This window comes from Bufo gargarizans, chromosome 5 (assembly GCF_014858855.1).
Source record: "Bufo gargarizans isolate SCDJY-AF-19 chromosome 5, ASM1485885v1, whole genome shotgun sequence".
Taxonomy (NCBI): Eukaryota; Metazoa; Chordata; class Amphibia; order Anura; family Bufonidae; genus Bufo; species Bufo gargarizans.
In genome coordinates, this window is record NC_058084.1 from 308,811,932 (window position 1) to 308,956,110 (window position 144,179).

The following is a 144,179-nucleotide window of genomic DNA, read 5'->3' on the forward strand; positions in this document are numbered from 1 at the left end:
CGGGACCTCTCTCCTCTGCCTGTGTGTGTGCTGGGCCTAAATATATGCCAATGGACTGTTGCAGTGGTGGCTGACGTGAAGCCTCATTCTCTGCTATGACATGCAGACTAATTCTCTGCTGACATGAAGACAGATTCTCTGTTACGGGACCTCCCTCCTCTGCCTGGGTGCTGGGCCTAAATATATGCCAATGGACTGTTGCAGTGGTGGGTGACGTGAAGCCTGATTCTCTGCTATGACATGCAGACTAATTCTCTGCTGACATGAAGACAGATTCTCTGTTACGGGACCTCTCTCCTCTGCCTGTGTGTGTGCTGGGCCTAAATATATGCCAATGGACTGTTGCAGTGGTGGCTGACGTGAAGCCTCATTCTCTGCTATGACATGCAGACTAATTCTCTGCTGACATGAAGACAGATTCTCTGTTACGGGACCTCCCTCCTCTGCCTGGGTGCTGGGCCTAAATATATGCCAATGGACTGTTGCAGTGGTGGCTGACGTGAAGCCTCATTCTCTGCTATGACATGCAGACTGATTCTCTGCTGACATGAAGCCAGATCGTCTGTTACGGGACCTCTCTGCTCTGCCTGTGTGCTAGGCCTAAATATATGCCAATGGACTGTTGCAGTGGTGGGTGACGTGAAGCCTCATTCTCTGCTATGACATTCAGACTGATTCTCTGCTGTCATGAAGCCAGATTGTCTGTTACGGGACCTCTCTGCTCTGCCTGTGTGCTAGGCCTAAATATATGCCAATGGACTGTTGCAGTGGTGGGTGACGTGAAGCCTCATTCTCTGCTATGACATGCAGACTGATTCTCTGCTGTCATGAAGCCAGATTGTCTGTTACGGGACCTCTCTGCTCTGCCTGTGTGCTAGGCCTAAATATATGCCAATGGACTGTTGCAGTGGTGGGTGACGTGAAGCCTCATTCTCTGCTATGACATGCAGACTGATTCTCTGCTGACATGAAGCCAGATTGTCTGTTACGGGACCTCTCTCCTCTGCCTGTGTGCTAGGCCTAAATATATGCCAATGGACTGTTGCAGTGGTGGCTGACGTGAAGCCTCATTCTCTGCTATGACATGCAGACTAATTCTCTGCTGACATGAAGCCAGATTGTCTGTTACGGGACCTCTCTCCTCTGCCTGGGTGCTGGGCCTAAATTTATGACAATGGACTGTTGCAGTGGTGGCTGACGTGAAGCCTGATTCTCTGCTATGACATGCAGACTGATTCTCTGCTGACATGAAGCCAGATCCTCTGTTACGGGACCTCTCTCCTCTGCCTGTGTGTGTGCTGGGCCTAAATATATGCCAATGGACTGTTGCAGTGGTGGCTGACGTGAAGCCTCATTCTCTGCTATGACATGCAGACTGATTCTCTGCTGACATGAAGCCAGATTCTCTGTTACGGGACCTCTCTCCTCTGCCTGTGTGTGTGCTGGGCCTAAATATATGCCAATGGACTGTTGCAGTGGTGGCTGACGTGAAGCCTCATTCTCTGCTATGACATGCAGACTAATTCTCTGCTGACATGAAGACAGATTCTCTGTTACGGGACCTCCCTCCTCTGCCTGGGTGCTGGGCCTAAATATATGCCAATGGACTGTTGCAGTGGTGGCTGACGTGAAGCCTCATTCTCTGCTATGACATGCAGACTAATTCTCTGCTGACATGAAGACAGATTCTCTGTTACGGGACCTCTCTCCTCTGCCTGGGTGCCGGGGCCTAAATATCTGAGAATGGACTGTTCCAGTGGTGGGTGACGGGAAGCCAGATTCTCTGCTATGGAACCTCTCTCCAATTGATTTTGGTTAATTTTTATTTATTTAATTTTTAATTTAATTCATTTCCCTATCCACATTTGTTTGCAGGGGATTTACCTACATGTTGCTGCCTTTTGCAGCCCTCTAGCTCTTTCCTGGGCTGTTTTACAGCCTTTTTAGTGCCGAAAAGTTCGGGTCCCCATTGACTTCAATGGGGTTCGGGTTCGGGTTCGGGACGAAGTTCGGATCGGGTTCGGATCCCGAACCCGAACATTTCCGGGATGTTCGGCCGAACTTCTCGAACCCGAACATCCAGGTGTTCGCTCAACTCTAGAGTGAACGTCCTTAACGGGGTTACCACTCTGATGGTCGCTAGGTTCTTTGTATCTCCCCCAAGTGTGTGGGATTTCCTTTTGCACATACTACATTTGTTATATAGGATGAACAGGTGAAGCATCCACAAAAACTGAGCACCCTAACCATAGTAACAGATACGGGTGAGCCACGATATACAGACATTATATCGCACCCCTTAATCAGTATTTAGTGGAAGAAAGTATATGGCACCTCTCAATCAGTATTTGGCGGAAACAGGTATATGGCACCCCTCAATCAGTATTTGGTGGAAAAAGGTGTATTGCACCCCTCAATCAGTATTTGGTGGTACAAGGTATATAGCAATAGCACCCCTCAATCAGTATTTAGTGGAAGAAAGTATATGGCACCTCTCAATCAGTATTTGGCGGAAACAGGTATATATCACCCCTCAATCAGTATTTGACTGAAACGGGTATATGGCACCCCTTAATCAGTATTTTGTGGAAGTAGGAGTATTGCACCACTCAACCAGTATTTGGTGGAAACAGGTATATGGCACCCCTTAATCAGAATTTTGTGGAAGCAGGTGTATCGCAGCCCTCAATCAGTATTTGGTGGAAGAAGGTATCTAGAAATAGCACCCCTCAATAAGTGTTTTGTGGAAGAAGGTATATAGCTGCCCTCAATCAGTTTTTGGCGTAAACTGGTATATAGCACCCCTCAATCAGTATTTGGCGGAAACAGGTATATAGCACCCCTCAATCAGGATTTTGTGGAAGAAGATTGTCACGGTCTGGAGTCAGGCTCGGAGGCCAGTAGCTATAGCAGCGGAGCAGATATTCACACTGGTCACCCTGGCTGATGACACGGGTTCACCTGAGGTGCGGGGTCTAAGTACTAACCGGTATTCGCCATTGCTCCTGATGGTGGAGATGGACTTTGCTGCGTGTTAGTACCAGGTCGCGGTCCTCAGGATAGCCCCAGCAGGAGGTGAGCAAGCCGAGGTCCAGTAGCAGATATAGGGAGTGCAGAATTATTAGGCAAATGAGTATTTTGACCACATCATCCTCTTTATGCATGTTGTCTTACTCCAAGCTGTATAGGCTCGAAAGCCTACTACCAATTAAGCATATTAGGTGATGTGCATCTCTGTAATGAGAAGGGGTGTGGTCTAATGACATCAACACCCTATAATGGGTCAAAAGAAGGACTTGACAGGCTCAGAAAAGTCAAAAATAGTGAGATATCTTGCAGAGGGATGCAGCACTCTTAAAATTGCAAAGCTTCTGAAGCGTGATCATCGAACAATCAAGCGTTTCATTCAAAATAGTCAACAGGGTCGCAAGAAGCGTGTGGAAAAACCAAGGCGCAAAATAACTGCCCATGAACTGAGAAAAGTCAAGCGTGCAGCTGCCAAGATGCCACTTGCCACCAGTTTGGCCATATTTCAGAGCTGCAACATCACTGGAGTGCTCAAAAGCACAAGGTGTGCAATACTCAGAGACATGGCCAAGGTAAGAAAGGCTGAAAGACGACCACCACTGAACAAGACACACAAGCTGAAACGTCAAGACTGGGCCAAGAAATATCTCAAGACAGATTTTTTTTAAGGTTTTATGGACTGATGAAATGAGAGTGAGTCTTGATGGGCCAGATGGATGGGCCCGTGGCTGGATTGGTAAAGGGCAGAGAGCTCCAGTCCGACTCAGACGCCAGCAAGGTGGAGGTGGAGTACTGGTTTGGGCTGGTATCATCAAAGATGAGCTTGTGGGGCCTTTTCGGGTTGAGGATGGAGTCAAGCTCAACTCCCAGTCCTACTGCCAGTTTCTGGAAGACACCTTCTTCAAGCAGTGGTACAGGAAGAAGTCTGCATCCTTCAAGAAAAACATGATTTTCATGCAGGACAATGCTCCATCACACGCGTCCAAGTACTCCACAGCGTGGCTGGCAAGAAAGGGTATAAAAGAAGAAAATCTAATGACATGGCCTCCTTGTTCACCTGATCTGAACCCCATTAAGAACCTGTGGTCCATCATCAAATGTGAGATTTACAAGGAGGGAAAACAGTACACCTCTCTGAACAGTGTCTGGGAGGCTGTGGTTGCTGCTGCACGCAATGTTGATGGTGAACAGATCAAAACACTGACAGAATCCATGGATGGCAGGCTTTTGAGTGTCCTTGCAAAGAAAGGTGGCTATATTGGTCACTGATTTGTTTTTGTTTTGTTTTTGAATGTCAGAAATGTATATTTGTGATTGTTGAGATGTTATATTGGTTTCACTGGTAAAAATAAATAATTGAAATGGGTATATATTTGTTTTGCACACACAGATATCCCCCTAAAATAGCTAAAACTAAAAACAAACTAAAAACTACTTCCAAAAATATTCAGCTTTGATATTAATGAGTTTTTTGGGTTCATTGAGAACATGGTTGTTGTTCAATAATAAAATTAATCCTCAAAAATACAACTTGCCTAATAATTCTGCACTCCCTGTATAGCAGACAGGGATCAAGCAGAAGCGTGGTTAAATAACAAGCCAAAGTCGGTAACAAATAGTGCAGGTTGGGATTAAGCAGGAGCGTAGTCGAGGAACAAGCCAAATGTCAGTAACGGATGGTAGCAGAGATACAGTCGGCAGCAGTATAGACAAGAGCAAGATATTGGCTGGTAAAGGCACAATAATCTGGTAACCAGGAAGTGCAGAGACATGGCTTAAATCAGGAAGTTCATGGGAGGAGCAAGGGGTTCAAGGTTCAAGGCAAACAAGATTCAAGACAAGATCATTCAAGGAATAGTCTAAGGAACTGTCCAGCACTTCAGGTGGCTCAGCAAGTAGAGGCACTGCCAGACACAGCAGAAGTCCCAGGTTCAAGTCCAGATCCTAACAAAGATATATTGCGGCCCTCAACCAGTTTTTTTGGGGGCAACAGGTATATCACACCTGTTGCAATTAGTTACCCAAATAGCGTTTGTCCCTCTATCTTGCTGCAGTATCGCAACAGAACAGCACACAACTGCTGCACAATACAAATACACTATAATATAATTTCTATGCTAGAAAGTAAATCACACCCCTCTATATCAGACCTATCGATAGCACACCTATACCAGTCCTTAAAAGAACTTTTGTGGCTCTATTGGCTAGCATTTGGTGTCCCTAACTGTCCCTGCTCCAAAATGCAGCCTCTACCTACACTGGCAAAACACATCATGTAAAATGGCTGCAAAATCGGGTTCTGTTAAAGGGTTGGGGGTGTGTCCATGTGCTGAAACGTCTCAATTGGCTGTCCTGTCCCACCTGATGGATGTGTCATGGGTCAAAGTTTGGCGCTTTGCAAAAAAATATTGCACGTGCGAATATCGCCATATGTTCGCATGTTTGGCGAATCGCGAACAAGCAAAGTTCGCCGCGAAACGACCGCCGGGCGAACCGCAAGGCCATTTCTATTGCAAATAACTCAATGGCAATTACTGTCTCAAGAGGTTGATGAAGAGGATGAGACACAGCTGTCAATCACTGAGGTAGTGGTTAGGTCAACAAGTCAGGAGGATGAGCAGAGTGAGGAAGTAGAAGAGGAGGTGGTGGACGATGAAGTCACTGACCCAACCTAAAGAAGGTGGAAAGCTGAGCGAGGACAGCAGTACAGAGGGGGAGGGATCTGCTGGAAGAGGCAGTCGGGTGGCAAAAGGGAAAAGGCGGGCCACATCGAACAGTCCTGCAACTGTTTTCCGGAGCACACCCTTGCGGAAATCTCCCTTACCAAGAAGTAGGTGTTCCGCAGTCTGGCGAATTTTAGGAAAGTGCAGACGACAAAAGAATAGTAATTTGCAACCTGTGCCATACAAAAATGAGCAGGGGTGTGAACACTGCCACCAGCATAATCCGCTATATGGCATAAAAGCACCGTAATAGGTGGACTGAACGCCTGGGTCCACAATCTGTGTCTGCGAGTCACACCACTGCCTCCTCTTCCCCTGTGTTATGTGCTGGCCAATTCCCTTTCCAAGACGCAGGCCCGGATGCCTCTCGCCCTGCACCTGAATCTTCGCAAGCACCATCAGCGACCACATCCACTTCCGTGTCCCAGAGCAGCATAAAAATGTCCTTATCCCAGGCATTTGAGCGCAAGCGCAAATACTCAGCTGGCCAGCTATGCCACTTCTAATTTTCCCAATATTGATACATGACCACATATGTAAAATGTTGGTTAGTTAATGTACTGTAGTACTATGTGCTAAATGTTTTTTGCTGATAGCAATATGTGTTTATATATTAATTTACATGTAATTTTTTTTTAAATGTGAAGAACGGAGGAAAACCTTGAGGAGGAAGCAGAAGAGGCTGCTCTGCACCAGTCAAGCGCCTGCGAGGAGGAGACTTCCTCTTCCCAACCTCCTACAGAGAGTGGTGAAGGACCCAGCACCCAAGCGGCCTCTCGTCCCGCAGCTTCGGGAGTGGATTCTCCACCCCACTTTTTCTTTACTGAGCCGCCGAAGAAGACTGATGCCTACAGCTGAAGCTATGGTAGATAGACAGGTCCTAGACTATTTGTCTAGAGCCCGGCAAGAGGACCACTTCGAGCTGTATGCCAGAAGTCTGAGGAGCGTCATTTGAGGAGCGTTCCTCCAGAACGATTGCTTAGAACGCTCTGGGAATCGTTCTGGAGGCAGAAACGCCTCCTAATGATCCCACTGAGATCTTTGTGGTCCTGGAGAATTGGCGCACCTATGGGCATATGACTGGCCCCCGGCCAATGCCAATTCCCCAGGTTTCCGACAGGCCGCCACAATACCCTCCTCCAAGGGAACATTATGGCCCACAATGGGCAACCTTACCATGGCGAGACCTCTGATGCACAGCCCAGGGACGTAGCTAGAAATTACTGGGCCCCACAGCAAATTTTTGTATGGGCCCCACCAACTTAAAGCGGTTGTCCGAGTTATTTTTTTATTCTTTCTATGTTTCTAACTAGGCAAATATAACAGCTTTCCAATTAACTCACTTTATCTCCAGTGGCTGTTTTCTCAGATTTCACTGAGGGTCACATTACCTGTGATGTCAGCTTCTCTCCCTGCTCTGATAATGTTTGTGCACAAGCCTGAGAGATCTGTACACAAGATGTCACTGTGCTGACCACGCCCCCTGCACTGCCGGCTGCTGCTTATTGCTCTCTCCCAGGATTCTTAACCCCTTCAGCTGCACAGACTCAGGGACTCAGGGTTGAAGTGTTTACCAGTGGCGTACCTACCAGGGAAGCAGGGGAAGCAGCTGCTTCGGGGCCTGGGTTGACAAGGGGCCCGGAGCAGTAGTAAACAGTCAGACTGGCCACACCCCCTCTACACTCACTTTACTGCTGCTTTAGAATGTCCTCGGAGCAGAGCAGGGAGCTAAGCCCCGCCCATCAGCACAGACCATTAATAGAGGAGCCTGGCTGCTTAATAGTGCAGCCAGGGCTCAGTACAGTGTGCTACAGGGAGATCCTGTCTCCCCTCCCTCTCCTAACTATTAGTACAGCTCAGCTTCTGCTACAGAGACTGCTCTGTAGTTGGCAGTAACAGGAGGGAGAGGGGAGACTGAATAGTGACAGGAAGTTCTGCAGAAAGAAGATGATGTGCCTGTCACTATCAGGAGCCCATACATTTCAGGCTTATCCCTGCCAACCCTAGCTGTCCTGCATCTCATGTAGCCCCCCCCCCCCAGCTGCTTTCATCTGCTGTCCTTTGCCCCCCCCCCCAGCTGCATTCATCTGTTGTCCTTTCAGAAGTCCCCCCCCAGTCCTGTCCTGTGGGCCCCCTACTTATCTGATGCCTTGCCCTCTAGGCCCCCTATCCATCTGATGCCACCACACTCCTCTGGGCGCCCATGTGCAGATTGGGGACACCAGTATGAGGCCAGAATGGGGACTGGAAGATCACAGAGCGGCGGGGAGCAGGCGAGTATGTTTTTTTCAACAACTGTACAATGCACCGCTAGTTCACATCACATTTTTGTCCCACATTTAAGGCTGGGTTCACATCACGTTTTTCCCATCCGTTTAACGTATACAAAAAAACGTATTCGGATGCCTCATACTGATGCCATGACAGCGACATCCGCTCATCATAGAGTTTCATTGTAAAAAAAAGTATCCATTTTTTTTTACCGGATTGTGCAGGATACAAGAACGTGGAGTGCTGCATTTTTGTATGGTGTACGTGATAGTCCAGTAAAAACACATGTATGTTAAAGAATCAAATGCCACTGTATGACGCCTGCCCGCCCGTTTAAAAATTTGCTGTGGGGCCCAGTCATTTCTAGCTACTCCACTGGTTAACAGGGGCTCAGACCATGGGGACAGACTACAGTCGGTGTCAGCCCTGCAGCAATACATAGAATGGGTGCCTATGCTACAGCAGGGGTCATACTGTTCTGTACATACAGTGTAGTGTGATGTCATGTTCACCTCTCCGGGTATATTACCCAGGAAAGCACAATTCTGCAAAAAGGACATGTTCTATCTTTTGGTGGAATGGAAATGGAGAATGGAACACCACAGAAGCACTGCGTAGTGCTTATGTAGTGTTCTGTGATTCCTTTTCGCACCCTTCCGCATCTCTGGATTTGTGACCCATTGAAGTGAATGGGTCTGCATCCGTGATGCGGAATGCACACAGAAGGGTGCCCATTTATTGCTGATCCGCATATGCGGTCTGCGATACGGGAATGGCTGGCCCCTTTCACACGAACAATACGGCTTGGCTCCAGATGCATTCAGGGTGCATTCAGTGAAACTCGCACCATTTTTCAAGCAAGTTCAGTTTTTTCAACGGGTGCAATGCGTTTTGATGCGTTTTTCATGCATGTGATAAAAAACTAAAAGTTTACAAACAATATCTCCTAGCAACCTGGTGGTGAGCGTGGTGACGTCACCAAAGGTACTTTTCCTGCCAGGTCCTGAAAGAAGACGAGCCGGGCTGCGCGATCAAGTGGATGAGGTGAATAATTAAATATTTTTTTTTTTTTTTAACCTCTCAAGCCACATGTTACTTAGCATTCTGTATTAAGAATGCTATTATTTTCCCTTATACCATGTTATAAGGGAAAATAATAAAGTTCGGGTCCCTATCATCTCCTAGCAACCATCCGTGAAAATCATCCGCATTCATACACATGCTCACCACATACATAGACGCACTCATACTTGTGCTCACCACATACATAGACACATTCATACACATGCTCACCACATACATAGATGCACTCATACACGCAGTCACCACATACATAGACACACTCATACACTCGGTCACCACATATATAGAAGCACTCATATGCGTGGTCACCACAGACATGGACGCACTCATACACAGTCAGCACATACATGGATTGCACTTATACATGCTGTACACTAGCTTCATGCTGGGGTGGGGCTTGATCCCATGATGCTTTGCTATTGGCTGGCAGCAAGTGTCATAGTAAGCTGCCAGCCAATAGAAAACAAAAGTGCTGTACCAGTACTGCGGATCCCAGAGTGAGAACGGCCATAGGAGGAGGAGACACGAATTGTACTCTTTCCTCCTCACTAAGCAAGGACCTTCAGTGGAGGAGCTCCAGCACTGCTGCTGTATGAAGTACCTGCTTCTGTAAAGTACAGCATAGCAGTAGATAGGGGAAGCCTATAGATCTAATACACATTCAGTACTGCCTCGGGACCCCTTCTAAGCTCTTGCCCTGAAGAAGTCGCTTCCCCTGCTTCCCTGATACCCACGCCACTGGCCCAGCCTGTCCCCTCCTCATCACAACCAGGGCCATCTCATCACTCTGGGCCCGCATCACAACCCTCCTACCGTGGCCCTCAGTTTCAGGGTCCACCATCGTAACCTGGGCATTTTTTTCAATTTATAATTTATATTTTGTGTTTATTGTCAATTGAGTTACTTTTCTGAGTTGACTACTCTGTTTAAAAATAAACAGATTTTTATTTTCATTTTTTATTGTTAGTTTTCTTTTATACAGTCCATAAGGATATTTATGGAGCACAAACACATAGAACACATTAATCATTATAAAAGTTGACTATACATTAATATAACCAAAATACAATTACTATACATATATATATATATATATATATATATATATATAATTTGTCAATCATTTACACACATAAATATTAATTTGGTTACAAACAATATAAAACAATTGAAACACTTTATATAATATATTTTTATTTAGAATACATATCTCCCCCCAAAAAAAAGTATAATGTCCATTAGGGACATGACACATGTAATGATCGCTTTTATTAATTCATAATGAGGCCAACTACTACCTTATTAATAGAGATGGCCAGTTTGCAGTGTTCTCCAGCGAACACATGCTATCTGCCATCTTAACTGACAAGTCCGGCGAGGCACAGGCAAGTTCTTACCTGTGCCTGTGTGCGAGCCGGTCTGAAAAGAAATGCGGTCTCCAGAGGTTGTTCTCGGAACTGCCTGCTCCCGGAGACCGCATTTCATTGCAGACTGGCTCGCGCACAGGCACAGGTAAGGACTGACCTGTGCCTAGCCGGACTTGTCAGTTAAGATGGCAGATCACATGTGTTCGCTGGCGAACACTGCGAACTGGCCATCACTGCTTATTAATGATGATGGTAATACATGCATACATTTAGTTATTACATTTTCACTTTATATTAATGAGGCATTAGTACATATTTCACATACCGTGTGTTAAACAATATATGTAAGCAAAATATGTAATCCAGCATTCTCAAAGTGCAGCATTTATAAGTGCATTGAAGATATTCAGGCGATACTTAGGAGGCAATCTGGAGGTGGATACAATCTAAAAAAGTAAGATTTGTTTGTTAAAAATCTTTCCCCTTTTTAAAATGGCAGACCTGGTTCTGTGCAGGAATTGTTGTGCTTTTATTTCAGGTTCAACTCTTCGGAGGTTTGGATGCTGTCTGATCTGTAGACAGCTCTCCGTAATGCAGCAGGAAATTGCATTTTTTAAATCTGAGATTTGTAAATTAACTGTTAAACTCAGGCTGGGAACATTGCAATGCCACTGCCACAGAGGCCCCCTAGAAATGGAAGATGGGTTACTGCAGGTTCTGGTAGACTTAGAGTTGTGAATAGAAGACATGTCTCACAGCCTGTGGCTCTCCATAATTCATTTTCAGCACTTTCAGAGCGCAATAGCAACATGAAGGATGGCTCAGGCACAGTGGGTGAGGAACAATTATCTCTTATGCCTAAAGTATACAAGACTGCAGTCAAAGACAAAGAGGATAAGGTGAGGACTGATAGTAAGCAGCTGTTGGTGGGCGATTCTATCATAAGAGTAAGAAGAAAAGCGGATCCAGCTCACCTGCTTTGCAAATGATCAGCAGTCGGGCTCCTCCTGTGCACGGAATATAAGGTGAGACCTTGTATGTAGCATATACCAGAAGAAAAGGAAAAATCCTGCACTTTTAATGTTGATTTCAAGCCATATCTTCTTTATTCCGGTGGATACAAATATTACAGCTGTTCACATCACATGTGGTAAAAACAAGCAGTCTTGTGTCAGTCGACGCGTTTCAAACTTAGCAGTTTTTGTAGTCATGAATTCATGAAGTCATGAATAAAAACTGCTAAGTTTGAAACGTGTCGACTGACACAAGACCGTGTGTTTTTACCGCATGTGATGTGAACGGCTGTAATATTTGTATCCACCAGAAAAAAGAAGTTGCGGCTTGAAATCAACATTGAAAGTGCTGGATTGGTATAATCTATCATAAGAGGTGTGAAGTTTGAGGAAAATGGTTTTGTGAGATGTCTCCATGGTGCTACCGCTAGCAGGGACAGACGACATATCCTTAATATTGTTAAGCAAGCAAAGCAGGAAAGGGAGGTGTATGTTATTGTCCATCTTGGGACAAATGATCTGGCTTGCAATGAGGTTTCAAATGTGAAGGAAGCTTTTCACACACTTGGTAATGATATACGGGAGGTTGCAGCGACTGTTTCATTCTCTGCAGTTTTGCCTGTGCATAACCTTCAGCATGACAGGCAGATGCGCATTAAGGATTTCAATGTATGGCTTTGTGAATGGTGTCTGAACCAAGGGTTTGGCTTTGTGTCTCATCTTAGCTCTCATTGTAATGGAAAAGAACTGTACAAGAAAGATGGTTTGCATCTTTCTCTCAAGGGAAGGAATGTCCTCAGTGAACAGTTCAAAGTATTTACTAAGGAGCATTTAAACTAGAAAAGGGGGGTAAAAGAGTGATAATTCAGCAGTCCGACTGACCCCCAGAACAATGCCAGAAGATGCCAGTAGCACATAGGTTAAGAAATGACAAGCTCAGAGTTTTGTCTACAAATGTTCGCAGTTTAGGGAATAAGATCAATGAACTTGAGTCTATAATTGCATCTGAAAATATAGATTTAGGGGCTGTTACTGAGACATTGCTTAATGGGAGTAATGACTGGGATATAACAATACCAGGGTTCTCTCTATATAGGAAAGACAGGGAAGGCAAGAAAGGGAGAGGGGTGGCCCTGCATGTGGAAGATAGCATAAAATCTAATTTAATACAAGTTAGTGAGACCAATTTAGAGTCAGTTTGGGTTACGTTGCAGCTTGATAATCATAAGGTAACTCGTGTAGGTGTGATATATGGACCACCTGGCCAAGTCAAAGAATTAGATGATCTACTAGTTGAGGAAATAGCTAAAATGACATTGAAAGGGGAAGTTATCATTATGGAAGACTTTAATCTTCCTCATGTAAACTGGAAAACCAAAATAGCTAGTTCTGCCAGGGGTACAGATATTTTAAATTCCCTACTGGGATTATCTCTACAGCAAGTAGTTGAGGAGCCAACCTGGAAGGAGATCATTTTAGATTTTGTATTCACAAATGGAAATTTGGTATCTGATATTACTGTAGGAGAAAGCTTGGGATCTAGTGATCACCAGTCAGTGTGGTTTACTATAAGTACAGTGACTGAGTCACACCATACAAAAACAAAAGTTTTAGATTTGAGAAAAACAGACTTTTCTAAAATTGGATTACAGGTATACGAGTCCCTATCAGATTGGAACAGTGGCATTATTGAAGGCAACAGATAATTGCATTAGGCTTTACAGTAAAAGCAAAAAAAACACTGTGGTACTCAGCAGAAGTGGCCAAAATTACTAAAAACAAAAAAATTGCATTTAGTAATTATAAAAAAAAACAAAAAACAATGAGGATGACAGGGAAATTTATAAGATTAGGCAGAGAGAGGCCAAGCAAGTTATAAGAGCTTCTAAAGCACAGGCAGAAGAGAAATTAGCTCAGTCAGTGAAAAAAGGTGATAAATAAATGAATACATAAATGAAAAAAAGGAAACTAAAACAAGGAGTTTCCAAATTAAAAACAAAAAGAAGGAAGGTATATGGAAGAAGATAAAGAACTAGCTGACTGCCTCAATGAATACTTCTGTTCAGTTTTTGCAACACAATTTTACAGCCCCTGCTGCATCTGCATGTATGAAATTCAAGCGTTATATACAGCTGTCATATTCTGTTAGTAAAAAAAAAAACACCCATTTTGGGCAAACAACTTAATTTTGCAGCCTTTGCTGCATATGTCATTGTGAGATACACCCTTTAGATACTGTGGTTCTATTCTGCTATTAAAAAAAACCCATTTAGTGCAAGATCCTAAATTTGAGAAATATGAGGAGAGCGTCAAATAAGGGACGTGGCCCCGGTCGTGGTGCTGCTGGTGGAGCTCCTGTTGCAGGGAGAGGATGTGGTTGATCTGTGCCAGCTACATGCACAAGTAAAACCCCTTCCTCAGGTGCGAGTAGGCGTCAGAACCTGCAGCGGTATTTGGTCGGGCCTAATGCTTCTCTACGAATGGTGAGGTCAGAACAAGTACAGGCGATAGTAGATTGGGTTGCTGAGAGTGCCTCCAATTCCTTCACATTGTCTCCCACCCAGTCTCCTGCTGAAATATCAGAGTTGGCACCTGCAGCCGATGTCAATCAGTCTTTCACCTCACCCCCTTGCAAATCAGCCAAGCAGTCTGAGCCCCAAGTCATGCAGCAGTGTCTTCTGCTTTTTTAAAGACTCTGTTAGCAGGGTTCCCAGAAGTGGAAGAGATTGAGTGCACCGATGCCCAACCACTTATGTTTTAAGATAAGTATATGGGAGGACCATCGCAGCATGTCTCGGATGATGACGGATCACAGGTGCCAACTGCTGGGGCTTTTGAAAGTGTGCAGACCGACAAGGAGGGCAGGGGTGAAGACTGGGTGGAAGATGATGTGAAGGACGATGAGGTCCTCGACCCCAGATGGAATCAAGGTCATGTGAGTGACCTGTGTAGTTCGGAGGAAGAGGTGGTGGTCGCACAGTCACCAGCACAGCAGAAGAAGGAGCATGGTTGCAAAAGCGGAGCGGCCACCCCCTAGACAGTATGCTTGCTACTGCCCACTGCAGCAAGAGACCGAGCACACCAAAGCCAGCTCCAAGGAGTTCCCTGGTTCAGCAGTTCTTCAGACAATGTGCTGATGACAAGACACGAGTGGTTTGCACGCTGTGCAATCAGAGCCTGAAGCGAGGCATAAACGTTCTCAAACTGAGCACAACCTGCATGACCAGGCATCTAAGGGCAAAGCACGAGCTGCAGTGGAGTAGACGCCTAAAAAAACAAGAAAGGTCTCTAGCTCCTCCTGCTTCCTCTTCTGCTGCAGTTGCAGCCTCTTCATCCACCTCTGGAGTGACAGTGCCCCCTGCCACCCCGCAAACAGAGGATCTGCCAGCAACACCACCATCTGGGTCACCAAGCATCTCCACAATGTCCCATGGAAGCATTCAGCTCTTCATCTTCCAAACACTGGAGCGGAAGAGAAAGTACCCCCCTACCCACACGCGATCCCTGGCCCTGAATGTCAGCATTTCAAAATTACTGGCCTTTGAAATGCTGTCATTCCATCTAGTGGAGACAGAGAGTTTTAAAAGCCTTATGGCGGTGGCTGTCCCACAGTACGTCGTGCCCAGCCGCCACTACTTTTCCAGGCGTGCTATCCCTTCCCTGCACAACCAAGTGGGCGACAAAATCAGGTGTGCACTGCGCAACGCCATTTGTGGCAAAGTGCACCTCACTACGGATACGTGGACCAGTAAGCACGGTCAGGGACGTTATATCTCCATAACAGCACACTGGGTAAATGGCGGCTGGGCCTGAGGCAGATAGCATTTTGGCGCATGTCCTTCTACCACCGAGGATTGCAGGGCGCTTCAGTTTGCTCTCTGTTGCTTCCTTCTCCTACTCCGCTTCCTCATCCTCTACGTCTCCTCATCCAGTCAGCGTAACACCTTCACCACCAACTTCAGCACAGCCAGGGGTAAACAACAGCAGGCAGTTTTAAAACGTATCTGTTTGGGGGACAAACCCCACACCGCGCAGGAGCTGTGAACGGGCCTTGAACAACAGACCGATGAGTGGTTGGTGCCAGCGAGCCTCAAGCCCGGCCTGCTGGAGTGCGATAATAGGCAAAATCTCGTAGCAGCTCTGGGACTAACCGGTTTGACGCACATCCCTTGCCTGGCGCATGTGCTGAATTTGTTGGTGCAGAGATTCCTTAAAATTTACCCCGATATGTCAGAGCTGCTGCATAAAGTGCGGGCCGTCTGTGCACACTTTCGGGATTCTCACCCTGCTGCTGCTCATATGTGACGTGCCCACAAGGTGGAACTCCACCTTGCACATGCTGGCCAGACTGTGCGAGCAGCAGCAAGCAATAGTGGAGTTTCAGCTGCAGCACGCACGGGTGAGTCGCTCTGGGGAACAGCACCACTTCATTACTAGTGTTGAGCGCGAATTTTCGAATTGAATTTTCTTTTCTCGAATATCGTAACTTAGAGATTTCGCGAATATTTAGAATATAGTTCTATATATTCGCGAAATCGAATATTCTTTTTTTTTTATTGTTATATTTTTTTCTTTCCCACTTCCCTAAAGTTGTTTTTACCTGTCCTTAGGATTCCTGGCTTCCTGGCTGCTCCAGTCAGTGCCCGTTGCCGCTTCTGCCGACTTCTGTGCTCATGGAGCGTCCCCATCACCATGGGAACGTCTCCATATACTAGAATGTACTGTCAGATTTGAGAATTACGTTGAAATCGCAATTCGATTAATTCAAGTTATAATAATCGAATTGCGATTTCAACTTAGCACTGCTGTATTCCATATTAGGCTAGAATTAACGAATATGGAATATAGCAGTACTAAGTTGAAATCGCCATGCGATTACTTCGAGTTATATTAATCGCATTGCGATTTCAACTTGATGCTGCTGCTGGGTCTCTTTAATGGAATGGGTCTAGAATTAACGAACTTAACTGATATTGAATCTAGCAGTGCTAATTTTTAATCACAACTAAACCAGGTCCAAGTTGAAATCGCAATTCGATTATTATAACTTGAATTAATCGAATTGCAATTTCAACTTAGCACTGCTATATTCCATATTAGGCTAGAATTAACGAATATGGAATATAGCACTATATGTGTATTTTACGAATATTCGTAATATTCTAAAAGACGAAGTTAGAGCAATATTACGAATATTCTAAAAGACGAAGTTAGAGCAATATTACGAATATTCTAAAAGACGAAGTTAGAGCAATATTAAGAATATTCGTAAAATACACATACAAATTTAGATAATATACTGCTATAGTAATTTTTTTAATAGTGTACATATTTTCCAAAACTCAAGTTCAGAAGAGGCAAAAAAAATTAGAGAAAAAAAAAAAGGATTATAGCACTATATTAGCTAAATTACAATCTATATGTGTATTTTACGAAATTTCGTAATATTGCTCTAACTTCGTCTTTTAGAATATTACGAATATTCTTAAAGACGAAGTTGGAGCAATATTACGAAATTTCGTAAAATACACATATTAGCCTAGCCATAGTCAATTAGTCATAGGAACGTTGCCTTATACGATCAAAAGAAAAATCGCAGTACGCGATTAATTAAAATCGCATATCATTCGCGATAAATGGAACAATTACGAATATTCGATTTCGACGAATATAACACAAATATTCAATCGAATATTCTCGAAATAACGCGAAATCGAATATGGCACCTCCCGCTCATCACTATTCATCACCAATGACTGGGCCTCCATGCAAGACCTGTGTTCCTTGTTGCTCTGTTTTAAGTGCTCCACCAACATGGCCAGTGCAGATAACACCATTCTCAGCGTTACTATCCCACTTCTATGCCTCCTTGAAAAAACGCTGCTGGCGATAATGGAAGATGATGTGGCACAGGAGGAGGAGGAGGAAGAGGGATCATTTTGTAGGGTTTCGGGCCATTCATTCACAAGTGGCTGCGAGGGTGGGTTCCTGCACCCACAAACGCCAGGTACACAATTGTCCAGCCAGGGCACAGTTCTGGAGTATGACGAGGTGAAGGATGAGGAGGAGGAACCATGTTCACAGCAGAAGGGCACCCAGACCAGCTCATGGCCATCACTGGTGCTTGGCTGGGGGGACACAGAGGACACAGACGATACACCTCCCACAGAGGACAGCTTTTCGTTCCCTCTGGGCAGCTTGGCACACATGAGCGATTACATGCTGCAGTGTCTCCGCAATGACCGCCAAGTTGCCCACATTCTAACTTGTGCTGATTACTGGGTGGCGACGCTGCTTGATTACAAGGACAACGTACTGTCCTTAATTCCCTCACTGGAGCGTGATCGTAAGATGCGCGAGTTCAAGCGCACACTGGTAGACGCGCTACTGGTGGCATTCCCACCTGACAGCGGGGGCACAGTGGAAGCACAAGGTGAAGGCAGAGGAGGAGGAAGAGGTCGCCAACGCAGCTGGGGCACCGCCAGCACCTCAGAAGTCAGGGTTAGCATGGCCGAAATGTGGAAAATCTTTGTTAGCACGCCACAACAATCAGCACCACCAGCTGATATGGAACGTCTTCGCAGGAGGCAGCATTTCAGCAACATGGTGGAGCAGTATGTGTGCACATGCCTACATGTACTGAATGATGGGTCTGCCCCCTTCAACTTCTGGGTCTCCAAATTGGGCACATGGCCTGAGCTTGCCCTTTACGCCATGGAGGTGCTGGCCTGCCCTGCAGCCAGTGTATTATCTGAACTTGTGTTTAGCACGGCAGGGGGCATTATCACAGACAAGAGCAGCCGCATGTCCACAGCCAATGTGGACAAGCTCACATTCATTAAAATGAACCAGACATGGATCCCACAGAACTTGTCCGTACCTTGTGCAAAATAGACATGTATACTGGCCTTACCCAGCCATTGTTATACTACAGCGCAATTGCTCATTGTTGTATTTTTTATATTTCCTACTCTTTTGGGGTGTACTCTAATTAAAAAATATATATAAAAATTAAAACCAAAAGCCAGTGTTGGCTACCTCGTCCTCCTCCACCGCCGCTTCCACCTACACCGCTATGTCCACTGCCTCCTCAAAATCATACTCCATATAAACCTTCACCTCATAAATCAAGTTTTTTTATTTATTTGTACGTATTTTATTTTATGTCATTTCACTAATTTGTCTGTTACATTTTTGGGTGAAATTCACCAATTTTTGGGTGTGATATGCCACTGCTATACCTAGTAGACAGGTTAAAAAAATTCACTAAATTGTCTGTTACATTTTTTTAGTGAAATTAACCAATTTTTGGCTGTGATAGACCCCTGCTCTACCTAATTGACAGCTAAATAAATTTGACTAATTTTTCTTTCACATTTTCGGATGACATTCAACAATTTTTGGCTGTGATAGACCCCTACTCTACCCAGTAGACAGGTTAATAAATTTCACTATTTTTTCTGTTACATTCTTGTGTTGACATTTTACAATTTTTGACGTGACTAAACCCCTGCTCTGCATAGGTGACAGGGACCGAAATTTTTAAAAGTAATCTGTTCCATTGGTGGGTGACATTAACCCATTTCTGGCGATTAAACACCCCTGCTCTCCATAGGCGACAGGCACTTAAATTTCTAAAATTCATCTTTAATTGGCCCTTTCCTTCGATCCTTCTGCTTTAATAATTTGTCCCACATTTCAGCTTCATCCCATTGCAGCCATTGACCTCCCTTGGATGAGGTCTCCCTTTCTCATGCTCCCTCTCTGGCGTGGAACCCTGAATCGCCTATAACCGTGATCAACATGGTCGGCTCAGAAAAGAACATCGAAAGTTGTTAGAGAAGATATCCAAATGGATGGTGGACATCACAGGCACGTGCGCTCAGGCTAACGTTTCCAAATCCAAAATTCCCCAGTGACAATCCGTACAATTTTTTATTAATTATTCCAATAACAGGGCATCTTAAGAGTCCTGTATTGCTATTTATCATCACTACCTCCCCAAGTCCAGAGTGGGTAATTCCCGAGCGCCCCCTCCTTTCCTTCGATTCTTCTGCTTTAATAACTTTTCCCATATTTCTGCTCGATCAAAATTAAATTTCATCCATTGATCTCCCTTGGATGTGGTTTCTCTTTCACACACTCTCTCTCCGGCGTAGAACCCTGATTCGCCGATAACCGTGGTCAACATGGTAGGCTCAGAAAAGAACATCGAAAGTTGATAGAGAAGTTATCCAAATGGATGGTGGACATCAATTATCAGGCAGAAGTTATCTAGAGTCAACAAAGCTGCAGCAGGGCCTCTCCTGTCTAACGTTTCCTAATCCAAAATGCCACAGTGACATTCCCTATAATTTTTAATTAATCATTCCAATAATGGGGCATCTTAAGAGTCCTGTATTGTTATTTATCGTCACTACCTCCCCGAGACGGGAGTGGGTAATTGCAGCGCGCCTGCTGCCTTCCTTGCATGTTTCCGCTTCAATAACTTGTCCCACATTTCCACCGGATCAGATTTCATCCATTGACCTCCCTTAGATGTGGTATCCCTTTCTCAGGCTCCCTGAGGCTCCTCTCTGGCCTGGAACCCTGATTCCTCGTTACCTGTGATCACCATGGTAGGCGCATAAAAGAATATCAAAAGTTGATAGAGTAGATATCCAATTGGATCGTGAATATCACTGGGACGTGTGATATGGTGGGGCAATATGTTTGCACACTCCTACACAAACTGACTGATGCTTCTGCCCCCTGCAACTTCTGGGTCTCCAAATTGGGCACATGGCCTGAGCTTGCCCTTTATGCCTTGGAGGTGCTGGCCTGCCCTGCAGCCAGTGTATTGTCTGAACGTGTGTTTAGCACGACTGGAGGGGGTTATCACAGGTTATATTTCACAATGTTTTGGGGTGTACCCTAAATTTAAAAAAATATAAATAAATTTAAAACCAAAAAGCAATGTAGGCTACCTCCTCCACCGCCACTTCCACCTACACCTGCCACATCCACCACCTCCTCAACCTCCTACTCGATATGGACCTCGTCCTCCTAGATCAAGATTATTATTTTTATGTATTTTATGTTATTTAAAAGTCATTTCCCTATCCACATTTATTTGTAGAGCACTTGCCATGCTCTTAACCACATTTTGATGCCATTACATTTTTACAGCCATTTTAGTGCTCAAAAGTTTGGGTTCCTATTGACTTCAATAGGGTTTGGGTTCAGGGTCAAGTTCGGGTCCCGAACTCGAACTTTTTTGTGAAGTTCAGCGAAACCTGTCGAACCCGAACCGAATGGAGCGTAATTCCGCGATGGACATGAACTTTACCAAGTATCTTCTCCATTCCTGAAACAACTTCTGCGTATGTTTTTCTTTTGTTTAAAAAATCATTGATCTTTCCATATAGAACAAAGCTTTTAACTGGTGGAGTATTTCTGCAATAGTGGGTAATTCCGGTTGCAGCCACCTTTGTAGTATCATTCGTTTAGTAATAATACAAAGTGAATGGAACAGCTGGGGGGGGGGGGATGTTTTCCTCTTTCCTCCTCTGCATCGTAGTGGAATAGGTACAATAAAGGGTTCAGTGTAAATCTTTGTCCCCATATCTCAAATGCCACATCACTAATAGCAGACCATAGCTGAGTACATTGTGTACAAGACTATAATCCATGGAAAAGGTCTGTATATCCCAGTCCACATTTGGGGCAGTTTGTTACGCGATCAGGCCTAAGTGGATGAGGTGGAATGTTAAAACCGTAGATCGCTTTGTGCATGATGCGTAGCTGGGTGTCTCTCCACACCTCATTAATAATAAACTTACGCACCTTCAGCCATCCTTTTATTATGCACTGAGATACATTTTCAGTGTTCAATTGTTCCTCCCACTGACTAAAGTCGCCCATTTTATTGTACCGTGAGTCTTCCTGCCTTAGACCATAATAAAGATGAGAGACTGACGTTTTCCCACCTCCAAAACCTAATAGTTTGTCTATAGTATTCTGTCCTATTTCTTTGTGTACCATAACCAAATTGGAATGTATAGCTATTTTAATTTGTGCAAACTGGATCATTTGAAATCTGGTTAAGGAGTATGTTTCTATTAATTCCTCACGGTTCAACCAACGGGGTTCTGAGGCGTGTAGTAGGTGTTTGACCAACCAGATCCCTTTATCCCTCCACTCCTTAAACAAGCTATTAGTACGGCCCGATGGAAACTCTGGGTTCCCCCATAGCAGAAGGTGCTTTGAAATCCTAAATGGTAGCCAGTACGCCCTGCGTAGTATGCGCCATGTTGCTATTGTGTCTTTAAATAGGATTGAAGACTTGATATAGGTTGGTAAATTGGGTAGCCTAGCATGTAGTAGGGCACTCAACGACCAAGGAGCGCAATATGCCCTTTCTAGTGATAGCGCCGAGTAATGACTAGTGTTATTAACCCAGTCCGCTATATGCCTAGCCATACAGGCAAGGTTATATCGCCTGACATCAGGAAAGGCAATGCCACCTAGTTCCTTGGGAGCTATTAACTTTTGTATATTAATCCTGGGGCGTTTGCCGTGCCATAAGAATCTAACAAAAGCAATAAAACGGATTTTATTAATGTCATTATGCTTTAATAGTAGGGGGATTGTCTGTAAAGGGTAGAGTAGTTTTGCCATTGACATCATTTTTAACAGGTGATTTCTGCCCATCAGTGAAAGGGGAAGGTCGTGCCACTGTTTTAATTCCCTGAGAATCTTTTCTATTAAGGGGGTAAAGTTCAACCTATATATAGATTCCATATTTCTTCCTATTTTGATACCAAGATATGTGATAAAGGTTCGGGCTATAGGTATTCCTTCTATTGCCATTATCCCGTTCCCATCAGTCCTATCATTCAGAAATAGTATTTCACTTTTGTCACTATTGACTTTCAGTCCCGAAAATGATCCGAAGCTGGATATTGTTTGAAGCACCTTAGGAAGATGTCTGGCCGGGTCTTCCATAAATAGCACTATGTCATCTGCGAATAGAGCTACCTTCATGCTACGGGAACCAATCTCTAGCCCTTTATAGAGTTCTGGGGAGTCAAGACATCTGGCCAATGGTTCGATAGCTAAATCAAATAGGAGGGGGGACAGGGGACACCCTTGCCGCGTTCCTCTTCCTAACGCAAACTCCCAGTCATAGAAACTCAGTCATAGAAATCCTGGCTGTGGGATTGGAATAAATCGCCGTCAAATAGGTACGATAGCTACCCCGAAAACCCAACACGTCTAGTATTTGGTTGAGCCACGACCAGCTTATGCTGTCGAAGGCTTTTTCGGTATCCAGTGTGACCACTGCTGGGGTTAGGCCTTTGTATCTAGGGGATTTCGCCAGCAACACTTTTCTTATATTCGTTACCGCAGATCTCCCCTTAACAAATCCCACCTGCAATGATGACACTATGGAAGGGAGAATTTCCGCCATTCTATTTGCCAGAATTTTAGAAAGTATTTTCATGTCCTGGTTGATAAGGGAGATTGGCCTATAAGATGCTGGATCTTCAGCATCTTTACCTTTTTTATAAATAAGGGATATCAACGCTGTATTCATCTTATCAGGGATACCCTGTCCCTCCAGGACAGAGGAGTATAGAGTACTTAAGGTAGGAGTTATTTGCTGATTTAGTGCTTTGTAAAAATCAGATGTATAGCCATCTGGGCCTGGAGCTTTCCCCGTGGGAACGATTTTATGGTAGCTTGTATTTCCGCCGCTGTGATTGGGGCATTTAGTACTAACAATTGATCTTCTGAAAGTGTAGGCAATGACAGCGTTTCCAAAAACTGCCGTCCCAACTCCCTATTATTTTCTTTCTCTTCATAAAACTTGGCAAAGTATTCCCCCATAACCTTGGTTATCTGTTAGGGATTGTGTATCCTAGTATTTTCGCACGTACGAATGCTGTGAATATGTGTCTTCTGTCTCCTCCCCTTCGCCAGTGACGCCAAAAGTTTGCCAGACTTATGTCCAAATTTATGTAAATCTCTATCTAGTTTAGTTTTTCTACATTGTTCTTTTTTTTCTACCCAGTCCTCAAATTCTCTCTGGGCTGTGGACCATTGCTCTTTATGTATAGAGGTTTTATCTGCTAGATAAGTACTGTATGCGTTCCTCAGTTTCTCACTAGCAGCTTGATATCGTGCTCTCGCTAACTTTTTAATGGAGGACACATAGGCTATTAGACAGCCCCGCAGGACAGCCTTCCCTGCTTCCCAAAACAGTGTAGGCGTATGCACGTGTTCCTGATTGTCCCCAAAATACTCGATCCACCAACCCTGCAACAACTGTTGAAAGTTGTCATCTGGCAGGAGAAAGCTAGGAAATCTCCAGATATAGTCCTGTCCCCTGGGGAAAAGATCTGTAAGTTCGAGTAAGAGCGGGGCGTGATCTGATATAATCAGATCGCCTATGGTAATTTTGTTCACCTTACCTAAAGTGCTCGGGGACAAGAACAGGTAATCTATCCGTGACTAGCTATCATGGACATGTGAGTAGTGTGTATACTCTCTGCCCTGCGGGTGTCGCAACCTCCAGCAGTCCTTTAAACCTGTGAATGCTGCAAAGTCCTGTAGTGTGTGCACCTGTTTTTTATTTCCGTCATTTCTCCTGTCTTCAAGGGTATGCATCACTAGATTAAAATCACCACCTACTACTATCTTATGTGGATGAGTATCTCTCGCTAATTTGCTGCTTACTTTTTCTAGAAAGCTTTTTTGATCTCGGTTAGGTGCGTATACATTATATATGCTATAATCTCCAAATGGACCAGAGATATGAGTGTGCAATAATCTGCCTTTTGAGTCTGAGTCAGTGGCATTCAGTGTATGTGGAATATGGCGTCCTATCAACGTCAGTACTCCTCCCTTCCTTCCTACTGCCGCTGATCCATAAATCGTACCCACCCAAAGCTTTTCCATTCTGGTAAAATCGTCCCCAGCAAGATGTGTTTCTTGCAGTAACGCTATATCAGCTTTCAGCCTTTTAAGTTGCCTGAGAACTTTCATACGCTTATTTGGAGACCTCAACCCCTTTACGTTCCATGAAATGACTTTCATGTAATTCCCCTACAAGTTGTGTTGTGACTTTGGTTATTCTGTATATTATAAAGGGAGAAGAGCAATGCCCATCTCCAACGGAGAGACCACCTCCCAGCAGAGCAATCCCTCCCTCGCCGCATGATCTCTTTGCACATTTCTAATTCACCTGTAACAGGTATCCCTGTAACCTGAAGAAACAACATAAACTGCAAAAATATAACAGACATAGATAGCAACAACATATATACTCTATCTGGATCACCACTCCAGTAGTATAGACCTTCCTTTTTTCTGGTATACACGGTTAACTAGTGCGCAACTTTATCTCACCGTCAGTGTAACATTCTTGTTAAAGTCCCCTTTTCTGTTTTACCGTCCATGAGAGGAGAGGTCAGTCCACCTGATGAGTGACGTGCTGTCTGGCATAGGACCGCTGTTCCTTCGGCGATCCACGGTTCGAGGATTTAGAAGAAGTTGGAATTCGACTCCAGCTGTTGTTCATGTTGGGATCCTCAGGTGTCTTTTGCCGCTGTCTTTTCACCGGATCTTCTTCGTCTTCATCTTGATTCAAGAAGTTTTCTGCTTCTTGGGGTTCAGTGAAATGGCAGAATGTGCCGTCTCCCTTATTAATTTTCAGCACTGCCGGGTACAACAATTGGAACTTGATTCCTTTTCTGTAAAGTCCTGTGCATATTGCGCTGAAAGCCCTGCGCTTTTTCGTAGTTTCTACTGAGTAATCAGCAAATAACAATGCTTTATGTCCACGGATAATCAAAGTCTCCTTTCTCACCCTGTAGGCCTTCAGAATGTCCTCCTTGTCCGAGTAATCCAAGTACTTGCAGATGACTTGGCGTGGTCTTTGTCTTTCAGACGGAGAGGAGGGTGACTCTCTTAGGGGTCCCACACGATGCGCCCTCTCTACTTTTCGCCTCCCTTGTAGGCCTAATGCTTGCGGCAGGTCCGATTCAAATAAACGACGTAGGTCTTGTGGCGGTATTGATTCCGGGATCCCTACTAGCTGTAAATTACTTCTTCTGGACCTGTTCTCAAGGTCCTCTACTTTTTCCTGTAACTTGACTACTAATTGTGCCATGTCTTTGTGCTGCCTTGCTGTCTCTGCAGCATCCTCCTCAATGCAATCCACCCGCTGTTCTAGTTCTTGAAATCTGTGGTCATGCAGTGCCACTTCCTCTTGCAGCTTATTTAATGCTGACTGTATGGTAGAGGACAGCGAGGCTATGAGGTCTGGGGCAAGCTGTTTGGCTACTTCTATCGCCAGCTGTTTTAAATCTGTGGATCCCCCTGCCCCTTCAAACATATCCACTTGGGTGCTTTCCTCACCCACCGCTTTCTGGTCTGCGTCCGGCACCGCTGGTGATGGGGTCGGTGCCATCTTGAGAAGCTCCCTGTTTGCCACGGGAGCAATGCGGCTGGGGAGAGTTGTTTTGTGCCCGCTCCGGAGCAGGTATCTCTCCATGCGCTTCGTGGAGGCTGCGATCGGCAAACTTGTGCCTCCACTGATCGGGGAAGCCGGCGGAGCGGGTCTGCTGTAACCGATGGTGAGGAGCTGCGGTTACCGCGTCCTCACATAACAGCGCCGGAACCGGAAGTCCAGTATTTATTTTTAAACACAATTACACCAAGAGTAAAGGGATTTTCCAGGAAAAAAATATCGTTCAAACAGGTCTTTTAAATATATATTTTTTTCACTGGAAAACCCTATTAATGGGAATAAAATTAAAAGTGAGCATTTTCTCTGTAGCCACTTTTAAGTGAGCCTCATATGTTTTCAGAAAAATAGGTGAGGCAAAAGATTTACATAACATAAAAATGACTCTAACAAAAATGATCAGGTTCATTGTCAATTTGCAAAATACAATCTTATGCAATAAATATGCAAAGTAGGCCTTTGGTGCCATGAGGGCATCCTTTCTCTTTTAGCACCCAAGCTCTGCTATTTTCTAAGGTCAGCTCCATGGTGGCTGCTTTGATTGACAGGACCAAGTAGAGGCAAAGCAGCGAGGGAGGGGCTGGCCACAGACAGGAATGAGTATTGGGTGCAACAAGAGCAATGATGACCCCCTTATTGTGCCAAAGGCCCAATTTGCATTGTCACGTACGCATCACTGCATGCCGTGACCATTGATGGGTCTGCCAGGGGCCATACTACCTCTAAGCACAAACTCTGCGCACACCACACTCTCAGACAGTAAACTGAGCGTAGATCACCCCAAACATGCACAGACCAAACACAAGCTGCCACCACCGACTGATGTAATCACACTTTCAGGCTATGGATTCTTTAGTGAAACAAGACAGACTTATAAAGTGAATATTTTATACACAAAAAATAGTGCAGTGCTTACAAAAAACTAATGTAAAATCAGACAAAGTAAAAATAATGTACAAAACAGTAAGAGTAAAATGAATTGGGAGAAAATACAATACAGCTTGGATGTGACTCTCACAAGGTGTTACAAATAAAATATGTCCTTGCAACAGTTTTAACCCCTTTCCAACCAGCGCCACAATAGTACGGCGCTGCGGGAAGTGACTTCTCGAGCAGCGACGTGATACTACGGCGCGCTGATTGGGCGGGTGCAAGAGCTGCGCCCGCCCGATCAGCTGCAGGGGAACAGCTGTTCCCGTTAGCCCGACTCCTGCTGTATGCGCTGTCATTGGTGAAAACCCTCACTGCTGACCGCAGAATGTGCGGGTTGTGTGAGGGAGGGAGCTCCCTTCCCCATCGGGTCCCAGCGCTGCTGTGACAGGTACCTGATGGCAGCCGGATGCCTTCCATAGGCATCTGAGCTGCCTTCTAAGTAAGCCTGTGAGATCCAGCCCCCCTGGATCTCACAGGCAGGAAGGCTCTAAGTGTTACACTACTTTCATGGTTTATTGCTCGGTCATACAACTTACCACCCAAATGAATTTTACCTACTTTTATTCTCACTGATAGAGCTTTCATTTGGTGGTATTTCATTGCTGCTGACATTTTTACTTTTTTTGTTATTAATTGAAATTGACAGAAATTTTTGCCAAAAAAATGACATTTTTCACTTTCAGTTGTAAAATTTTTCAAATAAAACTACATTTCTATATAATTTTTTCTCTAAATTTATTGTTCTACATGTCTTTGATAAAAAAAAATGCAATAAGTATATATATTGGTTTGCGCAAAAGTTATAGCGTTTACAAACTATTGTACAAAAATGTGAATTTCCGCATTTTGAAGCAGCTCTGACTTTCTGAGCACCTGTCATGTTTCCTGAGGTTCTACAATGCCCAGACAGTAGAAACACCCCACAAATGACCCCATTTCGGATAGTAGACACCCTAAGGTATTCGCTGATGGGCATAGGGAGTTCATGGAAGTTTTTATTTTTTGTCACAAGTTAGCGGAATTTTTTTTTTCTTTTTTTCTTACAAAGTCTCCTATTCCACTAACCTCTGACAAAAAATACAATTTTACATGAACTCACCATACCCCTCACGGAATACCTTTGGGTGTCTTCTTTCCAAAATGGGGTCATTTGTGGGGTATTTATACTGCCCTGGCATTTTAGGGGCCTTAAAGCGTGAGAAGAAGTCTGCAATCCAAATATGTAAAAAATGCCCTGTGAAATCGTAAAGATACTCTTTAGAATTTGGGCCCCTTTATGCAAATAGGCTGCAAAAAAGTGTCACACATGTGGTATCGCCGTACTCAGGAGAAGTAGGGCAATGTGTTTTGGGGTGTATTTTTTCATATACTCATGCTGGGTGAGAGAAATATCTCTGTAAAATGACAACTTTGTATTAAAAAAAATGGGAAAAGTTGTCTTTTACAGAGATATTTATCTCACCCAGCATGGGTATATGTAAAAATACACCCCAAAACACATTTCCCTACTTCTTCTAAGTACGGCGATACCACATGTGTGACACTTTTTTGCAGCCTAGGTGCGCAAAGGGGCCCAAATTCCTTTTAGGAGGGCATTTTTAGACATTTGGATTCCAGACTTCTTCTCAAGCTTTAGGGCCCCTAAAATGACAGAGCAGTATAAATACCCCACAAGTGACCCCATTTTGGAAAGAAGACACCCCAAGGTATTTCGTGAGGGGCATGGTGAGTTCATGTAAAATTGTATTTTTTGTCACAAGTTAGTGGAATATGAGACTTTGTAAGAAAAAAAAATATATATCATTTTCCGCTAACGTGTGCCAAAAAAAAATATATTCTAGGAACTCGCCACGCCCCTCACGGAGTACCTTGGGGTGTCTTCTTTCCAAAATGGGGTCACTTGTGGGGTATTTATACTGCCCTGGCATTTTAGGGGCCCTAAAGCGTGAGAAGAAGTCTGGAATATAAATGTCTAAAAATGTTTACGCATTTGGATTCCGTGAGGGGTATGGTGAGTTCATGTGAGATTTCATTTTTTTATCACAAGTTAGTGGAATATGAGACTTTGTAAGAAAAAAAATAATAAAAAAATCTATTTCCGCTAACTTGTGGCAAAAAATAAATAAATCTTCTATGAACTCACCATGCCCCTCAAAAGTGATCTTTATAGCGCCGTAGCGATTTTACTGCGTTTTTGCAGTGATCAGAAAAAATATATATTCTGTCACTGCGGTGGGGCGGACTGAACGCAAGTGTGCGCAAAAGATCAGGCCTGATCGGGCAAACACTGTTTTTTTTTGTAGAGCCTATAGAACATGTCCTATTCTTGTCCGCAATTGCGGACAAGAAAAGGCATTTTCTATATAGTTCTGGCAATGTGTGGATCTGCAAAATGCGGAAAGCACATTGCCGGCGTCCGTTTTTTGCAGATCCGCGGTGTCAGTGTTTTGTGGATGCGCAAAACACATACGGACGTCTGAATGGAGCCTTACAGGGGGGTGATCAATGACAGGGGGTGATCAGGGGTTAATAAGGGGTTAATAATTGACGGGGGGGGGTGTAGTGTAGTGTGGAGCTTTTTGCTACTTATTACAGAGCTGCCTGTGTCCTCTGGTGGTCGATCCAAGCAAAAGGGACAACCAGAGGACCAGGTAGCAGGTATATCAGACGCTGTTAACAAAACAGCGTTTGATATACCTTTCAAGGGTAAAAATAAAAAATCGCATCTACAGCCTGCCAGTGAATGATCACCGCTGGCAGGCTGTAGATCCACTCGTTTACCTTCCGATCCCGTGAACGCACGCTCCTGTGTGCGCGCGTTCACAGGAAATCTCGCCTCTCGCGAGATGACGTGCCGGCGCATGCAGGAGGAACAGACCGACTGCCCGCAATCCTGAGTTAGGCGGTCGGGTAGTGGTTAAGTAATACATTTTTTTTTAAATAGGGAAAAAAAAGAAACGTATACATATTATGTCCATATCGACCGGCTCTATAAAAATATCACATAATCCACCCTGTCAGGTGAATGCAGTAAAAATATAAACAAAAAAAACCTGTGTCAAAACAGCCATTTTTGGTCACCTTCCCTCACAAAAAGTGTAATTCCAAGCTATCAAAAAGGCGTATTAAGCCCAAAATTGTATCAATCAAATCCCACAAAAAATGAGATCCTACCTAAGAAAAGGGCAACACAAAAACGAGATTTCATTATGTTCAAAATGCATTTACTGTGTAAAATGATAGACATATTAGGTATCGTCACGTCTGTAACAACTATAAAAATTATCACATGAGATGCCCCCTCAGCTAAATGCTGTAAAAACATTTTTTGTTAAAAACTATGACAAAACAGCCATTTTTTGTCACCTTGCCTCACAAAACGTGTAATGCCAAGCGATCAAAATTGCCAGAAAAATAAAAAAATAGGGCAGTCAGAAATTGGTAACACAAAATTTAATTCTGTTCAGAAATGCATTTACTGTGTAAAACTTTACAAAAATAAAAATAGACGCATTAGATATTGCCGCGTCAGTAACAATCTGCTCTATAAAAATAGAGCATTACATGCCCCCTCAGGTGAATACTGTAAACAATAATTTTTTTTAAACTACGCCAAAAGAGCCCTTTATACCAAGCGATGAAAAAGTCTTATGTACCCTAAAATGGCCCCACAAAAATAAGCCCCCACATAAGACAATCACTCAAAAAATAAAAACCAATGGCGCCCATAAACCAATCCATCAAAGTCTGCACTGCAAAAGCCATATGGCGCTCCTTCTGTTCTTAATCCTGCCATGTGCCCCCACAGCAGTTTACCACCACATATGGGAGAAAATATTCAGGAGAAAATAGGTAAGAAATTTTGGGTGCTTTTTCTCCTGTTACCCTTTGTGAAAATGAAAAATTTGGGGCTAAAGCAACATTTTATTTATAGAAATGAAACTTTTCATTTTCATAGCCAAGTGTTTTCAAATTCCGTAAAATGCTTAGGGGGTCAGAGTGAGTGCTCAGTACTCTCCTTAATATATTCTTTGAAGGGTGTAGTTTTCAAAAATGGGTCACTTTTTGAGGGTTTCCACTGTAGCGGTACATCAGGGTCTCTTAAAATACAAAATGGTGCCCGAAAACCATTCTAGCAAAGTCTGCCTCCAAAATGCATGTGGCGCTCCTTTCCTTCTGACCACTGCCATGTGCACATAGAGTAGTTTACCACCACATATGGGGTATTTCTGTAAACTGCATAGTAAGGTTTAGTGTGCTGTTGACCCTTGCTGTATTGCAAGAAAAAATTGGTTAACACGAAAAATCTGCATAAAAATGAAATTTAAAAATGTCATCTCCATTTTCCTTTGATTCTTGTGGAACATCTAAAGGGTTAACAAAGTTTGTAACATCCTTTTGAATAATTTGAGGGGTGTAGTTTCTAAAGTGGGTCATTTGTGGGTGGTTTCCATTATGTAAGCCCCTCAAAATCACTTTATAACTTTATTGGTGCTTAAAAAAATGGTTTTGGAAATTTGGTTGAAAATTTGAAAAATGGCTTCTAAACTTCTAAGCCTTCTAATGTCCTTAAAAAAATAAAATGACATTTACAAAATGATGCCAACATAAAGCAGACATATGAGGAGGGATGACTGATAACCATTTTATGAAGCATTACTATCTGTCTTAAAAGTAGAGATATTCAAATTTAGAAAAAAAAAATTATAAATAAAGGAAAAATATATTGACTCAGATTTAGCACTCTTGTGAAGTACAATGTGTCAAGAGAAAACAGTATCAGAATTGCTTGGATAAGTAAAAGCGTTCCAAAGTTATTATTACATAAAGTGGCACATGTCGGATTTGAAAAAAATGGCCTGGGCAGGAAGGGGAAAACTGGCCCGGGGTAGAAAGAGTTAAAAAAAACAGGATTGGTTTCCAGTTTCCACTAGGCCTGGTCATTGACTATACAAATTCCAGTTGGAATGGAATTAACGAGGGGAGTGGAGAACATTGAATATTGAAATCTCTTTGTTAGAAACTTTTCCAATCTCCTACCAAAAATAATTCCCTTCCTAGAATTAATAGGGTATGGACAGTAAGGGGTTTAAATAGAGCACAGAGTATCAGGATCAGAACTTGTTAGGTCATGACTCAGCGCTCCATTAATCAGAAACACTAGCACATAGAAATATATCAGCTGAGCAATCAGCCCATTGCAAATCTCCTCCAGTACATGCCCGCTGTGGGGAGAAACAACATTGCATCCTGTTGCTAAGGATGCTGTCGAGTCACCAGGGGAGGGGCTTAGCAGTGTGTCTCTCCCGGCACGGCTGCACCGAAGCCAGGATTTGTGCCACTGGAGCCCAGACAGGTGAGTTTGTGGCAATGTGTCTATGCAAACAGTTGGATAGGGAGGTAGCTGGTGAGTCCCTTTAAATCCTGGCAAAGCATCAATCCATTACCATTTTTCATACAGTATTTTAAAACAAGATCTTCAGTTTGGGTTCCAAAAAGAAAGGTCTTTGAGTAACAATTTAGTTAGGGCAGATATTACACATAGAGATAAATTGTAACATTGTTTCTGTTTAGGCTGTGCTTCTCGACCTTACCCCATCTACCAGAAGGTTCTAACTCAGCTTCAAACTGTACATAAGGAGAGCAGTCAGAACCCCTAGTTGTGTTCAGAGAGAGACCAGTGCTTAGTAGGAAAGACTGCCAGATTGAATGAGTGACCAAAAGAAGATGCTGTGATGGGAATGCTGAACCACAGACCCCTATTACTTACGAGCCCAGTGACGAGGGAACCAGCGAGATGATTAAGCCTCAGACCCTGGGTCACCAACCTTTTGACCAGGTTGTCAGCAGGACAACTGAGCCACAGACCCTGAGCCACCAGCCTTTGTACAGGGAGCCAGCTTTCTGAGACAGAGAGAGAAGAGGATAGCTAGCTCAGGCCTTTCCTTAGCACAAAACCTTCTTCTGCCAGGGAGGAGACTGGAGAAGAGAGCTCAATGCCTTGTCTATATTATTTGGAGTTCCTCCAATCTATTAAACCCAGCGTCTTTCGAGCAAATTGGAACAAGCATTCATAAATTAGTTTTGTCAGATGATTTGAATGCTTCATGAGAATGAAAGATACATGATTATCAGCAGTACATTGCCCTGAGTAATCAGTGATGTGCTGCAGATAATTACTATCAGTAGACAAGATTGAGGAAGGACTGACTGCACTAGCAATCATTCCTCTCACATTTCCTTTGCATTGGCATGTGCAATAGTCCAATGCAAATGAGCACCAATGTACGTGTTTATCGTTCACTGGTGCTCATCCTACCCAAATATCGGGCTGTCTATAGGGCCCTTAGACTAAACATTCTGAAAATGCACCAGTTAGTGGATGATAAAACTAACTTATCTTTAGCTTGTCTAACTTTATAACTTTAGTAGATCATTTGTATTTGAACAATATACTGCTGCTAGGGAGTTTTGTTAAATCTGATGTAAGCAAAAGAGATTTAACAGGTAGATTTATATTTGTCCCAATCTAATGTTTCCTTAAAGATAAGTGGCTGAATGTCACTCATCTCCCACTAATACTAATTAACATGTGTTTTCAGTGGCAGATATGATGGCATTAAGCATAAATGTTGCTCCCAAAGTTAAAATCACATATTGTACCATTGCTTTGTGTTGAATTTGAATTGATAATTCCAGCTATCTGGCTTGTCTGATGTTCTTTTATGTAAAAGATAGACCTAGACAAGTGCCACACACGTGCTGTGTAAATCTGAGAACCTTAAATCACATTTATGGACCAAAATACTGGGACACCTACAGTACACATTACACCTACAGGAACTTTTATGACATCCAATTATAAATCCATAGGCATTAATATGGAGTTGGTCCCCCCTTTGGAGCTAAAACAGCTTCCACTCTTCTGAGAAAGTTTTCTGTAAGCTTTTGGAGTCTGTCTGGGATTTTTTGCCGATTCATCATGAATAAATACAGGCAACACATCACAAGCGCAACTAGAGAAGGCAAAACACTTGACCACTGTTACACTACGACTAAGAATTCGTATCACTGTCAGAAGATGTCACAACCTTTCGTCATGGTCGTGACTTCTTGTGACCGCATGCAGTTGCCTGCGGTCTAGGTGTGGTTGCCGCTGGCAACATTGGATATGTGGCAGCAGCGCTGCCTGAGCGGTGTTAGGCAGCTTGCTGCGGTAGGCATGCGGTTGCACCTGGCAACCTCTCCTTTAGGTGTGCCTTTTATTGGTGGGCACAGTGTGTTTGTTGTGTGTGGACACTGTTCCTTTTACTGGCTGTCTTCCCTTCCCTTCTGTGGTGTAGGAAGGGTTAACTCCCTTCCCAGTGTGTCTGTGAGTCACTGGGTGTGTCTGACCGGTGGGTGGGGCCACTTGGCCTATAAAGCCTCAGTTCCTGGCTTGGTTCAGTAGGTTGCTCTCAGCCATGCTGGCTGGAGCAGCCTCCTGTTTCCACCATCTACCAGTGGGGACCATCCTTCTGGTCATAAAATCTCTGTTGGGAATTTTTATGTTTCACGGTGTTATCTAGGTGTGTGTGGGGTTTTATGTTAGTGCAGCTTGTGGTCCTGGGTTCCTGTGGGATGTCTGGTGTGTGCTGTGTTCGTTGGTGTCTGAACTGCAGCACCTGCACATGGGATCCAGGGTTTGTTGTCTGTGGCAGGTGAGTGATGTGTTGGTCCCATTTGCCTGTCACTGCCATAAGTCTGTTATTGTATTTCCCCTGTGTTGCTTGGCCGTTGAGACTCCTGCTCCCCCGTGCCTAGGAGGAGCAGGTCGTCTCACTCTGTCCCCTAGTACAGGGCCGACTTGAGGGCTCGTAGGGACTTTAAGGTTCCGGCGTATGAGTCCTCCTACCACCAAGGTCGGCTCATACAGATAGGAGACAGGGTCAGCGTTAGGGACGCAATAGGAGGTGACCTGCTCCCTAACTCTGTGGTTTCCCCCATCGCCAGCCGTGACAGAAGAGCAGCTCTGGAGAACTCTGATCATGCTGTGATACAGCTCATCCATACTGTCTATCCTCGTACTGTTTTGTTTGTGTCTGTCAAGTAACTGCCAAGTCAAATTCCTTGTAAGTGCAAACTTAATTGGACAAATAAATTGATTCTGATTCTGAAGAGCATTTCTGGAGGTCCAAAAATGAAGTTGGATGCAGGGGCGTACATAGAAATCACTGTGCCCCATAGCAAGAATCTAAATTGGGCCCCCATTTCCCTTTCATAGCCACTCCCACTATCCATTCCAGGCCTCACCCTTTGTTCCATGAACTATTCTTGGGCTGCGTTTAATAATTTATGCCATCAGGGCCGGTTTGGGATTACAAAACAGCCCTGGCACACAAAAGAGGTATAATAGATGCAGTGTGTACAGATGTATAGTATATACAGCAGTGTACTGATATGTGAGGTACGAGGTATAATAGATGCAGTGTGTATAGATTTATAGCATATACAGCAGATAACTGATATGTGAGGTACGAGGCATAATATATGCACTGTGCACAGGTATATAGTATATACAGCAGTGTACTGATATGTGAGGTACGGGGTATAATATATGCAGTGTGTACAGGTATATAGTATATACAGTAGTCATATGTGAGGCACAAGGTATAATAGATGCAGTGTGTACAGATATATTGTATATAAAGCAGGTACTGACATGTGAGGTACGAGGTATAATAGATGCAGTATGTACAGGTATATAGTAAATATAGCAGTGTATTGACATGAGGTACGAGGTATAAATTACAGCTCGTACCTCACATATCAGTCCACTGCTGTATATACAATATATCTGTACACACTTCATCTATTAAAACCTGTACCTAACATACTGTATCAGTGCACTGCTGTATATGCTATATACAGTTGTGTTCAAAATTATTCAACCCCCAACGCTGTAAAGGGTTTTAGGGAATTTAGTGTACATTTGTAATTGTGTTCAGAATGAAATCTTACAAGGACTTTTTAAAGAACCAAATGCAACTAAAATGACATCAATTGTTTTTGTAATACAGTATTACATTTTTTTTTGTGTTTTCTTCATTGACACAATTATTCAACCCCTTAAAGACTACCACTCTTAAGAACAGAGGTTCATTCAAGTGTTTTCAATCAGGTATTGAAAACACCTGTGGATGTCAAGGAGCAGCAATCAAGCATAATAAGCACCAATTAGGCAGATTTAAAAGGACTGTGATACTCAGCTCCTTCTAGACATTTACTGGTGTGTTTACAAACATGGTGAAGTCAAGAGAATGGTCCAGGAAGACAAGAGAAGAGGTGATTTCTCTTCACAGGAAGGGCAATGGCTATAAGAAGATTGCAAATATGTTAAACATACCAAGAGACACCTTGGAAGCATCATTCGCATATTCAAAGCAAAGGGCACTGTTGAAACGCTACCTGGTCATGGCAGAAAGAAGATGCTGACTTTGACTGCTGTGCGCTACCTGAAGCGCAAAGTGGAGAAAAGTCCCCGTGTGACTGCTGAGGAACTGAAAAAAGATTTGTCAGATGTGGGTACTGAAGTTTCAGCTCAGACAATAAGGCACACACTGCGTAATGAAGGTCTCCATGCCAGAACTCCCAGGCGCACCCCCTTGCTGTCTCCAAAGAATAAGAAGAGTCGACTGCAGTATGCCAAAAGTCATGTGGACAAACCACAAAAGTTTTGGGATAGTGTTCTGTGGACTGATGAAACAAAATTAGAACTGTTTGGGCCCATGGATCAACGCTATGTTTGGAGGAGGAAGAACAAGGCCTATGAAGAAAAGAACACCTTGCCTAGTGTGAAGCATGGCGGGGGGTCAATCATGCTTTGGGGCTGTTTTGCTTCTACAGGTACAGGAGATATTGGATGAAAATGTGATGCAGTCCGTCACAAACCTGAGGCTTGGGAGATGTTGGACCTTTCAACAGGACAATGATCCCAAGCATACCTCCAAGTCCACTAGAGCATGGTTGCAGATTAAAGGCTGGAACATTTTGAAGTGGCCATCGCAGTCACCAGACGTAAATCCGATTGAGAACCTCTGGTGGGACTTAAAGAAAGCAGTTGCAGCGCGCAAGCCTAAGAATGTGACTAAACTGGAGGCTTTTGCCCATGAAGAGAGGGGGAAGATACCCGTAGATCGCTGCAAGAAACTTGTGTCAAACTATGCTTCACTTTTAAAAGCTGTTATAACTGGAAAAGGATGTTGTACTAAGTACCAAGATTGAATGTCACTTGGGGGTTGCATAAAACTGATAATGATGTGAGCACAGAAAATACATTTGTGGTTATTTCATTATAAATGTTATATTTGTCTGACTTACAAGTGTCTCTTTGATTTAATTGTAAACAAGATGACTGAAATTATCAAAATCAATTTCAAACTGGCCAAAACACTCAATTTCAGTGGGGGTTGAATAATTTTGAACACAACTGTATCTCTACATATTGCATCTAATACTGTGTAATATATGCAGTGTGTGTACATATATATATAAAATATATATAAATAGAGCAGTGTATTGCTGTGAGACATACAAAGTATAATACTGTAGATGCAGTGTTTACAGAAATATGTGGTCAGTTACATTATGGTCACTGTGTGTGTGAGGTACATGAGGTAGTGGTCACTGTAAATGTCTGAAGTATTATACATGAGTGAGCAATGATTAAAAATAGGGCATGGGAGTGAGGTAAATGATAAGAAGCGGAGGATCTCCTCTTACCACTCCATTCCAGTCTGTATGGATCAATGCAGAGCTCATTGTGAACTTCTAATAATTGCTGTTATGGGTTGAAGGACCTGTGATGATGTCATCACAGGTCCTGGCAGATGTACCTTTCAAACCTAGGAACTACACTATTATTGGTGCAGTTCTTTTGCTAGATCCTGCAGGACCTGTGATGTTGAAGATGATGTCATCACAGGTCCTGGCAGATGCACTGCTCTAACCTGGGAACTACACTTTACACTGTGCAGTTCCCTTACAGGACCTGTGACTGACATCATCAAAAGTCCTTTAGCTTTAGAAATATAGACAGGAGCAATTAGGTGGCGGGGGCCTCTCCTCCACTGTGGGCTTATCTTACTCATGGGCCCCATAGCAGCTATGTGGTCTGCCTATATGGTGGGTACGCCACTGGTTGGATGAGAGGGCTTGGCTCCCAACCTCCATTCCAATTCATCCCAAAGGTGTTCATTGGGGTTGAGGTCAGGGCTCTGTCCAGGCCAGTCATGTTCTTCCACACCAAAGTTGCCCAAACCATGTCTTTATGGACCTTGCTTTGTGCACTGGGGCCCATAGCATTATCTCCCTCCACCAAACTTTACAGTTGGCACAATGCAGTCAGGCATATAATGTACTCCTGGCATTTGCCACATCCAAACTTATCCATCAAACTGCCAAAAAGAGAAGCATAATTCATCACTCCACAGAATGTTTCCACAACTCCAGTCAAATAGCATTATGCTCTACAGCACTCCATCCAATGCTTGGCATTGTGCTGTGATTTAGGGCTTGCATACAGCTGCTCGGCCATGGAAACCAATGTCATGAAGCTCCAAGAACACAGATTTTGTGCTCATGTTAATGCCAAAGGAGGTTTGGAACGCTACAGTTATTGAGTCAGCAAAGAGTTGGAGTGTGCTTCCTAAATGCTTCCGCTTTTCAAGTAAACCACTCACATTTGACTAGAATATCTAGGAGGGAAGACATTTCACAAGGTGACTTGTTGCAAAGTTGGCATCCTATTAAAATATTAGGCTCAAATTCACTGATCTCTTTTGAACAATGTACTCTTTCAAAAATGTTTGTACAGGCAGACTACATGGCTACGTGCTGGATTTTATACACAAGGCATTGGGATTGGATGAAACACCTGAATTAGATTATGAAGAGGACAACATGTACCTCAATACTTCTGTCCACATAGTGTATATAATATATTACGTACTTAGATGAAGGGCAGGATATCTGGGTGGCACAACAAGATTTCATGGAGAAAGCAGACATGTCATTCCGAAAGTAACCTGACACCACACCTACACCGTAAAACAATGGATTCAACGTTTTATGTTTTCTCCACTTGATGTCTCATATGTTTCTGGTAGCAAATTATAAGATTGCACAAGCACAGTTTTGGAACATTGCCAAGGGAGTGGCAAAGTGCTTATATATGGAGGTACAGCATAGCACAGCTCAGATCAGGAACCGGTGGACATCAGAAAACAAGGTATCTAGCCTATTCTTACATTATTTTCCAAACTGTGGGGGTACATTTTATTATATAATATAATTTTGCTTTGATAACTGATGATAATAAACTAGGGATTCCCAGTGAAACAAACAATGGAGCTTAGATTCAACTCTGCTAGGAAAACAAGGTGCACAAGTCTTGCTACCAAACCAAAAAATCCAAGACATTATTTAGAATTATAACCATAGAAATGCAACTGTGTAAAGCTGAAATGTACCTAAATGCATATTAAAATAAAGATTATTATAAAAAAAAAAAAAAAGCGTGGTATCTATTATCGCTGCCATTATCAGTTCAGTGTCTCTTAAATGGGTTTTCCAGGCTCCTGATATTGATGACCTATCCACAGGATAGGTCATTAATATCCAATCAGTGAGGGTCTGACACCCCCACAGATCAGCTGTATTCTCCAGTGCTGGAACTAGCTCTTGAATGGAGCAAGAAGCACAGCTCAGGCCAAAGTGTAGTGGCCATGCTGGCTAATTGCATCTCATCTACAATTGAAGTAAATGGGCTGTAGTAACCCAAAACGACCACTACACTTTGAACAGAGCTGTGCATCCTACTCCATTGAAACTGCTTTGTTCCTACTCTGGAGGCTGCAGGGAACAGCTGATCATTGAGGTGTGGGATGTCAGACCCTTACCGATAGGTCATCGATATCAGGAACCTGGAAAACACATTTAAGGATTGCGTTTTTTTCCAATTATACAACCTTTGGAATTTCTTTCCCACTTCCCACTACATTCTATGGAATATTAAATGGTAGCATTGGAAAGTACAACTTGTCCCTCAATAGATAAGCCCTCACACAACTATGTGAATGGAAAAATATAAAAGTTATGGCTCCGGGAAAGCAGGAAGCGATAAATGGAAACGAGGAGTCAAAAAAAACCTCTGGGGTATAAAAGGTTAATCTTGGACAACCCCTTTAAGCAATTCAGATTTAAGTTGCTTTCCAATTTTCAACATACTCCAAAATAAAAAGATAATCTCCATGAAATTAGAGCTAGTTAGTAAATACAAACCTAAGGCCAGTATTTTGGTCAGTATTTGTAAGCCAATACCAACAGTGGAACGAACAAACAGAGAAAAAGTATAATGGAAAGATTTATCGGTCTTCTATGTTTCAGACCCACTCCTCATTTTAGCTTACAAAAACAGATGCAACACATTGACAAAAATATTGTGTGAAAGTGCTTTTAGGCCAAATATATATATATATATATATATATATATATACATATATATATATACACACACACACACACACACACATACATATATACACACTATATATCTTTGAGGAAGGCTCTAGCATTGAGCTGAAACGTTGCATTGCCTGTATTGGTTAATACATCCTCTTTTTTCATTTTACTTTTTGGAGTGCTGTCCATTTTTCCAGTTTTTTATACTGGGTTTGCTCATTCCCAATAGGGCCATCTCATCAAGAGAATGCCAAGAGTGTGCAAAGCAGTAATCAAAGCAAAAGGTGGCTACATTGAAGAACCTAGAATATGACATTTTTTAGTTGTTTCACACTTTTTTGTTATGTATATAATTCCACATGTGTTAATTCATAGTTTTGATGCCTTCAGTGTGAATCTACAATTTTTATAGTCATGGAAATAAAGAAAACTCTTTGAATAAGAAGGTGCGTCCAAACTTTTGGTCTGTACTGTGTATATATATATATATATATATATATATATAATATAAATTGTAGTGGTTTTGTGGTGCTACCCTGCTTTACCACAATGGCCAGATATGTATTGTTATTGGCTGTGACATTATAAATTCATATTTATGTATTGCATTAGTAAAAATTAAGTTTAACAGATTTAGAGCATTCCAATTGAATCTTCCAGCACTTTACTGCTGTGACGTCTTTTCCCTTACTTTCCAACATGCTTGTTTTCAGTTCCTTAGCTCACAAGACAGATAAGCAGGCATAAATCACACTTACAGAAAGGCAGGAGGCTCCTGTGATGTTCAGAAGCAGTATTGAAGCAGTTCTTTTATCAGGCTCAGGATCTCAGCTAGCTCTGACATACCCCCACTTCCTCTCTGTTACCAGGGTTGGTCATGACTTTTAGCTTTTTTTCAGGGGAATGCAGTCAGATTTTTTTAATGAAGCGATTTTGAAATTTGTTAGTTACACTATTCTCTATTAAATGAAATGCTGTTTTCAAATGTTCAAAATACTTCAAAATAAAGAGATAATCTCCACGTAAGTAGAGCTTCTTTAGTAAGTAATGCTCCATTTGACCAGTTCACACTGACTCATTTGATATTCTACTATACTATGTGATGGGAGTCAGCACTCCTTTTCTTTGATATGGAGCTCTATTTTCCAATTTTCCCACCTTCCTATATATACAGTATGTAGAGGTTTGGTAATATATTGTATTTTCTGCTTTATAAGATACACTTTTTTCCCCCAAAAGTGGGGGGAAGTGGCAGTCCATCTTTTCAAGTGAATGCTAGTGAGCACTTTCATGATGGAAGTGCTCACTAATATGCAGGAGGTGTGGGGAGCTGTGATTGTAGCACTGCTAGTGCTGCAAGTACTCACTGTTCTCTGGTCTTCCTCTGGGTGCCAAGGCCCACGCTGCACATGTCCTGACTGTGTACAGCATCAGGATGAAGTGTATGCATTGTACGCCGTCAAGTCACAGTACAGTGCGGGCCCCGGAGAAGACCAGGGAGCAGTGAGTGCAGGAGAGACTACTGGCTTCTCAGAGTGGCAGTGGAGAAGGAGAGGTAAGTTATTTTATTTTAACTCTGGTGCGGGTCTGATCTGAGGTCTGATATGTGGGTCTGATCAGAGGTCTAACATGGGGTCTGATATGATGTCTGATATGACAGTCTGATCTCAGGTCTGATATCGGAATCTGATCTGAAGTCTGATGAAAATTGGAGGTCACATTTGGGGGCTCTGATAAAGATTGGGGTCCATTTTGAGGTCTGATGAGGTGATGAGAATTTTTTTTTTCTTATTTTCCTGCTCTAAAATCTAGGTGTGTCTTACCAGCAGGTGCGTCTTATAAAGCAAAAATACATTATATATATTGTATATCTTCAACATGGGACTGCCATTAGGTGGAGAAGACTGAAAACATATAGAGGCATGTGTTTTTTCCACTTTTTTGTCCCAAATTCACGTCAGTAAAAAAAATCAATGCACTTGGCCCTCAAAAGCATACAGTGCAATACTATATGAACCTAAGCATTTGCCCAATGCTCATGGGTACAATGTAAACCAGGGATTTCAAACTTGCGACCCTCCAGTTGTTGCAAAACGACAACGTCCATTGTGCCCGAACAGCCTATAGCTATCAGAGCATACTTAGTAAAAGTAAATCAATATTTGTTGAATTGACCAACCTTTGCCTTCAAAACGCCACCAGGACCTCTTATTCTTCTTTGTACGAAGACAGTTCTTAATGGTATTGGCTGTATGTTTGGGGTCCTTGTCCTGCTGTAGAATACATTTTAACTAAAACTACTATTTTTGAAAGCATTTTTACTTTGGAGAATTTTTTCCACACCTATCCAAAATTTTTGCAGAGAACACTGTAGGTCATATAGTGTTTTTTTATTTGCCATTTCTTTCTATAGTGAACATACATATATGCCCACCATTTATTTTCTGAGGACAGGGACCTGGAACCCCTCACCCTCAAGACCCGATCACAGTTTCTAAGAAATAGTAACTAGAAAACGTTTTAACTAGAAGATCCTTAAAGAAATATTTCATGTGCTTTGTGCTTCCACAAGAAGATATTTTAGTGCTATTTTTAGTGTGACAATTCTTGTAAATAATATTTAAATCTTTAGTACAGGGTGGAATATGTTCTCAAAGTATTGTCATTAGAGGAGCCACCTCTAATGAAACATCTTTCAATGTTAGGTTGTTCTTCTCGTAAATCCAGGTCTATTGCGAAAGATAATATATGTATGGCCTAACCCATAAGAAAAGGCTACTTGTTGCATTTGCACCCAATATACATACCTCTCATTACTACAGTATCTCGACTAGAGATAAGTGAATCAATTCTAAACAAAGCAAATTAAACCTGAATTTTCAAAGACTTGCATTAAATCTGAATCCGAATTTATTCACACTGGCAGACATTTGCCACCAAAAAGTGAAACATTTTCAGACCATTTAAAAAAATTAAATAAATCATAAAAAAACTACAATGCAGTTTGTTCATAAAGGGCATCTGTCAGCAGATTTGTACCGATATAAATGGCTGACCGGTTACATGTGCACTTGGCAGCTGAAGGTATCTGTGTTGGTCTCATGTTCATATGTGCCCGCATTGCTGAGAAAAATGAAGTTGTAATATATGTAAATGAGCCTCTAATAGCAGTAATAACGTGATCATGCCTGGCCCTGTTAAAGTGCAGAGGGCGCAGCACTTAGAGAGAACGGACCCTCTAGGTGTAACGGCAACCCCCCTCTTGCTCCTAGAGGCTAATTTGCATATATTAAAACTGTCTCTCTCTCTCTCTGTGCAGAGGATAAAATATAGTTGACCCCAGAGGGGAGGATCCAATGGTGAGCTGCCCATAACTATTTTACCCTTTTCCAGGCTTGTTTCCCTGAAATGCAACAGTGTTTCAGAGTAGAAAATAGGTGCCTGTAACAAGAGAGCCTACTTGAATTTCATGCTTCCCATGGCAGAATTTTCTTTATTTCTGCATAAATTTTACCTAAAACAAAAAAGTCCTAAAAGTAGATAATTGATTTAAAAATATTTGACTTTGCCATTTATTTATAGAGTAAAATGATCCAATATCATATGTCTGTGAGTGACAAAAGTATGTGAACCTTTGCCTTTAGTATCTGGTGTGACTTTCCCCATTTGCAGCAATAGCTGCAAGTATACATTTCTGATTGATTAGTCCTGGGTATCAACTTGGAGGAATTTTAGAAATTTTACAATTTCCTGGTATAATTCAGAATTCATTATTTCATCAATATTGGCAGGCTATACTGGCCTAGTTGCAGCAAAAGAGGTCCAAACCGGGGTTTACAGACAGGATGAGGTATTTATGCTGCAATGCATTGTTTTCCTTTGTTTAAACATAACTTATCATTTAACCCTTTAAGTACCGGGACCATTTTTGTTTTGCATTAAAAAAAATTCCTTCCCACATTTCAAAAGCCATAACTTTTTTTATTTTATGTTCATATAGCCATGTGAGGGCTTAGTTTTTGTGGGATAAGTTGTATTTTTTAACAGCACCATTTAATTTACTATGTTTGTTATTGATGAATGGGAAAAAATTATTTGTGAGGTTAAATAAAAAATATAAAAACTCAATTCACCAAGGCTTTTGGGGTTTTGACATTAGAGTTCACTGTGCGCTCAAAATGACATGGTGTCCTTATTCTGTGTCTCAATATGAATACGGTGATGCAAAGGTTTTTTGTTTTACTACTATTTAAAAACCTTTAAATACAATATACATTTTCTTTTCATTGCCATTTTCTGACAGCCATAACTTTTTAATATTTCCATCCCCAGAGCTGTATGAAGACTTGTTTTTTGCAGAATGAACTGTAGTTTTTATTGGAAACATTTTTGTTGCATGTATGACTTTGTGATAACTTTTATTCAATTTTTTGGGGGGAAAAGGTAACAAAAAAAATTGTGAATCGTGTGGATTTTTTTTCGGTTACGGTGTTCACCGCACAGGAACTGTTAAAAAATATTTTAATAGTGCAGACATTTTCGGACACGGCCAAACTTTATGTTTATTTTTTAGTGTTATTTTATTGTTAGATGTAAAATTGGGAAAGGGGAGTGATTTAATCTTTTGCCAGCTTAGAAGGAAGCTTACCATGGCAGGCTTGGAAAGCTTCAGAAGCATCCATGCTCCCATAGTAACTGATCAGAACCCTGCAATTTCACTTTGGGTGCTCCAGTCAGAAGGCAGAGGGAGCAGAATCCCTCTGTCTAACACCACAGATGCAGCGATCGGTATTGACTTGAGATGGGGTTAAATGACGGGGTTCAGCGTGATCACTGTTCCCCGTCATTGAGGCTGGGTGCCTGCTGTATGATACTGTCAGCACCGGCCACGTATAGAACAGGCTCACCGCAGCAGTCTGCTTTATAGATTCTCTTGACCACTGTGCCATATCGGTATGTAACGGTGTTTGAAGGTGTTAAACTAAATAGTTCTATTTTGGTTTCATCCATCCACAAAACAATGTTTAAATAGCCTTATTTAGCAAGCTGCAGACCTTCTCCTCGCAATCCTGACAGGCACACCATTGTTGTTTAGTGTCTTTCTGATGGTGGACTCATGAACATTAACATTAGCTAATATGAGTGAGACCTTTAGTGGTTTAGAGGTTATCTGGGGTTCTATTCTGACCCCTGGACTATTACATGCCTTGCTCGTGACATGATCTTTGTTGATTCACCAATCCTGGGGAGGTTAAATAATAGCCTGGAATTTCTTCAATTTGTACACAATCTGTCTGAGTGTGGATTGGTGAAGTCCAAACTCTTCAATGATTTTGTAATTTTTTTCAGCCGGATGCGCATCAACAACTCTTCTTCTGTGGTCCTCAGAAATCTCTTTTGTCTGTGCCATGATACGCTTCCATAAATGTGTTGTAAAGATCAGACTTTAAAAACCTGATGTTTAAAAAACAGGTTGCACACTTATATCTGATTGTCATCCCATTGATTGAAAAAAAACTTACTCTAATTTACCTTCAAATTATCTACTAATCCTAAAGGTTCACATACTTTTGCCACTCACATACATCGACTATTTTTCTCAATAAATAAATGATCATGTCTAATATTTTTTACTCATGTGTTTGATTTGGTTCTCTTTATATACGTTTAGGACTTCATCTGTGACAATCAGATGTAGTTTTATGTAAAATGTATGCAGAAATATAAAAAATTCTGAAGGGTTCACAAACATTCATGATGCACCTATGTAGGTTTTTTAGATCCCTTATGTAATCTATACTTGGCAGATTACAAATGCTCTTTGTCTATTGTGTATACAGAAGGCTTTAACATTTTACTCTATGCTGGTGAATTAGGACATGAGCAAACATACTTTTTGCAGCATTATTGCAGGTGTAGAACTACGTGTATTGTTGTGGAGAGGAAACAGTCACTGTAATTACTGGCCTGTGGGATAAAAATAAGCCTTGCAACAGAATATTAATAGTGTATTGTTCCTATTGCATCAGTCAAGCAGGTATAAGCTGACTGGCTTTATTAAGTGCATGACAACTATATTGCTTGTTTACCATTGTAATAGAGGACAAGCTTGTGAAAAAAAATATATAGGAAATCTATCTGATCATTAATAGTAATATGTATCTATCTATGGATCTATCCTCCTACTGTAGATGGTAAGCTTTTGTTAGCAGGATCTGCACTTCTTTAGTGTGACTTATTAATTTGTTACTCTGTAATGTCTGATTTTGTTTGTACCTGTAACCCTTGATTGTAAAATGATGCCAGTGGCGTAGCGTGTGTTGCCAGCACCCGGGGCAAGCCAAGTATTGCGCCCCCTCTACCTGTGGCCACGCCCCTTTTTTTTGCGGATAATGCAGTAGATGTCACCTGCAGTCCTACGTAATTTGATGTTATTTTTGCATTCCCTTTGTTATAGTCTCAGCTATATGTTAATTTGCATTTTGTCGCCAACCAATGAAATGTTGTGTTCTGTACCCGAACGCTTCCAGTCTTTTGTCATATGTAACTTATGAAAGTCCAGCAATACAAATGCAACGCTTATACAGAGACGGGGTATCGGCGCATAAGAATATATATAGTCCAGCAGGGGTACCCTGTTCATAAATTAAATAACTAAGTTTAATAGAAGGTTTAAGAATTTACATATACACAGACACTAACAGTTCTATGCAGTTAATCCACACAAAGGCCAGAGTATGAGTGAATACCTACAGTAAAGGTACATAGAACGGGAGGCTGGGGAAGAGTATCCCTAGCACTGATTCCCTAAACTGGTCCTCTGCCCAGGGACGTCTCCTGGTGGTGGGGGCGCCCTGTCCACGTGCCTAACCTCCAGCTCCTAACTATCCCTGGTGAGGTGAATGATGGAGTGTGAGGAAATGCGTGGTAACTGAATGGAAATCTAGCACAGATAGAAGGATTAGTTACAGAGGTGTCCACTGCATACAACCCTCGTGGCGTAACCAGGAGGTACAGGGTGCACCTAGAGGATAAAAATTTACCAATAAACGCACAATTGAATATTAAATTAGGATAAATGACCTACAAGCCCCGACGCGTTTCACCCTTAACAGAGGGTTCATCAGGGGGTTGCGTATAGTAGGTATGTAGAGATCCTGGGATCCTTGCCAGTGGTTATGGCCGCCCCAGTTCAATGATACGTGCGTACATACATAGCAAGAGTAAACAATCCTTAATGACCCACCAGACCCAAACTGGTTAGACGATTGCCATACAGTGGTTTACATACGGTTTAGTGACGGCACGGTTAGTGGACTCGTCTGCCTATGTACACACTGAGGAAGCTCCTAACTGGGAGCATATGTCTGACTGGCTGAAGTGCACCACAAAGGATATAGGTGCCCAAGTTAATCACCCAGGATGCCGGGCTCACCACCCAGAAGATACATGGTGTGGTCAGTAGTGTAGAAGTTTGGGTCTGAGGTAACTTACAAGCAGATGGCCTGCAGTATACCAGACCTACCACCAGTATTATCCCTTCCTATACCACCTGCCCGCCTGGTCACCCCACACCTAACACTCAGGGAGTACTGTCACACTGACTGCGACACTGACTGTCACTCGCTGTCAGTGTCCCTCATTCAGGCTAAGATTGGAAACAGTGGGAATGGGAGACACTGCACTGCAACAGCATTACTTTCATAATGTAAGTGAATATTTTTTTTATTTGCATTTTTTTTATCTTTGTTTGGATAACCCCTTTAAACTCACAGAACTTTTACGAGCCATAATTTCAAATTTATGCTTTTTAATTGATACCAGCCTTTGAAATCCTTGTAAAATATAACACTAAATATAAATGTGGGTTAATGTATAAATATCACCATTGAAATTTTGCTCTCAATGTTGCATTGTGTCACTGTGGGAATTACCTATTAACCAGTTGCCTACCACCACATAACTTTATATGTCATGAGAGTAGGCAGTTAACTATACCCCAACATATAAAAGCAGATCGCTGTGAACTTGTTGTTATTAGACAGCTGCAGTCACAGTGAGAATCCCTAAGACCAGTGTGCCACAAAGATTCTTTTTGACGAAAAATATTTAAAGCCAGCAGGGGTCACTCTTACAACTATGCTGCTGGTGTAACTATAATGAACTATAGTGAACTATAGTGAACTATAATTCTGCTGTCTGTGACTTAACTCTTTATTTCTCTCTGTGGCAAAAAGGGGTCAATTCACTTTTTTCATAAATAGAAAGTAAAAAAAAAAGAAAATAAATTATAAAATATAAAAGTTATAGCTATAGTTGTTAGTTTTAGCTTTTCCTTTCATAATTTATTTTTAAATATAGGTATTTACTTTACCTATATTTAGTATATTGTTTTCTTTGTATGCGTAAACTATACAAACATATGCAAAAAACAAAAGCTTAAAATGTCCAAATTTCCCTAAGATAAATACCTTAGGGGGTCAACATAAAAAAAATAGTCACTTTGAAGGAGTTTCTAATGTGTTGTCACTGTACAATATCTGTTCTGTTGGTATGATACCATAGAACCAGCAATAGAAAAATGAAGTTACTCCATGTATTCTACTTCCTGTCCTGATTTTTAATTACTCTTTTTTATGTGGACTTTTAGCATAGCAAATAGCTTTGCTTGACTTTCTCATTCAGACCATTACTGCAGCCAGAGAGGGAAGGGAATAGTGGACACAATTAGAGCATCACACATTAATAAAAATAATCTTCATTTATATAGTGCAAACATATTATGCAATGATTTATAATCCAAGGAGTAATGTACAAAAAATAAAATAAAAATTCATGCATTACATAGCAACAAACAAGTCATCAATTAAAACAAGAGGAATGAGGGCCCTGCTCATGAGAGCTTATATTCTATCTACAATCTTGTTATAACCATCAGGTGAGAACCTGCTGCGCCACGTGACTAACTGCCTACGATGTCTAAGCACACCCCTCATTCTTCACATGATACCTCTGATGGTTAGGAGAGACTTTTCCAAGAGGAGTACCAGGTGCTACCTTAGAGGGAAATTGGAACACAAAGGAATCAAGACCAGAGTGCGAACCCACTGGACTGACCGCCAGGTGACACAATACACCCAGTGGATGCTAGGAGGCCAGAGGCTTATCAGACGAAAGCATAGTCAGGGTATGAAGGCAGAAGTCAAGGCAGGCGGCAGTCAGGCAAAGTCCATAAACGTAGATCAGGGTCAGGGCAGGCGGCAATCAGACAAAGTCTGTAAAACGTAATCCGAAGTCTGATACCCAGAATGACAAGAACCAAACAGAACACCTTCACCCAAACAGGAAACTGTAGAAGGAGGCGCCTTTAAATACCTCCTGCAGACCAGCTATAGGCAGGGGAAGATAGAGGACATGCGCAGACTGCCTCACAAAGGGAGGAGAGCCACGCCTGCACACACCCTAAATACACACATGGAACTCATGGCCAGAGTGCAAGCTCTTCTCAGAGCAAGGAGGGAAATGCTGGTGGCAGGAATTCAGACCACAGCTAAGAACCCCATTGCCCACGCCTGTCGGCACTGCCTGCAGCAGTAGGAAGTAGTGAAGAAGCCCTGCACCCATACCTTTGTGTGGGGACAGAATCACAGGTACGGGTAGCTGGGCTCTTCCAGGGCATCTTTATCCAGGCCTATCAGGAGAATAATTTTGTTGTCATAATTTCATCTACAATCTACTAATATACTAGCAGATAACATATTCCCATCACAGCAGCAGTAAACAATCGATTACCTATGTTATTTGTATAGGAGTTCTATCTGTGCTAACTGCTGAAGAACAAAAATGATTTACAATTTTCAGTGGTATAGTACTGCTGCAATAAAAAATAAAAAAAACAACCAAAAATTCAAAAAAAATTATCTATAAATATTGTTTCAAAAATACCCCTTCCTGACAGAACAGTTCTTTATACTTGTAACTGAAAATACTGTTGGAATATGTATATAATGACTAAGTTTAGTACCATCTGTACTTCCTCTACAGGTCTAGAAGTTGTTCAAAATGGACATATGTGCTTCAAACAACCAGTTGGCTGTTGATGTTTTAAGAGAGATTGGTGGAAGTAATGTCGGTCAAAATATTGTTTTTGCTCCTCTGAGCATAGTAACTGCACTTTCAATGGTATATCTAGGGGCTAGAGGTAACACTGCTGCACAGATGAGCAAGGTAAGTTATAAAAATGTTACTGTTACTTTGTCAAATTATATAGAAAAATATACACACCTAGGTTTTAGAGTAGAACAATAAGAAAAAAATATTTTCAATTACACCTCAGGTCAGACCAGCAGTCAGACCCCCAATGTCAATCAGACCTCAGATCATACCCCAATGCCTCAAATCAACCCCCAACCTTCAGCCACCTATCAGCCTCCATATGTCAGCCATCTATTAGCCCCATATATTCAGCCATTAGCCCCCATATATTCAGCCATCAGCCCCCATATATTCAGCCATCAGCCCCCATATATTCAGCCATCAGCCCCCATATATTCAGCCATCAGCCCCAGCACAAATAAAAAAAAAAAAAAAAGAACACTTACCTCTCCTGCTCCTGGACGCCACCGCTCCTCACCATCGCGATCCTCTTCATCCTGCTGTCGGCTGTGTATCGCGGCACACAGTGTGAGGACACACAGTGCCCTCACGCTGTGCGCAGCCCTGGACAGCCGATAGCCAGGCCGAGGACCAGGAAGCGGTGAGTACATAGTCTTCGCCGCTTCCCAGTCCTCCAGTACTAATGAAGCGCTTCCATAATGGAAATTTGGGGGGAGAAATTGTGTCTTATGGGGTGAAAAATACAGTAATCTTGGAGTTATGGAAAATAATGCACTAAACAATAGATGCAAACATAACATATGGACTAAGTCCTCACTCTAATAAAATCTGAGACTCTTAGCCAATACATTTTTATCAAAAAACATCTGCGCCCACCTACCCAGCGCCAAGGTGGTCTCAGGTCAGGCAGGTCCTACTCTATACCTACCTATGCAGTTGTGCATCTATGCTCAGGAGGGAAAACCCTGCACATATAGTGTGCTGCTCCTATTTACCTCTGTGTGCATCACTAACCCATGATAGGAGGAGCACACACCTATATGTACAACTTTAATCAAGGTTGCCTCTTAGATAGGTGGGGCAAAAGTACACATGAATGCTGCTCCCAAAATAGAAGGGCATTCACACCTGAAGGTGCCACTCCTTCAAGACAAATAAAAAAAAATCACGGAAAAAAGATACAAAAAACATCTTGCACAGTATGATAGTAAATATGCAGATGTGCATGGATGTTTTGTATAGTTTTTTCCGTGATTTTTTAAAAATGTAATCTTGGTGATAATGCTAAATTACTATATGTCCCAAGACTTCTTTAAAAGGTCTAACATTAACTTATAGGATAGCTGCCTTCTAACCAGTGTCACCAGAATCACAGTTTTCTTTTCTTTTTAAATAGCTAATTTGCATATCTTATGGAGGGAAATGTATTAAAGTTGTCCAACTTTTAAGCATATCCCATGACATGTCCTGATCATCGGTGGAACAACTTAGACACAGTTGCGATGACAGGTACACCATACAGACAAGAGTAGACTCTGGTAAAACTTCTCAATATCAGTGAAGGTCTGAATTCTGAGATCCCCATCAAACATTAATGCTTAAAAGTTTAGACTTTTTTTGTTTTGCCCCACAAAAAGTAATGGCATATCTCTAGGAGCCATCAATTCCTGATCTATAGGGTCTGACTGCTGGGACTCATAATAATCCCTATTCACTCGAATTTAGTTGTGTTGCAGGTTGGTAGAGGGCAGAGAGGGCTACTAAAATATAGTTTTTTACAGTTAGTACTGAACTGAATTGAGTCTTATAAATCTGTAGTCATTGAGTTACCTCTTACTGCAGGTAGTCCCAATGACAATATCACAGCAATCAGTTGAGGTAGTTTATTGGTGGGCCCCATAGCAGTTACATGGTTAAGCTACTTTCACACTGGCGTTTTGGCTTTCCGTTTCTGAGATCCGTTCAGCGCTCTCACAAGCGGTCCAAAACAGACCAGTTTTGCCCTAACGCATTCTGAATGGAAAAGGATCCGCTCAGAATGCATCAGTTTGCCTCTGTTCTGTCTCCATCCTGCTCTTGAGGCAGACTCCAAAACTCTGCTTGCAGCGTTTTGCTGTCCGTTTGACGAAAATTAGCCAAACGGATCCGTTCTGACACACAATGTAAGTCAATGGGGACAGATCCGTTTTCTCTGACACAATCTGGCACAATAGAAAACGGATCCGTCCTCCATTGACTTTTAATGGTGTTCAAGACTGATCCGTCTTGGCTATGTTAAAGATAATACAAACTGATCCATTCTGAACGGATGCAGACGGTTGTATTATCTGAACGGATCCGTCTGTGCAGATCCATGACGGATCCGCACCAAATGCGAGTGTGAAAGTAGCCCTACCTTTATTTTAGGTATGAAGCCTAAGCTTCCGTTCACATGCTTCGGTGAGGTGCCACTAAGACCTTCCCTCTGGAAACTGAGGTTCCACTAACTCCTTTGTTCTGAAAATTGATGATAACTTCAGTGTCAGTCAAACTAAAAAAACAACAGCAGCTCTTAGGCCTCATGCACACTACCATTTACAGCTCCTTTCAACCTGTACAAAGCCATAATACACTGACCATAGATGTTTTTCATGCTAATGGAATCCCTTCTAACCTACAAGCAATGTTTTTAGGGAAGAACATCATCATAATACAGTTCTGCACAGAGATGCCATATAGTGGCACAATGAGTGCCTACAGCTCTGCAGCATGGACCCAGTGTGCTGACACTTTTTTTTTTTTAAACAAAAAAATATATATATTTAATCACTTATAATACACCAGTGGTCCCTCAAGTTACAATATTTATTGGTCCCCAAACGACCATTGATTGTATGTTGAAACTATTGTAACTTGAGTCCATATTATAACTCTATGGAAAACTAGTAATTGGTTTAAAAGTCCCAAAATGCCATCCCAAGATAAGAGAAAATGAAGATTTAAGAAAAATAAAGCATGTCCTTACAAAAACAGTAACAGTCAGGAATGGCTTAATGTAAGCAGTATATCACTTTCTATGATGAGAACAGGAGCTTCCCCAGGGTCCTTTATAGTATACATGTACCAGAAACATAACATGGAGCTACCCTTCCCAGGTTTACATAGGGGCAGTTCACCCTGACACATGTAAAGACCACCACAGGACATGTAGTACTGCACTGTGCTGTAGAGAGGCGCTACTAGACAACCAATACAGGTGTTTTACCACAGAATTGGCCAAGTCAATTGGTTGGGGGTCTTATTATTAGGTATTGCATGTTGAGTCTAGTTGGAACTTACAATGGCCAAGGAAAGGCCATTGCATGTTGAAAATATTGTATCTTGAGGGATCACTGTATCCCATGAATTCCCTAGTTTCATTCCTAATTTACCTTTAAACATAAAGCTTAGTTGCCTGCAGCAAAGTAACTTATACAAGACAACTAGCTATGGCATTCATCCTTATACTTTAATTATTAAAACATATCAATTCCAAGCTCCTTTCCAGAGCAATTGGTATACTTTTCTTGAAGTGGCGATGCAATGTTATTTATATTAACTACCTTATTTATGTCATAGATATTTTGTAATAACAATAATAATTCAAATCAATTATGTTATCGTTTCAGGTTCTTCATTTTAGTGATGACAAAGAAGTCCATTCCAATTACAAAAATCTAATGCGTGAATTAGCAGGAAATGGAAATGATTATATAATGATGAATGTCAATAAGTTATTTGGGGGAAATACTTTTCAGTTCCATCCAGTAAGAAAGTATTTAATATTTTTTTATTAGACTTATATGCTGTCATCTAAGGCTACGTCTACACGACGACATTTGTCGCGCGACAATTTTTATAATGGCAGTCTATGGTGTCGCACTGCAACATGCTGCGACTGCGACGCAACAGTCTCAGAAAATCCATTCGAGATGGATTTTTCTGCGACTGTTGCGTCGCAGCATGTTGCATGTTGCAGTGCGACACCATAGACTGCCATTATAAAAAGTGTCGCACGACATTAGTGCACCAAATGTTGCGCTACAAATTTTGCAATGTAGTTGTGCCCTGTCACGAGACAAATGTCGTCGTGTAGACGTAGCCTTAAGGTTGTTTGAATGAATAAATGTTGCTCTACAGATGCTTTCCCACGGTCAGTGTTTTATCAGTGATTGTGAGCCAAAACCAGAAGTGGAGGCTGCACATACCGTCAGGTCCATAAATATTGGGACATCAACACAATTCTAACACAATTCTAATTTGAAATGAAACAAGATGTGTTTTAACTGCAGACTGTCATCTCTAATTTGAGGGTATTTACATCCAAAATGAGGTGAATGGTGGAGGAATTACAACAGTTTGCATATGTGCCTCCCACTTGTTAAGTGACCAAAAGTAATGGGACAATTGGCTTCTCAGCTGTTCCATGGCCAAGTGTGTGTTATTCCCTCATTATCCCAATTACAATAAGCAGATAAAAGGTCCAGAGTTCATTTCAAGTGTGCTATTTGCATTTGGAATCTGTTGCTGTCAACTCTCAATATGAGATCCAAAGAGCTGTCACTATCAGTGAAGCAAGCCATCATTAGGCTGAAAAAACAAAACAAACCCATCAGAGAGATAGCAAAAACATTAAGTGTGGCCAAAACAACTGTTTAGAACATTCTTAAAAAGAAGGATTGCACCGGTGAGCTCAGCAACACCAAAAGACCCGGAAGACCACGGAAAACAACTGTGGTGGATGACCAAAGAATTCTTTGCCTGGTGTTGAAAAGACCCTTCACAACAGTTGGTCAGATCAAGAACACTCTCCAGGAGGTAGGTGTATGTGTGTCAAAGTCAACAATCACAAGAAGACTTCACCAGAGTGAATACAGAGGGTTCACCACAAGATGTAAACCATTTGTGAGCCTCAAAAACAGAAAAGCCATATTAGAGTTTGCCAAACGACATCTAAAAAAAGCCTTCACAGTTCTGGAACAACATCATATGGACAGATGAGACCAAGATCAACTTGTACCAGAGTGATGGGAAGAGAAGAGTATGGAGAAGGAAAGGAACTGCTCATGATCCTAAGCATACCACCTCATCAGTGAAGCATGGTGGTGGTAGTGTCATGGCGTGGGCATGTATGGCTGCCAATGGAACTGGTTCTTTTGTATTTATTGACAAAGTGACTGCTGACAAAAGCAGCAGGATGAATTCTAAAGTGTTTTGTGCAATATTATCTGCTCCTATTCAGCCAAATGCTTCAGAACTCATTGGACAGCGCTTCACAGTGCAGATGGACAATGACCCAAAGCATACAGCAAAAGCAACCAAAGAGTTTAAGGGAAAGAAGTGGAATGTTATGCAATAGCCAAGTCAATCACCTGACCTGAATCCGATTGAGCATGCATTTCACTTGCTGGAGGCAAAATGTCCCAAGAACAAGCAAGAACTGAAGACAGTTGCAGTATAAGCCTGGCAGAGCATCACCAGGGATGAAACCCAGCATCTGGTGATGTATATGCGTTCCAGACTTCAGGCTGTAATTGACTGCAAAGTTTGATTAATGATTATTATTATGTCCCATTACTTTTGGCCCCTTAACAAGTGGGAGGCACATATGCAAACTGTTGTAATTCCTACACCGTTCACCTGATTTGGATGTAAATATCAAATTAACGCTGACAGTCTGCAGTTAAAGCACATCTTGTTCATTTCATTTCAAATCCATTGTGGTGGTGTATAGAGCCAAAAATGTTAGAATTGTGTCGATGTACCGTGTAAAAGCAGACTTATAGATGGATAATTACAGTAATAAGAGAAATCATAATTACAGTAATAAGAAAAATCATACCATCATAAAAAGATAATTGTACATGCTAAAACACCACAGAATCAGCTAAACTTTGCTCTGCTCATACGTGCTCTGAAAGCCTTTTATAAAGATCACTTGGGTATCTCAGCGTCAGTTTAAAGGGACACTGACAGGGCCAATAAGCATATTGAGGTATATATATGTGACTACAGGTCTTATAATGGGTATTGGAATCATATAAGTATCCCCCTGTCCACATTATACAAACAGTAAACTTTAAGTTTTATAACCTGCTCCAAGGTCTGCAATCTGCCCAAGGGGCGGCGTTTCACTTCTCTTGCACCCAGCCAGCCTCCCCAACTGCCGATTTGAAGCGCCGCCCAGCTCATGAATATTCAGTTTGCTGGGCGGCTTCTGCGGTCCCCGCTCTGAAGCGCTTCGCTTAACAGTGCCCGGCGCATGCGCCGGATCTTGTGAAGTCCGGTACAGTAAGCGCCGCCCAGCTCATCAATATTCACTTCGCTGGGCGGCGCTTACTGTCCCCGACTTCACAAGATCCGGCGCATGCGCCAGGCACTGTTAAGCGAAGCGCTTCAGAGCGGGGACCGCAGAAGCCGCCCAGCAAACTGAATATTCATGAGCTGGGCGGCGCTTCAAATCGGCAGTTGGGGAGGCTGGCTGGGCGCAAGAGAAGTGAAACGCCGCCCCTTGGGCAGATTGCAGACCTTGGAGCAGGTTATAAAACTTAAAGTTTACTGTTTGTATAATGTGGACAGGGGGGATACTTATATGATTCCAATACCCATTATAAGACCTGTAGTCACATATATATACCTCAATATGCTTATTGGCCCTGTCAGTGTCCCTTTAAAGCTGTAGGAAAACTAGTCCATGTACTAGCCATTGTGCTAGTATAAACAGACCCTTGCATAAAATTCAGGACCGGAAAATAAATTGTATGGCAATTTCTACAGTAAGGCTACAGTAGCATTCGTTTAGTAGCATTTTTCATACTATTTTTAATGCTGGGGTGAATGTTACTTTAACGTTTATAGCAAAATATTTAAAAAGTCTGCATATACAATGTTTTGTTTTCTGTTGATTTTTTTGTGTTTTATTTTTTTTTTTTATTTGTGTCATTTTTTCAAAGTCAACATTCTCAGGGTATGACTTTTTTCCTGCTAATTGACACATTTTTTACGTACGACTTTAAAACTCCAGAAAACACGTTTCTTGATAAAATACAAAAACACCACCGAAAACAGTGTACAGGCTCAAAAATGTGGATTGGATGAAGACAAAAAACACCATCGTGTACATGAGCCCTACAACACTTGAATTTCATATATAAGAAGGAGGAAGTATGTTCACACCTCCAGGATTAGGGTTGAACGATTCATGCTTCTGATCTGAAGTTGGCTTCGGTACTGAGGTACCATCCAGAACTGAAGCAGACTTCGAATCTCTATTTTAAAAGGTTTTAAAATCTGCAGATAGGAATGCCAAAGTTTTCCTACACAAAGCAAATAAATTGTAAATGCTGTAACAGAAACAGCAATACAAAGTTTTTTTTAACGGAATCGATTAGGAATCTATGATCAAAAGCTCGATTCGCTCAACCCTAGTCAGAATGTCTGCTGCAGCAGCAACCGTATTCATATAATAAATGACACCGACATTGAAGTTCTGCAATACAGTAAATTGGGCAAGTGTGAATCGGTGCCAAAAGCTTATTAACATAACTCCAATAAACACACATAAAAGTGATGTCTCATGAAGAAAATCTTTCCATATGCTGTATAGAACATGTGGATGTAATAGAAGGAGTTCTTGGGTTTGGAAACTGAAGAGAGAAACTTCTCACAAAGGGTGGCTCTCTTTAATTTGAATGGTTGGCAAGTAATAATACATACACTCAGCAGTGACCACTGCTGGAGAAATGTATGATAGGTCGTAGATAGGGATTTCAGAAACCCAAACTTGATCATACAATCCTTTTAATAAATGCCTTGTATGTAGCTCTGTACTTAAAGGTATGGTATCATCAGAAAATGACCTACCTATTGTTTAAAATCACATAGTTTTAAAGAATTTTTGATGATGTTGTTTTTAATTTTCCATGTCAATATCTATATTTAAACAAAAAACATAAAATCCTGCAGGTTTCGCACTGACCACTAAGCCTAATAATTGGAGCCACTTCTTGGTCTGTACAGATCACTTTACTGCAGTTACCTGCTTATCTGTAAACAGAGGTGATATCATTACAGGCTGGATTAGAATGACAGATAAGACTGGATCCACCATTCACAGTAGATGGTTGTCAAAGCTTATATACTCCTTCCATGTACAATAACCTCTGCTCGCGGCACAGAGCATGCCCAAAAAACTCTCCCATAGTGTCCTCTCCTGACCATTGTGTCGTAAAGCAATATTCTTAATGCTTTCTAAATGCTGTTACGAACAGCTCAGGCAAGATAACTGCCCCAATAATCATGTTCAGGTAATAGAATAAAAAAAATCTGTAATCAGAAAATAAAAGCTGATTAGTGGAAAAGGAATATGTGTTTTTAACAGACAAAACAATTATAATTTGGGGACACATTTTCTTTAAATGCATATTGAGTCTATATTAAGTCAGAAAGTTCAAATGGACGTTCAGGATATCTCATCTGCCATGTTTCTTTTATGATCAAATTCTATATAAATAAGGTACAAAGCTATTGATGATATGCATTAGTGGAGTAGATGGCTGCCTAAGACGACACTGAGAGATGAAGGTAAAAATATATGTAATTGCCTTTAATTTCCTGTGGCAGTATGGTAGGCACCAGGACACTGAAGGGAGCCCTAGTGCCTACCTACCTGCTTTCCTTTAGTGCATACGTGTAGGTGAGGCAATAAGGTTATCAGTCCAGAGGTATAGACTTTCAATGTGTAACAGGTGCCTAATGTACCTGTATAAAAGAAAGGAGTGGGATGGAGCTGGGGAGGCGGTACGTTAGTTGGAGAAATCTACTACAAGAAAAGATAGGGAGTAGTCCTCTCTGCATCGAGCGATTGCAGGAGCACTGTATGTAATATAAATAAACTGAGGATTGACTGGAAGGGGTTAATTAGGGGAATCATTTCCCATCTGACTTTTATCATGTGAAACTAAGGTTGGTAAAAAGCTTTCTGTTACATGGCAATCAAGAGAGTCTGTCCTCCTCCTAAAAGGATCCCTACACAGTTTGCACCTGCTTATTTAGAACTGCGGACTGCTGTTTGTCTGTCCATGTCCACTGTTTCATATCCACTTCACATGTTTTGTCAGACATTTGTGAATGACACGGAGAATTTGTATGATGCTCGTTTGGAAAAACTGGATTTTTTGAATAACCCGGAAGCATCAAGGAAATGCATTAATGACTGGATTACTCAGCAAACACGAGGTGCGTTTAACATTTTATTCATAACATTAAGATTATTGATGATGCATATTTATCCTTCAGTATTTAGAAACTCAAAAGTTCAAGGTTTTGTAATGTCATTGAAAATCAAAAATGCAGTCTACAAATCCATATTCTTTCAACTCTCATTTTTTCAAACCATATAGACAGGCTTCAGCGAATCAATCTTCAGGATCACAGATCGATTTGTTCAAATACTTCGATTTTAATGCTTTATCCGTACAGCATTAAAATGTATTTGCTCTGTGGAGCCAAATTTCTTCTTGCCCGAAGTCGCGCAGGACTTCAGTTGATTCTTACTGTATGCATATCTGTGTAGTGAAAAACTATTTAAAGTAGTAATCCAAACTTTGCTTTGGTACTGAGGTACTAGCCAGTACCAAAGCCTAGTTCAGATTGCCATTTTAAAATTGTTTTTTAATACGCAGATATGCATACAGTAGGAATTAACCAAAGTCTTGTACAATTTCAGGCAAAATGAACTTTGGCTCCATGTAGCCAATATATTTCAATGCTGTACGGATACAGCATTAAAATCAAAGTATTTGAATGAATCAACTTCGGATCTATGACCCCATGTTGTAGGCGAGTACACATTGACAGAAGGTAGGCCAACACAAGCCCAAAAAAGGGAGGGACAACTGAAGTCGGCCGGGGCCAGCAATACCGTAGTGCAACACAAAGTACCGCCCCAGTAGAACAAGATACCACAGCGCAGAATAAAATACTACCCAATCACCATACAGAGGATGGCGAAACTGTTTAATTCAGGAGGGCACCTGCGGCTGCTGGGCATCGACCCACGGGGACATTTCCATGTAGTGTCTAAGGCCAATCTGTCCCTGGTGTCCGGTTCATTTTTTAGAGTTGATCGGAGATGCTGAAAAGAAATGAAAGCAATTGATATGCAGTGAAAGAAGTGAAATAAATGACAATGGAAAGTAAGAAGCAGGCAAATAGAATGCGGTTTGAGACAATACTAGTTCCGCACAGATGGAACACCATCTGCCTTTTGGTGGCTGGAGCTCCACTGAATGTAGCCTAAAAGCTCCTTTACACTGGACAACAAGTGGGGCAATGATTGGGAAGGAGTGTTTCTAGGAACACTGCTTGCTGTTGACCTTAAGGCCTATTGCACACATTTATGTTCCTATTTTTGCATTCCGTATATGAAACCATTCATTTCAATTGATCCAAAAAAAATAAAAAATAAAAGGAAGGTACTCAGAATGCCTTCCGTTTCCGTCTTTCCATATTTTTGTTCAAAATTAGAACATGTCCTATTATTGTCCGCATAACGGACAAGGATAGTACTGTTCTATCAGGAGCCAGCTGTTCCGTTCTGCAAAAAACTGTAAGCACACGGACTTCATCCATATTTTTTGCGGACTGCAAAACACTGAAAAAAAAAACAAAAAAACATACGGTCATGCGCAAGAGGCCTTAGTCACACAGTCAGTGTTTGGTCAGTGATTTCCATCAGTGATTGAACAGTGATTTTGGCTATATGCACACGGCCATTGTGTGGTCTGCGGACCGCAAATCGCAGATCCGCAAAACACGGATACATATAATCAATGGATATATGAGCTGTCTATGGAGAACATGGACAACACCCACCCACCATTTACTGATGTATAAAAGAGACCTTGGGGTGAAGCCACACTATGCAGTCATTGGCCACCATGTGCAGATGATTTTACCCAGGGCAGATTTAGGGTACCATAGGCTTGAGCTGCCCCCATGTACAGCTACTGTTGACTAACAGCTATTTCTGATGTCCCATATACACAGGAAATGCTATCAATCACTGTACAGCTAAAGGCAGAACTCGCACAAGTCATAAATAGTGATCTGCTGCTTGTACCTCTTCCCGACCAGCGCCGTACTAGTATGGTGCTGGCTGGGTCTTTAAACATGGCTCTCTCTCTTGAGCAGAGCAGGTGCCATAGCCATGGGGTGCTTGCTGTTTCATACAGCAGACATACACGGCTCAAGTCCGCAACTGGCAATAATGCTGGTCTCAGACATTTAATGCTTCGGATGCCATGTTCAAACCTCACCACGGCATCTGAGCGAATGCAAACCTGGAAGCACCTCCTCTGTGTATGCTCTGGCTTTCTCCAGCAGTAATCAGAGGAGCCGGAGCTTGTGTGCAGCAGCCCCCCCATCATAGAGAATGACAGGAGGTTGCTGCATAGTATTTCCTATGGAGCCCTCGACTGTAGCAGGGCTCTATAGGAAACTAGTACATTTCTCATAGACTCCAATGCTAATGCATTGGGGTGTATGAGAATAGCAAGCTAATGATTGCTTGTTATAGTTCCCTGTAAAAAAAAAAATGTCAAAAATAAAAATAAAAATTAGAGATGAGCGAATTTCCGCTTATGAAATTCGTTCACACTTTGTTGGTAAAAGGTGAATTGATTAATGGATTCTGTCACCATGGACCATAACGCAATTCTATGACAGAATGCATAACGGAGTACCTTTAGAGGCATTCCGTTATTTATTCCATCGTAATTGAAGTCTATGGGCTGCAAAATGGATCCGTCACATTTCAGTTATGCTCCCCTGCATAATGGAAACGGGACAGATCCATTTTGAAGCCCATAGACTTCTATTATGACGGAATGAATACTCCCCTGCATAACGGAAACGGGACAGATCCATTTTGAAGCCCATAGACTTCTATTATGACGGAATGAATACTCCCCTGCATAACGGAAACGGGACGGATCTGTTTTGCAGCCCATAGACTTCTATTATGATGGAATGAATAACGGAATGCCTCTAAAGGCATTCCGTCATAGAATTGCGTTATGGTCCGTGGTAACGGAATCCATAACGCAATTCACCTTTTACCAACAAACGAAGTGTGAACGAATTTCAAAATATGAAATTCGTTCATCTATAATATTCATGTTTTTAAAAAAATATAAAAATTCAAATCACCTTCCTTTCCTCAAAATGAAAAATATAAAAAAATGCACATGATGTGTATCATCATGTGCAAAAACACCTATACTATGAAAATATTAGAATATTTTCCCCATACGGCAAACAACAAAATGGAAATGTAAAAATTGCCAATTCGCCATTTTTGGTTGCTTTATTTACCACAAATTAAATAATGAGAGAAAAGAAGAAATGAATCGCACATCCACTGCTAATGCTATGATCTCATCCCTGCAGGAGACAGCCCTGAATAGTGCATGTGTACTACCTCCATGCTACATGCTAAATGAGGCATTTGTGTACATTTTGATCAAAAGGCAATAAGCCCACTCACCACACCAAGGTTGCCTCTATGAGTGGGTCCTAACCTAAAATTGGCGCGGCGCTACACGGCGACCACCAGCGCTGTGGCGCCATCCCGGCCGGCGGCGGGACCCAGTGGCCAAACAGCACCCCTGCTGCCTGACCATGCCATACCTAGCTCTGGGCCCCACCAACCAGCCAGCCAGAAAAACAGCACAGTGGCCCCCATGCAGCACTGCACCATGTGAGCAGTTGTCAACTGCACCATGTGAGCAGTTGCCAAATCACCTGGCTAGTGGAAGGAGTGCAGATCCAGGGACAGAATTCTATGTATTAAATAATGGCAGAATGGGAGCGCTGGTGGTCTCCGTGTAGCGCCGCGCCAATTTTAGGTTAGGACCCACTCATAGAGGCAACCTTGGCGTGGTGAGTGGGCTTATTGCCTTTTGATCAAAATGTACACAAATGCCTCATTTAGCATGTAGCATGGAGGTGGTACACATGCGCTATTCAGTGCTGTCTCATGCAGGGATGAGATCATAGCATTAGCAGTGGATGTGCGATTCATTTCTTCTTTTTTATCATTATTTAATACATAGAATTCTGTCCCTGGATCTGCACTCCTTCCACTAGCCAGGTGATTTTAATTTGCCCAGTATTCTGTAGTAAGGGTTAAATTAGCCTAGCATGCTCTCAGGTGGAGTTCCTGTGAGCTTCAGAGCAGGTGAGCTTTGACAACTGCTTACATGGTGCGGTGCTGCATGGGGGCCACTGTGCTGTTTTGCTGGCTAATTGGTGGGGCCCAGAGCTAGGTATGGCATGGTCAGGCAGCAGGGGTGCCGGGATGGCGCCACAGCGCTGGTGGTCGCCGTGTAGCACCGCGCCAATTTTAGGTTAGGACCCACTCATAGAGGCAACCTTGGCATGGTGAGTGGTCTTATTGCCTTTTGATCATAATGTACACAAATGCCTCATTTAGCATGTAGCATGGAGGTTGTACACATGCGCTATTCAGTGCTGTCTCCTGCAGGAATGCAGGGATGAGATCATAGCATTAGCAGTGGATGTACGATTCATTTCTTCTTTTTTCTCATTATTTAATTCATTTACCACAAATAATTAAATTAAAAGGGATAAAAAAGTCATACACACTCCTGAATCGTATCAATGAAGTACAGATCGCCCCCGCAAAAAAATAAATGCTCACAGAGTTCCATACACATAACTATAAAAAGTTATAGGGGGTCAGAATATGGTGACAAAAAATATAAAACTATTTTTTTTCCCAAGGTTTTTTCCCCGCAAACAAAAAGCTATACGGCTATGTGAACGGAAAAATAAAAAAAATTATGGCTCTGGAAAGGCAGGAAGCGCAAAATGAAAAAAACTTCTGGGGTAGAAAGGGTTAATTCATCCACGATGTGTATATGGAGCAGTGTGATTCATTGCTATTTAGGGGGAAATCAAATCTTCTACGCATAGTATTCATATGTCTAAAACTATGATCATTACCACATCCTGAATAATTAAAGATGATACTGATGTTAATTACAGATTGGAATGCGGATGCTCATTAGATATTGGTGTCCTGACACTGTATTTGTTGGGTTTAGTGCATTGATATGGTGGTAAAACTAAGCCTAGCACATACAGTACATAAGGTACCGAAACCAAGCCCTGTACATAGATGTAGCAACAGATTAAGGTCTCATGCACAAGACCGCTGTGTGCATCCGCGGCCGTTGTTCCGTTTTCCGTTTTTTTTTCCGCGGACCCATTGACTTTCAATGGGTCAGTGGAAAAATCGAAAAATGCATTGTTTGGGATCCGCGTCCGTGATCCGTGTTTCCAGTCCGTGAAAAAAAATGACCTGTCCTATTTTTTTCACGGACTACGGTTCACGGACCTATTCAAGTCAATTGGTCAGTGAAAAATCAAGGATGCACACAAGATTGTCATCCGCGTCCGTGTCCGTTTTCTCCTATCATTTCAAAGGCAAACTTGACTTTGGTTTGACTTGGTTTTTTATTCATTTTTCATGTCCGTGGATCCTCCAAAAATCAAGGAAGACCCACGGAAGAAAAAAGGGACACGGATCACGGAACAACGGGAACAGTTTTTGCGGACCGCAAAAAAAAAACGTCCGTGTGCATGAGGCCTCAAGCTCATTGTAAATATACAGTAGCAGAAGAAAGCTAAGTGCATAACTACGGTAACTTGTCGTGTTGAGCAAATCAAAGTTAACGAAGGGGAAAAATTTGATTAGTCACAAAAGAGAATTTCCTCGCGCTTCGTGGAAGGAGCGCCCTCTGGCTCCAGCTATCACCCACAGTCTAAAAGAGGTTGCATCACTTCAGCAAACGGCATTTATCATGTAGAGAGAGTTAATACAAGCCACTTACTAATGTCTTGTGATTGTCCATATTGCTTCCTTTTCTGGCTGGATTAAATTTTCCATCATATTATACATTGCTCGTTTCCATGGTTATGACCACCCTGCAATCCAGCAGTGGTGGCTATGCTTGGACACTATAGGAAAAAGCAGCCTATGTGAGCTCACATGGTCCCAGCCACAAGAGAGGCCAGCACTTTTTCCTATGGTGTGCAAGCACGACCGCCACTGATCAAGGGTGGTCGTAATTAGGGATGAGCGAATCTACTTCGGATGAAACATCCAAAGTCGATTCGCATAAAACTTTGTTCCAATACTGTACGGAGCAGGAGCTCGGTACAGTATTAGAATGTATTGGCTCAGATAAGCCGAAGTTTTTACTTTGCGAAGTTTCACGAGACTTCGCGTAATAACTTCATAAATTAATTTTGGAACCGAACCTGTGTTCGGGAAATGTTTTTTTTTTACAGTACAAATTAATTTATTAACAGGATTTATTAGTTGTATTAGTAAAATAAATTTGCTGTTCAGCGGTGTAGTTTTATGTTCTAAAGCCTTTTGTGGAGTGTATAAGTGGCAAAAGTAAAATATATTCGCCGTTCAGCACTGCAGTTTTATGTTCTAAAGCCTTTTGGGGAGTGTAAGTGGAAAAAAGTAAGATATATATATATATATTTGCTGTTCAGCGGTGCAGTTTTATGTTCTAAAGCATTTTGTATCATGTATAAGTGGAAGAAATAAGGCCTATTTGCCGTTCAGTGGTGCAGTTACATGTTCTAAAGCCCCTTTTTTGCATGTATAAGTGGCGCAAAAAAAGTATTTGCCGTTGTGTGGTGAAGTGAGAAAATGACAGACTTTTTTGGGGTGTTTTAATTTCTTATTTATTTATTTATTTGATATAACAGTATGTCAGACAGAGAAGTGCCAGGCCCTGCACAGGGGAGTGACAGAGGCCTAAATGTTTCTGGCGCAGGTACAGGTCGCAGCAGAGTAAGGGGCCGTGGCAGCAGGAGTCGTGGCAAGAGGCCGCAGCTCCCAGTGTCATCTAGCGGTCGTGTCTTGACCAGCAACCCAGCGGTACTTCACTCCAGTCATCACATCATCCATCACATGATCTTTTACCATGGTGATGTGACATCACCACAGGTCCTGTTCCTGCACACAGCAAAGAAAAAAGACATGCGTCTATAGAGATGCCGGCTCCGCGATCAAGTGGATTAAGGAGAGTTAAATTTTTTCAAATTTTTTTTTAACCCATCCAGCGCTATTGTACTATGCATTCTGTATTCAGAATGCTATTATTTACCCTTATAACTAGGGATGAGCGAACTCGAACTGTATAGTTCGGGTTCGTACCGAATTTTGGGGTGTCCGTGACACGGACCCGAACCCGGACATTTTCGTAAAAGTCCGGGTTCGGTGTTCGTCGCTTTCTTGGCGCTTTTGTGACGCTTTCTTGGCGCTTTTTGAAAGGCTGCAAAGCAGCCAATCAACAAGCGTCATACTACTTGCCCCAAGAGGCCGTCACAGCCATGCCTACTATTGGCATGGCTGTGATTGGCCAGAGCACCATGTGACCCAGCCTCTATTTAAGCTGGAGTCACATAGCGCCGCCCGTCACTCTGCTCTGATTAGCGTAGGGAGAGGTTGCGGATGCGACAGTAGGGCGAGATTAGGCAGATTAACTCCTCCAAAGGACTTCACTTGATTAATCGATCGATCTGCAGCTGTGCATCATTGAGCTGCTGAAATTCAAATGCTCACTCACTGTTTTTAGGCTGCCCAGACCGTTTGTCAGTCACTTTTTTCTGGGGTGATCGGCGGCCATTTTGTGTCTTGTGCGGTGCTGCGACCAAGTGCATCCAAGCTGCGACCAAGTGCATTTAACCCTCAATGGTGTGGTTGTTTTTTGGCTAAAGCCTACATCAGGGTGAAGCTGTCACACCAAGTGCATTTAACCAGCAATAGTCTGTTCATTTTTTGGCCATATACTACATCAGGGGCAAGCTGCGCCTGTCACCAAGTGCATTTAACCCTCAATGGTGTGGTTGTTTTTTGGCTAAAGCCTACATCAGGGTGAAGCTGTCACACCAAGTGCATTTAACCAGCAATAGTCTGTTTATTTTTTGGCCATATACTACATCAGGGGCAAGCTGCGCCCGTCACCAAGTGCATTTAACCCTCAGTAGTGTGGTTCGTCAAGCTGTGACACCAAGTGCATTTAACCAGCAATAGTCTGTTCATTTTTTGGCCATATACTACATCAGGGGCAAGCTGCGCCCGTCACCAAGTGCATTTAACCCTCAGTAGTGTGGTTGGTCAAGCTATCACACCAAGTGCATTTAACCAGCAATAGTCTGTTCATTTTTTGGCCATATACTAAATCAGGGGCAAGCTGCGCCCGTCACCAAGTGCATTTAACCAGCAATAGTCTGTTCATTTTTTGGCCATATACTACATCAGGGGCAACCTGCGCCCGTCACCAAGTGCATTTAACCCTCAGTAGTGTGGTTGGTCAAGCTATCACACCAAGTGCATTTAACCAGCAATAGTCTGTTCATTTTTTGGCCATATACTAAATCAGGGGCAAGCTGCGCCCGTCACCAAGTGCATTTAACCAGCAATAGTCTGTTCATTTTTTGGCCATATACTACATCAGGGGCAAGCTGCGCCCGTCACCAAGTGCATTTAACCCTCAGTAGTGTGGTTGGTCAAGCTATCACACCAAGTGCATTTAACCAGCAATAGTCTGTTCATTTTTTGGCCATATACTAAATCAGGGGCAAGCTGCGCCCGTCACCAAGTGCATTTAACCAGCAATAGTCTGTTCATTTTTTGGCCATATACTACATCAGGGGCAAGCTGCGCCCGTCACCAAGTGCATTTAACCCTCAGTAGTGTGGTTCGTCAAGCTGTGACACCAAGTGCAATTAACCAGCAATAGTCTGTTCATTTTTTGGCCATATACTAAATCAGGGGCAAGCTGCGCCCGTCACCAAGTGCATTTAACCAGCAATAGTCTGTTCATTTTTTGGCCATATACTACATCAGGGGCAAGCTGCGCCCGTCACCAAGTGCATTTAACCAGCAATAGTGTGGTTATTTTTTGGCCATATCCCAGTCTAATTCTGTCACTAAATCCATACCGGTCACCCAGCGCCTAAATACTAGGCCTCAAATTTATATCCCGCTAAATCTCTCGTTACCGCTGTCCTGTTGTGGCTGGGAAAGTTATTTAGTGTCCGTCAAAGCACATTTTTTGTTCTGGGTTGAAGTACAATTCCCAATTTAGCAATTTCATAATTTAGTGGTTCCTGCTATATCAGAGCTATTTGAAATCTATCCCTAAAAGGGTATATAATATTCAAGGTGCACATAGGGTCATTCAGAATAACTTCACACACACGCTACTGTGCATTTCCAAGTCTAATTCTGTCACTAAATCCATACCGGTCACCCAGCGCCTAAATACTAGGCCTCAAATTTATATCCCGCTAAATCTCTCGTTACCGCTGTCCTGTTGTGGCTGGGAAAGTTATTTAGTGTCCGTCAAAGCACATTTTTTGTTCTGGGTTGAAATACAATTCCTAATTTAGCAATTTCATAATTTAGTGGTTTCTGCTATATCAGAGCTATTTGAAATCTATCCCTAAAAGGGTATATAATATTCAAGGTGCACATAGGGTCATTCAGAATAACTTCACACACACGCTACTGTGCATTTCCAAGTCTAATTCTGTCACTAAATCCATACCGGTCACCCAGCGCCTAAATACTAGGCCTCAAATTTATATCCCGCTAAATCTCTCGTTACCGCTGTCCTGTTGTGGCTGGGAAAGTTATTTAGTGTCCGTCAAAGCACATTTTTTGTTCTGGGTTGAAGTACAATTCCCAATTTAGCAATTTCATAATTTAGTGGTTCCTGCTATATCAGAGCTATTTGAAATCTATCCCTAAAAGGGTATATAATATTCAAGGTGCACATAGGGTCATTCAGAATAACTTCACACACACGCTACTGTGCATTTCCAAGTCTAATTCTGTCGCTAAATCCATACCGGTCACCCAGCGCCTAAATACTAGGCCTCAAATTTATATCCCGCTAAATCTCTCGTTACCGCTGTACTGTTGTGGCTGGGAAAGTTATTTAGTGTCCGTCAAAGCACATTTTTTGTTCTGGGTTGAAGTACAATTCCCAATTTAGCAATTTCATAATTTAGTGGTTCCTGCTATATCAGAGCTATTTGAAATCTATCCCTAAAAGGGTATATAATATTCAAGGTGCCCATAGGGTCATTCAGAATAACTTCACACACACGCTACTGTGCATTTCCAAGTCTAATTCTGTTAGTAAATCCATACCGGTCACCCAGCGCCTAAATACTAGGCCTCAAATTTATATCCCGCTGAATTTGAATACAATACATTGGGCCAAATAATATTTTTGTTGTTGTGGTGAACCATAACAATGAGAAAAACATCTAGTAAGGGACGCGGACGTGGACATGGTCGTGGTGGTGTTAGTGGACCCTCTGGTGCTGGGAGAGGACGTGGCCGTTCTGCCACATCCACACGTCCTAGTGTACCAACTACCTCAGGTCCCAGTAGCCGCCAGAATTTACAGCGATATATGGTGGGGCCCAATGCCGTTCTAAGGATGGTAAGGCCTGAGCAGGTACAGGCATTAGTCAATTGGGTGGCCGACAGTGGATCCAGCACGTTCACATTATCTCCCACCCAGTCTTCTGCAGAAAGCGCACAGATGGCGCCTGAAAACCAACCCCATCAGTCTGTCACATCACCCCCATGCATACCAGGGAAACTGTCTCAGCCTCAAGTTATGCAGCAGTCTCTTATGCTGTTTGAAGACTCCGCTGGCAGGGTTTCCCAAGGGCATCCACCTAGCCCTTCCCCAGCGGTGAAAGATATAGAATGCACTGACGCACAACCACTTATGTTTCCTGATGATGAGGACATGGGAATACCACCTCAGCATGTCTCTGATGATGACGAAACACAGGTGCCAACTGCTGCGTCTTTCTGCAGTGTGCAGACTGAACAGGAGGTCAGGGATCAAGACTGGGTGGAAGACGATGCAGGGGATGATGAGGTCCTAGACCCCACATGGAATGAAGGTCGTGCCACTGACTTTCACAGTTCGGAGGAAGAGGCAGTGGTGAGACCGAGCCAACAGCGTAGCAAAAGAGGGAGCAGTGGGCAAAAGCAGAACACCCGCCGCCAAGAGACTCCGCCTGCTACTGCCCGCCGCCATCTGGGACCGAGCACCCCAAAGGCAGCTTCAAGGAGTTCCCTGGCATGGCACTTCTTCAAACAATGTGCTGACGACAAGACCCGAGTGGTTTGCACGCTGTGCCATCAGAGCCTTAAGCGAGGCATTAACGTTCTGAACCTGAGCACAACCTGCATGACCAGGCACCTGCATGCAAAGCATGAACTGCAGTGGAGTAAACACCTTAAAACCAAGGAAGTCACTCAGGCTCCCCCTGCTACCTCTTCTGCTGCTGCCGCCTCGGCCTCTTCTGCTGCTGCCGCCTCGGCCTCTTCCTCCGCCTCTGGAGGAACGTTGGCACCTGCCGCCCAGCAAACAGGGGATGTACCACCAACACCACCACCACCACCTCTGTCACCAAGCGTCTCAACCATGTCACACGGCAGCGTTCAGCTCTCCATCTCACAAACATTTGAGAGAAAGCGTAAATTCCCACCTAGCCACCCTCGATCCCTGGCCCTGAATGCCAGCATTTCTAAACTACTGGCCTATGAAATACTGTCATTTAGGCTGGTGGACACAGACAGCTTCAAACAGCTCATGTCGCTTGCTGTCCCACAGTATGTTGTTCCCAGCCGCCACTACTTCTCCAAGAGAGCCGTGCCTTCCCTGCACAACCAAGTATCCGATAAAATCAAGTGTGCACTGCGCAACGCCATCTGTGGCAAGGTCCACCTAACCACAGATACGTGGACCAGTAAGCACGGCCAGGGACGCTATATCTCCCTAACTGCACACTGGGTAAATGTAGTGGCAGCTGGGCCCCAGGCGGAGAGCTGTTTGGCGCACGTCCTTCCGCCGCCAAGGATCGCAGGGCAACATTCTTTGCCTCCTGTTGCCACCTCCTCCTTCTCGGCTTCCTCCTCCTCTTCTTCCACCTGCTCATCCAGTCAGCCACACACCTTCACCACCAACTTCAGCACAGCCCGGGGTAAACGTCAGCAGGCCATTCTGAAACTCATATGTTTGGGGGACAGGCCCCACACCGCACAGGAGTTGTGGCGGGGTATTGAACAACAGACCGACGAGTGGTTGCTGCCGGTGAGCCTCAAGCCCGGCCTGGTGGTGTGTGATAATGGGCGAAATCTCGTTGCAGCTCTGGGACTAGCCAATTTGACGCACATCCCTTGCTTGGCGCATGTGCTGAATTTGGTGGTGCAGAAGTTCATTCACAACTACCCCGACATGTCAGAGCTGCTGCATAAAGTGCGGGCCGTCTGTTCGCGCTTCCGGCGTTCACATCCTGCTGCTGCTCGCCTGTCTGCGCTACAGCGTAACTTCGGCCTTCCCGCTCACCGCCTCATATGCGACGTGCCCACCAGGTGGAACTCCACCTTGCACATGCTGGACAGACTGTGCGAGCAGCAGCAGGCCATAGTGGAGTTTCAGCTGCAGCACGCACGGGTCAGTCGCACTACAGAACAGCACCACTTCACCACCAATGACTGGGCCTCCATGCGAGACCTGTGTGCCCTGTTGCGCTGTTTCGAGTACTCCACCAACATGGCCAGTGGCGATGACGCCGTTATCAGCGTTACAATACCACTTCTATGTCTCCTTGAGAAAACACTTAGGGCGATGATGGAAGAGGAGGTGGCCCAGGAGGAGGAGGAGGAGGAGGAGGAAGAGGGGTCATTTTTAGCACTTTCAGGCCAGTCTCTTCGAAGTGACTCAGAGGGAGGTTTTTGGCAACAGCAGAGGCCAGGTACAAATGTGGCCAGCCAGGGCCCACTACTGGAGGACGAGGAGGACGAGGAGGAGGTGGAGGAGGATGAGAATGAAGCATGGTCACAGCGGGGTGGCACCCAACGCAGCTCGGGTCCATCACTGGTGCGTGGCTGGGGGGAAAGGCAGGACGATGACGATACGCCTCCCACAGAGAACAGCTTGTCCTTACCCCTGGGCAGCCTGGCACACATGAGCGACTACATGCTGCAGTGCCTGCGCAACGACAGCAGAGTTGCCCACATTTTAACCTGTGCGGACTACTGGGTTGCCACCCTGCTGGATCCACGCTACAAAGACAATGTGCCCACCTTACTTCCTGCACTGGAGCGTGATAGGAAGATGCGCGAGTACAAGCGCACGTTGGTAGACGCGCTACTGAGAGCATTCCCAAATGTCACAGGGGAACAAGTGGAAGCCCAAGGCCAAGGCAGAGGAGGAGCAAGAGGTCGCCAAGGCAGCTGTGTCACGGCCAGCTCCTCTGAGGGCAGGGTTAGCATGGCAGAGATGTGGAAAACTTTTGTCAACACGCCACAGCTAACTGCACCACCACCTGATACGCAACGTGTTAGCAGGAGGCAACATTTCACTAACATGGTGGAACAGTACGTGTGCACACCCCTCCACGTACTGACTGATGGTTCGGCCCCATTCAACTTCTGGGTCTCTAAATTGTCAACGTGGCCAGAGCTAGCCTTTTATGCCTTGGAGGTGCTGGCCTGCCCGGCAGCCAGCGTTTTGTCTGAACGTGTATTCAGCACGGCAGGGGGCGTCATTACAGACAAACGCAGCCGCCTGTCTACAGCCAATGTGGACAAGCTGACGTTCATAAAAATGAACCAGGCATGGATCCCACAGGACCTGTCCGTCCCTTGTCCAGATTAGACATTAACTACCTCCCCTTAACCATATATTATTGGACTCCAGGGCACTTCCTCATTCAATCCTATTTTTATTTTCATTTTACCATTATATTGCGAGGCTACCCAAAGTTGAATGAACCTCTCCTCTGTCTGGGTGCCAGGGCCTAAATATATGCCAATGGACTGTTGCAGTGGTGGCTGACGTGAAGCCTCATTCTCTGCTATGACATGCAGACTAATTCTCTGCTGACATGAAGCCAGATTGTCTGTTACGGGACCTCTCTCCTCTGCCTGGGTGCTGGGCCTAAATTTATGAAAATGGACTGTTGCAGTGGTGGGTGACGTGAAGCCTCATTCTCTGCTATGACATGCAGACTGATTCTCTGCTGACATGAAGCCAGATTGTCTGTTACGGGACCTCTCTCCTCTGCCTGGGTGCTGGGCCTAAATATATGCCAATGGACTGTTGCAGTGGTGGCTGACGTGAAGCCTGATTCTCTGCTATGACATGCAGACTGATTCTCTGCTGACATGAAGCCAGATCCTCTGTTACGGGACCTCTCTCCTCTGCCTGGGTGCTGGGCCTAAATTTATGAAAATGGACTGTTGCAGTGGTGGGTGACGTGAAGCCTGATTCTCTGCTATGATATGAAGACTGATTCTCTGCTGACATGAAGCCAGATTCTCTGTTACGGGACCTCTCTCCTCTGCCTGGGTGCCGGGGCCTAAATATCTGAGAATGGACTGTTCCAGTGGTGGGTGACGGGAAGCCAGATTCTCTGCTATGGGACCTCTCTCCAATTGATTTTGGTTAATTTTTATTTATTTAATTTTTATTTTAATTCATTTCCCTATCCACATTTGTTTGCAGGGGATTTACCTACATGTTGCTGCCTTTTGCAGCCCTCTAGCCCTTTCCTGGGCTGTTTTACAGCCGTTTTAGTGCCGAAAAGTTCGGGTCCCCATTGACTTCAATGGGGTTCGGGTTCGGGACGAAGTTCGGATCGGGTTCGGATCCCGAACCCGAACATTTCCGGGAAGTTCGGCCGAACTTCTCGAACCCGAACATCCAGGTGTTCGCTCAACTCTACTTATAACCATGTTATAAGGGAAAATAATACAATCTACAGAACACCGATCCCAAGCCCTAACTTCTGTGAAGAAGTTCAGGTTTTGGTACCAAACATGCCGATTTTTCTCACGCAAGTGCAAAACGCATTACAATGTTTTGCACTTGCGGGGAAAAATCGTGCATGTTCCCGCAACGCACCCGCACATTTTCCCGCAATGCCCGTGTGAAAGAGGCCTAAGTGTTTAATAGAACAGGTTCTGTAGACATCTATGTGGAATAAGCTGCCGACGCTAATATTGACCTGTAAGGCCTATTCACACAACCGTATGGCTTTTTCAGTGTTTTGCGGTCCGCAAAAAATATAGATGACATCGTGTGCATTCTGTTTTTTGCGGAACAGAACATCTGGCCCCTAATAGAACAGTACTATCCTTGTCCGTTAAAAAACGGCTATATCACAATACCTTGCAGTAACATGCATAGGGAGTCTGATGTGGTAGTGCAATTATACTGTGAGTTGGTATGACATGCAGATGACAGGCGTCGCTCTTAGAATCACTGCACACTTCACTTATTTGGGCAGTTACAGGGCCAAAACTGACCAAATTACTCAAGTGTGAACTCACCCTTAGGCCTCTTGCACACAAACGTTTTGTTTTGTTTTTTCCATTTACGTTCCGTTTTTTGCTTTCCGTATACGGACCGTATACAGAAACATTCATTTCAATGGGGCCGCAAAAAAAAGGAAGTTACTCCGTATGCATTCTGTTTTACGTATTTCCGTTTTACCTTCCTTACAAGGATAGAACATGTCACTTATTTGGGCAGTCCCAGGGCCATAACTAACCAAAAAACTCAAGTATGAACTCAGCCTTACAGGTCGATGATAGCACCAAGAAGAAGCGCACTACTTTTACACCGTCATCAGCTAATTCCACATAGATGTCTACAGAACCTGTTCTGTTACACGCTTATACAAGTAGAGCCCCCCAATAGAGTCCAGCAGTAATATTGCGTTGACATCACTGATTATTTTGCCCTTCCTCTGATCCGTCAGAACAATAACCCACAAAAGTGGAGTGGATCCAAAACAGATGACATGTGAACAGAATATTTACAGGTCTTCTGCGTTTTGTACCCACTCCTGCTTTTGGCTACCAAATCACATGCCAATTCTGATGGGACCATACAGGCATTACAACTGCTACACAGACAGGATCCATTGTCCTTCTCATTTTACCTTCGTTCTGAAAGATCAGAAGAAGGGTCAAATAAATGATGATGTCAGCCAAGCCAAAAATGCTAAATAGTGGCCCAGTAATGAAGTGAGGAGGGTGGGAACAGCATGACATAGTGGTGAGGTGGAAGCAGCATGAGGAGACCACAGAGTAGCCCAAAGAGTGTGGAGGTGGCTGCAGCATCAGGAGGCCACAGAGTGGCAAGGTGACATAGTGTGGAGGTGACGGCAGCATCAGGAGGCCACAGAGCTGCAAGGTGACAGAGTGGAGGTGGGTGGCAATACCAGTACCCACTGAAGATGGTGGGTGAAAGAAGGAGCACTTGGCATCAGATGTGGGCATCAGGCGGGTGGCAGCATCAGATTAGGAGCTGAGGCAGGTAGCCAGAAGAAACCGGTCTCCTTTGTCAAAGTGTTGGTGTAACACCATGGATGATCTAGTCTGATGCATCAGGAATTGGTGGATGGAAATCCTAGCTGATCCAGGCCTTATTCATCTTGACAAAGGTCATTCTCTCCACATTTTGGGTGGACAGGCGAGTTCTCCTTGGGGTAACTATGTCCCCCGCCACACTAAACACCTTCTCTGATGCCAAACTACTGGCCGGGCAGGACAGCTTTTCCAGGGCAAATTCGGCCAGTTGCGGCTACAAATCCAGTTTGGCTGCCCAGTAGTCTAGCGAATCTTCAATGACGGCTAGCAGGGTGCACTCCAAGTATGCCACCACCTGCTGGTTCAGGTTCTGCTCCAGGTCTGGAAGCTTCTGCTGGTGAGTAGTTTCTTCACTAGGTGGGTGAAGAAAGCTGCTCATCAGAGACTCTAGTCTTAGGCTGTTGCTGATGGAGTTGGTACGGCTCCTGCCACCCCACCACTCACCAGCATCCATGACAGTGGAACATGAGCGCAAAGGGCATCCCCGGTTAGACCTGTGAGAGGATGGACGATGGTGCAGATAGGCAGCAGCCAACCGACTGCATAGGATGTGTCTATAGTACTTCAGTTTATCCTCCCTCTCAGCGGGTGTAAAAAAAAAAAAAAGCCCCCATTTTGGACCGGTAGCGAGGGTCCAACAAGGTGGAGAGACAGAAGTCATCTGGTGACTGCCAATTCGACTGTCACTACCCATGCAAGAGAGCACGCAGAGGGCCATTTGCGCAAGTGACTCAGAGGGACTCCCTGCCTCCATCTCCACTGCATACTGCCACGGGGTGACTGGGTACTCTGGCTGCTCCTGCTCCTCCTCTCCTTTCACCTGTGTAGAAAAACCACCCATTTCGCTACACATTGCTTGTGCTCCAATGTCCTCCTCCTCCAGTTGAGCCCCCACAGGAGATCTAAGCGCCACATTTACTAGCATCTGTTCCAGGACATCAAGCAGTGGAATGACGTTGTTCATCCCGTAGTCCTGGCGACTAACAAATAATGTGGCCTCCTCAAAGGGCCTGAGCAAACGGCAGGTGTTGCGCATAAACTGCCACCGGCTGACATCGAAGTTACACAGGAGTACTCCTGTCCGCTTGGATCATCAGGAAAACGTTGATGGCCTTTCTCTGTTCGTACAGTTGGTCCAACATATGGAGAGTGGAATTCCAATGGGTGGAAACGTCGCATATCAGCCTATGTTGGGGGATGCCGTTCCGCCGCTGCAGCTCAAGGAGGGTGTGCTTTGCAGTGTATGAGTTGCTGTAGTGCATACAAAGTTTCCTGGCCATTTTTAGTCTTGCAGATGGGTGGAAGTCTTCAGGAACCGCTTGACAACCAGATAAATACATGTGCCATACAGGGCACATGGCTCAGCCTTCCACAGGGCCGACATAATGTTCTTCCCTTTGTTGGTCACCATGGTTCCGATTTTGAGTTGTCGTGGAGGAAGCAAGGATTCGATTTCTTGCTTAAGGATATGGAGGAGTTCCTCCACTGCGTGACTTCCTTCGTCCAGGCAAACGAAATGCAGAACAGCGTGACACCGCCATGCCCTACACATGTGGTATGCTGGAGGGGCATTGTCCCTGAAATGGAGGCTGAGGACATGTTGGAGGATGAGGAGGCAGAGGCGGACATTGACTGTGAACCAAAGGCGTGGCAATGTGAATGCGGAAGCGGCGTAACCTGGCCAAGTTGCTGGTTTGGCTGTGCAGGAACCACATTCATCGAGTGGCCGTAAAGGACATGTACTGTCTCTGACCGTAGTTAAAGCTCCACACATCAGCGCTGCCATGCACTTTGGCAAACACCGACAGGCTCAAGGACTGGCCCACCTTCTGTTCTACATATTTGTGCAGGGCTGGTACTGCCTTTTTGGCAAAGAAATGATGGCTTGGGACTCTCCAGCTCGGCACAAGCCATAAGTTCTCTAAAAAGGTGCAGAGTCCACAACTTGGAAAGGGAGGGACTGCAGCATCAGCAACTTGGCCAGGAGCATGTTCAACTTCTGCGCCGTTGGATGAGTGCTTGCATTCTGTTGTCTCTTGGCAATCGCTTAGGTGATCGATTGCTGACAGAATGCTTCATGAGAAGTAGGAGGAGCAGGAGCATCAGGACCGGAAGATGATGGGAAGGACACACATTTCCCTTCGGCTGAGGTGGTGAAGCCTTGATTGGCTGAAACTGGATGCGTGCCAGTGGGTGATGCTGCGGCATGATAAACCACCACATTGGAGCACGGTTCTCCCAGGCCACTTTTTGGCGACGCTCCATATGTTGACGGAGGGCCATAGTGCCAACATTGACACCCTGGCCACGCTTCACCCTCTGCCCACAGATGATACATATGGCTACGTTCACCTCCTCCGGCGGCTTAAATATAAAAAACTGCCACACCACTGAGTAGTTAATTTTACCCCCAAAACTATGCACTGACTGCTGCCACAGCTGCCTCCTTGAGCTCCTGCACTGCTACTTCCCGTGCAGGTAGGCTCCCACGAAGCGGGTGGTCTACCCTGGGCGCGTTTGGCTACCGACCTCCCACTGCTGCCACTCTGCTGACTCCTGGCCACGTTAGCGACTTGCTGGCTCCTCAGCTGACGTCACGGGCAAGCTGCCACCCTCTTCTCCCGATGATGATGCAGCCCTTTCACTGATGTGCTCCTCAATCGTCTCTGGGTCAGGAGCCTGACCGCTCTCAACACCAGCTCCCACACCACTCTCCTCATCACTACCTGCCCGTCTAGAGGAGGAAGCGGCAGTTTTCTGTCATTGTATGTGAGGTGAGATGTTAAATAGCCTTTTGTTCAGGCAGGCTGCTATTGTGTCCAGGACTGGCAGAGGGTATGAGATATGTTATGCAATGTACTGCATTCCACAAGGAATGAGGTTTGTATAATATCTATGTTTAATCTGTGATGTATCAAAAGTCAGATTATGAAAAATCCCTTTCAGGCCCCTTTTACACGGGCGAGTTTTCCGCGCAGGTGCAATGCGTGAGGTGAACGCGTTGCACCCGCACTGAATCCAGACCCATTCATTTCTATGGGGCTGCGCACATGACGCATCACTTATGTGTGGTGTGAAAATCGCAGCATGCTCTATATTGTGAGTTTATCACGCAACTAAGGCCCCATAAAAGTGAATGGGGCTGCGTTAAAAGTGCGGATGCGGTGCGATTTTTTTCACGCACTGTTGCTAGGAAACGATCGCGATGGAGACCCGACCATTATTATTTTCCCTTATAACATGGTTATAAGGGAAAATATTAGCATTCTGAATACAGAATGCATAGTACAATAGCGCTGGAGGGGTTAAAAAACTAAAAAATAATTTAACTCGCCTTAATCCACTTGCTCGCGCAGCCCGGCTTCTCTTCTGTCTTCAGATCATGTGATGACCGGAGTGATGTCACCACAGGTCATTTTCCTGCACAGAGCAAAAAAGAAGACAGAAGAGATGCCGGCTGCGCGAGCAAGTGGATTAAGGTGAGTTAAATTATTATTATTATTATTTTTAACCCCTCCAGCGCTATTGTACTATGCATTCTGTATTAAGAATGCTATTATTTTCCCTTATAACCATGTTATGTCTACCCAGCACCTAACCCAAACAGAAGTTCAGGTTTGGGTACCAAACATGCCGATTTTTCTCATGTGAGTGCAAAATGCATTACAATGTTTTGCACTCGCGCGGAAAAATCATGCATTTTCTCGCAACGCACCCGCCTCTTATCCGGGCAAAAAACATGACGCACGTGTGAAAGAGGTCTTACGTTCTGTAAGGCTTATCAGGCTTTTCAACAGATAAGTGCAATGCTGGACGGCGAATATATTTTTATTTTGCCTCTAATGCACGTCAAAAAGGGATTTAGAGTATATAACTGCACAGCACAAGGGCAATTAGGCCCTAATTTTTCTCAACTTTTACACAACACAACAGGCTTTTCAACAGATAAATGCAATGCTGGAAACCAGCCCTCTCTCTGAGGTGCAACATACAACAAGGGAATATCTAGCAGACATGCTGGACTCAAGATAAACAGACCAGAACGTCACAACAATAGACATAAATACACCCCGGACAAAACCCACACCAAACACCAAAGGGTAGGATGGGAAGGAGACACTGGGAAGACCTTGATGACCACAAGGGTGGCCCTCACTGGACAGATGGTAAAGCCAGGAGCAGTGAACCACCAGCACACATCAAGCCTGGAGGAACACTGAGCTACAGGGATCCAGCAGAAGCTAAATAGCCCAAGGCGACCACACCCACACCAAGAATACACATTAACCCCAAGTTAGGCTTAGTTCACACGAACGTGTGTGATCTGTGGCCGTATTGCGGCCCGCAAATCGCGGGTCGCAATACACGGCCACAGTTCCGTGTGCATTCCGATTCACGGATGCGGACCCATTCACTTCAATGGGTCCGCAAATCCGGAATAGCGGAACGGCCGCACGGGACGGGACCCCTCGGAAGCACTACGGAGTGCTTCCGTGGGGTTACGTCCCGTACCTCCGTTCCGCAAAAAGATAGAACATGTCCTATCTTTTAGCGGAACGGGCGGATCGCGGACCCATTAAAGTGAATGGGTCCGCGATCCGATGCGGCTGACCTACGGCCGGCGATCGTGCATTGCGGCCCGCTGTTTGCGGGCCGCAGCACGAGCACGGGTCACACACGTTCGTGTGAACTCGGCCTTAACCAAACACAAGGAAGAAGGAACTGAAAAGGAATTGCACACACAAGCAAATGGCAACAGCATGCATGGCAAGAAAGTTACGGCGCACATAGCAAAACCCGTGACCCTGCCACAACATGCCAAAACAGCAACACGTTGCCACCGGCAACAGCAAGCGTGGCAACAGTGTCACGGCGTACACCATAGGCCGTGACAACGGCAAACTGGACTTTAGAGTATATCACTGCACCGCACAAAGGCAATTAGGCACAATTTTTTTTTCAACTTTTACAGAGCACAACAGGCTTTTCAACACATAAGTACCACGCTGGATGGCGAATATATTTTTATTTCGCCAATAATACATGTCAAATAGTGCTTTAGAGTAAACGACTGCACTGCTGAAAGGACCTAATTTTTTTTCTATTTTTATATTACACAAAATGCTTTTCAAAAGATAAGTGCAAGCTGGACGGCTAATATATTTTTATTTAGCCACTAATACACGGCAAACTGGGCTTTATAGTAGATCACTGCACTGCACAAGGGCAATTAGGCCCTAATGTTTTTCAACTTTTACACAACACAAAAGGCTTTTCTACAGACAAGTGCAATGCTAGACGGCGAATATATTTTTATTTAGCCACTAATCCATGGCAAACTGGGCTTTAGAGTATATCACTGCTCTGCACAAGGGCAATTAGGCCCTCATTTTTTTCAACTTTTACACAACACAACAGGTTTTTCAAAAGATAAATGCAATGCTGGACGGTGTATATAATTTTACTTCGCCACTAATACATGGCAAACTGGGCTTTAGTGTATATCACTGCACCGCTCAAGGGCAATTAGGCCCTAATGTTTTTCTATGTTTATACTGCACAAAATGCTTTTCAAAAGATAAGTGGAAGCTGGACGGGCGAATATATTTTTATTTAGCTACTAATACACGGCAAACACAGCTTTAGAGTATATCATTGCATCGCTGAACGTCAATTAGGCCCTAATTTTTTTTAAATTTTACAATACACAAAATGCTTTTCAACAGATAAATGCAATAATACACTGCAAACAGGGCTGTAAAATATCTCGCTGTACTGCTGAACTTCTCTTAGGCCCTTAATTTTTCAACTTTTACACAACACAAAAGGCTGTTCAACAGATAAGTGCAATGCTGGATGGTGAATATATTTTTATTTCGCAACTAATACACGGCAAACTGGGCTTTAGAGTAAATTACTGCATCATACAAGGGCAAAAAAGCTGATTGCAGAGGAGCTCAGCCTCAATCTCCTTGACTGCAGGGGATATGCCATTTTTTTTTAGCCCTGGGTAACTTTTAAAAATGAGTTGTTTGAAAAAAATATTCACTATAGAAATAAAATGAAGGCTTCATTATAATTTGAGCATACTCTTATTTACTAGTGTTCATGTAATAATAATAATTCACTTTTTTTCTCTTCAGGCAAAATTCAACAGTTGTTACCAGATAAATCAATTTCGGAAAGTACAGTATTAGTACTTGCAAATATCTTATATTTTGCTGCAAACTGGACAAAACCATTTAATCAAATGAAGACTTATAAGGCTCCCTTCACCAAGATGTCGGTATGTCATAATTTGCTGTGCACTTAAAAGGGTTGTCTCACCATAACAAATTATCAGTTTTTGTCATCCTTGTGCCATCCGTAATTCACGGAAGTTGCTCAGCTGAAAATTAATTTCCCAAAAATCTCCTATTAGTCTTCAGTGAAAAACAGACACAACACGGATGACATCCGTGTTGTGTCAGCTATTTTCATGGACCCATAGACTTCAATGGGCGTGATTTTTACTGGCCCACGGTGCTATGTACCCCAAAGTGGTGTCACTTTGGGGTACATAACACTTTTTTATTGCTTTTTATCTAGTTTTAGCTAGTGAATAATAAAAAAAAGCATTTTTGACATTTTTTTTTTTTTTTACGCCATTCAACGTAAGTATTAACCCCGTCCCGCAAAATCACTTACATATACATGGGGTAATGTGGTGCCTTACCGCATTCCCATGTGCATGTACGTGATGGGATCGGGCTGGTGCAGGGGTGTTTCTGTGAACTACAGAATCAGAGTAAATAAATATTGAGTTTTGTTTGGCTGTTAACCCTTGCTTTGTTAGTGGAAAAAATGGATTAAAATGGAAAATTTGCCAAAAAAGTGAAATTCTGAAACTTCATCTACATTTTCATTTAATTATTGCGAAACACCTACAGGGTTAACAAAGTTTGTAAGATCAGTTTTGAATACCTTGAGGGGTGTAGTTTCCAAAATGGGGTGATTTATGGGTGGTTTCTAATATGTAAGCCCCAGAAAGTGACTTCATAACTGAACTGGTCCTGAAAAATTAGGTTTTGGATTTTTTTATTTTTTTATTTAAGATTTGCTTCTAAACTTCTAAGCATTCTAACTTCCCCAAAAAAATAAAATAAAATATTTTGACAAAATTTTGCCACTATTACAGGGAAATGAGACCTGCACACCCGTCAATGGTGGGTGCTCATAGAGGCCAAGTGTCAGTCTAATCCAGGCATGTCCAAACTGCGGCCCTCCAGCTGTTGCAAAACTACAACTCCCAGCATGCCTGGATAGCTTACAGCTATTATGGCATGCTGGGAGTTGTAGTTTTGCAACAGCTGGAGGGCCGCAGTTTGGACATGCCTGGTCTAATCCAATGGAAAAATCTATGGCACACCAAAATCTTTTTTTAAGTGATGCTTTAATACGTAACGTGTAGATTTACATCATTTTTTCTTTACATCCATCCGGAAAATATATCAACTGGCTGAATAGTCCCTTATCAAGGGATCTAAAAAGAATATGAAACAATATCTATAGAAAATTTGGTTTACAAAATGATAATAAATGGTAATAAAGTTTCAATATAAACATATAAGATAAAAATGTGAGCTATAACCGATCATGAATAAGAGTATAGATATGTACACACACAGAGAGACAGCATATATGTTTTGATATTATTCAATTGCATGTGGTCCCAAGAGGATATAGATATTATGACTGGAGATATTATGTGCTCAGTAATCAGACATCATGAGGAAGTAAGGGGAACGGTGGTGTATTACATCTGTTAGAGGTCATACAGAGACAACATTCTATGTAATGAACGGCACTCACACAATAAAAGGGACCAGCCATGACCTCGTAGTATAAAAGAAGAAAATTGCACAAGCATAGTCATACATGATCACAAGGGAACAGTGGAGGATGATAATGTTATACTAAAGTCCAGTGGCTAGATAGTATGTGGTAGTTATACTCCTATGTTTTAATGGGCACCAGAAAACCACCATTAAATGTTGATTTGTGCTCCACTTCATAGTAATGTACTTCAGACCAATATACCCTCTAATAATTTCATCAATAATTTAGTTATTTTCCCCTTCCAATTATGTAAAAACACTCTAGGCATGTCCTCCTACACAACAGGCATCCGGATTCCATAATAGCACATCCCCTTCTAACCATACTTAGATTGCTAGGATTAGGTCCGACTTCTTGCTTTTTTCAGCCTCAGAAGAGGATATGCGCATGTGCACACCCCCAGGTCACGTGACGCCGTCCTCCCTGTGTGTCGCTTCCCGGGAGACAGTACAATCTATCACTATTAATAGGCGGCGCGCTTGCTATGGCATCCGCATCCAGAATACACCTTCCTCCACCATCAGGCCACAGGTAACATCTCCTCCCTATACTAGGAGGCTACTGCTCAATTTTCATTAAATAGAACATTGTTTTCTGGTGGCCATTAAAACGTAGTAGTATACCTATCACATAATGTCTAGCCACTGGACCTTTAGTATAACATTATCATCCTTCACTGTACCCTTGTAATCATATATGACTGTGCTTGCATAATTTTTCTTCCTTTATACTACAACGTCATGGCTGGTCGCTGGTGCCTTTTATTGTATGAGTACCGTTCATTACATAGAATGTTGTCTCTGGATGACCTCTAACAGATGCAATACACCAATACACCATGGCTCCCCTTACTTCCTCATGATGTCCGATTACTGAGCAGATACAGTTGTATTCAAAATAATAGCAGTCAGACATCACTAACCTGAAATATTTCTACATGGAAAATAATTTACTAGCAGGTGCAGTAGAGTAATATAAATCCAACAGACCCAAAAGCCATGACATGCATGCTGCTGATTCTGTGTAATTTAATCACTAATTGAAAGGGGCATGTTCAAAACAATAGCAGTGTAGAGTTCAATGAGTGAGGTCATTCATTCTTTGAAAAACAGGTGTCAATTATTTCCCTTATTTAAGGTAGGAAGACAGCAAATGTTGTACATGCTGGTTACAGTGCATTTCTCTTTGAAATTCTGAGGAAAATGGGTCATTCCAGACATTGTTCAGAAGAACAGCGTACCTTGATTAAAAAGTTGATTGCAGAGGGGAAAACATATAAAGAAGTGCAGAAAATGATAGTCTGCTCAGCTAAAATGATCGCAAATGATTTCAAATGGCAACCAAAACCTGAAAGACATGGAAGAAAGTGAAAAACTACTATTCAAATGGATAGAAAAATAGCCAAAATGGCAAGAACTCAGCCAACAATCAGCTCCAGGAAGATCAAAGAAGGTCTAAAGTTACCTGTGAGTACTGTTACGATTAGAAGACACCTATGTAAAGCCAAGCTATCTGCAAGAAGCCCCAGCAAAGTCCCGCTGTTGAAAAAAAGACATGTGCTGAAGAGGTTACAATTTGCCAAAGAGCACATTGACTGGCCTAAAGAGCCTTTTTGTGAACTGATGAAATTAAGATTGTCCTTTTTGGGTCTAGTGGCCAGAGACAGTTTGTCAGACGACCCGCAAACACTGAATTCAAGCCATAGTACACTGTGAAGATAGTGAAGCATGGTGGCGCAAGCATCATGATATGGGGATGTTTCCCATACTACGATGTTGGGCCTATTTATCGCATACCAGGGATCATGGATAAGTTTAAATACATCAGAATACTTGAAGAGTATGCTGCCTTAGGGTACTTTCACACTTGTGTTTTTCTTTTCCGGCATAGAGTTCCATCCTAGGGACTCTATACAGAAAAATAACTGATCAGGTATATCCCCATGCATTCTGAATGGAGAGTAATCAGTTCAGGATGCATCAGGATTAGTGTTGAGCGAACTTGTGTTTTAAGTTCAGCGTCTAAAGTTCGAGGTCAGTTTATCGAAGTATCCCGTTATGGATTCTAGATTCCATTATGGTCCGTGGTAGCGGAATCCATAACGGGATACTTCGATAACCCGAACTTTAGACGCCGAACTTAAAACACAAGTTCGCTCAACACTAATCAGGATGTCTTCAGTTCAGTCGTTTTGACTGATCAGGCAAAAGATAAAACCGTAGCATGCTACGGTTTTATCTCCGGGCAAAAAAACTAAAGACTTGCCTGAATGCCGGATCTGGCATTTTTACCCATAGGATTGTATTAGTGCCGGATCCGGCATTCAAAATACCGGAATGCCAGATCTGTCCTTCCAGTCTGCGCATGCGCAAACCAGTAAAAATGTGAAAAAAAAAACAAGACTGATCCATCTGTCTGCATGACAAGCGGAGAGACAGTTTCGTTCTTGCAATGCATTTGTGAGACGGATCCACATCCAGATGCGTCTCACAAATGCTTTCAGTCACATCCGACGACGGAACTGCCTGCCGGATCACACTGCCGCAAGTGTGAAAGTAAAACACACCAGTAAACGTGCAACATCTTGGTCCCAGACCAACAAGATTGACGTTATGGAGTGGCCAGCCCAATCCCTGGATCTTAGTCCCATTGAAAACTTGTGCGGTGACATCTAAAATGCAGTTTGAGGCAAAACCAAGAAATGGAGAAGAACTGTGGAATGTAGTCCAATCATCCTGGGCTGGAATACCTGTTCACAGACGCCAGAAGTTGGTTGACTCAATGCAACACAGATGTACAGCAGTTCTCAGAAACAGCGGTTATACAACTAAATATTAGTTAAGTGATTCAAAGGAAAGCAAAATCTTAGTGAATGTTTCAGTTTGTAAAGAATACAAACACTGCTATTTTTTTTTAACAGTCTTCACTTTTATTCAATTTTTTTTTAGAGGAACAACACAAATTTGATATATTTTTCTTCATGTTTGGATTTGGAATAAAATTTGTAATGTTCCCAATGCATTTGTGTGTATGGAAATAAAAGCTTTACTTCACTTTTTTAAACACACTGCTATTATTTTGAACACAACTGTAATATCTCCAGTCATAATATCTATATCCTCTCTTGGGACCACATGCAATTGTGCTTGAATAATAACAGAACATATATGCTGTCTCCCTGTGTGTGTACATATCTATACTCTTATTCATGATCGGTTATAGCTCACATTTTTTACTTATATGTTTACTTTGAATCTTTATTACCATTTATTATCATTTTGTAAGCCAAATTTTCTATAGATTTTATTTAGATCCCTTGATAAAGGTCGTCCTCCAATGGAAACTTTAGGACTATTCGGCCAGTTATATTGATATATTTTCCGGATGGATTTAAACACAAAATGATGTAAATCTACATGTTATGTATTAAAGCAGTGTTTCCCAACCAGTGTGCCTCCAGCTGTTGCAAAACTACAACTCCCAGCATGCCCGCACAGCCAAAAGCTGTCCAGGCATGCTGGGAGTTGTAGTTTTGCAACAGTTGGAGGCACGCTGGTTGGGAAACACTGTATTAAAGCATCACTTTAAAAAGATTTTGGTGTGCCATAGATTTCTCCATTAGTTTTACCACTGTCATGAAGTACAATATGTGACGAGAAAACAATCTCAGAATAGGCTGGATAAGTAAAAGCATTTTAAAGTTATTACCACATAAAGTGACACATGTCAGATTTGCTAAATTAAGCTCCTGAAGGTGAAAAATGGCTGTGTCCTGAAGGGGTTAAATTACATAATAATTTTTTAAACTCTCATCTACTTTGCAAGTAAACAAAAAAGGTTACTCCAGCGTCTAAAAAGTCCTCAATACTTTATTAATACAAAAACAGACATCGGGTGCATAGTTATAAAAAGAATATCCAAGAATCGCTTACACGTTTCGCCCAGTTGTGTGCTTACTCATAGCATAACATATATAGAACATAATGGTGATTTAAAAGATACAAAGTACCAATCAGAAACAAAACAAGAAATTAATATGAAGCCCCAGTATACTAAAAACAATATACCGAAATGCATATGGAAATATGATTAATAAAAATACATTACATCATTTCTTCAGTTCATACCCTTTGGGAATCTGGTATTTAGAGTGTGTATCTAACACCCTTCTCTCATATACAAAACTCACTGCCAGCTACAACCACTATTCGGTTTTTTAACCCCCTCAATGCCAAAATATGCAAAGTAATCCAAAGCTCGGCCATGCTGTGCTACAAAATGTCTGGAAACTCCTGAAGCCTCACTCTGATTTTATATAATGTAACCTATATGATCTGCTATGCGTCTTTTCACCTTTCTGGTGGTACATCCTGTATACAGCAGTTCACATTTCCTGCAGTATACTACATATACCACGAAGGTGCTATTGCACGGGCACCGTCCGCGTGGCCTGCGCAGACCCATTCAACTTGAATGGATCCGTGATCCGTCCACACCGCAAGAAAATAGAACAAGTTAAATTTTTTGTAGTGCGGAGACACAGAGAAACCCCACAGAAGCACTACGGAATTTTTATGTAGGGTTCGGTGCCTACGTTCGTCACCGCACCTTCCGGATTGAGGATCCATTCAAGTGAATAGGTCCACATCCGTGAAGCAGTGTACAAATGACTGGTTCCTGTATATTGCGGACCCATTGTTTGTGGGCCGCATTATGGGCACCGGCCAACAACTGTGGTGTCCATGAGCCCTTTATGTGAAATACCTTACTCAGAGAAGGGGATGTAAAATTGTACGTTTTTGTGGAAAACTTGCAGACATTGCAATGTAAACCCCATACAGGGAAAGAAATCCCCTTTTGGGATAACCATGCTCTATTAGAATATTGACCAAACTTTTACCTGTACTAGCTACACATCTTCAGCCACCTTCCAAAATAAGACATAGGGGGTCTTTTACTAATCTGAAATACATCTAAATGAGTCGTATTTCAGGTGCAGATGGCGGCACAGCGGTTCGTTGCGCTTCCATCTGCGACTATTCCCCACTCATGCTAGGTCTAAAATTGTGGAAGTGGCATGGGCAGGGAAGGGGGTGGGTGGGCAGGGCCGTCTCATTCATCATTTTCTACACCTGGTTTAGGCGTAGAAAATGGTCGAAATGTAAGACAGCTCGGAAGAGGTCTTACATTTAGAACTGGCGCTGGATGCGCCAAAGTTAAGGAGAGGACTGCGTCTCTTCATAGCTCTGGCAGATTGACCACCAGTGATGGGCCTTTATTAAGAACGGTGTGGCGAAATCAACCTCGCCACTGGGTGGTGGAGAAGCCTGGTTGCCAGCCTCTTGCCCCAGGATTATGGGCCCTCTCATCAGCTTATGCTAAACTTAAACCCATGGCGATTTGACTGTGTTTGTGGCATCTGAGTGCTGTTTGGATATATAGAGCGCTCAGATCCAAGCCATCTGGGGATATGTTAAATGTCTATGTTTACTGTAATGGTTGGGACATTGTATATTTGAGTAGTGATGTCTGTCCTATTGTCTCCACCTGTGTATTGGCGATTTCCCTTTGTCCTGCGAGATAATTGAATTACTCCTCGGTTGTCTCCAGGACAGAAGACATTGTGTATTCTCCTGCCTGTGATATTTACATCAACCCATTGTGTAAGGTAATTGTATCACAGGCAGAGTGGAGGATTTTGTGTGGGAGTGTTTTACTGTATTGTACGTGTTTATTGGTTGTTTTTACAAAACCCTGTGGGTGGTACTAATGTTATATAAGAACAATAAACACACAGCTCTGGCTGTCCACTGCTTGACCCTCAACACGGAGCCTCGTCTCGTTCTTGGGGGGATTCACGGTATGCTGTTAGAGACTGATTTCTAAGAGTGTAAGCCGCCTGGGTGCATTTTCCTATTTGTCTGCTAGCAGCTATTCGTGAGGTTCCGTTTGGGAGTTTGGAGCATTTCCTTGTATGGCATTAAAAACGGTGTCTAAGACACCGGTCTAAAAAAATGTGCCCCATAATTTTTCATCCTGATACAGTACTGGCAAATATTTGAAATAAATCTCACTAACCTCACTTCACTAACCTTATTACCATAAGCTGTAGAAAGTGTCAGTTCTTTTATTTTGGGCAGATCATTTATTCTGTATTGTTTTATTTATTCTGTATTGTGCTTATTAAAAAAATAATTCCACTTGGCTGGTACCACATTGTGGACATAGCCTAATAGGTATCAGCTAGCACTAATGGTATGGGAAAAATAATCAGGTTATTTTCTATGAATTCTTTCCAGAATGAACAAGTAATGGTAGATATGATGCATATGACAAGTTACTTCAATGTGAAATACATTACTGACCCTGGAATAAAGGTGTTGGAGCTTCCATATGGTGCATCACAAAACTTCACTATGGTCATCATTGTTCCCGATAATAATTCTGTGTTTAAACAGGTAAGTCATAGAAGAATCAAGAAAATATATCATTGTATTGATACCTAACAGAGATGTACCATTTTAGTCAACATTCTGTGTGACAATATATTTAAAGGGTTAAAAGGGTTTTCTGAGATTTTAATACTGAAGACTAGGGATAAGCGAACTTCTGTTTTCAAGTTCGGTGTACAAGGTTCGGGTTCATGTTATGTAAGAATTCTGTTATGAATTCTGCTACCATGGACCATAACTTATGGTCTGTGGTAGTAGAATCCATAATGGAATTCTTAGCTATCCCAAACCTCGTACCTCGAACTTGAAAACAGAAGTTCGCTCAACACTACTGATGACCTATCCTCTAGATGGGTTATCAGTATCTGATTGATAGGAGTCCCAGGTCCCAGAGGATACGTCATCAGTTCTAAAAATGTACTCATGAATAGTGTTGATCACGAATATTCGAATTTCGAATTTTTATCGCGAATATAGGTACTTCGAAAATTCGCGAATATTTCGAATATAGTTATATATTCGTAATTTCGAAAATTCGATATTTTTTTCCCCGATTTTTTTTTTCCGATTTTTTTTTTTTTTAATCAGTACACATGATCCCTTCCTGCTTCTAGCTTGTGGGCCAATAAGAAGGCTGCAATATACTTGACTTTAGGAGTAGTGATGAGCGGCAGGGGTCATATTCGAAAATGCACGATTTTTTTTTCTTGAAAAAATCGGCAAGGTAATGATTGTGTAATATGCGAATTTTCGTGATTCGAATTTTCGGATTCAAATTTTTATTGCGAATTTTTAAACTTAGACGAAGATTATAGCACTATATTAGCTAAATTGCTCTATATTCGTTTTTTTCGAATATTCGCTATATTGCTATATATTCTTGTTTTAGAATATTACAAATATACGAAGTTATAGCAATATAGCGAATATTCGAAAAAAAAACTAATATATAGCAATTTAGCTAATATAGTGCTCTAATCTTCTTTGTCTAATAGTTGTAATTTTTTTCTCATCTGAAGTTCAGATTGGAAAAAAATTACAACTATAAAAAAAAAGATTAAAGCACTATATTAGCTAAATTGCTCTATATTCGTTTTTTTCGAATATTCGCTATATTGCTATATATTACGAATATTCGAAAAAACTGTTATAGCAATATAGCGAATATTTTAAAAATCAAATATAGAGCAATTTAGCTAATATAGTGCTATAATCTTCTTTGTCTAATAGTTGTGTTGAAAAATTCGCAATAAAAATTCGAATCCGAAAATTCGATTACGAAAATTTGCATATTACACAATCATTACCTTGCCGATTTTTTTCAAGAAAAAAATCGCGAATTTTCGAATATTCAACGAATATTCTAAAAAATATTAGCGAAATATCACGAATTCGAATATGACCCCTGCCGCTCATCACTACTCATGAACCTGGATCTCAAAATTTCATTAACACAGAGAAAAGTAATCTTTACTGAAATGTCAAAGAAGTGTACAGGATTAGAAAAATATGCTTCTACTAATGGTCACTCACAGATGATCAAATCATTTGATGATAATATCCAGGGTAAGGCTATAGGTAGGTTCACATTCATTTTTGGGGAGGACGTTTTATGGCAGATTTTCCTGTGGGTTTTTCAGCCAAAGCCAGATGTAGATCCAGCAGGAAAGACAAGTATAAGCCCTTCCATAGTATTTTGAATCCACTCCTAGGTTTGGCTGACAAAACTGCAGGAAAATCTGCCTCATAACTTCCTCCAAAAATCTGTGTGTACCTACCCTTACATCCCAAAACTCTTCTCAATGTGCTCTCAGCATAAACATGTTTTGCATTACATCTCCAATTTGAAGTTTCCTGAGAAAGGATTGAGTCATTCATGATTTCATCACTTTTTAAATGCAGGTAGAACAAGAGATTTCACTGAAAAAGTTAAACAAATGGATGAGCAACTCAGAAATGAAGATGATGAATGTCTTGGTACATCTACCAAAGATCAAAATAGAGAAAAGCTTCTCCATGAAAAACATTCTTTCATCATTGGGAATGTTGGATGCCTTCAGTCAGACCAAGGCAAATTTCTCAGGCATGACAGAGCAGCGTGATATATTTATGTCTGAGGTTTATCATAAGACTTTTCTAGAGATTAATGAAAAAGGAACTGAGGCTGCAAGTTCTACAGCATCTGTCATGTCTGTTCGCAGCTTTCCAGGTGAAGAGGTGAAGGGAGATCGTCCCTTTTACTATTTCATAAAACACAAATCCAAATGTATAGTGCTATGTGGAATAGTGTATGAACCTTAACAAAGGAAGTATGGCCATGATGTTATCACTTGTAAAACCTGGCCAGCATACATGTAATGTATTCTGTATATAATGTATTCATATATATTTTCTACTTAATTATTGGAATAAAATACTGCCATTACATTGTATTATTCATCTCAGTTTTAATATAAAGAAGCCAAGATTTACACGTGTGCACCTGTGTGGAGCCTATTACAGCATATTAGTCAAACTCATAAGAGTACACAGTATTTTTAATGGGCCCTATTAGGCTACTTTCACACTTGCATTTGTTATTCCGGTATTGAGATCTGACAGAGGATCTCAATGCCAGTGATGAGCGGCAGGGGCAATATTCGAATTCACGATATTTCACAAATATTTGGGCGAATATTCGTCATACATTCACGAATTCGAGAATTCGTAATCTCCAGTCATTATTTTCTTGATTGAGAAAATCAGCAATCGGAAAATTCGCAATAAAATTTGCGATACGAAAATTTGCGATCAACACTACTATAGGCAACTTTCCTATTGGTTGCTAGGGATGTTGCTAAGTGACGATTTTGGCAATAAATTTGTGATAAATTCGCGATTTGATTTTTCGTGAATACGACTATATAGCACTATATTCAAAATATTTTGGGAATTTTCGAAGTGGCGATATTCACGATTAAAATTTGCAATTTGAATATTCACGCTCAACACTACTCAATACCGGAATTAAAAGGATCAGGAAGTATCAGTTTCGTTAGGATGCAGTTGTGTGAAATCAAAACATAAAAAATCGGATCCGTCACCATGAAAGTCAATGGGTGACGGATCAGTTTTTTTATTCTCCTAAAAAACAGATCAGTCACTAGAGATGGCCTTGTGGTTCACCCGGTGGTCGTTTCGCAGAGAACTTTGCTCGTTCGCGATTCGCTGAACATGCGAACATATTGCGATGTTCACATGCGCCATATTCTTTTGCATTGCGGCAAACTTTGTCAAGCTGCTGAATCTAGACCTGACCAACTGCAGCAACCCCAGATCATAGCACTGCCCCCAAAGGCTTGTACAGTAGGCACTAGGCATGATGGGTGGATCACTTCATCTGCCTCTCTTCTTACCATGATGCGCCCATCACTCTGGAACAGGGTAAATCTTGACTCATCAGACCACATGATCTTCCTCCATTGCTCCAGAGTCCAATCTTTATGCCCCCTAGCAAATTGAAGCCTTATTTTCTGGTTTGGCTCACTGATTAGTGGTTTTCTTATGGCTACACAGCTGTTCAGTCCCAATCCCTTGAGTTCCCTTCGCATTGTGCGTGTGGAAATGCTCTTACTTTCACTATTAAACATAGCCCTGAGTTCTACTGTTTTTCTTCAATTTGATTTCACCAAAAGTTTAAGTGATCGCCGATCATAATCATTCAGGATTTGTTTCCCGCCACATTTCTTCCTCGAATACGATGGGTCCCCACTATCCTGTCAGTTTTTAATAATGTGATGGACAGTTCTTAACCCAATTTTAGTTGTTTCTGCAATCTCCTTAGATGTTTTCTCTGCTTGATGCATGCCAATGATTTGACCCTTCTCAAACAGACAACATTTTTTTTCCACGACCACGAGATGTGTCTTTCGTTTGTTTAAGAAATGAGAAGCAACTTATTACACCAGTTGGGGTTAAATAACTTGTTGCCAGCTGAAAGATAATCGCCCATGCAGTAATTATCCAATAGGAGGCTCATAACTATTTGCGTAGTTAAATCCAGGTGGCAACTTTTTTTTTTTTTGGACAGGTAGTGTACCTGCTTCCACAAAATACTGATTGAGGGGTGTGATATACCTGCTTCCACCAAATATTGATTAAGAGGTTCTATATACCTGCTTCCACAAAATACAGATTGAGGGGTGTGATATACCTGCTTTTACAAAATACTGATTAAGTTTTTTTTTATATACCTGCTTCCACCAAATATTGATTAAGGGTTTTTTATATACCTGCTTCCACAAAATACTGATTAAGGGGTGCCATATAACTGTTTGCACCTTACATCGAACTTCCTCTTAGGGACATGCAGGAGGCATCCGGCTATCCGAGCTGGGGTACTGATTCTGATAAGCAAAAATAATACATCAATACCTTTCTTGAAAAAGAAGGTGCACAATTTGACCCCGCAAATATTGCTGTGAACCCCACGAAAAGACAGATCTCTAAACTTTTCTTAAATTCATTATGGGGAAAGTTTGCGCAGAGATGTAACTTACCCTGTACCAGCATTGTGAATAACCCTGATGAGCTCTTTTGCTATGTCTTTCTCCGATCCTACAAGGTTTGAGCAAAATTTTATCGATGATGAAACCGCATCGATCAATTGGAAATAAGAAAAAGGACACCACACAATCAACAAAAACACCAAAAATGTTATAGCATGTTTTACAACAGCCTACGCCAGACTAGAACTCTACTCTCTTCTGGACAGACTGCAGAAAAAAGGTGTCTTTATCACGACACGGATTCTGTCATTTTTGTTCATCGTGAAGATGACTGGCTCCCCCCTTTAGGCGATTATTTGGGTGAAATAACCAGCGATATACCAGATAACACATACATCGTAGAATTTGTATCTACGGATCCAAAATCCTACGGGTACAAACTGAATACCGGTAAGATGGTTTTAAAGGCGATCACACTAAATGTTGCTAATGCTAGGGATATTAATTTTGACAGCCTAAAGGATTTAGTTCTGGATTAAATCCTAAACCGTGATCATAAATGCCAGAAATTTGCTCTGTGGAGCAACCAGGTTTTGTTAGAAATAAGAAGTTGTGGCAGATTGAAACAAGACCATTGCACAAAACGCATAGGTGTGTATACACTTTTTCGGTTCTAATACCGTTATGACACAGTTACACCATTCTTTTTCAGCTGAATTAGTTGCTCTTTTTAATAAGCTCCTGGATCCTGTTTTTGAAAGGACGCCATCACGTGATTTTACAACAAGGTTGTTCGGATTTTAATGCCATGGACACCCGCCTACAACACCCTTTTCCATGCATTCTAGCAGGTCTGTCCAACTCTGGAATGAGTTATTTTGTAAGAAAACTGTTAGAAAATACTGACACGCAATTATCACACAAACCCGATAATATTGTTTGGTTTTATGCTTGTTGGCAAAAACTTAATGACAAACTTTCTCTATGCTTTCCACACATCAGTTTTATTGAAGGCCTGCCGCATACGTCTGTAGATGATGAGCTATTCCCACCCAACAAAGTAAATTTGACTATTGTTGATGATCCTATGGATTCCATTAGTGAAAACAGCGAGCTTGGAAAGGCTTTCACCAAGCACATGCATCATAGAAATCTAAGTATATTGTATCTGGTGCAGAACATATTTTGTCAGGGTAAAAAGAGTAGAACGATAAATTTAAACACCAAGTACATGGTTCTCTTTAATAGTCCGCATAATAAATTGCAAATTCTAACATTAGCGAGACAAATGTATCCTGGGAAAACACATTTCTTCTTGGAGGCTTTTGAGGAAACTACCCGGGAGCCTTATGGCCACCTGCTAGTAGATTTAAGGGCTACTACACCTTAGCAACTTCGTTTAAGGTCGGGGTTCTTACCACCAGCATTGCCGGCTGTGTATATTCAGAAAATAAAATTGTTTTAAGAAGTGAGATTTTGAAGGTTACGGGCATTCTAGGATGCTTACACAGCAGCGACAAGATGTCGGAGAGATTATGCCGTAATTAGACTCTCTTAAAAACGCTTGTAAAAGCGACAACCTCTGTCAGAAAATCTATTTTGTGCCATGCGAGCTTTGATTCAATAGCAGCCATAGGTGAGATCACCTTAAAAATCCTAAAAGGACGAATTCCGCTAAAGAAACATCAGAAAAAGATACTAAAGAAGTGGCGTAAAGCTATAAGGAGGCTGTGTGATAAAACTATCCCCATAAAGAAAAAGAAGCGCTTAGTGAATCAAACAGGTGGTTTCATAGGACCGAGTTTGCCTTTTAACAAATAATGGATCATGCGGAGAAAATGTACTTGATTCCAAAACATGAGCTCAAGTGAATAAGTCCGGTCTTTACACCACTGGCGGGAGTAAGGCAGAGCATGATACAACGCATGGATGATGAAATTAACAGTATTATACACAGCTCTGACTTGCCGGATGATGAGACAATTAAAAGATACCACCGATATAATGCAAAGATACTTGGTTCTTGCCAAACAGGAGACTAAAGAGCTAGCAACTTTAAATCTTGTTAACCAATCTGATCCTGGTCATCAACAACTGCCAAATACAACCGCTGATAAATATGATTCCGTCCTTGAAATTATAACACATGTCAATCCCTGTTTTAAGAAAAATTATGAACTTTTGTTAAGCAGGATGAAGCAGAACGCCAGTGTTACAACGTGGAATGATAAAGGTGCATTTTTTTTATAAGGGTGATGTTATTTCTGGTTCTAACATGATGGATTTTGTGCGCAATGCGACGCAAAGCCACAGACTGCCAAAAAACAAAAACCCACCAGGCTGGGTTGCATTTATGCATGCCATGGCGGACATAAATATGTTGTCTACTATTGTGGGTAATTCTTCTACTAGAGAGATTCTGGACAGTTTAAAAACGGACCTGAATGAGTAGTCTGTAAGTGTCGCACCTAATCGCATTCTCCTGACCAACCCCTCCACACCTACGGGTATAGGACAGGGGAGTCTGTTACCTAAAAGAAGGACATCGCCAATGTTACAATCTTCTTGGTTAAGCTTGTAAATACTGATTATGTGTGTATTATTAATGTATTGTATAATGTAACCCTGCTAAACATATTTTTGTAACATTGCCACTTTTCTGTACGTTGTTTATCTGCTCAATAAACTTTTTAAAACTGAGAGTTTTTGTTTGTGCTCAATTTTTATACTTACAATAAGGGGTTCACTGGGCGGGTCTCTAGACATGTCCAAGCACTAGTGATAAGCAAGCACGCTCGGCCCAATACCGGTTCAGCCATGTTGGCTGCTGGCATTACAGTGATTGGCTGGCCGAAATGTGTCATCGGGTGCTATATAGCACCCAATGACACATGCTCGGATCAGTCATAGTCAGGGAGAGCAGAGCGTAGGAAGGGAAAGGCAGTGTAGGGAGCGAAACTCACAGTTATTATTCTAAGAAATATATATACAATATATACAGTCCATCAATTGTAATGGTTTATTGCTGCGTGTCTCGGGCGCATTATGGGTTCAATTCACACAAAGTAAAATGCAGTATATATGTATGAGGCCGTGCGTTTTTCTTCAACACAAATTATCACAGGTATTATCACTTTCACTTTCCCACAGTGGTTAGTGGCGATAATGCTATTATCAGCATAACCATCCCACTGATGTGTCTACTCAAACGATCACTGCTCACAATTAAAGACGATGCTCTGAATGTGGCAGATGAGGAAATGGGGGAGGACATTACACAGGGTGATAGCCAGACCACCCACAGTTCATCTTCTCAGCGCGAATTGGACCATGAAGAGGAGGAGGAGGAAGAGCTGTAGACAGTTGCCTCTGCTACAGAGGATAGTACCGATGGAACTTTAATTCCATCTGTTTAGCGTGGATGGGCAAAAGAGGAGGAGGAGATGGAGAGTCATCCTGATGTCGACATCGACGTCTTGCTTGTTGGTACTCTGGCACACATGGCTGACTTCATGTTAGGCTGCCTTTCCCGAGACCCTCAAGTTATACGCATTTTAGATAGGCTGGATTACTGGGTCTTCATCCTTCTCGACCCCTGCTACAAAGAGAACTTCTCATCTCTGATTCCTGTGGTGGAGAGGACAAGTAAAATTTTGCAATACCAGAAGGTACTTGTTGAGAGCTTGCTCCAATATTTTCCATCTGACAATGCGGCCGGCAGAGTATGTACTTCCTTAGGCAACCGAGGAAGGGAGACAAGGGGAACACACAGCAGTTCCAACAAAGGCAGGGAAACCCTCTCCAAGGCATGGGACCCTTTCATGTCACCCCGCCATCATCCTGAAGCGCGGCCTAGTGGTACAAGGAGGGAAACGTTTTGAAAGATGGTGAAGGAATACATAGCACACCGTGTCAGTGTCCTAAATGATCCCTCAGTGCCTTACAACTACTGGGTGTCCAAGATGGACACGTGGCACAAACTTGCGCGCTACGCCTTGGAGGTGCTGGCCTACCCTGCCACCAGCGTTTTGTCTGAGCGTGTATTTAGTGCTGCTGGTGGCATTATAACAGATAAGCATATCCGCTTGTCCACTGGCAATGCTGACAGGTTGACTCATATATAAATAAATAAGGCCTAGATTGCCCCTGAATTCTCAACTCCACCAGAGGAGAGCTGAGCTAATGATGAACATAAAGGCAATTTTAATCTATCATTTATAATGTACTCAATCTTCGGTAGTGTATTACCATGCACCATTGCCCCCACAAAAAAAAGAGTATGTGGTTGAATCTTGTTTTCTACTCCTCCTCATGTTTTGGATGGTCAGATCAGCAAGCCCTTGCTTCAAATGTTTTTGAGGGTCACCAGCATGCCACCAATCATAATTTTTCAAGGGTGTGTATAATGCCCTCCTTTATGTGTAATAAAGGGTGTATTGGAGTAATGGTTCCTTGTAATTGTTGGCAGCCCTTTCACTTAGTGCATAGGCTTTATGAGTGTAGGAGTCCCAACACCTGAACTATTGTACCACAATGTGAATGAGGCCCTTCTTTATGTGATATACAGGCTGTTTCGGAGTGCTTCTTGCTTGTAATTTTTTGCAGCACTTGCACTTTATATACAATTGAATATACAGGAAAGAATGTTTCCTAACAATTTTTCCTGTAAAATTGATTTTTTGGGGGGTTTTGTGCGTATTTTTGTCAGTCTGTAAAAGTGGCGTACAACTCGGACAACAAGGTTCCCAGCAGCGACCTGGAAGTCCAAGATGCATCCAGACATCATCCCCATGCTGTTCCCGATCCATTTTGGTGGTGTTTCTGTCACTTTCTGACTTTTTCCAATGGACCAGGCACCCTCCCCTCTCCTCCCCTCTTCAGAGCAGGTGGTGCCTGGTTGTCTCCGATTGACTTCCATTATACTCGGGTGCTCGGCCGAGCACACGAATATATAGCAATGTGTTCGGGTCGAACATCCGAATACTTTGATGCTCGATCATCACTAATGGCCATCCTAGGGTGCCTGCCATTGAACTTCCTCCATAGCTTGAAAAGGATCTCCCTCACAATCCTCTGCTTCTCAGCCTGGACCCGGGTTCCGTCATAGCCCCACTCCAACATGCACTGCAGGATAAAGATGCAAGCATGTAATCCCATTTTTTTAACCACTTCAACCCCGCAAGCTAAAACCCCCTTAATGACCAGGCCACTTTTTACACTTCTGCACTACACTACTTTCACCGTTTATTGCTCGGTCATGCAACTTACCACCCAAATTAATTTTACCTCCTTTTCTTCTCACTAAAAAAGCTTTCATTTGGTGGTATTTCATTGCTGCTGACATTTTTACTTTTTTTTGTTATTAATCGAAATTTAAAGATTTTTTTGCAAAAAAATGACTTTTCACTTTAAGTTGTAAAGTTTTGCAAAAAAAACGACATCCATATATAAATTTTTCGCTGAATTTATTGTTCTACATGTCTTTGATAAAAAAAAATGTTTGGGTAAAAAAAAAAATGGTTTGGGTAAAAGTTATAGCGTTTACAAACTATGGTACAGAAAATGTGAATTTCCGCTTTTTGAAACAGCTCTGACTTTCTGAGCACCTGTCATGTTTCCTGAGGTTCTACAATGCCCAGACAGTAGAAAAACCCCACAAATGATCCCATTTCGGAAAGTAGACACCCTAAGGTATTCGCTGATGGGCATAGTGAGTTCATAGAACTTTTTATTTTTTGTCACAAGTTAGCGGAAAATGATGATTTATTTTTTATTTTTTTCTTACAAAGTCTCATATTCCACTAACTTGTGACAAAAAATAAAAAATTCTAGTAACTTGACATGCCCCTCACAGAATACCCTGAGGTGTCTTCTTTCCAAAATGGGGTCACTTGTGGGGTAGTTATACTACCCTGGCATTTTAGGGGCCCATATGCGTGAGAAGTAGTTTGCAATCAAAATCTGTAAAAAATGACCGGTGAAATCCGAAAGGTGCTCTTTGGAATGTGTGCCCCTTTGCCCACCTAGGCTGCAAAAAAGTGTCACACATCTGGTATCGCCGTACTCAGGAGAAGTTGGGGAATGTGTTTTGGGGTGTCATTTTACATATACCCATGCTGGGTGAGATAAATATCTTGGTCAAATGCCAACTTTGTATAAAAAAATGGGAAAAGTTGTCTTTTGCCAAGATATTTCTCTCACCCAGCATGGGTATATGTAAAATGACACCCCAAAACACATTCCCCAACTTCTCCTGAGTACGGCGATACCAGATGTGTGACACTTTTTTGCAGCCTAGGTGGGCAAAGGGGCACACATTCCAAAGAGCACCTTTAGGATTTCACCAGCCATTTTTTTTTACAGATTTTGATTTCAAACTACTTCTCACGCATATGGGCCCCTAAATTGCCAGGGCAGTATAACTACCCCACAAGTGACCCCATTTTGGAAAGAAGACACCCCAAGGTATTCCGTGAGGGGCATGGCGAGTTCCTAGAATTGTTTATTTATTGTCACAAGTTAGTGGAATATGAGACTTTGTAAGAAAAAAAAATCAAAAAAAAATCATCATTTTCCGCTAACTTGTGACAAAAAATAAAAAATTCTAGGAACTCGCCATGCCCCTCACGGAATACCTTGGGGTGTCTTCTTTCCAAAATGGGGTCACTTGTGGGGTAGTTATACTGCCCTGGCAATTTAGAGGCCCATATGCGTGAGAAGTAGTTTGAAATCAAAATCTGTAAAAAAAATGGCTGGTGAAATCCTAAAGGTGCTCTTTGGAATGTGTGCCCCTTTGCCCACCTAGGCTGCAAAAAAGTGTCACACATCTGGTATCGCCATACTCAGGAGAAGTTGGGGAATGTGTTTTGCGGTGTCATTTTACATATACCCATGCTGGGTGAGAGAAATATCTTGGCAAAAGACAACTTTTCCCATTTTTTTTATACAAAGTTGGCATTTGACCAAGATATTTATCTCACCCAGCATGGGTATATGTAAAATGACACCCCAAAACACATTCCCCAACTTCTCCTGAGTACGGCGATACCAGATGTGTGACACTTTTTGCAGCCTAGATGCGCGAAGGGACCCACATTCCTTTTAGGAGGGCATTTTTTAGACATTTGGATCCCAGACTTCTTCTCACGCTTTCGGGCCCCTAAAATGCCAGGGCAGTATAAATACACCACATGTGACTCCATTTTGGAAAGAAGACACCCCCTGTAAGGCTCCATTCAGACGTCCGTATGTGTTTTGCGGATCCGATCCATGTATCCGTGGATCCGTAAAAATCATACGGACGTCTGAATGGAGCCTTACAGGGGGGTGATCAATGACAGGGGGGTGATCAATGACAGGGGGTGATCAGGAAGTCTATATGGGTGATCACCCCCTTGTCATTGATCACCCCCCTGTAAGGCTCCATTCAGACGTCCGTATGTGTTTTGCGGATCCGATCCATGTATCCGTGGATCCGTAAAAATCATACGGACGTCTGAATGGAGCCTTACAGGGGGGTGATCAATGACAGGGGGGTGATCAATGACAGGGGGTGATCAGGAAGTCTATATGGGTGATCACCCCCTTGTCATTGATCACCCCCCTGTAAGGCTCCATTCAGACGTCCGTATGTGTTTTGCGGATCCGATCCATGTATCCGTAAAAATCATACGGACGTCTGAATGGAGCCTTACAGGGGGGTGATCAATGACAGGGGGGTGATCAATGACAGGGGGTGATCAGGAAGTCTATATGGGTGATCACCCCCTTGTCATTGATCACCCCCCTGTAAGGCTCCATTCAGACGTCCGTATGTGTTTTGCGGATCCGATCCATGTATCCATGGATCCGTAAAAATCATACGGACGTCTGAATGGAGCCTTACAGGGGGGTGATCAATGACAGGGGGGTGATCAGGGAGTCTATATGAAGTGATCAGGGGTTCATAAGGGGTTAATAAGTGACAGGGGGGTGTAGTGTAGTGTAGGTGGTGTTTGATGCTACTTTACACAGCTACCTGTGTCCTCTGGTGATCGATCCAAACAAAAGGGACCACCAGAGGACCAGGTAGCAGGTATATTAGACGCTGTTATCAAAACAGCGTCTAATATACCTGTTAGGGGTTAAAAAAAATCGCATCTCCAGCCTGCCAGCGAATGATCGCCGCTGGCAGACTGGAGATCCACTCGCTTACCTTCCGATCCTGTGAACACGCGCGCCTATGTCGCGCGTTCCCAGGAAATCTCGGCTATCGCGAGATGACGCGTATATGCGTCGTTGAGCGCACAGCTGCCGCCTCCGGACCGCAGATCTGCGTTAGGCGGTCCGGAGGCGGTTAAATACAAGTATTGAAAATATTGTCCTCAACAAAACATAAAAAAGTATTTAAGTCTTTGAAGGGGAAATTTCAGATTTAATGTTACCGTTATAAGATCGGATTGTATTGTGATTATATGTGTGTGGGGTCTGAGAAATCGGATATTGGCCAGCTGAGCAGTGATGTACCTGTCTAGTGTAGTGATGGTGCGGTATGGGGTGTAAAACTGATTTGCCTCCTCGTGGTGCACCCTAGGTAACTCTAAATGAACCAGCAAATACTGGCAGTAAGACAAAGAAAGCTTCTCCTGAGTCCTGACCAACAGGACACAAACTCTAATCTTTAGACTGTGTGTGTGTGTGTGTGTGTGGAGTATATAGTGTGCGGCAGGAAAATGGATGTGCAATATGCATGTGAGAGATATTTTTATGCTGTCCATACATACATGCTACAGACATAGTGCTGTGATGTCACAACAGTACTTAGTGCACCAATCAGTAATATCTAATTAGACCTGATAAAATGTGAAATTGTATGTATTGCGAAAAAGAATTTGCATCATAAGTGGCGATTTTAACAATCGTGAATATTTTATAACACTTATAACTTACCATATTTTTAGCTTTATAAGATGCACCTGATTATAAGACGCACCTAGGTTTTTGAGGAGGAAAATAAGAAAAAATAAATTTGAACCAAAAGGTGTTCTTTTGGTGGATTTTGAACTAATGGTCTGTGGATGACGCACTGTTATGGGGGCTCTGTGGATGACGCACTGTTATGGGGGCTCTGTGGATGACGCACTGTTATGGGGGCTCTGTGGATGACGCACTGTTATGGGGGCTCTGTGGATGACGCACTGTTATGGGGGATCTGTGGATGACGCACTGTTATGGGGGCTCTGTGGATGACGCACTGTTATGGGGGATCTGTGGATGACGCACTGTTATGGGGGATCTGTGGATGACGCACTGTTATGGGGGATCTGTGGATGACACACTGTTATGGGGGGGAAATCTGTGGATGATGCACTGTTATGGGTGGATCTATGGTTATGGTAGATGTGTGCTGTGACACATAGGGCCATGAGGGGGGCCGACATAAGATGCTATATGTGTGGATGACACACATATAGCATCTTATGCTGGTCCCCCTCATGGCCCTATGTTTCACATCATTACAGTACTTTATTCCTTGTATGTAAAGTCTTTCTTTAATCCTGAATCAATCGCTCTCCTTTTGATAAACTATCCTAATCGCCTGCATCAGTACTCACTATGAATGCAGCGTGTGGTCCGGCCGGTGTGTGACTGACATCACTCAGTCAGTCACGCTCCTCCCACTTCATTAATGAAGCAGGATGAAGTCTTTCGCCGGCAGGACCGCATGCTGCATTCATAGTGAGTACTAATGCAGGCGATTAGGCTAGTTTATCAATAGGAGAGCAATTGATTCAGGATTAAAGAAAGACTGTACATACTTTACATACAAATTACTTACAGTGATCAGGAGTTCTTCCTCACTGTCGCGAAAATTGCTGCCAACCATGTTTTCCAATCTCCTCAAACTTCGGGGAGTTTGAAATATTGGACACGCCCCTTTTTCGCATGCGCAGTAAGCTAATTTTAGATTAGGATTTTCGCATTGAAAAAAATAATGAGCGAAGATAGCAAATTTGTGAATATATGACGAATATTCGCCCAAATATTCGTAAAATATAGCAAATTCGAATATAGCCCCTGCCGCTCATCACTACCCAGAACCATCTCTTGTTTCATTCAGTCATGATTCTCTATTAGCGACAACCAGTAAGGATTTAATCTGAATGGGGGTACTACCCCTTCCCTATAATCAGTCATACAAAGCTCAAGGGATACTGGCACATAGTCATTCATAAATGTATGTCAATTTTTTATTGATTAATGCCAAGTCAATTCCGGACATACAGCTCCCGGATTTGGATACACAAGAGTAAGCTCTCCTCTCCCGTCCATTAAAACCCCAGACATCCACAAACCCGACTCCTGACAGAATCGTGCCAATGGGGATCTCTGATTAGATACAGCAATATGATAATCTCCACCTATAGAAGTCCGGTCTATCTTGGGATTATTAACACAATTAAAATCCCCACTTACTAAAGTGAGACAGTCTGGATGTTGCAGCATAAAAGTTAGTAAACAATTAACTCCTTAAGGACACGGCCATATTTCCACTTAAGGACCAGGCCATTTTTTGCAAATCTGACCAGTGTCACTTTAAGTGGTGATAACTTTAAAACGCTTTGACTTATCCAGGCCATTCTGAGATAAAAAAATACAAAATGTTGCCAATTTCCAAGTTTCAATTTCTCTACTTCTATAATACATAGTAATACTTACAAAAATCGTTATTATTTTACATTCCCCATATGTCTACTTCATGTTTGGATCATTTTGGGAATGACATTTTATTTTTTGGGGATGTTACAAGGCTTAGAAGTTTAGAAGCAAATCTTGAAATTTTTCAGAAATTTTCAAAAACCCAAGGACCAGTTCAGATCTGAAGTCACTTTGTGAGGCTTACATAATAGAAACCACCCAAAAATGACCCCATTCTATAAATTACACCCCTCAAGGTATTCAAAACAGATTTTAAAAACTTTGTAAACCCTTTAGGTGTTCCACAAGAATAAATAAAAAAAAGAGATACAATTTCAAAATTCAACTTTTTTGGCAGATTTTCCATTTTAATAATTTTTTTCCAGTTACAAAGCAAGGGTTAACAGCCAAACCAAACTTAATATTTATGGCTCTGATTCTGTAGTTTACAGAAACACCCCATATGTGGTCGTAAACCGCTGTATGGGCACACGGCAGGGCGCAGAAGCAAAGGAATGCCATACGGTTTTTGGAAGGCAGATTTTGCTGGACTGTTTTTTTTTTACCTCATGTCACATTTGAAGCCCCCCTGAAGCATCCCTAGAGTAGAAACTCCAAAAAAGTGACCCCATTATAAAAGCTACACCCCTCAAGGTATTTAAAACAGATTTTACAAACTTTGTTAACCCTTTAGGTGTTCCACAAGAATAAATGGAAAATAGAGATGTAATTTCAAAATGTGATTTTTTGGGCAGATTTTCCATTTTAATAATTTTTTTCCAGTTACAAAGCAAGGGTTAACATCCAAACCAAACTCAATATTTATGGCTTTGATTCTGTAGTTTACAGAAACACCCCATATGTGGTTGTAAACTGCTGTACGGGCACACGGCAGAGCGCAGAAGGAAAGGAATGCCATACGTTTTTTGGAAGGCAGATTTTGCTGGACTGGTTTTTTGACGCCATGTCCTACTTGAAGCCCCCCTGATGCACCCCTAGAGTAGAAACTCCAAAAAAGTGACCCCATTCTAGAAACTAAACCCCTCAAGGTATTTAAAACTGATTTTACAAACTTTTTTTAACTCTTTAGGTGTTCCACAAGAATTAATGGAAATAGAGATACAATTTCAAAATTTCACTTTTTTAGCAGATTTTCCATTTTAATATTTTTTTCCAGTTACAAAGCAAGGGTTAACAGCCAAACAAAACTCTATATTTATGGCTCTGATTCTGTAGTTTACAGAAACACCCAATATGTGGTCGTAAACCACTGTACGGGCAGATTTTGCTGGACTGTTTTTTTGACACCATGTCCCATTTGATGTCCCCCTGATGCACCCCTAGAGTAGAAACTCCAAAAAAGTGGCCCCATTTTAGAAACTACGGGATAGGGTGGCAGTTTTGTTGGTACTATTTTAGGGTACATATGATTTTTAGTTGCTCTATATTACACAGGTAACAAAAAATAGCTGTTTTGGCAGTTTTTATTTTTTGTTATTTACAACATTCATCTGACAGTTTAGGTCATGTGGCATTTTTATAGACCAGGTTGTCACGGACGCGGCGATACCTAATATGTATACTTTTTTTTCTTTATGTAAGTTTTACACAATGATTTCATTTTTGAAACAAAAAATATCATGTTTTAGTGTTTCCATAGTCTGAGAGCCATAATTTTTTCAGTTTTTGGGCGATTATCTTGGGTAGGGTATGATTTTTGCGGGATGAGATAACTGTTTGATTGGCACTATTTTGGGGTGCATATGACTATTTGATCGCTTGCGATTACACTTTTTGTCATGTAAGGTGACAAAAAATGTTTTTTTTTAGCACAGTTTTTACAGGACCCCCCCCCCCCCCGCGCATTTAGCCAAGGTGCCTGCTCAATGATTTGAGCAGGCACCTTGTACCGATAACCGCCCGCTGCGCGGCGGTGATCGGAAATACACAGGGCGTACAGGTACGCCCTGTGTCCTTAAGTACCAGGACATCAGGACGTACCTGTACGCCCTGTGTCCGGATGAGGTTAAGTACATAAAGAGAAAAAGGAGGAGGAATATAAATAAAAGCTAGGATACATAGTCTTCCAGCAAGTTTCCCATAAAGGAAAACATATCTCCCATAATTATCAATAGAGGATGCCTCGCAGACAAAATCTATATTTTTATGTGTAAACGCCATCACTCCTCTAGAGTAACTGGTGAAAGTTGAATGAAATGCCTGCGATACCCATGCTCTACTAATCTGCACTGTTGTCTCTTCAGTAAAGTGGGTTTTTTAATAAACAGACAACTACCGGTAAGTGTTTCTGAACTAGGTCAAACACTGCCTGTCTCTTTAGCTTATCCCCAAGTCCACGTACATTACAGGTCAAAATTCTTGCAGACATATAGTCAGGTAGGCAAATTCAAAAGTAAGAAATCCCCCTAAAACCCAACCCCTCCCATTATCCACCATAAGAGACACATCCCTACACACCCACAAAACTTCTATCCTCCCCCCAAAACCCCATGATCCACCACTATCAAGAAGCAGACCTCTCTACTCAGACCATCCCTCCCCACTAATCCCGCCTACGCCAAAAAAGCAATTCCAAATAAAATAGGAAGAAGAATACAGCACTACTCAAACATTGCTCTGGTCTAGCCAATCAGTGACAAGGGCCGGAGTATCAAAAAAATGAGTTGCTCTATAAAATATTATCCAAAATTTGCCTGGGTACAAGAAAGAATACTTAATATCTTTGGCCTGTAGACGTTTTTTAACAGCCAAAAAACAGTGTCTCTTTTCTTGAATATATATAATGGGGGGACACTCTCTGGCCCTCTTTAAAATCATGTCTCTATCCCGTGAAGCAAGAATCTTTGCCAGGAGTACCCGAGGCTGCATTCCAGGAGATGGTTTATCCCTGGGGATCCGATGGGCCCTCTCCACTAAGAATAAAGACGAGAAGTGTTCCTTTCCAAGATTTCCAAGGATCAGAGACTGTATCATTCAAACAGGATTTTTTTCCTCTGCGCCCTCAGGAAGCCCCAGAATTCTCACATTGGATCGTCTCGACCTGTCTTCCAGATCCAAAACTTTTTTTAGATTATTATATTCCGTTCTCAGCGTTGCAATTTCAGATTTTAATATTTTCCATTCGTGCTCCAGGTAGCCAATGGTCTTTTCTATGACGATGACTCTGTCTCGTATAAATGCTGCTTTCCTTTTTGTCCAGTTCTTGTGTTCCTTTTTTCCTTTTTTTTCCCCACTCCTCCTTCCTCCTTCTTTTCCTCCCCCTTTTTCCTTCTATTTTTTTCCCTTTAGTTTTTTTTTTCCACCTTATTTTTTCTCTCCTCTTTCTTCTCCTTCTCCCCTCCCTTCTCTCCCCCCACTCTCTCACTCCTGGTTCTTATATCAATATCTCAAAATAATCTAAAAAAAAAAAAAAAACACCAGGGGAAGGAAAGGGCAGGAGACAAAGGGAGAAAAAGCAAAATCTCAATATGGGTAGATCTAACCACGATTATAGAAGCCCCAAGGAGGCAGAAGAGGATTGAGGTCTGTGCAAACTTATTTTCAATGCTTAGGAGTTTAGTCCCAGGGAGAGCAGAGGGGCCGTAAGCTTGTACAAAGTCTTCTAGGGCTGAGAAGGGATGAGGGGGAAGACACATCCAAGAAAGAAGAAAACAAACAGGCAATCAGCGTGTATTCAGGAGCTTAAACCGATGGAGGAGGCCAAACCTCTGCGTCCAAGACACCCGGGTCACCTCAGGAGCACTAGGAGAGAGGCCGGAACACAAAGAGCGAAGGGGAGTGGAGTAAGGACAAGAGAAGCAGGCAGCAGTAGATGGTATTTGCTCCCTCTCACATCGTAAACCCAGCGGCAAGAGTCTCAGCGTCTAGGCGCATAGCAGTAGGCATGGGACCGCTGTCTGAGTGGTATCAGAAGGAGGGCGCGACGACATGTCCTCACGTCATCAAGTCACCACCGGGAATACCATGAAGTTTCACAATGTTGTCAACAAACACTTGCACAGGTGTTTTAGCATTAGGTAGGCCAGGCAATGCTATAAAGTGCACTATTTTACTAAAACGATCAACTACCACCAGAATAACTGTCTTTCCAGACAAATTAGGCAGAACAGTAATAAAATCCATAGACAAGTGAGTCCATGGTCTGGACGGTATGGGCAACGGAAGTAGAGATCCAGAAGGTCGAGTATGTTTCACCTTAGTGCATGCACAGATACTATAGGCCGATACATAGTCCTCAACACACTTACACAACCCCGGCCACCAGAATCTACGAGAAATGAAGTCGGCAGTGGATTTACTCCCAGGGTGTCCCATAAGAACCATACAGTGGTGTTCCTCAAACACTTTAAGACGCAATGCTGATGGAACAAACAATTTCCTAGAGGGGCAAGACTCCGGTGCTTCTCCCTGAGCCTGTAACACCTTCACCTCTAGGTCAGGGTATAGAGCGGATATCACCACCACCTCCAACAGTATTGGGCTAGGATTTTTAAAATCACCACCTCCAGGAAAACTACGTGACAAGGCATCTGCCTTGACATTCTTAACCCCAGGAAGATAAGTGACAATGAAATTGAATCTGGTGAAAAACAAAGACCATCTGGCCTGCCTCGGGTTTAGTTGTTTAGCCGACTCTAGGTAAGCCAGATTTTTGTGCTCTGTGAACACCGTGATCGGATGAATCGCCCCTTTCAACCAATGACGCTACTTCTCAAAATCCAACTTAATAGCCAGCAACTCTCTGTTACTCACATCGTAATATCTCTTTGCAGCAGAGAGTTTTGTAGAGGAAAATGCACATGTGCGCCATTTACCAGGTGACGGGCCCTGCGATAAGACTGCTCCTACCCCCACCTCGGACGCGTCAACTTCCACAATGAAAGGTTGTGATACATCCGGCTGCACCAATATAGGGGCAGAAGAGAACCCTCCTTAACTGCAGAAAAGGCTCACAACGCTGAATCATACCACACTGAGACATCCATCCCTTTCTTAGTCATGTCCGTTAAGGGTTTCACCACTGTCAAATAGTTCTGAATACATTTTATTTAATAGTTGGTGGACCCCAAAAACCGCATAAAAGCCTTCAGATTTTCGGGTCGATCACAGTCCAATACAGCACAGACTTTCTCTGGATCCATTCAAAAACCTGAAGATGACAGCAGGTAGTCCAAGAATTGCACCTCATGTATATCAAAAACACACTTCTCTAATTTTGCGTACAATTTATTATCTCTTAGGATCTGTAACACCTGTCTAACATGATTCTGATGTGTCTCCACGTCTGGAGAATAAATTAGTATGTCCTCCAAATACACTACCACAAACCTCCTGATCAGGTGATAAAAAATGTCATTCACCAAATGCTGGAAAACCGCAGGAGCATTGGTCAACCCAAAAGACATGACCAGGTTCTCAAAGTCACCTTCTGGGGTATCTTCCCCAGAAGGTGACTGGAAGATAATCTTCCATTCATCCCCTTCCTTGATCCTGACCAGACTATGTGCCCCCCTTAAGTCCAACTTGGAGAACACCTTGGCATCAACAATCTGGTTAAACAAATCAGTAATCAAAGGAAGGGGGTAAGGATCACAGACAGTAATCCGATTGAGCTCATGGAAATCCAGACATGGCCAAAGAGTTCCGTCCTTTTTTTAACAAAGAAAAACCCTGCTGCCACTGGAGATTTGGAAGGTATTATGTGTCCTTTAGGCCCCTTTCATACTAGCGAGTTTTCCGCGCGGGTGCATTGCGTGACGTGAACACATCCGGACCTAAACCGTGTGAAAGAGGCCTTAGCCAAACTCTCGGTAATATACTCTTTCACAGCCGTTCTTTCGGGTAAGAAAGGTTATACAATCTAGATTTGGGCAACTTAGCTCCGGGAATAAGCTTCATAGGACAATCATATTCCCGATGCGGAGGTAAATCCTGGCATCCACTTTTAGTGATGCGTGAAAAACAACGCTCATGTACACAGACTTATTGAAATTAATGGGTCAGGATTCAGTGCGGGTACTATGCATTCACGTCACGCATTGCACCCGCGCGGGAAAACTCACTCTTGTGAAAGGGGTCTTAATCTGATATCATTTGGTCATTTGACAATAATTCGTCTAATTTCATGTGCTACTAGTTAAAACTTAACCCTTATTTCTGAATTAAACATCATACATGAAACTACTAACCACTGTGAGACTTTTTGAATCCCAAATCTAGATTTACCCCTCTGTTCGCAGGTTATGTCAATATACAGACGTTTGTCAACCTTGTTACGGAGGATCTTCAGAAAATTTAAACTAAAAAAAGTATGGTGGCTAGCAACCTATCTAAGGAAGAGAGAGCAGCTATTAAAGAACTAACGGAAAAAGATGATTTAATAATAAAACCGTCAGATAAGGAAGGCAATGTGGTACTGATGGATAAACCAGATTTTGTCTCTATGGTGATGACACTTCTTAATAATACAACTACTTATAAAAAAACTTGTCTAATCCGACAGAGAAGTACAATAAAGAACTAAGAAGTCTTTTAGAAGCAAAAGGCAAAAAATTCATTACTAATGAAGAATTCAAAGTTCTCTATAAATCACGCCCCACCATTGCTACATTTTACGGAATACCAAAAGTTCATAAAAAATGGCAACCGATCCCAGGTAGACCAATTGTCTCTGGGAATCAGAATATCTGTGAGGGTATTAGCGCATATGTGGATGAAATCATTGCACCATTTGTAAAAACCCTTTCTTCCTTTCTTAAAGATACCAGAGACACCGTCATCAGATTCCAAGACATACATGTTAATGATAAAACTCTGATAGCGAGTCTAAATGTTGAGGCTCTCTATACAAGTATACAACACGAGATTGGTATTAAAGCAGTGGAATCATTTCTCAACACAAAAGGAACACAATTTCATGAACACAAAAATTTTGTTATTTTACTTTTACGTTTCCTACTCACTCACAATTTCTTTATGTTGGATGGTAAATATTATTCACAGATTAATGGGACGGCTATGGGCACGATTTGCGCACCGAGTTTTACTAATTTATTTTTAGGGTGGTGGGAGGATAAATTTGTTTTCACGGAGCACAATACACGGATCATATAATATTTTGGGGTAGTTTAATTGATGACATTTAGATTTTTGTGGGACGGCACAGAAATTGATTTTGAAAATTACACAAAAAGTCCAAATAATAATGAGATTTGACTTACTTTCACAGCAGAAATAGAAAAAAAGAGCCTCAACTATCTATACTTAAAAATTGCTTTAAAACCAGATGGCGGCGTCTCAATGGAAGTGTATAGAAAATCCACTGCAACTAATAACTTCCTATACCGGGGGAGCTTCCATCAACCATCCTTAAAATCCGGTAAACCAATTGGACAATATCTAAGAGCAAAACGGAACTGTACCGATGAATCATCCTTTGAAAAAGAAAGTAGTCTGCAGATTTTTGGCGAGAGGAAACCTTATAAAAGTACTTCATCGAGCGTATAAGAGAGCTAAAAACACAGAGAGGAATCGTTTATTCCAAGATAAGGATAAAAAAGAAGACAAAAAAATAATACGCTGCATAGGAACGTATGACGTTCAGCATCAAGCAGTATATGGTATCTTAAGGCGGCATTGGCATGTCCTGCGAACGGATGGGGATCTAAAAGAAGTAATCTCGGCTGTCCCTCCTATTACCTACAGAAGAGGGAAAAATTTCAAAGAAATAATGGTACATAGCCACAAATACTGTAAGAACAGAAACATGGCTAACAAAGAAAGGGTCATACCCCTGTGGGAGTTGTACCTTCTGCAGTTATATGTCCCCAAAAAAGCAGTTTGTGAATCCAGCTGATGGGAAAAAATTATACAAAGACTATATAAACTGTAAAACAACAGGAGGTGTTTATGCGATCCAATGTGAATGTCTTAAACTGTACATAGGGAAGACAATTCAAGAATTGAGGAGACGTATATCTAAGGGTACTTTCACACTAGCATTTTTCTTTTCCGGCGCTGAGTTCCGTCCTAGGGGCTCAAATCCGGAAAAGAACTGATCAGTTTTATCCTAATGCATTCTGAATGGAGAGTAATCCGTTCAGGATGCATCAGGATGTCTTCATTTCAGTCTTTTTGACTGATCAGGCTTTTCAGAAAACCGTAGCATGTTGTATTTTTACCTCTGGCCAAAAATCCTGAACACTTTGACTGAATGCCGGATCAGGCCTTTTTCCCATTGACTCGCATTAACTCCGGATCCGGCGCCGTGTGTTCAGTCAAACCGGATCCGGCTTTTGCATGTTAAACCCGAAAAATGTGAAAAAAAAGTCCATAAATGGCGGATCCGTTTTTTCCAATGCATTTTTTCATTGTGATCAAAATCCTGATCAGGATTCAAATGTAATCCGTTTTCACACGTTTTCCCGGATCTGGCGGGCAGTTCCGGTGTCGGAATTGAATGCCGGATTTAAACAACGCTAGTGTGAAAGTAGCCTAAACATTTAAGTAATCTAAATACAAATGAAGAGACACTTTATAGCATATAAAATACAAACCAGATTCCTAAAAAGTTGGGACACTAAACAAATTGTGAATAAAAACGGAATGCAATGATGTGGAGATGGCAAATGTCAATATTTTATTTGTAATAGAACGTAGATGACAGATCAAACATTTAATCCGAGTAAATGTATCATTTTAAAGGAAAACTACATTGATTCAAATTTTCACGGTGTCAACAAATCCCCAAAAAGTTGGGACAAGTAGCAATAAGAGGCTGGAAAATGTAAATTTGAGCATAACGAAGAGCTGGAAGACCAATTAACACTAATTAGGTCAATTGGCACCATGATTGGGTATAAAAAGAGCTTCTCAGAGTGGCAGTGTCTCTCAGAAGCCAAGATGGGTAGAGGATCACCAATTCCCACAATGTTGCGCAGAACATCATTTCATTCAGTTTTTATTCACGATTTGTATAGTGTCCCAACTTTTTGGGAATCCAGTTTGTAATATTACAGGGGAAACCCCTCAGGACCTAAAATATGGGGAATTCAGAAAGTTAAAGTAGGCCCAAGACAGGGCGACATTGACAAAAATAATGCCACAACAAGAAACCAGGTGGATTTACTGCCTGAAGTCCCTTTCACCAAATGGAATAAAGGAGGGTTTCACATATGTGTAGTTTCTATAATAGTTTTTGAAAACTACAAAAAGATATATCTGGTACAGTAAGAACTAATAAAAATATAGAAATATATAATGATGAAAAGAGAATATTTTAGTAAAACTGTGGAAATGAATTTTTTATAAAAACAAGGGACCAGAAGAGGTATCTAAACTATTTACAGTACTAATGTAATCTATATATAAAAAAAGGACGTTTGTGTGTATGTATGTATGTATGTGTGTATATATGTATGTACAGTATGTTACGCGAAAACTCAAAAACAAAACCATCCATTTCAACGAAACTTGGTATACACATCCCTTGCTACCTGGAAAGAAATCTTGCGGGGGTCTCCGCTCTCTAGGACGCACTGTTCCCAAGATATTCCCCAAAAATTACCTGCATTATCCAATACAAGCCTGCCAGCCTTTCACTTAAATCCTAACTGCCATACACACGGTTACATGTCCCTTATCAGCCAATAGAAGCTCGTCCTACTCCAGGTTACCATAAGAACTGATCACAGGTTTTAGCAGTTCGCATGTCCTGAAATATTCAGTCTTATAACGGCACAACTAAACTGCTACATGCATGGGGAGAAGGGGTCACTATTAAACGGACGGGCGCTGTGGAGTTCACCATTAAAGAGGCGGGCACTGTGGAGGTCATTTAAAGGGGCGGTCACTATTAAAGGGGCGGCCACTGTGAAAGTCACTGTTAAAAGGGTGGTCGCTGTTAAAGGGGCGGCTACAGTGAAAGTCACTGTTAAAGGGGAGGTCACCGTGAAAGTCACTGTTAAAGGGGCGCCCACCGTGAAAGTCACTGTTAAAGCGGTGGTTACCGTTAAAGAGGCGCCACCGTGAAAGTCACTGTTAAAGGGGCGGTCACTGATGAAGGGGCGGCCACTGTGAAAGTTACTGTTAAAGGGGCGGTCACCGTTAAAGGGGCGGCCATTGTGAAAGTCACTGTTAAAGGGGCGGTCACCGCTAAAGAAGCGGCCACTGTGAAAGTCACTGTTAAAGAGGCGGTCACCGTTAAAGGGGCGGCCATTATGAAAGTCACTGTTAAAGGGGCGGTCACCGTTAAAGGGGCGGCCATTGTGAAAGTCACTGTTAAAGGGGCGGTCACCGCTAAAGGGGTGGCCACTGTATAAGTCACTGTTAAAGGGGCAGTCACCGTTAATGGGGCGGCCACTGTGAAAGTCACCGTTAAAGGGGTGGCCACTGTGAAAGTCACTGTTAAAGGGGCGGTCACTGTTAAAGGGGCGGCCGTTATGAAAGTCACTATTAAAGAGGAGGTTACCGTAAAAGGGGCGGCCATTGTGAAAATCACTGTTAAAGGGGCGGTCACCGCTAAAGGGGCAGCAATTGTGAAAGTTACTGTTAAATGGGCAGCCACCCGGCGGTCACCGTTAAAGAGGCGGCTACTGTGAAAGTCACTGTTAAAGGGGCGGCCATTGTGAAAGTCACTGTTAAAGGGGCGGTCACCGGGCGGTCAACATTAAAAAAGCGGTCACCGTGAAAGTCACTGTTAAAGGGGCGGTCACCGTTAAAGGGGCAGACATTGTGAAAGTCACTGTTAATAGGGCGGTCACGGTTAAAGGGACAGCAATTGTAAAAGTCACTGTTAAAGAGGCGGCTACTGTTAAAAAAAGTCACTGTTAAAGGGGCAGTCACCATTAAAGGGGCGGCCATTGTGAAATCACTGTTAAAGAAGCAGTCAGCATTAAAGGGGCAGTAATTGTGAAAGTCACTGTTAAAGGGGCGGTCACCGTTGAAGAGGCGGTCACCGTGAAAGTCACTGTTAAAGGGCCGATCACCGTTAAAGGGGCGGCTACCGTGAAAGTCAATGTTAAAGGGGCGGTCACCGTTAAAGACATGACCACCGTGAAAGTCACTGTTAAAGGGGCGGCCATCATGAAAGTCACTGTTAAAGAAGCGGTCACTGTTAAAGGGGTGGTCACCGTAAAAGTCACTGTTAAAGGGGCAGCCACCGTGAAAGTCATTGTTAAAGGGGCGGCCACTGTAAAAGTTACTGTAAAAAGGGGGGGTCACCCGGCGGTCACCGTTAAAGAGGCGGCCACCATGATAGTCACTGTTAAAGGGGCTGTCACCGTTAAAGAGGCGGCCACTGTGAAAGTCACTGTTAAAGGGGCTGTCACCGTTAAAGGGGCGGCCATTGTGAAAGTCACTGTTAAAGGGGCGGTCACCGTTAAAGGGTCAGTAATTGTGAAAGTTACTGTTAAAGGGGCGGTCACCGGACGGTCACCGTTAAAGAGGCGGTCACCGTTAAAGTCACTGTTAATGGGGCGGTCACCGTTAAAGGGGCAGACATTGTAAATGTCACTGTTAAAAGGGCGGTCACGGTTAAGGGGACAGCAATTGTGAAAGTCACTGTTAAAGGGCCGGTCACCGTTAAAGGGGCGGCCACCGTGAAAGTCAATGTTAAAGGGGCGATCACCGTTAAAGGGGCAGCAATTGTGAAAGTCACTGTTAAAGAGGCTGTCACCGTTAAAGACATGAACACCGCAGCAGCAAGGAGAACATTTAGGGGTAAAGAGGAGGAACTGGTTAAGATCGCTGTCTCTACCAATGAGTGTTTTACCAGTCAACCCACGGAACACAACAGGGAAGAGATGCAGAAGGCTAGCTGTTGCTTGGAAAAGTATTTAGTAGAGAAAGCAAATCATAGAGTATTCTTTAAGGGGCTTAAATATTTCTCGGAGTCCGGACGTCCTGGTAAGCTCTTAGCAAGAATAATTACTCAACAAGATAGGAAAAATCAATCCATCACTTTAATTCGTAATTTAGAGGGGGAAACCATAACAAATCTAGAGGGGATTAGGGATACCTTCTTACAATATTTTGCTCAGATATATAGACCCCCTCCCGACACGACATCCGAACTGGCGATGCGATTCTTGGAGAGGATTCCACTTTCTACTTTGAATGAAGCTCAGGTGGAATTTTTGGAGGAGGAGCTGTCCCTTTCTGAGCTGAAGGAGGCTCTGGGGTCTATCTCGGGGAGCTCATCGCCAGGATTGGATGGCCTCCCATATGAAGTTTATCGTAGGTATGGTGAGACGCTCCTCCCCCAGTTACTTGAGGTGTTTTCCCAAGCGATCCAGGGAGGGGGCTTACCATGTTCCATGATGGAGGCTCTTATTGTTTTAATTCCGAAAACGGATAAAGACCCGGCAGAATTGAGCTCCTATAGACCAATTTCCTTATTAAATACCAATGTTAAGCTACTATCAAAAATTTTGGCTAGGAGGCTCTCGCGGGTTATATCCACTATTATCCATCCAGATCAAAATGGTTTTATGCCAAGAAGGGGCACCCATCATAACTTGCATAGGCTATTTATGAATATCCAGTCCCCGGGGAGCGGCGCCCGCTCCATCCTGTCGTTGGATGCTACCAAAGCCTTCGACAGGGTGGAGTGGACCTTTCTCTGGGAGGTGATGAAAAAAATGGGCTTTGGCCCAAGATTCTTGGCGATGGTACAGCTCCTATATAGCCCCCTAGTTTCTAGGATAAGGATCAATGATATGATTACAGAGAGTTTTATATTAGGAAGAGGTACCCGTCAGGGCTGCCCTCTTTCCCCCCTGTTATTTAATATTTACATTGAACCCTTAGCGGCTAGTATTAGGCAGGATCCGAGGGTGGCCGGTTTTGGCACAATGGGGAATCACGATCGAGTATCACTTTATGCAGACGATATCTCGATTTTTATGCATCAGACAGACACGACTCTTCCTCGCATAATGGACCTGGTTGGTCTCTTTTCCGGTCCTTCCGGTCTCGAGATCAACTGGGAGAAGACCGTTCTCCTCCCTATAGATGAACTGCGGGGCGAACGGTACAACCAGCTAACGATCTCAGATTCAATAAAGTACCTGGGGATAACAGTTTCTGCCAAACCACAGGAATATCTACAACTCAATCTGCTCCCTCTGTTGATAAAGCTGAGGGTTAAAATAAAGATATGGCAAAAAATCCTGTCGGCAAGAGCCGACAGAATTTCATTAATGAAAATGGTGGTGCTTCCCCAGGTTCTATATATCTTGCGCAACTCGCCTGTATGGATTGTAGATAAGTACTTTAGATTGATAGAGCGGATGCTTAATGATTTAATATGGGGGAGGAAGCGTGTGAGATTGAAGGTACTCTATTTTTCTATGCCCTATAATCGGGGAGGCCTTAACCTCCCCTATTTTAGGGGGTACTTTGTGGCCTCTCAACTCTGCTTGTTTAATGAATGGGAAAATAGCCAGTTCTGCAGCAGGGTGGTGAAAGATTCAGGCTTTGCAGATTTTTTTACTTGAGTCTGACTATTTATTAAATGCAGTAAATGGGTATACACTCTTCTGCAGAATGGCTATAAAGTCTTGGCGAAATATAAGGAACTGGTGTGGAGCTGGGGCATCACTTATTTGTACTCCATTGTGGCATAATCCAAAGCTTTTGAATTTAAATGACCTGAGTTGCAGCCAGTATTGGAGGACCAAGAATATTCAGTACCTGCATCAAGTGGTCAGTGGTGGACACATTTTGCCCCTTGCGGATTTAAAGCAAGGGGCAAATTTAGGTGAGGTGGCTTGGTATGCATATTTTCAATTAAGGTCAGCACTTTCTAGCACTGCGAATCGCTATCTTCTTACTATAGAAACTCCTGAATTTTTACATGATTTAATTTCCAAGAAAATTGTCACGAGAATTAAAGTATCTCACTGTTATAGACACTTAATGAAAAAGTTTTTTTTTGATGTTCTTTCACCAGGACAGAGAGCCTGGTCATCCTCGCTTTCAGCGACGGGCTCTCCAAACTGGGAGAATATAGGGGAAAGTTTAAAATTGGTCTCGCACAATTTTAATCACATTGTGGTACAATTTAATATTTTGCACAAAATATATGTGACACCTATATGGTTATATAGGAGAGGACTTAGAACCTCCTCTGACTGCCCACGCTGTGGTAAATCCGAGGCAGATCATTTACATCTGTTCTGGGACTGCCCAATGGTGAGCAGGTACTGGAGATCGGTTCAAACCAACCTGGCTCGTAAACTCAACATTGCTGTTCCCTTCACTCCCAGGATATGGGTTCTGGGAGACTTATCGGAGGTCAATTACCAACCCGCAAATGGTCGATTGTTGATCAAGGTGATGTTTCTGGCTAGACTTCTCATTTCTAGAGCATGGTTTTGCTCCTCCGCTCCAGATTGTAATAATTGGCTGGGTTTGGTTGAGAAGGTGAAAAGCTACGAGAAGATCTTGTATAAACAACGAGGATCCTACTTAAAGTGGGATAAATTGTGGAAAGACTGGGATACGATCAACTAATTTAAATATATATTTTTTATTTTTTTTGTCTGCAAGGTGGGGGGCGGGGGGGGGGGTATGGTGGGGGATTTTTTGGGGAAGATCCAATTTGTCCGGCTCTTTTTGTATGCAATGTATTAATGCAGAATGTGAAGCCATAATAGAGCATTGGAGCATCTTTAGAAATGCCGGGGGCTGGCAGGACTCACCGGCATCGGATATTGGTTAATTTTTGATTAATCTAAAATATTGACTAATACTCTGGTGAGGGTTCAGGGCTCGGGATCTTGGGGGGTCCGGGCATCGGGTGCGACCCGGGATGCGGCTTTTCCTCTTGGACGTGAGTTTTTACCACGGGCAGTGATCTGACACGGGTGTGGTCTGGGTCCCGTCATTTGTCCCTTCTTAATGAACTGGAGTTGATGCTGGGCTCTGCTCTCTTAATGAGACAGTGCTGGCTGGCTACGTTTTTTTCTCCCCAAGTGCTGGAGATTGTTGAGCGACACTTTGATTTGTGTCCTCTCTCCACGAGACACCATGGTGAACTCATGCGAGTTATGCTTAAACAAGCCATTAATATTTAATCCAACTATATGGGGATGAGGCAGGAAATCCTGGGAGTGGGTTTTATACCACTGGGATAGAAGACTGCTAGACCCCCCTCCGTTCTCCTTCGGCTCTACGGAAGGGTGCGATCAAAGATCGCTGTGAGCCTGCCCCATACGGGATAGGTGAGCACCAGAGGATTCGCCCCACGGGTGTTGGTCCTGTCCGTGGTGCTTACTTACGTCTGAGGGAGGCCGTGGGAGGTGCGTGTTCGCTGCTCGGTGGGCCGCCCGGGCCTCGGGCCTATGCTCCCTCCCAGTATAGAGATAATAATATTAAATAAGATGTCTCTTTCTATCTGTAATGCTAAACCCTTCGATGCCGGGTGGGTCCTGCTTCCCCCCTAGGCAGTGAGACCTCTATTTGATTTTAGTTAATATCTATATAATTATGGGTATTTGCATGAAATCATATTTAACTATGCTTTAAGGACTAGAACTGACGGACTTTTGGATTTTATAGCATTGTAAATGGTATATTGTTATGTATCTTTTTGTATGATAACTAAAAAATAAAAGTTTATATTTAAAAAAAAAAAAAAAAAGACATGAACACCGTGAAAGTCACTGTTAAAGGGGCGGTCACCGTTAAAAGTGCGGCCACCATGAAAGTCACTGTTAAAGGGGCGGTCACTGTTAAAAGGGGCGCCCACCGTGAAAGTCACTGTTAAAAGGGCAGTCACTGTTAAAGGGGCGGTCACGGTTAAAGGGGCAGCAATTGTGAAAGTCACTGTTAAAGAGGCGGTCACCGTTAAAGACATGACCACCGTGAAAGTCACTGTTAAAGGGGCGGTCACCGTTAAAGGGGCGGCCACCATGAAAGTCACTGTTAAAGGGGCGGTCACTGTTAAAGGGATGGTCACTGTAAAAGGGGTGCCCACCGTGAAAGTCACTGTTAAATGGGCAGTCACTGTTAAAGGGGCGGTCACGGTTAAAGGGGCAGCCACCGTGAAAGTCATTGTTAAAGGGGCGGCCACTGTAAAAGTCACTGTTAAAAGAGCAGCCACCACGATAGTCAATGTTAAAGGGGCAGTCACTGTTAAAGGGGAGGCCATTGTAAAAGTCACTGTTAAAAGGGGGGTCACCCGGCGGTGAAAGACACTGTTAAAGGGGCGATCACCGTTAAAGGAACGGCCATTGTAAAAGTCATTGTTAAAGTGGCGGTCACCGTTAAACGGGCAGTAATTGTGAAAGTCACTGTTAAAGAGGCAGTCACCGGGCGGTCACTGTTAAAGATGCGGTCACCGTGAAAGTCACTTTTAAAGGGGCAGTCACCGTTAAAGGGGCGGCCACCATGAGTCACTGTTAAAGGGGGCGGTCACGGTTAAAGGGGCGGCCAAACGTGAAAATCATTGTTAAAGGCGCAGCCACTGTAAAAGTCACTGTTAAAAGAGCAGACACCATGAAAGTCACTGTTAAAGGGGCAGTCACCTTTAAAGGGGTGGCCACTGTGAAAGTCACTGTTAAAAGGGCAGTCCCCGTTAAAGGGGTGGCCACTGTGAAAGTCACTGTGAAAGGGGTGTTTACCGTTAAAGGGCCAGCAATTCTGAAAGTCATTGTTAAAATGGCGGTCACCGGGCATTTACCGTTAAAAAGAGGCGCCACCGTAAAAGTCACTGTTAAAGGGGCGGTCACCATTAAAGGGGCGGCCACTGTGAAAGTCACTGTTAAAGGGACGGTCAGCGTTAAAGGGGCGGCCACTATGAAAGTTACTGTTAAACGGGCAGTCCTCGTTAAAGGGGCGGCCACTGTGAAAGTCACATTTAAAAGGGCGGTCACCGTTAAAGAGGCGGCCATTGTGAAAGTCACTGTTAAAGGGGCGGTCACCGTTGAAGAGGCGGCCACCATGAAAATCATTTTTAAAGGGGCAGCCACTGTAAAAGTCACTGTTAAAAGAGTAGCCACTGTGAAAGTCAGTGTTAAAAGGGCGGTCACGGTTAAAGGGGCGGCCTACGTGAAAATAATTGTTAAAGGGGCAATCCCCGTTAAAGGGGTGGCCACTGTGAAAGTCACTGTTAAAAGGGCGGTCACCGTTAAAGGGGCGACCATTGTAAAAGTCACTGTTAATGGGGCAATCCCCGTTAAAGGGGTGGCCACTGTGAAAGTCACTGTTAAAAGAGCAGCCACCATGAAAGTCACTGTTAAAGGGGCAGTCACCATTAAAGGGGTGGCCACTGTGAACGTCACTGTTAAAAGGGCGGTCACCGTTAAAGGGGCGACCATTGTAAAAGTCACTGTTAAAGGGGCAATCCCCGTTAAAGGGGTGGCCACTGTGAAAGTCACTGTTAAAAGGGCGGTCACCGTTAAAGGGGCGGCCTTTGTGAAAGTCACTGTTAAAGGGGCGGTCACCGTTAAAGGGCCAGCAATTCTGAAAGTCATTGTTAAAATGGCGGTCCCCAGGCGTTCAACGTTAAAGAGGCGGCCACTGTAAAAGTCACTGTTAAAGGGACAGTCAGCGTTAAAGGGGCGGCCACTATGAAAGTTACTGTTAAACGGGCAGTCACAGTTAAAGGGGTGGCCACTGTGAAAGTCACTGTTAAAAGGGCGGTCACCGTTAAAGAGGCGGCCATTGTGGAAGTCACTGTTAAAGGGGCGGTCACCGGGCGGTCACCGTTAAAGAGGCGGCCATTGTGAAAGTCACTGTTAAAAGGGGGGTCACCGGGCGGTCACCGTTAAAGAGGCGGCCACCGTGAAAGTCACTGTTAAAGGGGCGGCTATTGTGAAAGTCACTGTTAAATGGGCGGCCACTGTGAAAGTCACTGTTAAAGGGGCGGCCACCGTGAAAGTCATTGTTAAAGGGGCGGCCACTGTAAAAGTCACTGTTAAAAGAGCAGACACCATGATATTCACTGTTAAAGGGGCAGTCACCGTTAAAGGGTAGGCCACTGTGATAGTCACTGTTAAAGGGACGGTCACCGTTAAAGGGGCGGCCATTGTGAAAGTCACTGTTAAAGGGGTGGTCACCCGGCGGTCACCGTTAAAGAGGCGGCGACCGTGAAAGACACTGTTAAAGGGGAGGTCATCGTTAAAGGGGCGACCATTGTGAAAGTCACAGTTAAAGGGGCGGTCAGCGTTAAAGGGCAACAATTGTGAAAGTCATTGTTAAAGAGACGGTTACCGTTAAATAGGGCGCCCACCGTGAAAGTCACTGTTAAAGAGGCGGTCACGGGCGGTTACTGTTAAAGACGCGGAAACCGTGAAAGTCACTGTTAAAGGGGCGGCCACCATGAAAGTCACTGTTAAAGGGGCGGCTATTGTGAAAGTCACTGTTAAATGGGCGGCCACTGTGAAAGTCACTGTTAAAGGGGCGGCCACCGTGAAAGTCATTGTTAAAGGGGCGGCCACTGTAAAAGTCACTGTTAAAAGAGCAGACACCATGATATTCACTGTTAAAGGGGCAGTCACCGTTAAAGGGTAGGCCACTGTGATAGTCACTGTTAAAGGGACGGTCACCGTTAAAGGGGCGGCCATTGTGAAAGTCACTGTTAAAGGGGTGGTCACCCGGCGGTCACCGTTAAAGAGGCGGCGACCGTGAAAGACACTGTTAAAGGGGAGGTCATCGTTAAAGGGGCGACCATTGTGAAAGTCACAGTTAAAGGGGCGGTCAGCGTTAAAGGGCAACAATTGTGAAAGTCATTGTTAAAGAGACGGTTACCGTTAAATAGGGCGCCCACCGTGAAAGTCACTGTTAAAGGGGCAGTCACAGTTAAAGGGGCGGCCACTGTGAAAGTCACTGTTAAACGGGCGGTCACAGTTAAATGGGCGGCTATTGTGAAAGTCACTGTTAAAGGGGTGGTCACCGTTAAATGGGCGGCCACTGTGAAAGTCACTGTTAAAAGAGCAGCCACCATTAAAGTCACTGTTAAACGGAGCAGTCACCGTTAAAGGGGCGGCCACTGTGAAAGTCACTGTTAAAGGGGTGGTCACCGTTAAATGGGCGGCCCCTGTGAAAGTCACTGTTAAATGGGCGGTCACTGTTAAAGGTGGCTAGTCAATGTTAAAGGGGCGGTTACCATTAAAGGGGTGGCCACTGTGAAAGCCACTGTTAAAGGGCTGATCACCGTTAAAGAGACGGCCACTGTGAAAGTCACTGTTAAAGGGGCGGACATTGTGAAAGTCACTGTTATTTAATATAAAATTGCAATAAATAAATACCCGAGCAACACCAGGTCATCGGCCACTGTGAAAGTCACTGTCACTGTTATAGGGACGGTCCCCATTAAAGGGGCGGCCATTGTGAATGTCACTGTTAAAGGGGCGGTCACCGTCAAAGGGGCGGCCACTGTGAAAGTCACTGTTAAAGGGGTGATCACCGTTAAAGGGGCGGCCACCGTGAAAGTCATTGTTAAAGGGGCAGCCACTGTAAACGTCACTGTTAAAAGAGCAGCCACTATGAAAGTCACTGTTAAAGGGGCAGTCACCGTTAAAGGGGCGGCCACTGTGAAAGTCACTGTTAAAAGGATGGTCACCGTTAAAGGGGCGGCCACTATGAAAGTCACTGTTAAACGGGCGGTCACCGTTAAAGGGGCGGCCACTGTGAAAGTCACTGTTAAAGGGGCGGTCACCGTTAAATGGGTGGCTATTGTGAAAGTCACAGTTAAAGGGGCGGTCCCTGTTAAATGGGCGTCCACTGTAAAAGTCTTTGTTAAAGGGGCAGTCACCGTTAAAGGGGCAGCCACTGTGAAAGTCATTGTTAAATGGGCGGCCACTGTAAGTCACTGTTAAAAGAGCAGCCACCATGATAGTCATTGTTAAAGGGGCAGTCACCGTTAAAGGGGAGGCCACTGTGAAAGTCACTGTTAAAGGGACGGTCACCGTTAAATGGGCGGACACTGTGAAAGTCACTGTTAAAGGGGCGGTGTCATGCTGATAGTAGAGACTTTAGAAAGGTGCACAATCTATGTTACTATTGTGGAAAGAGGGGTCATTTTATTTTTTCCTGTCCTTATGTTAAACCACAGATGGAAGAGAAAAATAAAAAATAAAAAAAAACTTCCCTCACAATTGGTAGTATGAATGGTGTAGTGGAGCAGACAGGTATGCAAGCTCCCTGCAGTTCCCGTTTTCTCCTTTCAGCTATGGTGGCGCTAGAGTCAAAAGATGTGTTTGTTGATGTATTCCTTGATTGTGGTGCTGGGGTAAACTTAATTGACTTTCTTTTTCTTCAAAACCTAGGACTAAGTACTTACGAGATTTGTGTTTTTGCAATTGATTCTTCCCCTCTTTCTCAAAGGAGCCTTACTCACATTGTTCATGGGATTCATTTAAGGGTGGGTGATTCACATGCTGAAATTATTTCTTGTTTTGTCATGAAGGATTTGCCAGCTCCTATAGTTTTGGGGTTGCCATGGTTGACTAAACATAACCCAATTATAGACTGGCAAGCAAGACAAATCATTGGTTGGAGCGATTTTTGTTTGGATAATTGTCTTGGCACTTCTATCTCTGGTGTGTCCATTACAGCTTTACCTCAGTATCTCTCGGATTTTGCGGATGTCTTTTTGGAGGGTGGGGCTCAGGAATTGCCCCCTCATTGCGAAAGTATGTCGCCGAGAGTTTGGCAAAGGGTCATATTAGACCATCTAAGTCTCCAGTGGCAGTAGGTTTGTTCTTTGTGAAGAAAAAAGATGGATCACTGAGACCGTGTTTGGATTTCTGGGAATTGAACCGTATTACAGTCCGGGATCCATATCCCCTGCCTTTGATCTCTGATCTTTTTGATCAGATTGTTGGAGCCAAGGTGTTCTCCAAGTTGGATTTGAGAGGAGCTTACAATCTGATCAGGATCAAGGAGGGGGATGAGTGGAAAACGGCCTTCAATACGCACGAGGGTCATTTTGAGAACCTGGTAATGCCTTTTGGGTTGACGAACGCGCCAGCAGTATTTCAGCGATTCGTCAATGACATTTTTCATCACTTGGTGGGCAGGTTTGTAGTAGTTTACCTGGATGACATTTTAATTTATTCTCCTGATCTAAAGACCCATCAGGATCATGTGAGACAGGTTTTGACGATCCTTCGGGAGAATAAGTTATATGCCAAATTGGAGAAATGTTTGTTTGCGGTGCAAGAGCTTCCGTTCTTGGGATACATGCTTTCTGATTCCGGTTTTCGTATGGACTCCGAAAAGGTCCGGGCGGTACTGGAGTGGGACCGACCAGAGAATCAGAAAGCTTTTTATGTGGTTCTTGGGGTTTACAAATTATTATAGATAATGTATTTCGAATTATTCTACTCTAGTCAAACCTCTTACTGATATGACCAAGAAGGGCGCCGATGTCTCTGTCTGGTCGGATGAGGCATTGCAGGCCTTTTCGGTTATTAAGGAGCGTTTTGCGTCTGCTCCCATTCTGGTGCAGCCGGATGTGTCTCAGCCATTCGTGGTGGAGGTTGATGCATCAGAGGTGGGGGTTGGGGCGGTGCTGTCACAGGGTTCATCTCCTGGCAAGTGGGTCCCGTGTGCCTTCTTCTCCAAGAAGCTCTCGGTCGCCAAGAGGAATTATGATGTTGGGGATAGGGAGTTGTTGGCTATCAAGCTGGCCTTTGAGGAATGGCGTCACTGGTTAGAGGGGGCATCTCACCCCGTTACGGTGTATACAGACCATAAGAATTTGGCTTACCTGCAATCTGCCAAGCGTCTGAACCCTAGGCAGGCCAGATGGTCACTGTTTTTTACCAGGTTCAATTTTGTGGTTACCTTTCGCCCAGGGGTCAAGAACATCAAGGCAGATGCCTTGTCTCGCAGCTTCCCCCTGGGGGAGGTGATTCAGAAGATCCGGTGCCGATTTTGGCGGATGGGGTGGTGGTCTCCGCTCTGTACCCTAAATTGGAGATGGAGGTGTTGGGAGCCCAGGAGGGGGCTCCTGGTTCTTGTCCCCCAGGGAGGTTGTTTGTTCCTGAGGGCCTACGCTACAAGGTGTTCAAGGAACATCACGATACTGTTCTCGCTGGACATCCTGGTGGTAAGTCCACCTGTGATCTGGTGTCCCGGAGGTTCTGGTGGCCAGGGTTACGTAAGAGCATTGAGAATTACGTGACAACTTGTGAAACCTGCGCTCGGTCAAAGGTTGCTCATACTCGGCCGCCTGGTTCACTTCTTTCATTGTCTATTCCATCTCGTCCTTGGACGCATTTGTCTATGGACTTTATTACGGACCTGCCGAGTTCCTCCGGGAGAACAGTAATTTTGGTGGTAGTCGACCGTTTCAGTAAAATGGCTCACTTTATACCACTAACGAGTCTGCCTAACGCTAAGACTCTTGCGCAGATTTTTGTGGATAATATTGTGAAATTGCACGGTATTCCTTCGGATGTGGTCTCTGATAGGGGCACGCAGTTTGTCTCCAGGTTTTGGAGGGCGTTCTGCTCTCGGCTTGGCATTCAACTTTCATTCTCTTCGGCTTTTCACCCTCAGTCGAATGGTCAGACGGAGCGTACTAATCAAAACCTGAAGACCTACTTGAGGTGCTTTGTGGCTGAGAATCAGGAGGACTGGTCCTCATTCTTGTCCTTAGCAGAATTTGCGTTGAATAACCGTAGGCAGGAGTCCACGGGTAAGCCGCCATTTTTTGGCGCATACGTTTTCCATCCTCAGTTTGGTACCTTTTCTGGGTCTGGTTCCTCCGGGATGCCAGAGGAGGAGAGATTCTCTTCTGCCTTGTCCTCTAACTGGCGGAGGATTCAAGGGAATTTGGAGAGGATGGGTGAGAGGTATAAACGAATGGCTGACAAGAGACGTATAACTGGTCCGGACCTGTGTGTGGGTGATCTGGTGTGGTTGTCCACTAAGAATATCAAGTTGAGAGTGCCATCTTGGAAACTGGGTCCAAGATTTATTGGTCCATATAAAAATTCTGCGGTGATCAATCCTGTGGCATTTCGGCTGGATCTTCCGCAGACTTGGAGGATCCATGATGTCTTCCACAGGTCTTTACTAAAAAAATATGTGAATCCGGTGGAACCATCACCATTGCCTCCTCCTCCTGTTCTAGTCGAGGGAAACTTGGAGTTCGAGATCTCCAGGATTCTCGACTCAAGAGTTCTTCGGGGTTCCCTTCAGTACCTGGTACACTGGAGGGGATACGGTCCTGAGGAGAGGATGTGGGTTCCGGCGTCAGATGTCAAAGCCAGCCGACTGGTGAGGGCCTTTCATAGGTCCCATCCGGAAAAGGTTGGTCCGGGGTGTCCGGAGGTCACCCGTAGAAGGGGGGGGTACTGTCATGCCCCACTCTGACCATGTGCGGAGGTCTGCCAGGATAGCAGCATGAAGTTAGTGTTTGTTTTGGTGCCGTGCTGGATCCGTCTCTCTACAGGTGCACTGGGTGGAGTCATTAGTTTAAATGGCACTCCAGCCAAGTGATCTGAGCGGATTATACTAATCATTGTGGTCTGGGAAGCTAGGAGGGAAGGTTGGCTGTCTGTTCCTGCTCTGGAAGATAAGTGTCATTTCTAGTTTGGTTGTTTTGTGTCATCTTTCCCATCCAGGTTCTGTGCAAGCAGGCTGCTCCTATTTCCCCACTTCACCATCTCAGGGAATTCAGGGTTTTGTCAGCCCAGGCTGGAGGACACATCACACCTACCTTCAAGGTCTGTATGTGGGCTGAGCAGTGCAGGGAAAGAGGTCAGGGATTAGCTAGAAGGTGACCCTTCCCCTGTCTCTTGTCCAGAGCCTGGTTGGTGCGTTATCTGTTATTCGGAGTGCACGCCCGCCGTGACAGGCGGTCAGCGTTAAAGGGGCTGCAATTGCAAAAGTCACTGTTAAAGGGGCGGAAACCGAAAGGTCACTGTTAAAGACGCGGCCACCATGAAAGTCACTGTTAAAGGGGTGTTCACCATTAAAGAGGCAGCCACCGTGAAAGACACTGTTAAAGGGGCGGTCACCGTTAAAGGGGCAGCCATTGTGAAAGTCACTGTTAAAGGGGCGGTCAGCGTTAAAGGGGCAGTAATTGCGAAAGTCACTGTTAAAGGGGCGGTCACCGGACGGTCACCGTTAAAGACGCGGCCACCATGAAAGTCACTGTTAAAGGGGCAGCCACTGTAAAAGTCACTGTTAAAAGAGCAGCCACCATGAAAGTCACTGTTAAAGAGGCAGTCACCGTTAAAGGGGTGGCCACTGTGAAAGTCACTGTTAAAGGGACAGTCACCACTAAAGGGGTGGCCAATATGAAAGTCACTGTTAAACGGGTGGTCACCGTTAAAGAGGCGGCCATTGTGAAAGTCACTGTTAAGGGGGCGGTCACCGTTAAATGGGCGGCCATTGTGAAAGTCACTGTTATTTAATATAAAATTGCAATAAATAAATGCCTGGTCATCGGCCATTGTGAAAGTCACTGTTTTAGGGACGGTCACCATTAAAGGGGCGGCCATTGTGAATGTCACTGTTAAAGGGGCGGTCACCATTAAAAGGGCGGCCACTGTGAAAGTCACTATTAAAGGGGTGATCACCGTTAAAGGGGCGGCCATTGTGAAAGTCACTGTTATTTAATATAAAATTGCAATAAATAAATACCCGAGCAATGCCGTGTCATCAGCTAGTAAGTAATAAAAATAAAATAAAGTACTGATTACTCAAACATAATGAAGAAAAGTTATTAAGAGAGGTAGCCGAATGTACACATATGGTAATAGTCAATGGAATTAAACAGAAAGCAAATTATACACTATAAATATAATGGATAATGGCTACTGAACAGGTTATAAAATTTAAGTACAATAAATATTTAATGTAATTCATAATGAGATGCTGACCACCCCAACTATTGGTGGAATCATTATCCAACCCAGTAAAAAAAAATAGTTTTTTCTGAAAATATGTTGTATACCGTTATTTAGGTATTGGACATGAATAAAAGCCCAAAATTTGTTAGCTGATAGGGTTGAGCGAACCCGAACTGTAAAGTTCGGGTTCGTACCGAACTTTAGGATTTTTGGACCCCGGATCCGAACATTTCCGTAAAAGTTCGGGTTCGTTGTTCGGTGCTTTCTTGGCGCTTTTTGAAACGCTGCACAGCAGCCAATCAACAAGCGGTTAACTGTCTCACCTTAGAAGCCATCACAACGATGCCTACTAATGGCATGGCTGTGACTGGCCAGAGCAGCATATGACCCAGGCTCTATATAAGCTTGAGTCACATAGCGCTGCACGTCACTCTGCTGTTACAAGTGTAGGGAGAGGATGCTGCTGGACTTGTGATTTCAGGGAGAGAATAGGAGAGAATCTAACTCACCGATCTACAGATAAATAGTTGTGTGGGTGCAGGACACAATCGTTTTACCCTGCCCTGAGGCCATTGACCAAAAAATGAATAACTTTTATAATTCTGTTAGTTAGGTGGGTGGCTGGGGCGGCAGCCATTTTATGCAAGCTCAGTGCACCAGCATTGCATCTGAGCTTTTGGGACATTGCAAATCACAATTTTTTGGGCAAATTACAACATCTGGATTAGTCAGTGTGCAATTTAAGGTAGAAATGCACCCATCATTTTCTGGGGTTTTAAAAACACACTCTTTTTTTCAAAAAACTGTATTTTCCAGATCTGCAAGTGTTAAATTCAAGTTTAATATATACAGCTTTCATATTCTGTTTACCAAAAAAGACTTTTTTTGGCAATCTACCACATCTGTATTAGTCAGTGTGCAATTTAAGCTAGAAATACACGCATCATTTTCTGGGGTTTGAAAAACATACTGCTGTCAAATTCAGTTGTTAAACAAACACTCGTTTGGGCACAAAAAATTGTGTTGGCAGCCTTTGATGAAGATGTCATTGTGAGATGCACCCTTAATACATTTGGGTTACATTCAGAAATTTTAAATACATCTGAGATACCCCTCTACATACAGGGGTTTGAATCAGGCATTTAAAATACATTCATTTGAAATACAGCCATTTAGGGCAAAGAAATATTTAGTTCAGGCATACACTGGTTCAGGTCCTATGAGATACTCCCTCTACATACAGGGGTTTGATTCAGGGATTTGAAATACAGCCATTTTGTGCAAATAAATATTTACTTCATGCCTACAGAGGTTCAGACCGTGTGAGATGCCCCCTCTACATACAGGGGTTTGAATCAGGCATTTGAAATACAGCCATTTTGGGCAAATAAATATTCACTTCAGGCCTACACTGGTTCAGGCCCTGTGAGATACACCCTCTACATACAGGGGTTTGATTCAGGGATTTGAAATACAGCCATTTTGTGCAAATAAATATTTACTTCAGGCCTACACTGGTTCCGACCATGTGAGATACCCCCTCTACATACAGGGGTTTGATTCAGGGATTTGAAATACAGCCATTTTGAGCAAATAAATATTTAATTTAGGCCTACACTGGTTCAGACCGTGTGAGATACACCCTTTACATACTGTCGTTCTATTCTACTATTAATTAAACACCCATTTATTATTATTATTATTTATTTATTTATTTATTTTTTGAGTTTCAAAATATTTTTATTCTGAATCATGAGCAGAAAATACAAAAGATACATAAACCCCACACTGGGGTACTTGCCATACAGCCAAAAATGAAAACACAGTTAAGTACCATCAATATAGGGGGAGGAAGGGGGGAGGGAAAAGAAAAATAAGACGGTAAGGTAAGTAGTGGGAAGGGGTAGGGGAGGGGAAGAAAAACCTACAACCCAGATACAAATACTGTATATAAATACTGTATAGCCCTAAGCACTATTAGGACGAAAAGCCTCTAAATTTTTTCCATGGGGACCATGTGGCTTCAAACACATGTGATCTCTTGGTTTCCCACCCAGAATTAAACACCCATTTAGGGCAAGATCCTAAATTTGAAAAATAGGAGGAGAGCGTTAAATAAGGGACGTGGCCCAGTTCGTGGTGCTGCTGGTGGAGCTCCTGTTGCAGGGAGAGGACGTGGTCTATCTGTGCCAGCTACATGCACAAGTCAAACCCCTTCCTCAGGTGCAAGTAGGCGACAAAACCTGCAGCGGTATTTGGTCGGGCCTAATGCTGCTCTACGAATGGTGAGACCTGAACAAGTACAGGCTATAGTAGATTGGGTTGCTGACAGTGGATCCAGTTCCTTCACATTGTCTCCCACCCAATCTCCTGCTGAAAGACCACAGTTGGCACCTGCAGCCGATGTCCATCAGACTTTCACCTCAGCCCCTTGCAAATCAGCCAAGCAGTCTGAGCCCCAAGTTATGCAGCAGTCTCTTCTGCTTTTTGATGACTCTGTTAGCAGGTTTTCCCAGGGCCATCCACCTAGCCCTGCCCCAGAAGTGGAAGAGATTGAGTGCACCGATGCCCAACCACTTATCTTTCAAGATGAGTACATGGGAGGACCATCGCAGCACATCTCGGATGATGACGAAACACAGGTGCCAACTGCTGGGGCTTTCAAAAGTGTGCAGACCGACAAGGAGGGCAGGGGTGAAGACTGGGTGGAAGATGATGTGGAGGACGATGAGGTCCTCGACCCCACATGGAATCAAGGTCATGCGAGTGACCTATGTAGTTCGGAGGAAGAGGCGGTGGTCGCACAGAGCCACCAGCACAGCAGAAGAGGGAACAGGGTTGCAAAAGCGGAACGGCCATCCTCTAGACAGTGTGCCTCCTACTGCCCACCGCAGCAAGGGACCGAGCACACCAAAGCCAGCTCCAAGGAGTTCCCTGGCGTGGCAGTTCTTCAGACAATGTGCTGGCGACAAGACACGAGTGGTTTGCACGCTGTACAATCAGAGCCTGAAGCGAGGCATAAATGTTCTCAACCTGAGTACAACCTGCATGACCAGGCATTTATGTGCAAAGCACGAGCTGCAGTGGAGTAGACACCTCAAGAACCAAGAAAGGTCCCTGGCTCCTCCTGCTTCCTCTTCTGCTGCAGTCGCGGCCTCTTCATCCACCTCTGGAGTGACAGTGCCACCCCGCAAACTGAGGATCTGCCAGCAACACCAACACCTGGGTCACTAAGCATCACCACAATGTCCCATGGAAGCGTTCAGCTCTACATATCTCAAACACTGGAGAGGAAGAGGAAGTACCCCCCTACCCACCCGCGATCCCTAGCCCTGAATGCCAGCATTTCTAAATTACTGGCCTTTGAAATGCTGTCATTCCGTCTGGTGGAGACAGATAGTTTTAGAGTTCTTATGGTGGTGGCTGTCCCACAGTACATCGTTCCCAGGCGCCACTACTTTTAAAGGCGAGCCATCCCTTCTCTTCACAACCAAGTAGGGGACAAAATCAGGTGTGCACTGCGCAACGCCATCTGTGGCAAGGTGCACCTGACTACTGATACGTGGACCAGTAAGCACGGTCAGGGCCGTTATATCTCCATAACAGCACACTGGGTAAATGCAGTGGCAGCTGGGCCTGAGGCGTATAGCAGTTTGGCGCATGTCCTTCCACCACCGAGGATTGCAAGGCGCTTCAGTTTGCCTCCTGTTGCTTCCTCCTCCTACTCTGCTTCCTCATCCTCTACCAGCTTCTCATCCGGTCAGCGTAACACCTTCACCACCGACTTCAGCACAGCCAGGGGTAAATAACAGCAGGCAGTTTTAAAACTTATCTGTTTGGGGGACAAACCCCACACAGCGCATGAGCTGTGGACGGGCCTTGAAGAACAGACCGATGAGTGGTTTGTGCCAGTGAGCCTCAAGCCCGGCCTGGTGGTGTGCGATAATGGGCAGCTCTGGGACTAGCCGGTTTGACGCACATCCTTTGCCTGGCGCATATGCTGAATTTGGTGGTGCAGATTCCTTAAAAATTACCCCGATATGTCAGAGCTGCAGCGTAACTTCGGTCTTCCAGCTCACCGCCTCATATGCGACGTGCCCACAAGGTGGAACTCCACCTTGCACATGCTGGCCAGACTGTGCGAGCAGCAGCAGGCGATAGTGGAGTTTCAGCTGCAGCACGCACGGGTGAGTCGCTCGGCGGAACAGCACCACTTCACCACCAATGATTGGGCCTCCATGCGAGACCTGTATTCCTTGTTGCTCTGTTTCGAGTACTCCACCAACATGGCCAGTGCCGATAACGCCGTTCTCAGCGTTACTATCCCACTTCTATGCCTCCTTGAAAAAACGCTCCTGGCGATGATGGAAGAGGATGTGGCACAGGAGGAGGCGGAGGAAGAGGGATAATTTCGTAGGGTTTCCGGCCAGTCATTCCCAAGTGGCTGCGAGGGTGGGTTCCTGCAGCCACAAACCCAAGGTACACAATTGTCCAGCCAGGGCACAGTTCTGGAGGATTATGAGGTGGAGGATGGGGAGGAGATGCAGAAGGCGGAACCATGTTCACAGCAGGGTGGCACCCAGACGAGCTCATGGCCATCACTGGTGCATTGATGGGGGGATAAAGAGGACACAGACGATAAACCTCCCACAGAGGACAGCTTTTCGTTGCCTCTGGGCAGCCTGGCACACATGAGCTATTACATGCTGCAGTGTCTCCGCAACGACCGCCGAGTTGCCCACATTCTAACTTGTGCTGATTACTGGGTGGCCACGCTGCTGAATCCCCGTTACAAAGACAACGTACCGTCCTTAATTCCATCACTGGAGCGTGATCGTAAGATTTGTGAGTACAAGCACACGCTGGTAGACGCGCTGCTGGTGGCTTTCCCACCTGACAGCGGGGGGCACAGTGGAAGCACAAGGCGAAGGCAGACGAAAGAGGTTGCTAACGCAGCTGGGGCACCGTCAGCACCTCAGAAGGCAGGGTTAGCATGGCCGAAATGTGGAAAAGCTTTATCAGCATGCCACAACAACCAGCACCATCAGCTGATATGGAACGTCTTAGCAGGAGGCAGCATTTCACCAACATGGTGGAGCGGTATGTGTGCACACGCCTGCACGTACTGAATGACGGGTCTGCCCCATTCAACTTCTGGGTCTCCAAATTGGGCACATGGCCTGAGCTTGCCCTTTACGCCTTGGAGGTGCTGGCCTGCCCTGCAGCCAGTGTATTATCTGAACGTTTGTTTAGCACGGCAGGGGGCGTCATCACAGACAAGCGCAGCCGCCTGTCCACAGCCAATGTGGACAAGCTCACATTCATTAAAATGAACCAAACACATAGTGCAACAGCACTCTACAAACCAAATAAAGTACAAAGGTATATTGTATTGCCAATGCTATGCTAATAAATTAGAGATGCTTAGCAAATACATTTCGCCAAGGCGATCTCTATAAGATGGGTCCCAACACTAAACCTCACCTGTTGGGTGCCATAACAGCGACCATGAAATTCAGGAAATGTAGGTCCTACTGAGAGACATTATTTGGGGGGTATATACTTGACCAAATTTGGAATTGTAGTGGTCAACCACTGGCCTAATTTTAAAGAGTCTGTCATAACTGGGGTCGCTTGGGGGTGGGCATTCATTATTATTGCTGAAGTGTAGGAATCTTAGAAGAGCTTCGAAACGGGCCTGGGGCATGGCAAGACAGTGAAGAGGGGTGTGATATAAAATATCTTTGTTCCAATACGAACGTATTTTTTATTTTTTTTATAATGCCCATGCTTAGGAGAGGTCCCCAAAACCTTTGCATTTCAGTCGTGTTAGTAGGGGTCCATTTGCGGGGCCTTGAGTGATAACTGTCTGGATGGGAGGCAATAAATTGCTCTGCATATATATTTGTTTGTTCCACTATCAAGTTAATTAGGTCATCAGTGAAGAATAATTGGAAAAAAATTATTTCACTGAAACCTGTTGTATCTACATTGATGCCTGGAGTAGCTGTAAATTCAGGCACCTGGGGCACATAGTTATCTGCGGGGATCCATGAAGAGTCACTTGTATGGGGCTGCGACTGCGCACTACCCATAGGACGCCTACAAGGGGGTTCATCATTAGATGAATCATCTGAGGAAGATGAAACTAAAAATGTCACTTCATCTCCACTGTTGGAGTCAGTGTCCTCAAAAAGTACAGCATATGCCTCTTCAGCAGTGAAAAGCCGTTTAGTCATTTTAAACTGTAAACTAATGTAGATTTTTTTTGTCTTTTTTTATTTATTTTTTCTTCAAAATAGAACAGCAGAATAAAATACTGTATATACTTTAGGATAGGATAAAAACTAACTGAGTCACTTGGAAATTATTGACAGGTGTCACAGGTAGCACAGATGGCTGGCGATGAGCCAGGGGTCTAGTAATATCCTCACAAATCCACATGGGGCATAAGAGACTTATATTTTACAGAATGGTGCCACTCAAGCACAGGACTATATACACACAGGAGAATGGCACACCTATTGACGGTTATATATTTTTTTAAATGTATGTAACTTGGAAGTGTGTGACAGGTGACTTGAAGGACAGACAGGCTAGTGTGACAGGTGTCTTTATTGAAGGGACAAACTGGAGTCACAGGTGTCTTGATGGACAGACAGGCTGGAGTAATAGGTGTCTTTATTGAACGGACAGACTGGACTGACAGGTGTCTTGATCGACGGACAGACTGGAGTGACAGATGTCTTTATTGAACAGACAAACTTTAGTGACAGGTGTCTTGATGGACGGACAGGCTGGAGTGACAGGTGTCTTTATTGAACGGACAAACTGGAGTGACAGGTGTCTTGATAGATGGACAGACTGGAGTAACAGGTTGTGGCAAACATCGCCACTTATTGAATGTCTTTCTTGTCTGTACCTCTTCCCCCCCCCCCTCAACCTCCCATCAGCCCTTGCTATTGTCTGACCCCACCTCTCCTTGTACCATAGTAATCTATGTATTGTATGTAAATGAGGCTGTTGGAGGTTTGAAAGCAGGTGCACATGCCTAGTAAAGTCAGTTGACTCCCAAACTGTGTGTCGTCCAGTAACTGGGGAAATTGTCTCTTGAATATTGACCTGTTTCTTCAGCTACAAGGGGATTTAAGTGAAGATATTGAGGGTATATCTTCAAGCTCCGCAACACAGGTGTCTTGATAGATGGACAGACTGGAGTGACAGGTGTCTTGACGGACAAACAGGCTGGACTGACAGGTGTCTTGATGGACGGACAGGCTGGAGTGACAGGTGTCTAAATGGACGGACAGGTGTAATGATGGACGGACAGGCTGGAGTGACAGGTGTCTTGACGGACGAACAGGCTGGACTGACAGGTGTCTTGATGGACGGACAGGCTGGAGTGACAGGTTTCTAAATGGACGGACAGGTGTAATGATGAACGGACAGGCTGGAGTGACAGGTGTCTTGACGGGCAGACAGTTGTCTTAACGGGTGGACAGTAGTGACAGGTGTCTGGATGAGGTGATGATGACAGGACTGGACAGGACTAATCTCACTGACTGGGGCAAATCAGGCACAGAAGAGTGGCAAATCGGTACTGAAGGGGTTAATTAGGGGTTAATTATGTACGAATCAGGGGATGAGGCACAGAACTGACTACAGATGACAGACAACAGGCTGTTGATGAGGCACAGAACTGATCTGTGTCACTGACTGGGGCACAGAAGCAGCTTTTCGGCACAAAAGGGGTTAATTCGATCTGGTAGGTATTAATGTACAGTAGCTTTTCACACTCTCTCCTTCTCTGATCGCTTCCCTGACAGGATTTGGGACGATCAGAGAAGGAGAAGCACATAGTCCCTCCCTAACCCCCCTTTACCTGTCCCGATGCGCTGCGATTGATCCCTCTGCACTATTGGACCAATCACAGCGATCGCGGGCGGGTCAGAGCTCCGATGCAGTTCCCGCCGGCGTCTCTGGTTGCCTAGCAACCCCAGCACGCCGACTTCACTGAACCTTCAGCGCTTTGCTCCCATCGCTGGCAGAGAAAGCCGATCACGTACATGCACGTGGGGATGCGGTGAGGCCCCACATTCCCCAACGTACATGTACCTGATGTTGCGTGAAGGGGTTAAACTTTCAAAAGTTGTCACACTTTTATGCTTTAATAATTTCTCCCATATTTCAACTCTATAATTTTTAATTTTAAAAAATGAATACCCCCTTGGATGTGGTCTCTCTTTCTCAGGCTCCCTCTCCGGCCTGGAACCCTGATTCCCCGCCACCCGTGATCACCATGGTAGGCGCATAAAAGAACATCGAAAGTTGATATAGCAGATATCAAATTGGATTGTGAACATTACCGGGATGTGCGACATGGTGGGGCAGTAAGTGTGCACACGCCTACACGAACTGACTGACAGGGGTCAGCCCCTGCAACTTCTGGGTCTCCAAATTGGGCATATGGCCTGAGCTTGCCCTTTATGCCTTGGAGGTGCTGGCCTGCCCTGCAGCCAGTGTATTGTCTGAACGTGTGTTTAGCACGACTGGAGGGGGTTATCACAGGTTATATTTCCCAATGTTTTGGGGTGTACCCTAATTTTAAAAATAAAATTTAAAACCAAAAAGCAGTGTAGGCTATCTCCTCCCCCTCCACTGCCACTTCCACCGACACCGCCTCCTCAACCTCCTACTCCATATGGACCTGGTCCTCCTAGATCAAGATTATAATTTTTTCTTTTTGCGTATTTTATGTTATTTTAAGTCATTTCCCTATCTACATTTGTTTGCAGAGCACTCGCCATGCTCTTAACCACATTTTGATGCCATTTGCAGCCCTCTAGCCCTTTCCATGACATTTTTACCGCCATTTTAGTGCTCAAAAGTTCGGGTCCCCATTGACTTCAATAGGGTTTGGGGTCAAGTTCGGGTCCCGAACTCGAACTTTTTTCTGAAGTTCGGGCGAACCCATCCAACCCGAACATCCAGGTGTCTGCTCAACTCTAATTATCAAGTATTAAGAGGGAATTATACTATCCAAAGAAAAGGTCCCAAATGAGGAGAGAAAAGCTTGATCAATGCATTAAGTCCTGCAACATGCGCACTGCTAGCGAGAGAGTAAGAAAAGTATCTAAGTTCACGTGCACGCACGTAATTCTGTCTACGGACAAAGAGATTGGCGAGAGAGAAGGAATATATTCTAAGAGTGCGCGCATGCACGAACCTCCGGCAATGGACAAAGAGACTAGCGAGAGAGAAGGAATAGGTTCTAAGTCCCCGCGCATGCGTGAACCTCCAGCCACGGTTAAGGAGGCTGGTGAGATACCTGTATGACGCAGTGTGCAGGCGGCACCTGGAGGAGGGGTGAGCCAATCCTGGATAGTGTAAAATCCTTGTAGGATGACAGGATGACTAACAGAAACTACCATACGTAGAACCATTATGACATCATTTACCTACCTAATAAAAGCAGGTCCCCGCCCCCAACATATAGACCTGCATTTTTCCCTGACCGGTTAACCAGCGAAACATGTCAGGAAGCAGGGAGTGCGTTTGTGTTTCTAGTTTCAGCAGCAAGCAGTTAGCATAAGAGAAAGTAAGAATGAATGTTGTAAGCTACACTGTTACATCTCATTATGTGTTGCTGTGGAAAACTAACAGCACACTATTGATACTTCAGACTATAAAGACTAAAAGTACGAGTAGGCTAACTGATAAGAAAAAGTCTCACAGTTGTTAGTAGTTTCATGTTTAATTCAGAAATAAAGGTTAAGTTTTAACTAGTAGCACATGAAATTAGACCAATAAGGCTACTTTCACACTGGCGTTTCTGGGTCCGCTTGTAAGATCTGTTTCAGGGCTCTCACAAGCGTCCCAAAATGGATCCGTTCATCCCCAATGCATTCTGAATGGATAAGGATCCGCTTAGAATGCATCAGTTTGGCTCCGCTCTGCCTCCATTCCGCTCTGGAGGCGGACACCAAAACGGTGTCCGCCTGGCGATGCAGAGCCAATCGGATCAGTCTGAACTAACAATTGAAGTCAATAGAGACGGATCTGTCTGGGATGGCTCCGTCTGAAGCGGAACAATTTACATTTCATTTTACTATTTGAGCATTCTCAGAATGAATTAAACCTCCCCCTGCATTTCTCCTCCCCCTGAAAACCCAGCGGCCATCTTGGATCTCCAAGTTCACCAACAGGTATGGACATGAAACTTCTGTCTCTCTCTCTTTCTTTCTTTCTTTACATTTTCATACAATCTTTCTATCTATCATGGGGGCATATAATGGCACTTGCATGGGCATGTTTTTGCAGACGTCAGCAAAGTGGTGTGGGTGTAATGGCATGGCGGTTGGTTTTGTTCATTGAGCATGGGTCTGAAAGATATCAGTGGTCATATTCAAGAGCAGTGTTGCAGATGGTGGGCTTGGGTTTTTGTGTGCGTGTGGTTATTTCCGAAATTTTGGTGCGGTCATGTAATAGGTGTCCGAATGTCAAATGTCGAGGGGGATGGTGTTTGGTCAGATGGTTCAGCGTTATTGATGATGGAAATTCTGTGCATGAAGCTATACGCACGTTGGTTTTGTCATTCAATAGGGGCACTATTAATGCACGTGTGTTGTGGAGCAAATATGGCAGTGATAGTGGGCCTACAGACCACAGGTGTTGACGAGCGCAGGAGTGTGATTATTTTTTGCGATATTGAAACGGGTGATGATTATTGCAAGTTTATGGAGTGGGGGGTTGGCTAGAGATGGCTAGGATTTATGGTTGATGGAAATTGTGGGTGTGACGGAAGTACTCTGCCTAGAGCATTAAATAGGGTGCAGATTATTGCACGTGTGTGGTGTGTCAAATCTAGCACAGAATGGGGGCAGATTGTACAGGTGGTGGTAGGTGGCAATGCAATGAGGGTGGGCAGACATCACAGAGTTTATTAAATGCAAAAAATTGCATGTATGTTTATAATAGAATGATTGATTTATTTTCTTTTTTTAGCAACTACGAGTATTTTTCATTGAAGATCTTCTCCTCGGATTCACACAAATACAAAAAGGTAAAAAAAATGTGGGATATATATATTAATTATGTTATTTCACATTAATACAAACATTTGCAATATATCTCTACAGATGTCTGAATCGCAAAAAGGCGCAAAACCTAGGCCGCCCCCAGAAGGTGCCGCAGAATTCAAAAAGTGGTAAGTACATGCTAGTGTACCAGCATGACAGCATGCTGTATCAATGTCTCCTTATAAAGTCACCTATACAGTATAATGTCAACTTGGCACCATCCGCCACTTTCTCCCTGTATACCCCCATACCGTATAATGTCGCCTTGTGGCCCCCATACCGTATAATGTCACCTTGTGGCCCCCATACCCTATAATGTCACCTTGTGGCCCCCATACCGTATCATGTCACCTTGTGGCCCCCATACCGTATAATGTCACCTTATGGCCCCCATACCGTATAAAGTCACCTTGTGGCCCCCATACCGTATAAAGTCACCTTGTGGCCCCCTTACAATTTAATGTTTCATTGTAGCCAAACTCACCATACAGTATTATCACCTTTTTGACCCTAGTTTTTTATAACTTCAAAATTTGCATTCTTTACAATATACAGTCATGTGAAAAAATTAGGACACCCTTTGAAAGCATGTGGTTTTTTGTAACATTTTTAATAAAAGGTTATTTCATCTCCGTTTCAACAATACAGAGAGATTAAAGTAATCCGACTAAACAAAGAAAACTGAAGAAAAGTCTTTTCAAGATCTTCTGTAAATGTCATTCTACAAAAATGCCTATTCTAACTGAGGAAAAAGATAGGACACCCTTGCCCCTAATAGCGAGTGTTACCTCCTTTGGCTGAAATAACTGCAGTGAGACGGTTCTTGTAGCCATCTACCAGTCTTCGACATCGGTCTGAGGAAATTTTACCCCACTCCTCAATGCTGAACTTTTTCAGCTGTGAGATGTTTGAGGGGTTTCTTGCACGTACAGCCCTTTTCAAGTCACCCCACAGCATCTCAATGGGATTCAAATCTGGACTTTGACTTGGCCATTCCAGGACTCTCCATTTCTTCTTTTTCAGCCAATCTTTGGTTGATTTACTAGTATGTTTTGGGTCATTGTCATGTTGCATGGTCCAGTTCCGCTTCAGCTTTAATTTTCTAACTGATGGTCTCACATGTTCTTCAAGCACCTTCTGATACACAGTAGAATTCATCGTGGATTCTATGATGGTGAGCTGACCAGGTCCTGCTGCAGCAAAGCAGCCCCAAACCATGACACTTCCACCTCCATGCTTCACAGTTGGTATGAGGTTCTTTTCTTGGAATGCTGTGTTTGGTTTACGCCAAACATGTCCTCTGCTGTTGTGTCCAAATAATTCAATTTTGGACTCATCTGTCCAAAGAACATTATTCCAGAAGTCCTGGTCTTTGTCAACTTTATCTCTGGCAAATGTCAGTCTGGCCTCGATGTTTCTCTTGGAAAGCAAAGGTTTCCTCCTTGCACACCTCCCATGCAAGTTAAACTTGTACAGTCTCTTTCTGATTGTAGAGGCATGTACTTCTACATCAACAGTAGCCAGAGCCTGCTGTAGTTCTCGAGATGACACTTTAGGGTTTTTGGAGACCTCTTTTAGCATCTTGCGGTCTGCTCTTGGGGTGAACTTGCTGGGGCGACCAGTCCTGGGCATGTTGGCAGTTGTTTTGAAAGCCCTCCACTTGTAGACTATCTTCCGGACAGTGGAATGGCTGATTTCAAAATCTTTTGAGATCTTTTTAAATCCCTTCCCAGACTCATAGGCTGCTACAATCTTTTTTCTGAAGTCCTCTGACAGCTCTTTTGCTCTCACCATGGTGCTCACTCTCACTTCAACAGTCAGGAGCACACCAAACTAAATGTCTGAGGTTTAAATAGGGCAAGCCTCATTCAACATGCAGAGTAACGATCTACTAATTATGTGCACCTGGTGTGATATACCTGTGTGAGATCTGAGCCAATTTAAGAGGGAATACATGTGAGGGTGTCCTATCTTTTTCCTCAGTTAGAATAGGCATTTTTGTAGAATGACATTTACAGAAGATCTTGAAAAGACTTTTCTTCAGTTTTCTTTGTTTAGTTGGATTACTTTAATCTCTCTGTATTGTTGAAACGGAGATGAAATAACCTTTTATTAAAAATGTTACAAAAAACCACATGCTTTCAAAGGGTGTCCTAATTTTTTCACATGACTGTATATCCTTATCGCAATACATTTTGTAATCTCGTTATCATGGATATTGAACAACCATAGTATACGCAACAATTTGTATTTTCAATTTAAAACAACATTCATTTTAAAAAAAAATGTCTTTCCGTTTTTTATAGTCTTCATCATCGACCAGCTCCACTGTAACGCCAGTGGCCTCACCAGGGAGGACCCCTACTTCAAGGGGATCCGATTCATCGAGGGGAGGTGGAGATAATATGGACCAGGACCTGCATTAAGTAAGTATATTTCTATATATCTATATTATACCCTAAAAATCATGGTTTAACCATTTTTTTTATTGTTTAAGGAAACTTCTACTAGATCCGCCAGGTAGGATCCTCAAGTCCCCTACAGAGTCTGTGGGAGAGGCCGTGGCGGTCGGGGACGTGTAAGTATCAAAGACTTAGGTTTTTAAAATAATTTTTCTTTCGTACATTATAAAATGATCTTTTTCTTTTTTTGGTTCAAGGGTTCCATAGTCTCCACCAGG

At 43.2% G+C, this 144,179-nt stretch overlaps 1 protein-coding gene across 2 annotated transcripts; it reads left to right on the forward strand.

Moving 5' to 3' along the window:
* The first annotated feature begins 34,605 nt into the window (after nucleotides 1-34,605).
* Nucleotides 34,606-92,853, forward strand: LOC122937871 (leukocyte elastase inhibitor-like). 2 transcript variants are annotated; one of them, XM_044293022.1, is made up of 7 exons: nucleotides 34,606-34,629; nucleotides 50,474-50,656; nucleotides 54,193-54,330; nucleotides 59,683-59,800; nucleotides 82,235-82,377; nucleotides 90,269-90,427; nucleotides 92,324-92,853. In XM_044293022.1, the coding sequence occupies exons 2-7, from the start codon at nucleotides 50,492-50,494 to the stop codon at nucleotides 92,720-92,722; spliced, it is 1,122 nt and encodes a 373-aa protein (XP_044148957.1). In that variant the 5' UTR covers nucleotides 34,606-34,629; nucleotides 50,474-50,491; the 3' UTR covers nucleotides 92,723-92,853. The 2 variants fall into 2 exon arrangements, with proteins under 2 accessions (XP_044148957.1, XP_044148956.1); XM_044293021.1 differs by lacking the exon at nucleotides 34,606-34,629 and adding an exon at nucleotides 39,142-39,197.
* The last annotated feature ends 51,326 nt before the right edge of the window (nucleotides 92,854-144,179 follow it).

Coding starts and splice junctions, on each gene's coding strand:
- LOC122937871 (XM_044293022.1), top strand. CDS start 50,492: ATGGACATATGTGCTTCAAACAACCAGTTGGCTGTTGATGTTTTAAGA. Junction 82,378..90,268: donor CTCCCTTCACCAAGATGTCG/GTATGTCATAAT, acceptor AATTCTTTCCAG/AATGAACAAGTAATGGTAGA. Junction 90,428..92,323: donor ATAATTCTGTGTTTAAACAG/GTAAGTCATAGA, acceptor TTTTAAATGCAG/GTAGAACAAGAGATTTCACT.